Source organism: Chamaea fasciata, unplaced genomic scaffold (genome assembly GCF_029207755.1).
Source record: "Chamaea fasciata isolate MVZ Bird 193981 ecotype frontalis unplaced genomic scaffold, bChaFas1.0.hap1 SCAF_37, whole genome shotgun sequence".
Classification (NCBI taxonomy): domain Eukaryota; kingdom Metazoa; phylum Chordata; class Aves; order Passeriformes; family Sylviidae; genus Chamaea; species Chamaea fasciata.
In genome coordinates this window covers 367,972-509,234 of record NW_027094122.1, presented here as the reverse complement: position 1 = coordinate 509,234, position 141,263 = coordinate 367,972, and the positions used below count along the sequence as shown (strand labels likewise).

The 141,263-nt window shown below is 51.5% G+C and overlaps 3 protein-coding genes and 2 pseudogenes across 3 annotated transcripts; 3 read left to right on the top strand and 2 right to left on the bottom strand.

Moving 5' to 3' along the window:
• The first annotated feature begins 22,586 nt into the window (after positions 1 to 22,586).
• Positions 22,587 to 63,270, top strand: LOC136303558 (class I histocompatibility antigen, F10 alpha chain-like; annotated as a pseudogene).
• An 8,432-nt stretch (positions 63,271 to 71,702) lies between these two features.
• On the bottom strand, positions 71,703 to 73,848 carry LOC136303566 (serine/threonine-protein kinase pim-1-like; the record flags this gene model as incomplete). Its single annotated transcript, XM_066207199.1, has 6 exons — positions 71,703 to 71,860; positions 72,107 to 72,283; positions 72,502 to 72,868; positions 73,048 to 73,098; positions 73,219 to 73,586; positions 73,719 to 73,848. Coding segments are annotated over 6 exons (1,251 nt in total), but the record flags the coding sequence as incomplete, so codon positions are not given.
• Positions 73,849 to 81,769: 7,921 nt separating this feature from the next.
• Positions 81,770 to 93,487, bottom strand: LOC136303557 (zinc finger protein 850-like). The gene is made up of 5 exons (XM_066207193.1): positions 92,994 to 93,487; positions 86,773 to 87,948; positions 83,505 to 84,272; positions 83,027 to 83,421; positions 81,770 to 81,807 (listed from the first exon to the last, which is right to left on the bottom strand). Exons 1-5 carry the CDS (start codon positions 93,485 to 93,487, stop codon positions 81,770 to 81,772), a joined length of 2,871 nt encoding a protein of 956 aa, XP_066063290.1.
• Positions 93,488 to 97,883: 4,396 nt separating this feature from the next.
• LOC136303556 (maestro heat-like repeat-containing protein family member 7) lies at positions 97,884 to 102,959 on the top strand (annotated as a pseudogene).
• A 969-nt stretch (positions 102,960 to 103,928) lies between these two features.
• Positions 103,929 to 110,332, top strand: LOC136303555 (serine/threonine-protein kinase pim-1-like). Its single transcript, XM_066207191.1, has 7 exons — positions 103,929 to 103,937; positions 107,815 to 107,916; positions 108,037 to 108,087; positions 108,267 to 108,633; positions 108,851 to 109,027; positions 109,274 to 109,427; positions 110,329 to 110,332. The coding sequence occupies exons 1-7, from the start codon at positions 103,929 to 103,931 to the stop codon at positions 110,330 to 110,332; spliced, it is 864 nt and encodes a 287-aa protein (XP_066063288.1).
• The last annotated feature ends 30,931 nt before the right edge of the window (positions 110,333 to 141,263 follow it).

Here is a 141,263-nt window from a genome sequence, read left to right as displayed (position 1 = left end):
TCTCCTAGTCCAACTACTGCTTCAGGGAGTTTGGGTTCATTGGTTTTCCCATCTCTTTAGGATTATGTTGTTTTGTGTTCATTGTTTTCTCCTATGTGCAGATCATCAGGGCTGTGCTGAGGATCCCCTCTGAGCAGGGACGGCACAAAGCCTTCTCCACCTGCCTCCCTCACCTGGCTGTGCTCTCCCTATTCCTCAGCACTGCCATGTTTGCCTATCTGAAGCCCCCCCCCAATCTCCTCCCCATCCCCGGATCTGGCCCTGTCAGTTCTGTTCTCGCTGGTGCCTCCAGCCATGAACTCCCTCATCTACAGCCTGAGGAAGCAGGAGCTCGAGGCTGCAGTGTGGAAGACTGATGGCTGGATGGTTTCACAAACATTAAACTGCTGGCCAGTGTCTCAAAATCACTTGTCATAAAAGTCATTTTTGATACCTCTTGTTGCTTTACTTTGGAGGTTCTTTTCCTTTGTTTTACTTTTGTAATATTGTCCACAAAGCAGTGTCACTGTTTGTGCCATTTCTCATTTTGTTTCTCTCCACCTTCCCTGTGGCCACAGACTGTGTCAATGAGGGGCTGCACTCCTGGTGGCTTTAAAGGAACCCAAGGATCTTGCAGGCAAGTTTTCTGCAGAGATCCCCCTTTGGTTCTCTTCTCTGGATGAGAGCTGGGGGCAGATCAGTGCTGGCACAGCAGCTGTGCCCAGGAGCAGCAGCCCTTGGTGTTGGCAGCGCTGCTCCCGTGGCCCTGCCCCGCTGCCCTCCTGGCCCTGGTGTTGCTGTAGGGCCGGAGTGCTCTCGGCGCCGGGCACAGGGCTGGGGCTGGCAGTGCCGGGGCTGCAGCAGGGACAGGCCATGGGCTCCGCTGGGGCAGCGCTGACGCCTCAGGGCAGGGCCTCGCTGCTCCAGGCTCCTTGCCCAGGCTCTCTCCAGAACACGCCCAGGCCCAATGCTGTGCACGGAAAAGCCCCGTGAGCAGCCCCAGGGTGGCCGTGGGCAGGCTGGGGGCAAACAGCACGGCTGGGGCTCTGCAGGGTCCCTGGGGGAGACGGGAAGGAGCAGCAGAGCAGGGGCTGATCCATCCCCACTGTGCTGGACACCCCCGGGCAGCGTCCCAGAGCGTCCTCATGCACCTGCCAACAACATCCCCCCTCTGCAGCCCTGGCCTCTCTCCCAGCTCACACGGGGGCCGCATCCTTGCAGGCACAGACACGGCAGCTCTGGCTCAGGAGCCCCTGTTTGCAGCGCCCAGAGCAGGCCTGAGCACCCCCATGGTGTTGGTGTGGGGAGATGAACCTGAGGGAGCACAAATGCCATCAGCCCTGGGGCCAGGAAGGGCTGGGGGACAGGAGGGAAACCACTCAGTTCTGTCGTGGCCTCTGAAGTCAGCCAGAAAGTTTGTTCCCATGGGAGTTTCCATGTGGGAATTGAAATACAAACCAAAACTGAAGGAGGAAGTTCACTGCAGTTTAGGTTGTTCTTCACGAGATTGTTCAAGTCGAGCACAGCCATTCTCTTCAGCAGACCCATGGGCAGGGGCTTCCTGGAGCGCTGCTCTGGCACCCATTCTTTGGAGTAGGCGATTGCAGGAAAAAAGAAGGGAAGCCCATCAGCTACTGAAGAGAAAGAGTCACTGACAGGAAGCAGTGGGTTAAGAAATGTGAGGGGGAAAAAAAGGCAGAAAACATGAAGTGACAGATGTGAGAAATGGGAGTGGAAAAAGGAGGGAAGTGTGAGGGAAGAAAAGGGTAGGAAACCTGTGTGGGAAAGGGTGAGAAAACTGAGGGGAAAATGGTGAAGATGTGAGTGAAAATAGGAGAGGAAGGTGAGAGGAGGAAAAGGCAGCAAATATGATGGGAAAATTCTAAGAAACGTGAGTGGAGAAGGGTGAGACACATAGGGGAAAAAATGGGGGAAAAGTGCAGGGAAGAGAGTGAGAAAGTTTGCGGGCAAAGAGAGAGAAACAGGCTGCAAATGTGAGGGGAACATTGTGAGAATCCTGAGGGGAACATTGTGAGAAACCAGAGGGCAGAAAAAGGCAGAAAACATGAGGGGGGGAAAAGGGTGGGAAGTTTGATGGGAAAAGTGGCAGGAAACAAGAGTGAAAAAAGGGCACAAAATGTGCCAGAAAAGTATAAGGAACATGAGGGGGAAAGAACGATAAATGTGAGGGGAAAAGTGGGAGGAATGGGAGAGGGAAACGCTGGGAAACACGAGGGCAAAAGTGAGAAACATGAGGAGACAACCTGGAGAAAAATGACTGATGAAAGGAGAAAAGCATGAAGGGAGAAAATGGTAGGATTAATGAGGGAAAAACTGTGAGAATCATGAGAGAACAAAAAAGCAGGAAAAAGTGGGAAGGTGGGGAAATGTGAGAGGTAAAGTGTGAGGAAAGGGAGCTGAAAAGGGTGGGGAAAAGAAGTAAAACTTGGGAGGCAAACATGACAGGAAAACTGTGAGACTCGAGAGGGGGAAGGGGTGGAAATGTGAGAGGGAAAAGAACAGGAAACGTGAAGGGAGAAAAGGAGAGAAGGCAGGATTGGCATGACAGCTGAAATGATTCCTAACACATTCCCCCATGCATTTGCCCATTTATTGCACTAGTCCAGGGCTTCTCTGTATGTCCGTCTCCCCCTGTGCCTTGATTCCTGTTCGGAAGCAGTAGAAGTGCAGGATGTGCCCACCAGCAGGAGCTGCTCCAGGCTGGGAAGGGGCCAGGTGGTGCTGATTTCCAGAGGCTTCTGTGTCCCAGGTGAGGCCAGGGCAGGAGTGGGTTGAAAGGTGCTGCTGCTGCTCCTCTGTGCCAGAGAGCCCTGGCTGGGCAGGGCACGGCGCCCACTGCACTGCGGGCTCTTTCTCCTGCCACAGCTGGGCACACCTGGCAACAAATCATGACGACTTGTGGGGAAACCAAGGGCTTTGTGGAGGCTGCATTGCTCTGCACACACGCGGGCCACCTGCAGCACAGAGCTTTGGCCCCCAGAAATGTAAACCCGAGGGGAACAGCTGGAAAAGGTTTCATTTTCACCTTTCAATAGAAGTGACTAAAATCAAAGTTACCAAGAAGGGCTCGATCCCTGGTGCCAGCTCGGTGTGAGAAAGGAGGCATGACTTTATTTCAGTGCTGGGTGCGTGGGGAATCACTTTCCTAACACGTGCTCAGCCAGAAATCCCACCTACTCATTTGTAACCATGGAAACAAGACCTACTCATTACTTTGCTGAAACTCACAGGCTAAACATTCCCTCAAATTAGTTGACATATTTAAATCACTTCTCAGAAGTAACTGACAGGAGAGTAGGGCTCTCTTGAGAGTCTCGGGTGGTCATTTGGGGAACATCCCATTCCTGCAATTCTCCTCCGATGCTCAAGAGCCTCCTACAACCACTCTTTTCCCCTTGAATGCATTCCAGCTACATTCTTAGGAAGACTACTCTATTCTCAAGGCTAAGGAAGCCACTTGCACACATCAATCACTGCACTGGGGGAATAGAGGGTTCAACACTGTTAATGGGAAGGGAATCCATGATTTGTTGCAGTTCAACATTTTCTCAACACTTTCTTTCTCTGGGAATTGCTCACAAGCATTTCCTCAATGCACCTTGAAAAAGTTTTTGCTGACTGAAGCCACATTGTGTCTTTCCTTCAGCAATTCAGAAAGAAAAACACAAATTGCCTACTGAAACCTTTCTACTCTCTTCCAAATCAGTTCACTGCTCAAGCACAAGCCCGATTCCCTCAGTGAGATAGGAGGTAATATTTTGCTTCAGCTGAAGGGTTATTAGAAGAAAGAAGGAAAGTTGTTGGTTCTAGGTGTTGTTATTTAGGGTTTGGATTTGTTCTAGTTGATTTGTTGGGTGTTGCCGTGAGCTGGAAGAGGGGCCAGCGTGAAGACCAAACCAAAAGGGAAGTAGGAGAAGAGGGGAGGGGACAGAAAAGGAGGCGGTGGGGACAGAATACAAGTTTCCTTTTACCCAGCCAAAGGGAAAGGGGACACGGTTCGCCCTGGGCTGGGAAAGGCAATAAAAAGCAGCATTTTCTGTGTGTGTGTTGTGTGTGTGTTTGGCTCTTGGGAGAGGGAGATACACACCCAGCTCAGGTGAATCCTTCCTCAGAAACAGTTCTCTTTGGCTTTGATGACTTTGTCCCCATTTAATTTCATCTAAGAGTTGGCTCCTTTCTAACACCCCTCTCCCAGCAGCTCAGGGCTGCATTGCACAGTGCTTGCTGTGTGCCAGAGAGCTCAAAGCAGGCTGGCCTGGCGCCCCGGAATATTTCTGCAGAACACTCTGCATTTCACCCCTTTGCTCTGGCTCAGTGCACAACTCCAGCACTGCAGGCGCTTCCTCCCAGAGCCGCGTGAGGCCCCGGCTCCTGCAGATGTGACCTGACAAGCTGTCCCTGCCTGCCGCTGGCCTCGCTTCCCCCGGCAGAAGCGCCGTGCCTGAAGGAGGCTGCCCTGTGCCGGAGCCTGCGGAGCAGCCCGGCTCCCTCCCCTGTGCCCAGAGCGCTGCACACACTGCTCGCCTTGGCCAGGAGTTAGAGGGCAGCCGGCACAAGGGTGGCAATCCTCAGCCAGGCCTGCAGCCCTCGGCTGTGGTTTGCCTTTCTCTGCTCCTGTGCACGCTCCGGACGGCCGATGCCACCGGGCTGTGCTGTGCCCAGCACGGCCACGCTTCCCCTCGGGAGCAGCCGGCTGCCAGCTGGGCTCTGAGAGCGCAGGATTCGCCCGGGGCCCCCAAGAGGCACCCAGGGCCGGGCTGCTGCCTCTTGCAGCTCCAAGGGCCTCCTTGCAGCTGCCTCTGCCCCGGCTCAGGCTGCTCCGGGCTCTGCCAGGGCTCTGCTGGGGCTCCAGCCTGGGCAAGGCGGGGCCTGGGCTCACCCTGCAGCCGCTGACAGCTCTGCACCAGCTCTGCGCCTTTCCCAGCAGCCTCCCTGATCTTTCTGCTGTCTCACTTGGGCCAAACTCTCCCCCAGACAAAGAGATTGCACTTAGGGATACAAATGCAAGTGGCAGCAACCCAAATGCTCTCGAGTCAGAGCTCAAGGCCTGCATCTGCACAGGGTATTTGGGCTGCCCCACTCGTCCTTTGGTTCTGCCTGCAAATGCCACTGCCCTTTCTGCCTCAAACACAAGTGCCACAGCTGGGTAAAACCCAGCCCCTGGGCCATATTCCAAAGGCACTGCGGTCCGGAGAGCATGACGAAAGAAGAGCCTACTCCCCCTTCAAACCGTACCAAAGAAGGCATCAATGTCACTTTCCACCTCTAAGCAAAAATGGACAGTTCAGAAGGAAATGTTGAGCATTCTCACAGGCTCAGAAGGAGGACAATCTTCAAAATGACTTGAGGTTTCAGAAACTTTATTTACAATCCTAGGCCAAAATACTACCCTACAATCCTAGGCTAAAATCCTACTCTACAATCCACTACAATGCTGGTGATGGAAGAAAAAGTTTTTAAGTGACTGGTCCATTCCTGTCAACTCCTTCCACTTCTTAAAGGTAAGGATGAGTGGCACCAGGCTGGATGTAGGCTTGGCCGATGTTACAAATGGATGCTGCACAAAGAAAAACAAAAAAGCCAAGAATGAACCATTACTTTCCAAGCTAAGAGCCCCAAAGGCAGGGTAATCTTTTTTTCAATGAAAAGGGGATTGAGTCAGAGTAGGTCTAAGGAGGAACAGTGGGACAACAGTGGCACAGCTTACTGCAAGAGCTGCTAAATGCCCCAGGCCTGGAAATATTTCAGGTCTGAGCATCCTGATCTCTTGAAAGACGCCCCTGCTCATTGCAGGGCACTTGGACCAGATGACCCTTACAGGTCCCTGCCAGCCCAGCCCAGTCTAGGATTCCTGGCTGTTCTCATTTGAACAGCACCAAGAGTGGAGGTGAGGAGGACGAGGCTCATCTGATGCCTGGCAGTTCAGTGCAGGAGGAGCCCGTCCCTGGGACACTGTTTCCCCTGCAGCCCCTTGGCATTTTACCTGCAGCAGCTCCTTGGCAGACCAGCGCCGCTCCTCGTCTCTCTGCAGGCAGCAGCTCAGGAAGTCACGCAGCAAAGGGGAGAGGAGCTTGGGCTGCCGCAGCTCTGGGATCCCTTTGGTGGCTATCAGGAATCGAGCCTGGAGAAAAAGGAAAGACGAGTCTCTCAGCTGCTTCTTTCACATCTGGAACTGCTCTCCCAGATCCCATTGTTTCAGCTGCACTCTGCAGTGGCTGTTTCTGCCGTGGCACAGAGGAAGAGATGACTTTCCTGGACCAACAAAACACCCAAAGCCCAATGTAGCCACAGCTTTTCCAGCATCCAGCAGATCTTGCCCTGGCAGCTGATTTCATTGACTGACCTCCTTAGTGGAAACTATATCAGCAAAAGCACCTTTGCTTCTCTGAGGATTCACCTGAGCAGCTTGACAGGCTAGTTGGAAGAGGGACTTTGCTCTACTAACTCACTCTAGTATTTCCAAGGAGTATGACATGAAAAGCATCTCTGCAGCACTTGTTGGTCCCTTAAGCACAGCTGCTATAAAAGTCATCAAGCTTTTTCCTTGGTTCTTGAAAACAATGGTAATTAAAAGTAAAGAAAGGAAATCCCTCAGTTAAGGCAAGTTTCCCTGTGAGAAGAATGGGGGTACACTTCTCTCCAAACCACTGCTTTAGAAACTTTGTTGGGTTTGGGTTTCTTTCCTTCATTTCAGGAAAGATAACAGCAGCTCTAAGATGCTTGTTTCCTGTTAGTAGGGCCGTCTACACGGCCAAAAGAGCTGGAACGACTTCTAAGCCAAAGCCCAATGTTGCCTGAGAAGGGAGATTGTTTGCCTGGGCTAAGGCTTGAGTTCCCCCACGGATGCAACCAAAACCCCAGCAGATGCTGATGTGCTGCAGGGACATTTTCAGAAAGGGACCGTGGTGGAAGTAGTTCCAGCAGATGGCAATGGCATTTTGTCCAATGGCACACGGAACGTGGGATGGGGGAGAAAGACAGAGGGATCAGAGAGTATTTACACCTTACCATGAGAGGACCTTTATTCCCATAAGGAGGTTCTCCTTCCACCATTTCAATGCCCACAATTCCAAAAGACCAGATGTCTGCTTTGGGGCCATAGGACTCAGCTTTTGCAATTTCAGGCGCCATCCACCAAGCAGTCCCGGTCACCAAGCTCCGTCTACTCTGCTCAGGGGTGAGTTGAGCAGAGAGGCCAAAATCAGCTGGGGAGAAAGCAAAAGACCGTTTTTATTTGAATCCTGTGCAATTAGGAAAGCAAGGAAAAGAATTGCCCAGTTGAAGTTGGAGAATGTGCTGCTGAATCTCCTGGACAACTCTCCCTGCTCTGTTTCCTCAGGACTTTAGCCAAGGAAATATGGCATTGGCTGCTTCAAAAATCCCCACATTTTTTACACGGCCTCCAGCAGTGTCTTTTGTTCCCCTGAAGCTTTAGACTTGTAGCCCCCTCCCTCTGGAAGGGACACACACAGAGCAATGCCACTGTGGACGGCTCGATCCTTGCCATAGGTCTGTGCACGTTGCCACCGCGTGGTAAGCTCACAACAGGCTCCCTGCACTGCCACCAGCACCGTTTTGGGGGGGCTGGCACTCACTCAAAAGCAGCCCCACAGCCCACATATCCCTGGAATGCTGCACCTGCCCAAGAATATACTGACCCAGCTTGACAGAGCCATCCGTTTTGAGGAGAATGTTGAGGCTCTTCACATCTCGGTGTATCACGTGGTTGGAATGGAGAAAATGCAGTCCTTGCAGGCACTGAGAGAGAAACCAGAAACGGGAGGGCAAAAATCAGTGATGTGATTTCATCACACAAGAAAGGAAAGAGCTCTCCAAGATTCCCTCTGCAGGGGAATGGGGAGTAATGGCAGAAGACAGTGCCATTGAGGGCAAGAGCACGCTGCTACAACACAGGCAGGGCAGCACCTTTCTAAAGAAAGGCATGTCAGCTTGTCAAAGAGCAACAGCAACTGCTGGTGTAGACTCTGCCCTGCAAACCAGCCAGGATGACTGCTGCTGCACTGGATGTGCTCAGAAGTACAGAGCACTCTGGCTGCACTGCTAACCTTTCCAGCTGAGGACTCAGAGAAATGAGTCTCTCTTCTTTGCTGCTCCTTTCAAACAGTGCCACCCCCACCTTTGCTTTTACAGGCAAGGAATGCAGTGCAGACAGGCCAAAGTTTAGAGAGGCAAGATGGAGAAGAGCAAATACAAGAACCAGAGTGAGAATGCAACAGCGGGAGAGAAGAGGACAAGAACAGAGTCCAGTGAGTGCAGGGGCACTGGCAGGCAGTTCGCTTGAGATGCTCTTGCTTGCCCAGAGCATATCAGCCACACAGAAACAAAGCCTGGCTCACGGAATCGCTCGTGTCCTGAGCCCCTGTCCCAGACAATCCTGCCCAAGCCCTGGGACGCACAGATGGGATCCCTCACCTCTCGACTGATGGTTGCAACGTGGTGTTCACATATGCGAACCTCAGCGATGACATCATCCAGAGAGCCTCCATCCATGTACTCCATCACCAGCCAGAGTTCGTTGAGCACAAGGTAGCTGAAAGAAGGGAACAAGGCCATGCAGATGAACATGCATACATTGGTTTCTTTGCTCGATTCTTGTTTCCGGGTCCCTTTGTGACAAGGACAGAATTCAAGGAATAGACATGCCCTCCAGGCTGTGCATTGTTTGCAGTCTGTGCAGTCTCACGGAGAACAGCACATCTGTGAGAAAGGAGATATTTTAGATGGCCAGCAAGCAAAAAGTACAGTTTAGTATCAGCCAAGATGAAAAACCTGTCCCGCATGGTATTTCTGGAAAGGAGCACCTAGTGTTCCTGGCATGACCAGTCATGGAAAAGAGGGGCAACAATCCAAGGGAAATCCTCTCTAGCATGCTTCATCAGCATTGAAGAAACTTGAAAAAATCAATCCTGAGACAACATGGAGGCAGTGAGCTTACAAGGTATTGACTTAGTATGGGAGGGTTGATTCAGGTTTTTGGCCAATGTTCCAACTCAGTGTTTGAAAGCCAGGGAAGACACATGCAGGCAAAATACACTCTCTTCCCATCCATTGGAGATGAGTAGAGAAATAATAATTAACTGATTATTAACAGCTCTATTTTCTGCCAGTGTCCAAAGTGGGGTTTTAACCTCGCATGCTTTTACTATGGAAACAAACCTTCATGGGAAGAGACCATGACCACTCACCTGTCTAAATAATCCACAACGTGGGGACTCTTATTCTTCTTCATGACCATGATTTCATTAAGCGCTTGTTGATTCCTATTCAGTCCTTGAAGATTGATTTTCTTGATGGCCACCTAGAATGACACAGAAAATCAGTAACTTTAGAAGCTGGTGGAATGAGACCACAACACACATGGAGCGAGTGATTTTGCAATGACACAGGTGAGCTCTGCCAAAATGCCTTGCGATTAGACAAAGGAGTAATTAGGAACTGACATTCCTACAGCTCATTTCTCTGCTCCTTTGGGGGCCAGTTCCAGGACACCTGGCCACTGACCACAATTTGCCTTGTCCACTTGTTAAAAATGGTGTCTCAACTCTCACCCCCCAAAGCTCTGAGGACACTCTCTGTTTCTCTGTCCGTACTTCAGAGGAAGAAATGCGTGCCTTGGTACTCTGTGGATACATCTCGGGCTATAGGCAGGGCTTGGGGCTTTTAGGGACGCCTTGCAGATCTCTCCCCACGTGCAGTTCCCAAGTGCAGCACTGCAGGTGCCTAAGGAACTGCCAGGAACATTCAGATGTATTTGCTGGCAGCCAAAAATAGGAATTCAGGACTCTGAAGCCGTAGCCCCAGAGAGCAGTGAGATGCCCCTTTGTTGGAGCAATTGAGAGCCAGGGAGAGCGTCCTTCTCTGAAAGGAACTGCTGCCCTCCTTGCCTTCCTTCTGGCAGCTGAGCAGGACAAAGACTGTCCCAAATGCAGCTGGCAGCCTGGCACCAGTCTGTGCTTCTTGTGCCTTTGCAGCACAGCTCTAGCCACAGCTGCAGCCACAGCTGACACGAGAGAGGAAAGCCCTGGAGAGCAGCAGAATCTGCAGGGGCTCTTGACATTTACCTGTCCTCCTGTGGCAGTGTCGATCGCTCTGCAAACCTCTCCAAAAGCCCTAGAAACAAAACAGCAGCAAAGAAAGGAGAAGCCATTTAGACCTTGGAGTGAAAGCCAGCCCAGACAGGAGATGTCTGCTGGAAATGCCTCCAACCTGCAGCATGCAGGAGGGCTCTGCCAGAAGGCAGATGATGCATTTTCCTCTCCAGTGCATGGGCGCTGGGCCTGTTTCTGAAGCATTGGGCTTTAGTGCCTCAGCTCAAAAGGCCAGGTGATTCTTTCGTCTTGGATTTCAGTTTCTAAACTGGGCAGTTTTTATCCTGATCACACTATTTCCTTCAGCAAACTCTTGGGAAGAAATGTTCCTTCAAACAGTTATCTGCCTGCTACAAAAAGGGGTGGTTGCTGTTTCTGGCAATGAAATCCAAGTGTCTTTGACAATTCCTTCTGACCACACTTCCAAATTCTGGCTGGTACTGAGAGATGGGGCAGACTAACCCCAGTGTCTGAATATGTTTGCAACTTGCCTGACTTCACCCTTGACAGATATTCCAGCAGCAAGTCGTTGCCCCATGATTGTGTAGAAGCAACTGTGGTTGGACTCACCCTCTGCCAACAATTTCCTCTTCAATGTATTTCCTTCGGGGATTTTCCATGCTCGCCATTTGCCCTGAGGGAAACAAAATGCAAGATGCTCACTTGAAAGCAGAGATCCCACTATCCAGGAGATACAAAAGGCAGCCCTGCTGGGGCTGTACAGTCTGGCCTTCTGAGTCCTTTGTGGCCAGCTGCGTAACAACAATAACTGCAAGAATTGCAACAAGACAGGCAGCTCTGCAGTACAAGCAGGCCAGCACTGATTTCTACAGTCCTTTGAAGAGATCTCTTGACAGCAAACAAAGCACAGGGAGATGCATTCCCAGGAGAGGAGGGCATCTTCCCCACCTTGCAGCACTTTACCAAAAGAATGCCTTTCCCTTTGTAAACCCAAGCAGCTCATGCTCTAACCAATCCCAAGGGGCCTTCAGCAGCAGGACCCTCACCCTTGAGGAGCAGGCTGAGCTGGAAGACGCCCTTGCCCGTGGCCCACGTGAAGAACCACACTGCTTCTCCTCCCCCTGACAGCAGGGATCAGTCCCTGCCATTGCACTCGCCCTCTCAGCCCCACACACGTGCCCACCTTCCCGCAGCGGGCAAGGGCAGCAGGGACAGCAGTGCTCCTCAGGTGCCGGCGGGACACGGACAGCTGCCCAGAGGAGATGCTGACCCTCTGTGAGCCCAGCCCAGGCCGTGCAGGAGCCGGCCCAGAGCAGGGGCTGCTGCCTCGGGGCAGCTCCGCGCTGCAGCAGCCGGCCGGCAGCGGGACTCTCCCAGCTAAGGAAGGCTCCAGCCTCGGCGCTCACAGCAGCCCTCAGGGCCAGGGCAGCCACCGCCACAAAGCTGCCAAAGCCCAGGCACCAGCACTGACAAGCAATGGCAAGAAGGCACGGCCACACCCAGCCCCTTCCAAGCTGCTGCCCCCACTGAGGACACGGCAGGATTGGCTTGGAGAGCAGACACAGCCAGGTGCACGTCAGTGCCCTTTTGTGCCAACAGGTGACGGGAGACAGAGCGTCAGCTGGGCTCTCTTCTCAGCCCCACCAGCTCTTATCTGAGGGCACAGGACCGGCAGCTGCTCTGGGCAAGAAGCAGCTTCAATGACTTGTGCTGTAGAATCACAAAGGGCTTGATTTGTTTTCCTAGAGACTGATCTGAGCAGGGCTTGGGCCAGTGGGTAGCATTCTAACAGTCATGGGAATGACTGGGAATCAGGTAGGAAAAAGTGCCATGGATCTGAGGAATATACAGCAGAGGGGCTGGAGGCTCACTCCTGAGAAATGCCTACAGTGCACTTTTATCTGATCATGCCCCAGGCCTGTGTCTCTTGGAGGTATCTTTCCTAGGAACAAAACTAGGATATTAAATACAGATTGTAATAAAAGGATCTGTTTTTTTCATTGGGGGCACAAAAAAAACAGCTCTTGCTCTCTGTTTCTGCTGTCACTTGATGTTCTTTCCAAAGAGTCCTCACTAACAAATATATAATATTCTCATTAGAAAACCTGCAGATGTAGTAGTGGTAAATAGGAACAGTCATCAAAATGACGCCACTAAGACACATGGGGCAGAAGAGCTCCTTTAAGATGGAGAAAACGTCTCTACCCAAAAAAAAATCTGAAAAAAACCCCAAACTAAAACCACAACCAAAAGACAAAATGCCAAAACCAATCACTTTCCGTGAAGGTTTTTTTTTGCTCGAATGGCAGATGAGAAGTCAGGAGTCTAAGGAGAATTTAGGAAGCTAACTATTCTATCCAGTTTGGCCACTAGCACACAGGACTTGCCCAGATCATTTGCTAGCTCACAGCCTTCTGCTGATGCAAGGACAACCCCTGCTTCTGCCTTTAGCAGCTGGGGAAGCTCAGGCAAACCCCAGGCACGTCCAAGCTGCCCTCAGAGGCAGCGGGAACACCCAGAGCACTCTCTTGCTGCCTTGGAGCACAGCCTTTCCTGTGGGGAGCCCTAAATGCTCCTGGGACACCAAAGTGAGGAGGATCATTGGGTCCAGCTGTGCTGGCATGTTGACACCATACACTGTCCCTCAGAGAAGAAAGACACAAGACATACTCAGGAGCTCCAGGGACTCATCCTCATCATCCTCCATCTCCTGTTGCTGAGCAGAAGCCCTGTCAGTGCTGGAGATGAACGAACTGCCCGGGTTCCACTGCACAGCTTGGCCAGCACTAGTGCCTTCAGGTGACACTGCTGCTCCTGCAGGTTCAACAGAAGAGCCTGTGGAGATCTGAGACAACAAAGGAGTTGGTGTCAGAAAGAAAAGTGGCTGGCAGAGATTAGCCCCAGATCCCATTTCAAATGCAAGCCCTTAGCAAGATGCTGTCAGCCACATGCAGGGCTCTGCCATGGGTTTGTTCTGATGTCCACTCCTCAAACTGGATGGCTCAAAGCCAAAGGCTGGTTTGACTGGAGTGCAAGGCCAGATTCATTGTCCATTTTCTCCAAAATGCATTTGCATGGATTTTCTGAAGGGTGACTGCCAAAATGACCATTCCGCTTTCTCCCAAGGACGCTTTTCCCCTTCCAAGGGCTGCAGACACACTTGCAGCTCTTTGTTCAAATGTTCTACCTTCTCCCATGGAGTCCTCTTTTCCTCCGGCATCTTCTGAACGTGCCCAACCGGCAGCGCTGCTGCTTGGGACACTTTCTGTGCCTCACAGGAATCTTGGGCCTCCTTGCTGCCAGTCACTTGATGGAAATCTTTGCAGGCTGCCAGGCGAGATGTCAACACTTCCACCTCAAGTCAAAGAGAACAAAGCAGTCAGAGAGTCCAGCTTGTCCCTGCAGCCAAGAGTCATCGACTCTGAGGAAAGGGAGAGGACCAGATTCACAAGGGATACAGACAGCTTCTTTCCAGATCCATCTGGGTCACCGTGTTCCCCTGCAAGAACACCTCAAGAAACAAGGAGAGCAGGAAGAGGCCAGCAGGAATGCATTCAGATGACTGCTGGCCAAAAGGCCAAAGCACTAGTGCCACTGTGCAAGGCAGCAGCTGAGATTCAGCAGAGCAGGGAGTGTCCTTCAGAGTGCCTGTGGCACACACTGGAGCAGGATGGCATTCAGAGGCATCACCCCACCCCCCTGCTGCTCTGCAGGGGAAAGGCACGAAGGGCAGAAAGCACCAGGTTGGTGACTGCAGTGGCTATTGCTCATTCACTCACTTGTTTCTGTAGAGCCTCTCGCTTCTCAAGGAGGAGACCAATTTTCGCTCGGTCTTCTGCTAGAATCTCCATTTCTTCCTCCAGCCTCTTCTCCCGTGCCTTGATCCTAGCCCGAGTTTTCTGCAGCTCTGCCTGCAGCTTGTCTCCAAAGTTCGGTGAAGAACAAGAGACAGAACCTTCCATCAGGGGAGTGGCTACTACTCCTCCGCTTACATGGTTTTGTTGATTGCCCCTCTCCTGATGGAGTTTCCATTGATCCTCAGTTCTTCTGATGTCTTCCCTGCTCTTCCTCCTTGCTGCCATCGTGTCACTCGGAGGTTTGGGCGGCTCTGCTTGTGCCTCTGCCTCCACGTTCTGTACAAACAAATGCAGAGCAAGTGATTGGGAGATGCCATCAGGCTCAGCTTTTTCCTTTTTCAGCGTACAAATCATACTCATTCAGCCACTTCTTTCTGCTTCCCTGCCCACCTCTGCTTCCATTGTAACCCTCCTGTCCCAGTGCTGATCTCTGCAGATGACAAGGCTCTGTGCTTTCAGTGCCTGGGGGACTCCTGGCCTCCTCAGTCCCAAGAGCTCCATTGAATTCCCCTCTTCCTGCCCTTCACTCTGTCCCACTGTGACACTAGCAGTACAATCAGCCTCCCTCTGGGGCTGAAGCTCCAACAGCCTCTTTGGAAGCTGACAGGGAACGGGTCTTTTGCAAAACAAGAGAAGAGTGGCCCCCCAAAGATTCATGGACAACACATCATCTCTTAGCAGCTCTTTAAAAGCCAAAAGACAGGTGGACTCCGAGTGCCTGTCAGCTCTGCTACTGACTGCTCTGCCTGAAGAGGCAAAAGAACAACCTGGCAACAAAGGCACCAAAATCCCTGTCTTCAAACAGCAACTCCACGTCCCCAGCGTGTCTCTGAAGTGCTCCCGGGTAAGCACAGCCAAGAAGCTCACGGGGACAAACCACCCCAAAGAGCTTGTGTTCTCAGATCAAGACTTTTGGTGCCTGTGGGTACTTGGCACGTCTGTGGAGAGGGACAGGTGTCCCCAGGCCACAGCGTCCCCTACGTATCCACCAAGGCTGAGCACAGTGCCTTTGACATGCTCCCTCCTCTGCAGACAGGGAGCCTTCCTGCTCCAGGCTGGCCCCTATCAGAATCCCAGCAAGCTGGGGCCTAAACACGGCAGCTCAAAGCCCATTTTCCAGCTGTCACTGGCTGAGGGGAATGGCTAGGTCTGGCAGGACTGCAGCACTCAGCATCCTCAGCCACCAAAAGCAAGAGCTGGCTGCTCAGAAACTTGCAGCTCTGCCTCGCACTAAAGACAGCACCCTCCAGAAGTGGCACTTACTGTCTGGGAAAGTTCCGGCTGTGGTGTGACCACAGCTGGAGCCTTGTGGTCATTTGGCTCCTCTTCGGCTTCTTGTCCAGGAGCAGAGGAAGCCGGAGGAGAGTCTGCTCTTGGTTCTGGGATCTGTGGACAGACAGGAGCGTGAGACACAGGCCATGACCTATCATTTAGAACCTTCTTTCTCTTCAGCTCTAGAACCAGCTCTACTAAGCACAAATCATCAACTTGGAGAGCAAGGGGATTCCAAGTCACTCTGACTAAATTCTAATGGGCTGATTCAACTGGACACTGCAAATTGCTCCAAATTAGATATTCCCCCCTGACTACTATCAGGAAGCACCATTCTCTCTGCAAAACTGATCTTTTAGTTCTTTTAAAGCTCTGAAATGGAAAATTAGGAAATAGTCAGTGATGCCTCTGCTCTTGCTGCTGCAGACATGGAAATGGATTTTCTTGCAGCCTACTCAGCTGCCCCTCTACACTCTACTGCCACAGGCCAAGCTCACAGCTTGCTGCACAAATCTTAAACACCAGGAACATCAAATGTTCTTTCCTTACTCACCTCGGGATCAGCACCTCTGAATACCCGGCTCAGGTGACCTGCAGTGGGCAAGGGAAAATGAAGCAGATGCTTTGAGAAAACTGGAGACAACCAGAGCATTTTTAGAAGACCTTCCAAGAAGGTCTCCCAGTCTACATTTTCAAAGTTTTCCTGCTCGACCCAGCAATGGAGGAATTGGCAAACTCTGCTGCCACAGACTCTCCCACGGAGGGAACGCAACCCCTGCAGGTTCCCTTGCAAATGCTGCTCGCACGGCCGTGGCTACAGACACCCCCTTTTGAGCTGAACGTGTTGACAGGAGCTTTACCCAAGCGGCATCCCAATGGCCTTTCTGTTTCCAAATCAACTCAGTCACTAAGAAAGAGCAGGAAGACACAAAAACCAGGTTAGGTGACACCCAGGGAAAACCTCTACTTACCTGCCAGGTGAGTCAGGAAATAGCAGGAATAAGTAACTCCATAAACAGTGAAAACTGCAGCGGCGAGTTGCCCAATCATTGTGGCAACTGCTGTGCAAGTTTGCAGACTGCGCTCTAACGCTAGCTAAAAGAAGTCTCCTGTCAGTCAGCAGCTGCCCACTGACAAAAGCCTCAAGCACAGGACCAAGTTCCTGCACCGAGCAAGGCCAAGAGCTGCTCTGACACCCCTGAGGCCTTCCGGGCACCAAGGCAACCTTGCGATGTCACCACGACCACGTGGCAACCGTGCCCTGACATCACAAAGCAAAGCCCCGTGACGGTCTGTGAATCGATAGAGACGGATAGAGTGATGTTTGTGTAGGCCTAGGCTGCATTTTTACCTCTTTCCCCGCTCAGCTGCCTGTTTCAGCTCGTGTTTCTCCCCCTGTGCCCCCTGTGTCCCCTGTTGCTGTGCTGGGTCTGAGCTGGCGGCCGGGCCGGGCGGAGCAGCAGTTCCAGCCTCGGCTGTCCCTGGAGCGCTGGGAGCTGCCGGTGGCCCCAGGCACTGTCCCCTGAGGAGCTGCTGAAGGACGGGGAGACACAGGGGGCTGAGGGGGCCGAGGAGGCGCTGACGCTGCAGGGATGGTGACCTTGACTGCGGGGGGACTGAGGGCTGTGGGGGAGCAGAGGGCCATGGTGGCACTGAGGTGACAGGGAAGGGGCGCAGGCTGAGGGGGGTCTAAGGGGCCGGGATGGGTCAGAAGGGATTGAGTGGGGTGAGAGGACTGGCAGGGGCTGAAGAAACCAAAGGGGGCCGGGGGTTTGCCGAGGGGACGATGGGGCTGAGGGGATGGAGGGGGCCAGCAGGGAGCACAGAGGGCTGCGGGCCTGCAGCTCTGCCAGGCCTTGGAACCAATTCCAGAGGCTCCACTTTTGCCACGGCTGCCCTGCAGACCTTGAGGACAGGCAGAGACTGACAGGAGGCAGCAGGGAGAAGCTGAAGGCCACCAGCTCCAGCAGGGACCAGGGAGCTGCTGCTGCCAGCCCCGAGCCCGGCTGAGGCCGCAGGGCCGGTGAGGCAGCTGGGGGTGAGGGTGGCCTGGCCTTTGGCCGTGGGCTTTGGCCAAATTTTTTCTTTCTCACCCTCCTGGGGAAGCGCTGAGATTTTCCCTTCCCTGACTGAAGGGCAGGTGCTGCCAAGGGAATCATCTGGATTCTTACTCAGTGTTCCCTTTGCTTTCGCACATGTGCCATCTGCTGTCCTTGTCCAGGGGCGCTGCTCTGCAGGGGAGGAAGCAAGAACAGAGTGAAAGGCTTTGAAGATGGGGCGGCGGGAATCCCTCTGCTTAGATTTCTGTTTAAAGATATATGGACTGTAGCATAGAGAGGAATAATTACATGGATATTTCGATATGCGGGTTGCTTATTGTATAGGCATATTTCTGTATGTATCTTGGTATATTTATAAATGTATGCTACCTATATATGTGTCTGTATATATGCATACATCTTTGTAATAACACATGTATATATGGATGTAAGTATATGTATATGTAAGTATGCTGTTCTATGTGTGTTTTAATTCTATTTCTTATGAATACAGTTGTGTAGGTATTTCTATTCATGCAGTTGGAGTTATATGGCTCTTTAAATAGGTATATTGGTATTCCTAGAAGTAAATAGATCTAGTTTTCTATTTACATCTGTGTATTGACTTCTGTATTTTGAGGTGGGTGTATCTGGGTGTATCTTTCTATTTAAACATGTTTGGAGATGTATAGTTGTGTCATTGTATCGATTGAGATCTTTGTAGACGACTGTTTAGATAGAACTACTGATATTTTTGTATTCCTAGATGGGCTTTAGGCTTGCAGTAATATGTAATAAATTAAGTTGCTAAACACCTAATTGATCTTTGTGTCTAGTGAGTTGTTGTAGATGTTGGCAATAAATTAAGGTTTTCTTAACTGAAGTAGATATTTGTATATTTTTACATAGCATTGTTGTAAAAATTTAAAAAATTCCTTTTTTTAAACTTAAATTGACATCGGCATAGTTCTGTATTGTCAGCGCGGGTGTAGCGATTTGTAATAAATGACATTTTCCATGTGAAATCAATTCTGGTGTATTTGTCGATCAGCAGCGCAGCTGTAGGAATCTGCAAGAAATTACAATTGTCAACTGCGATGGGTGTTTTGTGATTTGTGCTGTCCAGAGCAATGAGCAGTTGTAAATATTGGAGGATTTTGGCCATGGAAATCTCCATCCATGCCCAGCACATGCCTCACTTGCACTCAGGCTGGGCAAGGCAGGTGCAGATTTGGGATGGCAGCAGAGCCACACCTTGGCTGAGTACTCACTGCAAGGGCGACTGAGAAAACTCCGGGACTCCACGGAGCCTTCAACTCCAACCAGAGGCACCCAGGGAGGACAAATCCACCCGCCATGCCACGGGCAGCTCTTCAGGAAGCGCTCCAAGTGTCCCTCTGAAGGTCATCCTGGAGCCCAGGAGCCAACAGGGATCCTGAGCCAGCTCCGCTGCCTTTGGCAGCACTTTGCAAATGAGCTGCAGCAAGGGGGAGGCCGCAGGGCTGTGAGTGCTGCAGGCTGGGGATGAAGGAAGGGCCATGGACACCTGTGCTGACATGCTCCAGAATCCACAAGGATTCTGGGGGAGAACTGGCAAGCAACAAGTTCCCACAGCCACAACAGTGATGGAAGCCCTTGGTGTGAAGTTCCCTGGAGGAACTAACTCCCAGGGGAGTTGCTGCTATAAGAACTAGTACCAGAAAACACAAATGTAGGAACACTAGGAGATGGCCTCTAGGACCCACAGGCAATAGCTTAGGGAAAGATCAACTCTATATTTGATAGATTCTATTGATTATGGCATATCAAAATATAGAATATGCAGCATTATATTTGATAAATTGCATCTATGATACATATAAATATGTACCATTGAGTGCAGTTTCATAAATATTTTCATTTCATATAGATTTGATATATTCTTCCCACTTGGGGGAGTGAAGATGTACTGCTGTTGAGAACCTTCTGCCCACACAGCAGTCAGCCCACAGGGCTGTGCGTGCACACCCACCCACCGTCCTTGTTCTTCTCGGCATCTTGGGGCTGCTGTTGGCACAGAACTGGGATGAATTGAACTCGACACACCTGTCCATGTCCAGCCTGTCATCAACGCTGATGTGGCAGCGCACAACACAGAGCTCTCAAATCACTCACATTATCATACATGCTTTCATTCCTGCTGGGGAATGGGGAACTTAGAAACACCAAAGACACAGAAAAGAGGTGGAAAAAGTTGGGATCTTTGGGACACTGCTGGTACCCTCATGTAGGAACATTTGTTGGCTTTTTTAAGGTCATAACTTTCCAAAAACTAGCAAAGCTGCTCAGCATCGGTCACCCAGTTGTGAACGGTTTTCTTGACTCGGCAAAACTGCAGTGTTAACTGCGGACTCCGTCCTTGGTTCAAACCACCTGCCCTGACCTGCAGACTAAAGCACCAGCACCAGCAGAAACTACATCAGCCACTTTTCTCAAAAAGCTCTCTTCAATATGCCAGAGGAAAGGAAAACATGTCAGACAGTGCGGACTAATGACAAGACTCTGAGCAACAGTTAAAAAGCCAAGGGTCGCAGCATTCTGGGACACCCCTCGTGCTCCAAGGCAGCCGGGCCGCCCTGGCTGCCCGGGACCCTGCGCTCCACGGGCTCTGCAGAGCTGCACAGCGGGGAGGCAGCCTCGGGCACCTCAGGCCCTGGGCACCAGTGGCCTTCTTGGTCTGGACGGCTGCCTCTGGGCAAATGCAGCCTGCTGGCCCTCTGCTCTTGGCCCTAGCCCGGCCTTGCAGGGCTAATCCTGCTCCCGCTCTGAAACGTGCTCAAGAGGGACTCATTTGTTTCCAGCTTTCCAGGGCATTGATTTGCACCACAAAATACTGAAAAACTAAGGCCTGAACAACAGGTCCTGAGCTAAATCTGCCCTCTGGATGACCCTTCCAACCAAACTTTCAATGGATCTGCTCCTTAACCAAGTGTTACTATCATTAGGATCTATGCATTCATTCATTGGTGAAACACGTCTCTATCTTTCAGCATGAAGAAACCAGACAAGGCCACATCTGGCCTTGCTTCCTCCTTGAGCCCTGGACAGGCTCAGGGAGAAAACCAAGAGGAGAAGGAAATCAGATCTCCTGCCCCAGAAGGTCTGTCAGATTACTCGTTCACCACTGTCAAAGCTGGGCTACTCTCACAGTGCAGCCAGAAGCCTGGTGGCCAAGAAAGGGGGAGGCAGTGTAGGATTTCCTAGTTCCTCGCAGTGACTTTCCCGAGCTTTGCTGGGACAGCTTTCCCCACCTGATGAGTGGATCTGGATGAAGGATAAAGTAAAAAGGGTGTCTGCTGATGTATCTTTCTTAATCACTAGAGGCAACCTTTTGTACCAGTGATGAGGTGCATTGCTTGCCTTCTTCTTTTCTGATTTGTCTTTGCACTCCTGCATGATAGTAAATGACACTGTTGCTTCAGCTGGTGTCTGTGTCTGTGTCTGTGACTCTCCCTGTTGCAGACAGGTAAAAAATGTTATTAAAGAAAGGTCTTATGGAATATGGATGAGGCCATGCTACTTTAGCTAAGCAGCTAGCAATAGCTTGCAAGTTCCCAGTTGAAAACTGTTTAGAGAAGGTGAAGTTTGTTCACAAAACAGCCCGTTCCTAGGGAGAAAAACAAGTGCATCTGCATAAATATTAGCTCTGTTCCATCAGAACCCACCAAGGAAAAATGTAAACAACCTGAAACTTAGCACATACACACAAATGACCTTCTGACCAATAAATGAGGCAGTAAGAAAACTACCCGCCAATGGGTGTGGTGCATGAGGTCCCTGAAAACTGGACAAAAGAAGCGATGTGAATAAAGAATTGGCTTTATCTGCATGAAGGCTATGGAGTCTCGGCTGATTCATTACAACATCTCCCCACCACCAAAACAAACACACAGCCAGTTGAGCACAAGACCTGCCTCTCTGCCAGCCCATTTCTCGGAAAACACCCCTGATTGCCATCTCTGCAAGTGCAATCCCCACTTTCCCACTACCTTTTCTGCAGCCAGGCGAGAAAAGTAGTCGCTCCCAGCTCCGGACACCTCCAGAAACCAACTGCTTTCAGCAGTCACAAGCCTGAAATATCAACTTCCTTACTGAACCAGCCCACTGGGAGCTCACACAGGGAGGCCTTTTGTCCAAGGATACCCACACAAGAGCTCGAGGCTGGAGCAGTTTGAAATGCAACAGCTCCAGAGTTTAAACCTCCCTTTATCAAATGAGCACATACCAACCTGCCCCAAAGGGAAAGCCGGCAGGAAAGAGAAGCTCTTCTCCCGCAACAGCAAGCTCTGTGCTTCTTTCTGTTCCAGCTGGAGAGTGGAGGCCATGGGCTACTCCTCAGTTTGGGAAGGAACCCTGGGAAACAGCTGGATCTGGGAGACCAGCAGACGGAAGTTCCCCAAAATGTACGAAAAGGTTCTCTGCAGGGGAGGGGGAAAAAAAAAAAAAAAGGCATTTCAAAAAGTTCTCAGACATAAATTTCTGCCCCAACATGACAACCCCAAAGTCTCTGTGGTCTTTAAGGACACATCATTTTTGTCAGTCCCCCAAAGCACAATCAGCTCCCCAACAAGACTTCAAGACTAAAGGACAAACCTTGGCCCCTCACCTCTCCACACCAGCTCTAGGGAGTCTCTGTCCATTGCAAGATCTCCTTTGTCAGTCTGCATTGGCAAGAGCTGGCTGCAGGAGGCATTTGCATTGGAAATCTCCCCAGATGGGGGGAAAAACAGAAGAAGCGATTCCTGAGGAAAGAAAATGGCAACGTCCTTTGGGAAGACACCGGCGTGAGCGCCCTACAAGTGAAGGCCTTTCATCCCTTGCATCAAGCAACATCCATCCATGGGGCAGCACTAGCGTTTTGATGACAATGCTGACAAAATCACTGCCCCTTCCTGCTTCTGCTGCTGACTCCAAATCATGAAAGATGTTCCAACTCTGCAAAAAACAGGCAGAGATGGTGAGAAAAAAACAGTTAGTCTGCTGAAAAGGTGACCAAAAGGATGCTTTCTCATGTCCCCTTTTCATCCTTTCCCCAGCCAAGACAAAGCAATGTCCTTTTCCCCCGTCACCGACGGTGACCCAGGCACAGGATGCAGCGTGGGGACAGAGTCCACCACTGCTCCCAGAGCCCACCCTGGCCACGGGCTTCCCGTGCCCTACCGTGCCGAGCCGAGTTGTGCTGATCTGTGCCGAGCCGTGCTGTGCTCGGCTGTGCCGTGCTGAGCCGAGCCTAACCGCAAAGTGCCGAGCCGTGCTGTGCTGCGGCCGTTGCCCTCCAGCCGTTGTGGCCACTGTTGGCGATCGACGCCATGCCGGAGCTGCCGCTGCCCGCCGGGCTCAGTGCCGGCACCTTCCCCGCCAAGCTGTGGTGCCTGGCAAACAGCCCCCGCGTCCGCTCCGTGCGCTGGGACAGCCAGGCCCGGGGGCTGCTCATCGACCGCTTCCTCTTGGAGCGGGAGCTGCTCGGCCCGGGCGGCTCCCAGGGGCCGGCCCCGCACACCTTCCGGGCCACGCAGTTATGCAACTTCCTGCGCCAGCTCAACCGCTACGGCTTCCGCAAGGTGCCGGGCTGGCTTGGCGATGCCGGCGCCTGGCTCCACTACACCAACCCCTGGTTTCGCCACGACCGCCCCGACCTCCTGCTCCGCATCAGGCGCTGGAGCACGGCCAACAGGCAGCAGCCGGTGGCGGGGCGGGAGGGGCACAGGCGCCCGCCCTGCGGCTCCCAGCAGCTCCCCAGGGAGCAGCTGCTGCCGGACGGGCGGGACGGGCGCGCTGGCTTCAAGCCGCTGCCCAGGGAGCGGCTGTCGCTGCCGCCCGGGCGCCCGCCCTGCGGCTTCCTTGTGCTGCACAGGGACCGGCAGCTGTCCTGTTGTCCGCGGCAGGACTTTGTCCCTGGGGAGACCTGCTGTCTGCGGTCGGACTTGGTCACTGGCTGCCGAATGCCCCGGGGTAGACCTGCTGTCCGCAGCAGGACTCGTTTCCTGGGTAGACCTGCTTTCCGCCGCCGGACTTGTTTCCTGGGTAGACCTGTTGTCCGCGGCAGGGCTCGTTTCTTGGGGTAGACCTCCTGTCCACGGCAGGCCTTTGTCCCTGGGTAGACTTTTTATCCGCCGCCAGACAGTCCCTGGGGAGACCAGCTGTCTGCGGTAGGACTTGGTCCCTGGCTGTCGAATGCCCCGGGGTAGACCTGTTTTCCGCGGCAGGACTTGGTCCCTGGGTAGACCTGTTATCCGTCGCCGGACTTGGTCCCTGGCTGCCGAATGCCCCGGGGTAGACCTGCTGTCCGCGGCAGGACTTTGGCCCTGGCTGCCCAGCCTCGGGGTAGACCTCTTGTCTACCGCTTCACTTGTTTCTTGGCTGCCCAAGTCCCGGGTAGACCTGTTTTCCGCGGCCGGACTTGGTCCATGGCTCTCCAACCCCTAGGTAGACCTGGTATCCGCCGCCGGACTTAGTCCCTTGCTGCACAACCCCTGCTTAGACCTGTTGCCTGCGGCAGGACTTGGTGTCGGGCTGCCCAACCCTTGGGTAGACCTGTTGTCCGCGGCCGGACTTTGTTCCTGGCTGGTGAATGCCGGGGTAGACCTGTTTCTGCTGCCAGACTAACTGGCTGCCCAAGGCCTGGGTAGACCTGTTCTCTTCGGCCAGACAGTCCCTTGCCGGCGAATGCATGGGTAGACCTGTTGTCCGCCGCCGGACTTGGTCCCTGGCTGCTGAATGCCGGGGTAGACCTGTTCCCCCGCGCCGCCCGCCAAACCTGGCTCCAAAATCCTGGCTAGACCGCTCGTCCCGTCCCTGGACCTCCAGGACCCTGGGTAGACCTGTTGTCCGCTGCCGTTCTGACCCAGGGCTTGGCTGGTGAATCCTGGGTACACCTGCTCTCCCGGGTCGGCCTTCGGACCTGGTTGGTGAAGCCCGGGAAGACCCATTCCCTTGCGCCAGCCCCGGCCCCAAAACCCCGCCTGCACGAGTCGTCCTCGTCCCGCCCCTGGACCGGACCGCCGCAACCCTGGCTACACCTGATCCCCCGCGCCGGGAGAGATGACAGTGAGATACAGCCATGGAAATTCCACGGCAATTCCGCCATTCCCAAGTGCCTCATTTCTCAAGCCCACATTCCCAGAGGAATTGCCCTTCCTCTCCCAAACCCACCTCTCTGCTCCACGGCTTCCTGACCATATCTGATGCCTTTTAGGGGCTCTTCCACACACGTGTGTTGCAACTAATGCTTCATCTGCTCCACCATCATCCCTTTGCATTCCCAGGACCTTGGGGTCATCCAGTTGGAACCATGGGACACTGCAAGGCTCCTGGATCCCAGCTGGAAGGAGATCAAATCCTACCCCTTGCAGCTGTACTGGGGGGATCCATGGATTCTTCATTGGAAAGGAGGTCACAGCTGGAAACCACCTGCACCGTGTGGAGACCTGGGAACAAGAAGAGAAGGGACCCATGGAGCTGTGTCCCAGCCCTGTTGGAAACCAGATAGAAATCTCCCAGGACCCCGTGCACACAGGCTAAGAGGCAGAAAAGAATGCAGGGCTTGCTTTGAAACTCTCAGAAAAACTGAGATCCATAAAGTCACACGGGCAAGAAGTGGGAATGGAAGTTTTAGTTTTAGGTGAGTAAAAAGCTGCCTTAAGTGCCTTAAGCACATCGGACACTGTATTAGTTGATAGAAAAGCCCTGAAATCCAGTTTAAACTTCAGTAGCATTACCTCGCGCAAAGTTCACTAAGTCCTAGACATATCATAAACATAACAGAGCATTGCTGACATTGCTAGACTGAATCGAAAGGCTGTAGGCGTAGGCCTTTGTGTAAGAAACGACCACCATTGTCCCACAACTGTGTTAGACCAGGACAGGTGCAAAAAGACAGGAAGAGCATCGTGTTTGTAGCAGATTGGATGATTCAGGAATAGAATGCATTGGATTGGGGGTGCTGCTGCTGCCGCTTCTGCTTGGCACATGGGGACTCTGTGCTAGAAGCCATTTTGCAGAATGGCACAGACTGTAACGCTCTGACCTTGGTGAGACTGGTGTAACCATGTCAAAAACTACTTCTACAACAAGCAGCAGCCTCTCTTGATCCTCGCTTGGCCCGCTCCAACTTGCCAGCTGTCCCCACCAGCAATGTGCCCGCTGCTCCTGCGCGCTGCCAGCCCTTCCCTGGTGGTGACAGCAGCAGCTGCTCCTGCCACCGGCCAGCTCCTGTGCCTGGAGTCCCTTCCCGTGCTGGCAGCACAAGCTCCTTCTTGCCTTGAGCCCAATGCCAGCCTGCAGCTTGGGCTGGCTTTGCCAGCTCTCTTTTCCCAAGCCTTTGACTCCCAGACTTCTGCCCCAGCCCAGGGACATTTGTTATTTCCATCACCTGCTAGTTTGACACCATGAACCATTCTGGTTTTACCTAAGAGGTGAATCGTGAGGATTTGGGGGCTTTTTTTTGTCCACAATGTCCTGTTAAGAGCAAGAACACACTGTTCTTACACCTGGAATTGTGGCTGTTCCTACACCAATGATTCCGCACTGCATGACTAAAGAAAATCTCTCCTTTTCCTTACTAAGCTGAAGCTAGAGCTTAGTGCAAATAGGTGTTAAAAGAGAATGAATGCCATAATCCCCCTTTTCTATTTTGGTCGGTTGTGGATACCTCCTCGAAGGATCCAGAACAACTCCAAAACGTTTTGCATACAGTGAAGAAAAAGCAAGCCAAAATTCCCTCTGGATGACAAGGTTAGAAAACCTGTTTGAATCACTGTCACTGTTTCTCACCACATCTGCTTAAACTGACAAGAAATTCAGCTGATTTTCTCTGAGAAAAACACAGTTCAGTTTTTGTTAAAATTTTAAAAGTTTAATAATAAACAATAAGAAGAGACATAAGAAAAGCAAAACTACAGATGTCTGGGTGCCTGGTGTTTCCACCCAAAGCACAGCTTGCTAACAAAGGATCTTTCCTTTAAATACCATAGGTTATTGCGTATTCATAAATTTCGTATGTGATTTACACATTCCTTTTGACTTTAGGTGTTCCTGCTTAATTGCAACTTTTCTCTCCCACCATTCTTTCTTGCACATAAATTTTTCATGCCTCCACAAAGTCGTAAATCTCTTGATAACGAAGGCAATAAATTCTTCCCATTGGAGTCGTCGGTGTCCTTGCTATTGTGTCTATCCACATGAGATTATGTGAGGAATTTCTTCATTGCTTCTCCAATTTTTTTGTAATTTTTTTAACTAGTTACAAAAAGCATCTGCTATAGCCTAAAAACTGTATTTATCCCACTACTACAAGAGGGTATATAACTGTAGCATAACTTTCTACCATAACACATCTAAGATTCATTTTCATATTTGTAAAAAGACAAACACTTAATATGTATTTATAACAATGCTGAGGCAGTTTTGCAATGAAGCAGCAGTGTGTCATGGTGCTAAATAGGAATTTGGCATTACCTCTAATGTTCACTGCTGCAAAGTATAGTAGTACACAGCAAGGCAGACTGGGTTAACACAATTATTCCTCCCCTCCCCTTCCTCCTGTCCATCCCATTGTCTCCTCTGCAGAAGATGCAGGCTATGAAAACAAGGCAAGGTTGTGACCCATTTTTCTTCTGCTCCTGGGCTCCAGGATGACCTTCAGAGGGACACTTGGAGCGCTTCCTGAAGAGCTGCCCGTGGCATGGCGGGTGGATTTGTCCTCCCTGGGTGGCTCTGGTTGGACTTGAAGGCTCCGTGGAGTCCCGGAGTTTTCTCAGCCGCCCTTGCAGTGAGTTCTCAGCCAAGGTGTGGCTCTGCTGCCATCCCAAACCTGTGCTTTCCTTGCGCAGCCTGAGTGCAAGTGAGGCATGTGCTGGGCATGGATGGAGATTTCCATGGCCAAAATCCTCCAGTATTTACAACTGCTCATTGCTCTGGACAGCACAAATCACAAAACACCTATTGCAGTTGACAATTGTATTTTCTTGCAGATTCCTACAGCTGCACTGCTGATCGACAAATACACCAGAATTGATTTCACATGAAAAATGTCATTTATTACAAATTGCTTCACCGGCGCTGACACTATACAACTATGTATTTAATTTAACTATATATCTCAATTTAAATTAAAAAAAGGATTTTTTAAATTTTTACAACAATGCTATGTAAAAATATACAAATATCTACTTCAGTTAAGAAAACCTTAATTTATTGCCAACATCTACAACAACTCACTAGACACACAGATTAATTAGGTGTTTAGCAACTTAATTTATTACATATTACTGCAAGCCTAAAGCCCATCTAGGAATACAAAAATATCAGTATTTCTATCTAAACAGTCGTCTACAAAGATCTCAATCGATACAATGACACAACTATACATCTCCAAACATGTTTAAATAGAAAGATACACCCAGATACACCCACCTCAAAATACAGAAGTCAATACACAGATGTAAATAGAAAACTAGATCTATTTACTTCTAGGAATACCAATATACCTAATTAAAGAGCCATATAACTCCAACGGCATAAATAGAAATACCTACACAACTGTATTCATGGGAAATAGAATGAAAACACAGATAGAACAGCATACTTACATATACATATACTTACATCCATATATACATATGTTATTACAAAGATGTATGCATATATACAGACACATATATATGTAGCATACATTTATAAATATACCAAGATACATACAGAAATATTCCTATACAAATAGTAACTTGCATATATAAATATCCATGAAATTATTCCTCTCTATGCTACAGTCCATATATCTTTAAACAGAAATCTAAGCAGAGGGATTCCCGCCGCCCCATCTTCAAAGCCTTTCACTCTGTTCTTGCTTCCTCCCCTGCAGAGCAGCGCCCCTGGACAAGGACAGCAGATGGCACTGGCTCAGGGGACAGTGCCTGGGGCCACCGGCAGCTCCCAGCGCTCCAGGGACAGCCGGGGCTGGAACTGCTGCTCCGCCCGGCCTGGCCGCCAGCTCAGACCCAGCACAGCAACAGGGGACACAGGGGGCACAGGGGGAGAAACAAGAGCTGAAACAGGCAGCTGAGGGGGGAAAGGTAAAAATGCAGCCTAGGCCAACACAAACATCACTCTATCCGTCTCTATCAATTCACAGACCGTCACAGGGCTTTGCTTTGTGATGTCAGGGCACGGTTGCCACGTGGTCATGGTGACATCGCAAGGTTGCCTTGGTGCCCGGAAGGCCTCAGGGGTGTCAGAGCAGCTCTTGAGCTTGCTCAGTGCAGGAGCGTCCTGCAGCTTGAGGCGTCTGTCAGTGGGCACGTGCACACTAACAGGAGACTTGCTTTTTGATAGTGTTGGAGAACAGTTGGCAAACTTGCACAGCAGTTGCCACAATGATTGGGCAACTCGCCGCTGCAGTTTTCACTGTTTATAGAGTTACTTATTCCTGCTATTTCTTGACTCACCTGGCACGTAAGTAGAGGTTTTCCCTGGGTGTCACCTAACCTGGTTTTTGTGTCTTCCTGCTCTTTCTTAGTGACTGAGTTGATTTGGAAACAGAAAGGCCATTGGGATGCCGCTTGGGTAAAGCTCCTGTCAACATGTTCAGCTCAAAATGGGGTGTCTGTAGCCACGGCCGTGCGGGCAGCATTTGCAAGGGAACCTGCAGGGGTTGCGTTCCCTCCGTGGGAGAGTCTGTGGCAGCAGAGTTTGCCAATTCCTCCATTGCTGGGTCGAGCAGGACAACTTTGAAAATGTAGACTGGGAGGCCTTCTTGGAAGGTCTTCTAAAAATGGTTGTCTCCAGTTTTCTCAAAGCATCTGCTTCATTTTCCCTTGCCTACTGCAGGTCACCTGAGCCGGGTATTCAGAGGTGATGATCCTGAGGTGAGTAAGGAAAGAACATTTGATGTTCTTGGTGTTTAAAATTGTGCAGCAAGCTGTGAGCTTGGCCTGTGGCAGTAGAGTGTAGAGGGCCAGCTGAGTAGGCTGCAAGAAAATCCATTTCCATGTCTGCTGCAGCAAGAGCAAAGGCATCACTGCCTATTTCCTAATTTTCCATTCCAGAGCTTTAAAAGAACTAAAAGATCAGTTTTGCAGAGAGAATGTGCTTCCTGATAGTAGTCAGGGGGGAATATCTAATTTGGAGCAGTGTCCAGTTGAATCAGCCCATTAGAATTAAGTCTGAGGGACTTAGAATCCCATTGCTCTCCAGGTTGATGATTTGTGCTTAGTAGAGCTGGTTCTAGAGCTGAAGAGAAAGAAGGTTCTAAATGATAGGTCATGGCCTGTGTCTCACGCTCCTGTCTGTCCACAGATCCCAGAACCAAGAGCAGACTCTCCTCTGGCTTCCTCTGCTCCTGGACAAGAAGCCGAAGAGGAGCCAAATGACCACAAGGCTCCAGCTGTGGTCACACCACAGCCGGAACTTTCCCAGACAGTAAGTGCCACTTCTGGAGGGTGCTGTCTTTAGTGCGAGGCAGAGCTGCAAGTTTCTGAGCAGCCAGCTCTTGCTGTTGGTGGCTGAGGATGCTGAGTGCTGCAGTCCTGCCAGACCTAGCCATTCCCCTCAGCCAGTGACAGCTGGAAAATGGGCTTTGAGCTGCCGGGTTTAGGCCCCAGCTTGCTGGGATTCTGATAGGGGCCAGCCTGGAGCAGGAAGGCTCCCTGTCTGCAGAGGAGGGAGCATGTCAAAGGCACTGTGCTCAGCCTTGGTGGATACGTAGGGGACGCTGTGGTCTGGGGACACCTGTCCCTCTCCACAGACGTGCCAAGTACCCACAGGCACCAAAAGTCTTGATCTGAGAACACAAGCTCTTTGGGGTGGTTTGTCCCCGGGAGCTTCTTGGCTGTGCTTACCCGGGAGCATTTCAGAGACACACTGGGGATGTGGAGTTGCTGTTTGAAGACAGGGATTTTGGTGCCTTTGTTGCCAGGTTGTTCTTTTGCCTCTTCAGGCAGAGCAGTCAGTAGCAGAGCTGGCAGGCACTCGGAGTCCACCTGTCTTTTGGCTTTTAAAGAGCTGCTAAGAGATGATGTGTTGTCCATGAATCTTTGGGGGGCCACTCTTCTCTTGTGTGGCAAAAGACACGTTCCCTGTCAGCTTCCAAAGAGGCTGTTGGAGCTTCAGCCCCAGATGGAGGCTGATTGTACTGCTAGTGTCACAGTGGGACAGAGTGAAGGGCAGGGAGAGGGGAATTCAATGGAGCTCTTGGGACTGAGGAGGCCAGGAGTCCTCCAGGCACTGAAAGCACAGAGCCTTGTCATCTGCAGAGATCAGCACTGGGACAGGAGGGTTACAATGGAAGCAGAGGTGGGCAGGGAAGCAGAAAGAAGTGGCTGAATGAATATGATTTGTACGCTGAAAAAGGAAAAAGCTGAGCCTGATGGCATCTCCCAGTCACTTGCTCTGCATTTGTTTGTACAGAACGTGGAGGCAGAGGCGCAAGCAGAGCCGCCCAAACCTCCGAGTGACACGATGGCAGCAAGGAGGAAGAGCAGGGAAGACATCAGAAGAACTGAGGATCAATGGAAACTCCATCAGGAGAGGGGCAATCAACAAAACCATGTAAGCGGAGGAGTAGTAGCCACTCCCCTGATGGAAGGTTCTGTCTCCTGTTCTTTACGGAACTTTGGAGACAAGTTGGAGGCAGAGCTGCAGAAAACTCGGGCTAGGATCAAGGCATGGGAGAAGAGGCTGGAGGAAGAAATGGAGATTCTAGCAGAAGACCGAGCGAAAATTGGTCTCCTCCTTGAGAAGCGAGAGGCTCTACAGAAACAAGTGAGTGAATGAGCAATAGCCACTGCAGTCACCAACCTGGTGCTTTCTGCCCTTCGTGCCTTTCCCCTGCAGAGCAGCAGGGGGGTGGGGTGATGCCTCTGAGTGCCGTCCTGCTCCAGTGCGTGCCACAGGCACTCTGAAGGACACTCCCTGCTCTGCTGAATCTCAGCTGCTGCCCTGCACAGTGGCACTAGTGCTTTGGCCTTTTGGCCAGCAGTCATCTGAATGCATTCCTGCTGGCCTCTTCCTGCTCTCCTTGTTTCTTGAGGTGTTCTTGCAGGTGAACACGGTGACCCAGATGGATCTGGAAAGAAGCCGTCTGTATCCCTTGTGAATCTGGTCCTTTCCCTTTCCTCACAGTCGATGACTCTTGGCTGACAGGGACAAGCTGGACTCTCTGACTGCTTTGTTCTCTTTGACTTGAGGTGGAAGTGTTGACATCTCGCCTGGCAGCCTGCAAAGATTTCCATCAAGTGACTGGCAGCAAGGAGCCCCAAGATTCCTGTGAGGCACAGAAACTGTCCCAAGCAGCAGCGCTGCCGGTTGGGCACGTTCAGAAGATGCCGGAAGAAAAGAGGACTCCATGGGAGAAGGTAGAACATTTGAACAAAGAGCTGCAAGTGTGTCTGCAGCCCTTAGAAGGGGAAAAGCGTCCTTGGGAGAAAGCGGAATGGTCATTTTGGCAGTCACCCTTCAGAAAATCCATGCAAATGCATTTTGGAGAAAATGGACAATGAATCTGGCCTTGCACTCCAGTCAAACCAGCCTTTGGCTTTGAGCCATCCAGTTTGAGGAGTGGACATCAGAACAAACCCATGGCAGAGCCCTGCATGTGGCTGACAGCATCTTGCTAAGGGCTTGCACTTGAAATGGGATCTGGGGCTAATCTCTGCCAGCCAGTTTTCTTTCTGACACCAATTCCTTTGTTGTCTCAGATCTCCACAGGCTCTTCTGTTGAACCTGCAGCAGCAGCAGTGTCACCTGAAGGCACTAGTGCTGGCCAAGCTGTGCAGTGGAAGCCGGGCAGTTCGTTCATCTCCAGCACTGACAGGGCTTCTGCTCAGCAACAGGAGATGGAGGATGATGAGGATGAGTCCCTGGAGCTCCTGAGTATGTCTTGTGTCTTTCTTCTCTGAGGGACAGTGTATTGTGTGCACGTGCCAGCACAGCTGGACCCAATGATCCTCCTCACTTTGGGGTCCCAGGAGCATTTAGGGCTCCCCACAGGAGAGGCTGTGCTCCAAGGCAGCAAGAGAGTGCTCTGGGTGTTCCCGCTGCCTCTGAGGGCAGCTTGGACGTGCCTGGGGTTTGCCTGAGCTTCCCCAGCTGCTAAAGGCAGAAGCAGGGGTTGTCCTTGCATCAGCAGAAGGCTGTGAGCTAGCAAATGATCTGGGCAAGTCCTGTGTGCTAGTGGCCAAACTGGATAGAATAGTCAGCTTCCTAAATTCTCCTTAGACTCCTGACTTCTCATCTGCCATCAGAGCAAAAAAAACCTTCACGGAAATTGATTGGTTTTGGCATTTTGTCTTTTGGTTGTGGTTTTAGTTTGGGGTTTTTTTATGGATTTTTTTGGGTAGAGGTTTTTTCTCCATCTTGAAGGAGCTCTTCTGCCCCATGAGTCTCAGTGGCGTCATTTTGATGACTGTTCTTATTTACCACTACTACATCTGCAGGGTTTTTAATGAGAATATTATATATTTGTCAGTGAGGACTCTTTGGAAAGAACATCAGGTGACAGCAGAAACAGAGAGCAAGAGCTGGTTTTTTTGTGCCCCCAATGAAAAAAACAGATCCTTTTATTACAATCTGTATTTAATATCCTAGTTTTGTTCCTAGAAAGATAAGTCCAAGAGACACAGGCCTGGGGCATGATCAGATAAAAGTGCACTGTAGGCATTTCTCAGGAGTGAGCCTCCAGCCCCTTTGCTGTATATTCCTCAGATCCATGACACTTTTTCCTACCTGATTCCCAGTCATTCCCATGACTGTTAGAATGCTACCCACTGGCCCAAGCCCTGCTCAGATCAGTCTCTAGGAAAACAAATCAAGCCCTTTGTGATTCTACAGCACAAGTCATTGAAGCTGCTTCTTGCCCAGAGCAGCTGCCGGTCCTGTGCCCTCAGATAAGAGCTGGTGGGGCTGAGAAGAGAGCCCAGCTGACTCTCTGTCTCCCGTCACCTGTTGGCACAAAAGGGCACTGACGTGCACCTGGGTGTGTCTGCTCTCCAAGCCAATCCTGCCGTGTCCTCAGTGGGGGCAGCAGCTTGGAAGGGGCTGGGTGTGGCCGTGCCTTCTTGCCATTGCTTGTCAGTGCTGGTGCCTGGGCTTTGGCAGCTTTGTGGCGGTGGCTGCCCTGGCCCTGAGGGCTGGTGTGAGCGCCGAGGCTGGAGCCTTCCTTAGCTGGGAGAGTGCCGCTGCCGGCCGGCCGCTGCAGCGCGGAGCTGCCCCGAGGCAGCAGCCCCTGCTCTGGGCCGGCTCCTGCACGGCCTGGGCTGGGCTCACAGAGGGTCAGCATCTCCTCTGGGCAGCTGTCCGTGTCCCGCCGGCACCTGAGGAGCACTGCTGTCCTTGCTGCCCTTGCCCGCTGCGGGAAGGTGGGCACGTGTGCGGGGCTGAGAGGGCGAGTGCAATGGCAGGGACTGATCCCTGCTGTCAGGGGGAGGAGAAGCAGTGTGGTTCTTCACGTGGGCCACGGGCAAGGGCGTCTTCCAGCTCAGCCTGCTCATCAAGGGTGAGGGTCCTGCTGCTGAAGGCCCCTTGGGATTGGTTAGAGCATGAGCTGCTTGGGTTTACAAAGGGAAAGGCATTCTTTTGGTAAAGTGCTGCAAGGTGGGGAAGATGCCCTCCTCTCCTGGGAATGCATCTCCCTGTGCTTTGTTTGCTGTCAAGAGATCTCTTCAAAGGACTGTAGAAATCAGTGCTGGCCTGCTTGTACTGCAGAGCTGCCTGTCTTGTTGCAATTCTTGCAGTTATTGTTGTTACGCAGCTGGCCACAAAGGACTCAGAAGGCCAGACTGTACAGCCCCAGCAGGGCTGCCTTTTGTATCTCTTGGATAGTGGGATCTCTGCTTTCAAGTGAGCATCTTGCATTTTGTTTCCCTCAGGGCAAATGGCGAGCATGGAAAATCCCCGAAGGAAATACATTGAAGAGGAAATTGTTGGCAGAGGGTGAGTCCAACCACAGTTACTTGTACACAATCATGGGGCAACGATCTGCTGCTGGAATATCTGTCAAGGGTGAAGTCAGGCAAGCTGCAAACATATTCACACACTGGGGTTAGTCTGCCCCATCTCTCAGTACCAGCCAGAATTTGGAAGTGTGGTCAGAAGGAATTGTCAGACACTTGGATTTCATTGCCAGAAACAGCAACCACCCCTTTTTTGTAGCAGGCAGATAACTGTTTGAAGGAACATTTCTTCCCAAGAGTTTGCTGAAGGAAATAGTGTGATCAGGATAAAAACTGCCCAGTTTAGAAACTGAAATCCAAGACGAAAGAATCACCTGGCCTTTTGAGCTGAGGCACTAAAGCCCAGTGCTTCAGAAACAGGCCCAGTGCCCATGCACTGGAGAGGAAAATGCATCATCTGCCTTCTGGCAGAGCCCTCCTGCATGCTGCAGGTTGGAGGCATTTCCAGCAGACATCTCCTGTCTGGGCTGGCTTTCACTCCAAGGTCTAAATGGCTTCTCCTTTCTTTGCTGCTGTTTTGTTTCTAGGGCTTTTGGAGAGGTTTGCAGAGCCATCGACACTGCCACAGGAGGACAGGTAAATGTCAAGAGCCCCTGCAGATTCTGCTGCTCTCCAGGGCTTTCCTCTCTCGTGTCAGCTGTGGCTGCAGCTGTGGCTAGAGCTGTGCTGCAAAGGCACAAGAAGCACAGACTGGTGCCAGCCTGCCAGCTGCATTTGGGACAGTCTTTGTCCTGCTCAGCTGCCAGAAGGAAGGCAAGGGGGGCAGCGGTTCCTTTCAGAGAAGGACGCTCTCCCTGGCTCTCAATTGCTCCAACAAAGGGGCATCTCACTGCTCTCTGGGGCTACGGCTTCAGAGTCCTGAATTCCTATTTTTGGCTGCCAGCAAATACATCTGAATGTTCCTGGCAGTTCCTTAGCCACCTGCAGTGCTGCACTTGGGAACTGCATGTAGGGGAGAGATCTGCAAGGCATCCCTAAAAGCCCCAAGCCCTGCCTAGGTCCCAAGATGTATCCACAGAGTACCAAGGCACGCATTTCTTCCTCTGAAGTACGGACAGAGAAACAGAGTGTGTGCTCAGAGCTTTGGGGGGTGAGAGTTGAGACACCATTTTTAACAAGTGGACAAGGCAAATTGTGGTCAGTGGCCACGTGTCCTGGAACTGGCCCCCAAAGGAGCAGAGAAATGAGCTGTAGGAATGTCAGTTCCTAATTACTCCTTTGTCTAATCACAAGGCACTTTGGCAGAGCTCACCTGTGTCATTGCAAAATCACTCGCTCCATGTGTGTTGTGGTCTCATTCCACCAGCTTCTAAAGTTACTGATTTTCTGTGTCATTCTAGGTGGCCATCAAGAAAATCAATCTTCAAGGACTGAACAGGAATCAACAAGCGCTTAATGAAATCATGGTCATGAAGAAGAATAAGAGTCCCCACGTTGTGGATTATTTAGACAGGTGAGTGGTCATGGTCTCTTCCCATGAAGGTTTGTTTCCATAGTAAAAGCATGCGAGGTTAAAACCCCACTTTGGACACTGGCAGAAAATAGAGCTGTTAATAATCAGTTAATTATTATTTCTCTACTCATCTCCAATGGATGGGAAGAGAGTGTATTTTGCCTGCATGTGTCTTCCCTGGCTTTCAAACACTGAGTTGGAACACTGGCCAAAAACCTGAATCAACCCTCCCATACTAAGTCAATACCTTGTAAGCTCACTGCCTCCATGTTGTCTCAGGATTGATTTTTTCAAGTTTCTTCAATGCTGATGAAGCATGCTAGAGAGGATTTCCCTTGGATTGTTGCCCCTCTTTTCCAGGGCTGGCCATGCCAGGAACACTAGGTGCTCCTTTCCAGAAATACCATGCGGGACAGGTTTTTCATCTTGGCTGATACTAAACTGTACTTTTGGCTTGCTGGCCATCTAAAATATCTCCTTTCTCACAGATGTGCTGTTCTCCTTGAGACTGCACAGACTGCAAACAATGCACAGCCTGGAGGGCATGTCTATTCCTTGAATTCTGTCCTTGTCACAAAGGGACCCGGAAACAAGAATCAAGCAAAGAAACCAATGTATGCATGTTCATCTGCATGGCCTTGTTCCCTTCTTTCAGCTACCTTGTGCTCAACGAACTCTGGCTGGTGATGGAGTACATGGATGGAGGCTCTCTGGATGATGTCATCGCTGAGGTTCGCATATGTGAACACCACGTTGCAACCATCAGTCGAGAGGTGAGGGATCCCATCTGTGCGTCCCAGGGCTTGGGCAGGATTGTCTGGGAAAGGGGCTCAGGACAGGAGCGATTCCGGGAGCCAGGCTTTGTTTCTGTGTAGCTGATATGCTCTGGGCAAGCAAGAGCATCTCAAGCGAACTGCCTGCCAGTGCCCCTGCACTCACTGGACTCTGTTCTTGTCCTCTTCTCTCCTGCTGTTGCACTTTCACGCTGGGTCTTGTATTTGCTCTTCTCCATCTTGCCTCTCTACACTTTGGCCTGTCTGCACTGCATTCCTTGCCTGTAAAAGCAAAGGTGGGGGTGGCACTGTTTGAAAGGAGCAGCAAAGAAGAAAGACTCATTTCTCTGAGTCCTCAGCTGGAAAGGTTAGCAGTGCAGCCAGAATGCTCTGTACTTCTGAGCACATCCAGTGCAGCAGCAGTCATCCTGGCTGGTTTGCAGGGCAGAGTCTACACCAGCAGTTGCTGTTGCTCTTTGGCAAGCTGACATGCCTTTCTTTAGAAAGGTGCTGCCCTGCCTGTGTTGGAGCAGCGAGCTCTTGCCCTCAATGGCACTGTCTTCTGCCATTACTCCTCATTCCCCTGCAGAGGGAATCTTGGAGAGCTCTTTCCTTTCTTGTGTGATAAAATCACATCACTGATTTTTGCCCTCCCGTTTCTGGTTTCTCTCTCAGTGCCTGCAAGGACTGCATTTTCTCCATTCCAACCACGTGATACACCGAGATGTGAAGAGCCTCAACATCCTCCTCAAAACGGATGGCTCTGTCAAGCTGGGTCAGTATATTCTTGGGCAGGTGCAGCATTCCAGGGATATGTGGGCTGTGGGGCTGCTTTTGAGTGAGTGCCAGCCCCCCCAAAACGGTGCTGGTGGCAGTGCAGGGAGCCTGTTGTGAGCTGACCACGCGGTGGCAACGTGCACAGACCTATGGCAAGGATCGAGCCGTGCACAGTGGCATTGCTCTGTGTGTGTCCCTTCCAGAGGGAGGGGGCTAGAAGTCTAAAGCTTCAGGGGAACAAAAGACACTGCTGGAGGCCGTGTAAAAAATGTGGGGATTTTTGAAGCAGCCAATGCCATATTTCCTTGGCTAAAGTCCTGAGGAAACAGAGCAGGGAGAGTTGTCCAGGAGATTCAGCAGCACATTCTCCAACTTCAACTGGGCAATTCCTTTCCTTGCTTTCCTAATTGCACAGGATTCAAATAAAAACCTTCTTTTGCTCTCTCCCCAGCTGATTTTGGCCTCTCTGCTCAACTCACCCCTGAGCAGAGTAGACGGAGCTCGGCGACCGGGACTGCTTGGTGGATGGCGCCTGAAATTGCAAAAGCTGAGTCCTATGGCCCCAAAGCAGACATCTGGTCTTTTGGAATTGTGGGCATTGAAATGGTGGAAGGAGAACCTCCTTACGGGAATAAAGGTCCTCTCATGGTAAGGTGTAAATACTCTCTGATCCCGCTGTCTTTCTCCCCCATCCCACGTTCCGTGTGCCATTGGACAAAATCCCATTGCCATCTGCTGGAACTACTTCCACCACGGTCCCTTTCTGAAAATGTCCCTGCAGCACATCAGCATCTGCTGGGGTTTTGGTTGCATCCGTGGGGGAACTCAAGCCTTAGCCCAGGCAAAAAATCTCCCTTCTCAGGCAACATTTGGCTTTGGCTTAGAAGTCCTTCCAGCTCTTTTGGCCGTGTAGATGGCCCTACTAACAGGAAACAAGCATCTCAGAGCTGCTGTTATCTTTCCTGAAATGAAGGAAAGAAACCCAAACCCAACCAAGTTTCTAAAACAGTGCTTTGGAGAGAAGTGTACCCCCATTCTTCTCACAGGGAAACTTGCCTGAAACGTGGACATGTGGGGGTAAAGGCCACAGAGTCTCTTGTGCTTCTTGTGCAGCGGTGCTGAAACACTTAGTGACCGTCTTTCTTTCCTCACCCAAACCACCCTCGCTATGTCACCAAGCTGGAGCCTGGCCATGTGGAGAGCCTGCCAAAACCACCTCTTTGTTTCCTGGCACTTTCTAGGATGGCCGTGCCATTAATGCATTGACTTGAGGATCCACATGAGCAGAGGGCTACCACAGGGATGGCATTTCTCCTTCTTCTGATTTGACCACGACAGTTTTCCTTTCTCTGCCTAAGGGAAGCTGAAATTTGCAGTCTGCTGCGAGACAGAGCTGCAGGTGATTCCTGCGTGCCCAAAGAGGCATTTTCATCGCAAGACATTTGTGCCTGCATCTTCATGTGTCTGTGTTGAAGATGAGATTCCAAATGTTTGTTTCCTTACCTGAGGAATAACTGAGGGATTTCCTTTCTTTCCTTTTAAGTACCATGGTTTTCAAGAACCAAGTAAAAAGCTTGATGACTTTTATAGCAGCTGTGCTTAAGGGACCAACAAGTGCTGCAGAGATGCTTTTCATGTAATACTCCTTGGAAATACTAGAGTGGGTTAGTAGAGCAAAGTCCCTCTTCCAACTAGCCTGTCAAGCTGCTCAGGTGAATCCTCCGAGAAGCAAAGGTGCTTTTGCTGATGTAGTTTCCACTAAGGAGGTCAGTCAATGAAATCAGCTGCCAGGGCAAGATCTGCTGGATGCTGGAAAAGCTGTGACTGCATCAGGCTTTGGGTTTTTTGTTGGTCCAGGAAAGTCATCTCTGCCTCTGTGCCACGGCAGAAACAGCCACTGCAGAGTGCAGCTGAAACAATGGGATCTGGGAGAGCAGTTCCAGATGTGAAAGAAGCAGCTGAGAGACTCGTCTTTCCTTTTTCTCCAGGCTCGATTCCTGATAGCCACCAAAGGGATCCCAGAGCTGCAGCAGCCCAAGCTCCTCTCCCCTTTGCTGCGTGACTTCCTGAGCTGCTGCCTGCAGAGAGACGAGGAGCGGCGCTGGTCTGCCAAGGAGCTGCTGCAGGTAAAATGCCAAGGGGCTGCAGGGGAAACAGTGTCCCAGGGACGGGCTCCTCCTGCACTGAACTGCCAGGCATCAGATGAGCCTCGTCCTCCTCACCTCCACTCTTGGTGCTGTTCAAATGAGAACAGCCAGGAATCCTAGACTGGGCTGGGCTGGCAGGGACCTGTAAGGGTCATCTGGTCCAAGTGCCCTGCAATGAGCAGGGGCGTCTTTCAAGAGATCAGGATGCTCAGACCTGAAATATTTCCAGGCCTGGGGCATTTAGCAGCTCTTGCAGTAAGCTGTGCCACTGTTGTCCCACTGTTGCTCCCTAGACCTACTCTGACTCAATCCCCTTTTCATTGAAAAAAAGATTACCCTGCCTTTGGGGCTCTTAGCTTGGAAAGTAATGGTTCACTCTTGGCTTTTTTGTTTTCCTTTGTGCAGCATCCATTTGTAACATCGGCCAAGCCTACATCCAGCCTGGTGCCACTCATCCTTACCTTTAAGAGGTGGAAGGAGTTGACAGGAATGGACCAGTCACTTAAAAACTTATTCTTCCATCACCAGCATCGTAGTGGATTGTAGAGTAGGATTGTAGCTAGGATCGTAGAGTAGGATTTTAGCCTAGGATTGTAGGGTAGTATTTTGGCCTTGGATTGTAAATAAAATTTCTGAAACCTCAAGTCATTTTGAAGATTGTCCTCCTTCTGAGCCTGTGAGAATGCTCAACATTTCCTTCTGAACTGTCCATTTTTGCTTAGAGGTGGAAAGTGACATTGATGCCTTATTTGGTACGGTTTGAAGGGGGAGTAGGCTCTTCTTTCGTCATGCTCTCCGGACCGCAGTGCCTTTGGAATATGGCCCAGGGGCTGGGTTTTACCCAGCTGTGGCACTTGTGTTTGAGGCAGAAAGGGCAGTGGCATTTGCAGGCAGAACCAAAGGACGAGTGGGGCAGCCCAAATACCCTGTGCAGATGCAGGCCTTGAGCTCTGACTCGAGAGCATTTGGGTTGCTGCCACTTGCATTTGTATCCCTAAGTGCAATCTCTTTGTCTGGGGGAGAGTTTGGCCCAAGTGAGACAGCAGAAAGATCAGGGAGGCTGCTGGGAAAGGCGCAGAGCTGGTGCAGAGCTGTCAGCGGCTGCAGGGTGAGCCCAGGCCCCGCCTTGCCCAGGCTGGAGCCCCAGCAGAGCCCTGGCAGAGCCCGGAGCAGCCTGAGCCGGGGCAGCGGCAGCTGCAAGGGGGCCCTTGGAGCTGCAAGAGGCAGCAGCCCGGCCCTGGGTGCCTCTTGGGGGCCCCAGGCGAATCCTGCGCTCTCAGAGCCCAGCTGGCAGCCGGCTGCTCCCGAGGGGAAGCGTGGCCGTGCTGGGCACAGCACAGACCGGTGGCATCGGCCGTCCGGAGCGTGCACAGGAGCAGAGAAAGGCAAACCACAGCCGAGGGCTGCAGGCCTGGCTGAGGATTGCCACCCTTGTGCCGGCTGCCCTCTAACTCCTGGCCAAGGCGAGCAGTGTGTGCAGCGCTCTGGGCACAGGGGAGGGAGCCGGGCTGCTCCGCAGGCTCCGGCACAGGGCAGCCTCCTTCAGGCACGGCGCTTCTGCCGGGGGAAGCGAGGCCAGCGGCAGGCAGGGACAGCTTGTCAGGTCACATCTGCAGGAGCCGGGGCCTCACACGGCTCTGGGAGGAAGCGCCTGCAGTGCTGGAGTTGTGCACTGAGCCAGAGCAAAGGGGTGAAATGCAGAGTGTTCTGCAGAAATATTCCGGGGCGCCAGGCCAGCCTGCTTTGAGCTCTCTGGCACACAGCAAGCACTGTGCAATGCAGCCCTGAGCTGCTGGGAGAGGGGTGTTAGAAAGGAGCCAACTCTTAGATGAAATTAAATGGGGAAAAAGTCCTCAAAGTCAAAGAGAACTGTTTCTGAGGAAGGATTCACCTGAGCTGGTTGTGTATCTCCCTCTCCCAAGAGCCAAACACACACACAACACACACACAGAAAATGCTGCTTTTTATTGCCTTTCCCAGCCCAGGGCGAACCGTGTCCCCTTTTCCTTTGGCCGGGAAATAGGAAACTTGTATTCTGTCCCCACCGCCTCCTTTTCTGTCCCCTCCCCTCTTCTCCTACTTCCCTTTTGGTTTGGTCTTCACGCTGGCCCCTCTTCCAGCTCACGGCAACACCCAACAAATCAACTAGAACAAATCCAAACCCTAAATAACAACACCTAGAACCAACAACTTTCCTTCTTTCTTCTAATAACCCTTCAGCTGAAGCAAAATATTACCTCCTATCTCACTGAGGGAATCGGGCTTGTGCTTGAGCAGTGAACTGATTTGGAAGAGAGTAGAAAGGTTTCAGTAGGCAATTTGTGTTTTTCTTTCTGAATTGCTGAAGGAAAGACACAATGTGGCTTCAGTCAGCAAAAACTTTTTCAAGGTGCATTGAGGAAATGCTTGTGAGCAATTCCCAGAGAAAGAAAGTGTTGAGAAAATGCTGAACTGCAACAAATCGTGGATTCCCTTCCCATTAACAGTGTTGAACCCTCTATTCCCCCAGTGCAGTGATTGATGTGTGCAAGTGGCTTCCTTAGCCTTGAGAATAGAGTAGTCTTCCTAAGAATGTAGCTGGAATGCATTCAAGGGGAAAAGAGTGGTTGTAGGAGGCTCTTGAGCATCGGAGGAGAATTGCAGGAATGGGATGTTCCCCAAATGACCACCCGAGACTCTCAAGAGAGCCCTACTCTCCTGTCAGTTACTTCTGAGAAGTGATTTAAATATGTCAACTAATTTGAGGGAATGTTTAGCCTGTGAGTTTCAGCAAAGTAATGAGTAGGTCTTGTTTCCATGGTTACAAATGAGTAGGTGGGATTTCTGGCTGAGCACATGTTAGGAAAGTGATTCCCCACGCACCCAGCACTGAAATAAAGTCATGCCTCCTTTCTCACACCGAGCTGGCACCAGGGATCGAGCCCTTCTTGGTAACTTTGATTTTAGTCACTTCTATTGAAAGGTGAAAATGAAACCGTTTCCAGCCGTTCCCCTCGGGTTTACATTTCTGGGGGCCAAAGCTCTGTGCTGCAGGTGGCCCGCGTGTGTGCAGAGCAATGCAGCCTCCACAAAGCCCTTGGTTTCCCCACAAGTCGTCATGATTTGTTGCCAGGTGTGCCCAGCTGTGGCAGGAGAAGGAGCCCGCAGTGCAGTGGGCGCCGTGCCCTGCCCAGCCAGGGCTCTCTGGCACAGAGGAGCAGCAGCAGCACCTTTCAACCCACTCCTGCCCTGGCCTCACCTGGGACACAGAAGCCTCTGGAAATCAGCACCACCTGGCCCCTTCCCAGCCTGGAGCAGCTCCTGCTGGTGGGCACATCCTGCACTTCTACTGCTTCCGAACAGGAATCAAGGCACAGGGGGAGACGGACATACAGAGAAGCCCTGGGCTAGTGCAATAAATGGGCAAATGCATGGGGGAATGTGTTAGGAATCATTTCAGCTGTCATGCCAATCCTGCCTTCTCTCCTTTTCTCCCTTCACGTTTCCTGTTCTTTTCCCTCTCACATTTCCACCCCTTCCCCCTCTCGAGTCTCACAGTTTTCCTGTCATGTTTGCCTCCCAAGTTTTACTTCTTTTCCCCACCCTTTACAGCTCCCTTTCCTCACACTTTACCTCTCACATTTCCCCACCTTCCCACTTTTTCCTGCTTTTTTGTTCTCTCATGATTCTCACAGTTTTTCCCTCATTAATCCTACCATTTTCTCCCTTCATGCTTTTCTCCTTTCATCAGTCATTTTTCTCCAGGTTGTCTCCTCATGTTTCTCACTTTTGCCCTCGTGTTTCCCAGCGTTTCCCTCTCCCATTTCTCCCACTTTTCCCCTCACATTTATCGTTCTTTCCCCCTCATGTTCCTAATACTTTTCTTGTGCATTTTGTGCCCTTTTTTCACTCTTGTTTCCTGCCACTTTTCCCATCAAACGTCCCACCCATGAAAAAATGACTGTTGGAAGTATTTTTCCACAGTGCTCAGTTGTTCTGAGACAGAAATTGTCGAGCCTACTAGGAAGGGACACCTAGAAAGTGAAAAGATTCTCTGCCTAGTTTTCTTGGGCGCTTCCTGTGATGCTTTAATCCAAGGCAGCAATAGAGCTCTGCCTTGTCCCAAAGCCACATTCTGGAGCCTGACTCACGTGTTTGGATTCTTGCAGCCACACCGGGCCCTTCAGCCCCTCATGCTCCAGCTGGCAGGGCTGGCAGTGCAGCATCAAGGGCCTCCAGCTCAGCGCAGAATGCACCTGCGGAAGAGGAATCACCGCCGCTGGATCTTGGCCTTGAAGTTGCAAAAATGATCCGGGACATCAGGAGCTCCCTGCCTGAAAGGTCTCCCTCTACTCAGGTAACCCTATTGGATGGCAATGAAAGAGGTTGCACTGAGAGCTTTTGAATGTTGTTCCATGGCTGAGAAGCAAAGGGTTCTTCAATTTCATTCTTTTCCTTCTTAGTTAATTAGCTAACTGTTCTTGGTCAAGCAAGATTTCCAAAAGAAGAAGGGATGAAAAAGTCTTCCCTGACAGTGAGGATGAGAGGTGTGAGCCTGTGTTGGCCACATTTGCTTGTTCCTTTTCCTTGAGAAGAATGCCTCATGCAGGGGTGTTTGTGGTGATGCTCTGTAGGTTCTAACAGGCTTTGTTTGGTGGGAAAGAAGAGAAGAGTATTGGGAGAATTGCCACTGAAGGCCAAGAGTCCCGTGCAGGGAGGGGCACGTGAGAGGTGTCTCTGTTCCAGCAGCAGATGTGGGTTCTGCCTCTTTGAGGACTTTGTCCCCATTTAATTTCATCTAAGAGTTGGCTCCTTTCTAACACCCCTCTCCCAGCAGCTCAGGGCTGCATTGCACAGTGCTTGCTGTGTGCCAGAGAGCTCAAAGCAGGCTGGTCTGGCGCCCCGGAATATTTCTGCAGAACACTCCGCATTTCACCCCTTTGCTCTGGCTCAGTGCACAACTCCAGCACTGCAGGCGCTTCCTCCCAGAGCCGTGTGAGGCCCTGGCTCCTGCAGATGTGACCTGACAAGCTGTCCCTGCCTGCCGCTGGCCTCGCTTCCCCCGGCAGAAGCGCCGTGCCTGAAGGAGGCTGCCCTGTGCCGGAGCCTGCGGAGCAGCCCGGCTCCCTCCCCTGTGCCCAGAGCGCTGCACACACTGCTCACCTTGGCCAGGAGTTAGAGGGCAGCCGGCACAAGGGTGGCAATCCTCAGCCAGGAAATATGCAAGAGTCTGGTTTAATAGGCCAGAGCATTAACTAGAAGCGTGACTTGTAAGATTTGATCTCTTCCCCTTTCCCTCCTCCTACATTTGACAGTCTGGAACTGGGAGAGTGGCAGGGTTGCCCTCTTTAAAGTTTCACTGAAATGAAGTCTACAAAACAAGCTCCCATTTTTATGAAATCACATTTCCCCACTCCAGATCAATCCTGTTTCACCAGAAAACCTCTGCTCAGCTCCTTTTGTACATCTACTCTATAGGATATCTGCTTTCTGGTCCAGAAGCACTCTGGACTGATGAGGTAAAACAGGTGAGAGAAGAGATCACAAAGACTTAGTAAAGGAAGACCTTGCCAACCCATTTGAAGAGTTAGACAGAACTAACAGCATCTCCCACGTGAGCATCAATTAAAAAGTGACAAAGGGACAACACCTGAAAAAAAGCCTTCAGCGGACTTTGCCTGTCAGCCCCATCAGCCTCACTAACATCATTTCCATAAGGAGGACAATTTGTGTTCAAGGTTGCTTCCTGAACTCACTTCTCCAAACTGTCTGACCTGCAAAGGTGATGGCTTTGTTGTCACTGACCGCACCAACTGTCCTGATGGATCACTAAGCTCTTCAGCAGCTTCTCAGTATTTTTTAATAGGCACAGAAACGGCAAAGCAAATAAACTACAATAAAAAATTTAAAACAAACAAACAAAAAAACCACAAACAAACCATGCAGAGTCTTTGAACTTCAAAAAAAAGAAGGCAAATTGTTGTTAAAAAACCATAGCAAGCACCCAGGGTCAACCAAACTAATGCTTAGGAAAGCTTACAGAGTCTAAAACACAGTATTATTCTGGCTTCCTAATTCAGTGATACAGAGTCAAAGTTTCTATTTGACATATCCCACATAACTGCACTCAATTGTAGCACTGCCATTCAACAGAAGCCAAGGATCCAGAAATGGAAAGAATTGCCCAATGTGGTATATTCAAGAATCTCTCCTTAATATCGAACCAGCTCCATGGCCTATGTTCTCATCACTTATGCCATGTGTTATATAATGCACTTAGGCTTAGAAAGTATTATCAGGACAGCTCTAAAAGTAGTATTTCTGAAAAGAAAGGGAAGAAGATGAAGACAAAAAGAACGTCTCTTCCAGGTGTTCCCAAACAGGGCCCAACTCTTCCGACAGACACTTCAGTTGGCTGCCTTTACCTTGGTTTGGTTTTTAAGCAGAGATACTCATTCCAAGCTCTTCACTTCCCTCTAGCTGCAAATAATTTTTTCATTAGTGAACGGGACATCATTTTTATGCAAATCAAAGGCCCAAAGGAGTTTAGTTTATCACCAATACTTCTATCTGTACAACAGGTATAAAGAGAGCAATACATCCACCCTAAACCTATCGTCAAGGTGTCCTGCTGTGCTGCTGATCAATGATGCTCTCTCCAGTTCTGCCTCTCAAACAACACAGGGAAGAGTATTCCCAACCAGTTGAACTTCTTCAGGAGTAAAGTTGTCCTATTCCTTCCAATAATGAACTCTGGATCCCTGGTGAGTAACTCACATTTAACCGGCAGCATTCTGGGCTGCTCCTATTAACTGCAGCAGCCTGGACAGTTTGAACCTCAACAAAACGTGCAGTAAACGACTGAGCTAATTTAACCTCATTAATCCTCAAACCAATAGAATAATTTGATGTCCACACTGCAGCCTGTGCACCGCCTCCAACATAAACATGGCCCTGCAGGAAATCCACACCAACAATGTGCTGCAGCCCTGCTGCCAGAGCTACTGGGGCTGGGAGAATCACTGCACAGTCTCCGAGCCCCCTCACCAGCTGCACGGCATGGGTCGCACACTTTGTTTGTTCTTGTTAACAGTCAAGGGCTTGTTTCCAACCTGGATGTATCCTGACATCTCCCCAGTGCTGCAGTTTTATGGAGGATGCTCCATTTTATCTGTAAACTGTTTACCTCCACTTTCGACGTGAACACAAAAAGCATTGCTAGGAGAGGCAAACACAGAAAACCAGGAAGCACTGGCACGTCTCAGGCAGGTACTTAGCTGAATTTAAGCTCCCTATTAATCATTAATTACAGCAGCATTTCAAAAATTTAGTTTTTGAAATAATTTCAGCACCACTTAATCACAAAGGGTGTAAGGTCTCCCTGAATATTTATGAGCATCTACTTTCAGGGAGGCATTTTAAGAAATGTTCTTTATATATACTACTTGTTATTTAAATTACTGCTGAAAGCCAGGTGCTTCATTTTGTTCAATACAACACATTTAAAACAATAACATGAGATTTTGATAGCAAAATCACCTGGCCCACAAAACACTGTTCTATGTTGACTAGGGTGGCAAAACAAGGGTAGTTTCTAAACACAAAAAAACAAATTTTAAAAAAGGATTTTTTCTAAGCATGTAAATGCAGGTCTTGGTACCACATACAAGAATTTCACTTGCAAAGGAGCTTGGTCTTGCTAGAGTTTTAAGTACGGTGGTTTTTTAGCAGACCTGGCCTCGCTCATGCTTTGTGCCACTTGTAAAATGGAACAGGGCATTTTAGGAAAGAAGTAACTCCCTTCAACTCCTAAATGCTGTGACTGAAGCCTGTTAAGTTTCAGTGGCATTTCAGATATACCAGGGCATCCTCAGCTTTACCTTGTTCACAGGACAAGGTCCAGAAACCCACTGGCAGTTAGAGGAGCCACATAATCAGTCTTCAGGATTTCTACCAACCAAATTATCCCTGGTAAACAGATATGACCTAGCATGAGAATTCACTTTTCCTTCAGCATATTAAAAGTTATTTATTTGAAGGATAAATATATCTTTCTTTCACAACTACATTGCAACACGGACACGAGTACAACAACAAAACAGCAGAACAAAAATACATCCCCCTAATATAGCATAGCCACTGTTTTTTCTTCATCAGCCATACAAGATTGATGGAAACAGGAGAGATTTCTCTTTCCTTCTAACACAGCAGGTTAAGCGTCTTGAGAGAAGTCAGATGTCACTATTATCTGCAAGCACACAAGAAAACAAACTCATGCCAAAAAAAGGGATAATACAATTGAAGTCTAAATGGAAGTTGAGAGAAAAAAAAGTCCTGCTCCAACAGGTTAATCTCTAGCTAGTTCCTCTTGTGACAAGTAGCTTGAAATAATCATTTCACTCAAATTCTCCTACAACAAGTTTTCCTTGGAAATGAAACAATTTCTAGAACAAGCAGAACTATCTTGGACCACACAAAACAGCATTACATTTTGAACTACTCTAGCAAAAAGTCAACTTTTTAAAAAAGATTTACTAAGAAGACAATTTGAAAAGTAACTTTACTCAGAAGTGATAGAATCAGCTGTAAATACTGGATGGGAAATTCCTGAAGAGACAAGTTTTCCCTTGGAGAGAAATGAAATAATACAGCAATTTACATGTCCCAACAACAATACTGCCTTTCTTTCCAGTTCATCCAGAAAACTCGGAGTATAAACCAATGGCACAGATTTGGCTCTTACACACACCCAACTCCCAGGACATTTTGTCACGCTCATCGTGCTGCATTCACTAGCTCTCCCAAATATTAATTGCCTTCTATCTTCGATATCTACTCGTGACTTGGGCGATTTTGCTTCAGGTTTTAATGCTTGGGATTTTTTTACACAGGACTATACACCTCAATAATTGTATCCAGGAAAGACTGGGTTTGATGCCATTTTTACAGTAGAACCCAAATTTTCAGTACTTTCTATCTACTTGTCCATTAACTGTTGATATAACAGAAGGACAATAAAAGCCATAAACCTCTTACTTTAGTAGCCTTCTGGAGGAGTAATTCAATAACTTCTTGCAAAATAAAACAGCAGCTTATAAAAATTAAAAAAAATGTCTTCACCACAGTAATCATTACAGCAGGGCAGATGCAACAACTATGCATTTGTTTAGTCCATCTAGACGTGGAAAAGGATTAAAACATGTAGACAGTAGCACAAGTCACCAGCACTTATTATCTAAGCCATAAACCTAAGCATACTTCTGTGGGAAAATTAATTACAGACATGGGGGAAATCAGATCAGTCACTATCAGGCAAAGTGAGCAGAAAATACAGCTATGTTGTCCACTCCTGATTGAGTCGCAGGATCAAACAGCACCAAGTGCAAGTGAACTGAGGGGGAATTATTATTATGCCTTTTCATCACTGGAATCATGCTGCCCCAGACAACCCCGACTCCTGTGTCTGGGCTAATTACAGACTGTTAAACGTCACAAGGAGACTGCAGCACAGCAACACCTCAGAGGGGGGAGAAAGACAGTTTAAGGAGGGAACAAGCCAATGAGAAAATCCTGTCCTACAGCTGAAGAAGAAGGAAACAGCCAAGCTAACAGGACACCTGCAAAACAAACAAGGGTCCACACCAGGCTGTGTGCACACACCCGCATGCACAGCCACACCAGCACTGCCTACTGGAAACACCTTCCCCTGTGAGAAAATATCAATGCCAAAGGTCAAAGGCTTTGAGAAAAAAAATATAAATTCAGTGATAAGGCAACTTTTCTAAATCCATTTCTCAAATACTTGTTATTTCAAGCCTAAAGTTACAAGTGGAGCGATAATACAGCAGACTCGGAGATGTAGATTTATGCAATTTGCAGTTACTTATGAAAAGGGCTTATCTATACCTGTGTGTTTTTACCAAACCCAAGAACTGCGGGTGTCATTAAGCTACACTAAAAACTGCTCCCCCTTCAGTGAAATCACAGCCATAATATTTTCACCCCTTTGATGGGAGGCTTCTATTCATAGGTTTTTGGGGGGTTTTTTTTGTAAACGTACATGGAGTTTGCTTGTTTGGATAGGTTTTGTTATCTTTGTGTACTTAAGAGCAATTTTAAAACATTCCCATCCAAAGAAGTGTCATACAACAAAATAGGATTTGAAAGGTTACAAGATCCTCTGTTCTGACTATTACTTTCTGAAACTATTCCAGCAGCGCTTTCACTGGAATATTTCCTTAGTACTGATCGTGTTCTTGTGGCTATTGAAACAAAGCACACAGGGTACAATGCCTTCCCATCATTCATGATGTTCAGTCATGCTCTAAACATTCCTGCCCATTCACAAGGCGCTCTCACGAGCCACAGGGACATTTCCCACTGCTCCTTACTTACGCCTGATGCCTTCATGTCTTCTAAATGCTCCCAACATTTAATGCTTTTTACAGCACTTCTGTCAACATCCAAGTTCCATATTTGTATTTAAAGTCATTTTCACCTTCCTTAATATGGAGTTTTCCAACTGACACATCTGTAAGTGCGCACTCTCCTGTTTAACTACTGGTCACCACAAATGTTTAAAGGAATTCAGGCACGCTTTCTTCAGCAATCCCTTGAAAAGAAGAAACCTGGATTATCAGACAAAGGCTACAAAATGGCACTGATGATCTGGCTCAGCACTGTGCCCTGAAGGCTGTTGCAGGCAGAGTAGTTCAGCAGCAAGATCATCGCCCCTTTCTACATTAGCTGGAAATATTTCTTTGGCTCAACAGGGAGACAAGCTACACCAAAAATCCACACCTTATTGCCGATTTTCATTGTTTGTCTAACAGTTCTTTTGGTGGCTCTTCCCCAACACCTAAATTCCACAAATACGGGAATTCTATTTCAAACTGCACCCACTTCTCCTCATACCACATTGCTCCATATTCAGTAAAGCAAATGAAGTTCTGATGTATTTGAAACAAGACCACTGCCTGCAGGAGCTGTACTAGGGTACTACTGGTGCCTAAGAGAATCCAAAACTCCCTCAGAATGATGTCACTGCCCAAAAATACCTGGATTCCACTCAAATCTTCCCTAACACGTTACCAAGCCCTACAAGATCAGATGCTACTTAGATGTGAACGTTCCAGGGTGTTGCTCATTGCTCAAATTGTGACTGAACTTCAATCACAATTGAATCGGCTTGCCTCAATTTCCTCACTCGTATTTCCATAGAGAAATTTCATTTCTGCTGGAATCTACTACATTTTTTCCAAAGGCAGATAGAATACTGGTTCCAACCAACTTGGAGCTGCAGTAAAGAAAAACACTGGAAATACTTTAAGCAACTGCAGATGGCCTTCAGGACTTGTGGACAAATACTCCTGGATCATTCAAGGAAGTACATTAATTCAAGACCTCTGGAAAAAGGTACCAGTCAAAATGTCTGCCATCTCTCCTTGCACTCACCAGGTGTATGTTTGGTGGCTGCTTGCTTGACTTCAGCACAAGGAAGAGTTGGCATTTTTAATTTACAAGCTGCAGGTAAACTTTGAAGATGTTACTTGCTGTTGGCAATATTGGCTGTTCAATTTGCTCTCTTCATACCTGCTTCTTTCTTCTCCACCTTGACCCACACAGGGGAAAAAAACCAAAAAAACCTACCTAGGTGCTCTTCAGAGAGGAGAGACTAAATCACAAACACTTCAGGGCAGGAAGCTTGAACAGCTGAAGCTCTTATTTGCAAGTTCTGTAAATGCCATTTCATACAACTCGATATATTCGCCACCCCACCTTTTCCACAGGCAAACACTGCATCCATCCCTCCACCCATGAAGCCCACCAGGGGCACTCTGGTATCTCTGCCACCATCTTGAGGAGACACAGACTCTGAAACATTATTTTTAAGGAAACTGACAATTATACACACAGCATACGCTGTTTGCCTCTGCAAGTCACAGCCAACACTTCTATTCTCTCCTCCAACAATAAATTTAAAGTGTGTACTACTTTTATATAAGAAGAATATATAACCCAAGAGTGCTGGCTGCAGCCCCACAAAGCCACCAAAAGTTTATTTGGTCTCTCAAAAGAAGGCAAGCACCTTTCAGAGGCATCACCATTTCCTTCTCTCCTGGATACAGAGCCCTTCAGGCAGATTTGGCACACTCGCTTGCATTAAGAGGACAAGATGGAGCAATTCTGTCAGTGCAGCAGATTAAAAAACCTGCCACCAAGAGGCTTTATTCCAAAGGCAATTCTCCTCTGATTCACAAAAGGTCTGCCTACCATACAGCCAAGCAGAGGTTCCCAGATGGTGCTGGCAAAGCAATCTCCACTTTCTCCCAACAGCACAGCAGCATGTTGATGTCTAGTAAAAAATATTTCCAGCCCTGATCCCTTTGCTGTCAGTTGTGTAACATGCACTGCCCTGATTAAATAAATAAAAGCCTATCAACCACCAGCAGTTTCAAGACTTACATGAAGCCCTCCTACTCTTAGGGGAAAAACCCCATGAAGTCAGCATTTAAAACCAAGAGAAAGTGCTTGGAATTATATCTCTTTCTTAATGACAGTCCCACTGTTCCCTAAAGTTTGGGGAAGTTCTTTAAAGCAGCAACATTTTTGGCCAAGTGATCAATAGCTTGCTCCAGTACGAGACAGGACTAACACTGGACAGGTACCTCTAAAGTCACCAGAAACCAGCAGATTGCAGTTGGCTTCTCTCACAGACACACCTCTAAGCGATCTTGGCTCCCAATTCCAGCCTCCTCCACCCTGGCATCCACACATGAACAAATGGACGAAGCAGAATTGCTCAAATCCTGCTGCACTTGCTTAACCTCCATAAGATTTCCCAAGAGAACTTTACTTTTGTCACTTCTGCTCTCCTTCAATCCTGCAGCTCTTCTGCAAGCTTCTGCTCAACACTTAGCACAGACTACTCAAGTAATCAGAACACAGGAACTTAGAAATATTTCAACAATTAAGCTTTCTTCTGGAGAAGAACCAACCATATAAATCATACAATTAGAATATTTCCCTGATTTTTATTTTAAAGTTTTAAAAAAATCCACACTAATAAAAGGACCTTAATACATTGATAAAGTATTCACCAGGTCAATGAATAAAAAGGTTGAAGTTTCTCTCAAAGGAAAAAAAACAAAAAACAAAAAAACAAACAACCAAACAAGTCTAGGTGGGAGATAACAGGCACAGCACCCTGTGTCACATTTTTCTGTCTTGAAGAAAAAATAATGGGGATGTTTGGACAAGTATTTATCAGAACAAAGCCTACAGTGGCCCCTGAGGGTAAAGTCAAAATTTTTCAATGCCAGCTAGTCAGTAACTCATTGTGACTGTTAAAAAACTGAACTCAAGGACACTGGCAAAAGCAAGATTGGAGAACTGTAGATATACTATCAAATTTCTACCATGTGAAACCTATTTTGATGGCCACAACAAGCAAGACACATTCCCTCATGAACACATTTGTCACACTCAGATTTGTTACACCAGGTGATTTAAAGTGACCCTGCAGAAAAACTGGTTTGCAGAGACAGCAGACAAGAAAAACTTAGAGGCCACAAAGAGTAGAAGAGGAAAAACTGAACCACCACTTGCTGATGATAGTTCAGTTCATGCACTTGTGTATGCAGACCCAGCCAAGCCACCAGAAGGTGAATGAAAAATCTGAAAGCACAATTGAGCGAACCTTCAAAAAATATCTATCACTTAAGAGGCAAATTTGTTATGCACATCATGCTGAAAATTTAGAAGAATCAAAATAATTGAATACTGAAGCAGGAGGATAAGAGTCCATACCATTGACACAAGATCATTTTTTCCTCTTAAAACAATGGGAGAAATGTCTTGGATTAAAACACGTGCTTTCTTTAGGACTTCTAAATTGCACTAAATATTAACCTTCCTAAAACTGCACAATGGCAAACCCAAATTAAAAAAAAAAAAAAAAACAAACTTGGGACAAGAAGAAACAGTGATATATATGAACACAGTTCAACAGATCTCCATAGACACTCCTACGTTTCAGAATTGAGTTCATCTTGACTATCCACACACATTAATCTGAAATCCCAGCTTTAGTCTTTCATACAAGTTCTACTTCTCAGTATTTTTAATGAGGAACTAAGATCTTAATAAAGCCATTCATTTCATTGTATCCGAAAGTCCTTTGCCTGCTGTACATTTTCTCTGCAGCTGTAGGCATGCATGAGGATGCCTAGCATGTGCATCTGCATATTTCTATTTACACTAGGAGTGCTTAAATATTCATCTGCAGTTATGTATTTATGTACACAGCTAAAACCACACAGCTATGTTAGATCTGATGTATTTTAATGGGGGTCAAACCTTCAATCCATGCTGGGATTTTCTGCTATTTAAGAGAAACAGGCTGTGGAGCATTTGACCTTTTTCTCCAAGAGCAAGAGAAAATGTCCCAGATGTCCCAAATTCTGGAATGCATTGTTTGTATCTCTTGTAAGAACAAGTCTCCAGGCACCTGAGCAAAGATAACCCACCTTACATGGATACCTCACAGACTGGCAGCAAAGTGCTGTCATCTTACCAACCAATATTAAAAGCAGGCTACTGCATGAGGCTGCCAGAGAGGCTTAGGCAGCGCTGTTACAGCTCACATTTCCCACTCGGTTTGCTACAAGAAGCAGCAAAAACCAGTTTCTTTGGCTCACCAATATCAATAGGAAAAGACCAAGTGCTTTCCGTAAAGAAGGATTCTCACCTGACACCAGGAGCCCCCTGGAATCTTGGATACAATCAAGCTCTATGAAATACACTGCTGATATACCTTGCAGATAAGACAGAATTTTACACCAATCTCAGTTTCCCATCTTAATATATTCTCTTTGCTGTGACAGGTAATGATGCAGAGCAGGACAGCCCTCTGAATCGCTGTCTTGGAAAACAAACATCGCTTTAATTAACATAACCAGCACAACAAAACATTTTATAAACTTGCACTCAAGAGAAAAGATGCCCTTCACTAAGACAGCAGCTTGAGGGCATTGAGAGGATTTTTTGGACTTGGGGGACAGGGACAGAGCAACATTACTTGTTTGTTTTCAGTTTTGTGCAGCTCCTCATCTGGTTCACCGGCTATTGAGAACTGACAGAAATGCCACCTATCTTATCTAAACAGTTCTTATCTGACCTTTTCTGCCTTCTCTTGAGACAGACAGCAGGACTCTGGTACTGCTAAAGGAAAAAGTACTGCCCGGTATCTCTAAAAACACAGATTCTCAGAAAGAAAAGAACAGTCGAATGCATCAAACAAGAACACTTTAGTCCTTCAATAATGCTTACGTATTTTCACTATTTCAAAGTCTCCAAATAAAGCTTAGAAATTAAACACGTCAATGCTACATTCAAATATTTCTCTCTTCTAACCTAAGCCAGAAAAAAAAGAAAACCAAATCAGGAAAAGAAATCCTTATTTTTACTACAAGAAGTCTCGGTTTTCCACATGAGAAGCCACATTCTCAACAAACCGATGCCAGAAGAGTCAACATTATTGAAGAGGGTTAAAGTGAGCTGTCAAATTACCTTCCGTCCTCTGAGGATGTGCACTACACTGCCAGCATGTTTCCAGCTCTCACATTCAGAGTAGGAGAGCCAGGACTAAAACATCTGCTGGGCCTAACAAGGTCCCTGTCACATCTCTGTGATAACACGTTGCTCATGTCTATCATGTAACACAGGCAGAACATATTCTCCTGGTTTTAGCCCCTTAGATTCCTCGGTCTAAGCAAGAAATTGGCAGCCTGCCAGGCTTCCTATGGACCATTCTGGGGTGGGACCACCAGGTAAATCTCCCCGAGTCAGGGCATGATATCCTAAAGAGAGACACTGCCCTCCTTCCCCATGGATAAATGGGATGATGAGCAGTGCAGCAGGAGCAGGAAGCTCTGCTAAGTTTCCACCACTGCCATGCATTTTCTCTTCACTAAACATCGATTTACTTACAGGAAGAAAGGCTCCCCTAATAGAACCTGTTCTTTTGATGGCAACCAAGAGGGAAATGGGCAAAAAATAGCTTGAAACTATACCAGTTTCAAGCTATTATTAACTGGCAGGCATACACTGACAGTAGGAGAGATGAGCTGGCAAGAGGACTTTCAATAGCCCAAGAGCCCTTTCATCATCTGACCAGCTTCATCTATTGTATTCAAATAACTGTTAAAATACAGAGAAATCACACATATCTAGTGCCTTTACAACGAGTATCCAGGTGCAGATTTCTTTCTGCACGTGACTAAATTTAATGCATCCTTGCCGTGTACAAAAAAAAAAGCCTTGTGAAATGAGAGGTGCTAACATTTTCTAACAAATGGGATGACATTACAGAACAGGATCCTTTTTGTTACTCATGAAAACAACATGCTCTTGGTGCAACTGATTTCACACATAAACGGCAACAGTTTCAAAGCCCAACATTGCTATTTTGGGCCAGTTAGTAGAAACCCATTTCTAAAGCTGAGAGCAGCTCTGACAATTAATTACAAGCTCAAGATCAAGCATGTCCAGTCCTTGGGAAATCCCTAGACATCAATCAGAATGACTCCTGAGGGCCGCCACAGAGTTCAGAGCAAGTATTCTCTCTTTTGGCAGATCATCTTTCAGTGCCTCTGAGCTGCGCAGATTATCAGCATGAAGATTTTATGGAATAAGATCAAGGTAAATAGGGCCAGGAGGTGTACAATTTCCTGAGGTTAGGTACAACAGACTTGCCACAGGTAAATAACTGCTCACTTAGGCACTTATACATCTTACAGCCAGGTGAGGGGTGGGGAAACACTCACAAAAGAGACTAAAACACACTGCAGGGCAAACTGCAATTCCACCAGTCCACACCTGCAAAACTCATTTACCACAACCCTGCTCAGCACTCCACAAAGACTCCTAATGAATTTATGCAGCAGCAGTACAAGTTGACAAATACATGAAAAACATTTTTAAAAAAATAACTATAATGTCATGATGTTCCTCATGCTGATCTGAGTCAGGGTAAGAGCTGAAGGGCATTTCCGTGTGAGCTGACAGGCCCACAGAAATAACCCAGCCATGACTGTCCCCAAGGACAACAAATGGGGCAGACCCCACTCTTCCAACAGGCTGAGCTAATCAACAGATCTGCACATCTACTGCAGAATCTGCATAAGAAATCGATTGAAACCATTTGTTGGTATGGATTCATTCTGCCAAAAAATTAACTGTGACGGGTTGGCACGGTAATGACTTGAACTTTCCCACAATACCATGAAGTACTGATGCTTCTGGAAAAACAAAGTAGATTCTGAGGTACCATTCAGACTTCCTAGAAAGAAACCACGCCAACAAGATGAGGTAATCTTGAAATTGCCATCTCCAAGCTTCCTAAAACTGGAGAGAAGGTTTGAAATCTATTCGGACTCTGATTAAACTCAGCAATCAACACGGTAAAAAATGTATTAAATAGAGCTTTTAAATAGACAAACTGCAACAGTATTTACTTATTTTCTTCTATTTCTCCTCCCTGGAATCCAGTACTCAGGCAAACTTCTCACTTCTACAACAGCATATTGACTTTTTGACACTATGATCATTAAACTCAACGTGGAACATATATGCCCAAATAGAAAATCTAGATGCTGAAAGGAATATCAACAAAGTCAAATCCAACTTCTAAAAATAAAATCCTCAAGAAGTGAGTCACCCACCCCCAAAACTGTACCACTTGTAGCTACTTTATAACAGAAATACAGGAAATATCAAAGGCCTTTTTCCACTTTGGAGGTTTATGCACAAAGCAGAAGTCCAGCACATGTTTGTTTGTTAATGGTTGAGACCTCAAGCAGAAAAAAAACCCACAAATAATCCCCAGCCAACAGTATAAATCAACATAAAGAAAGCTCATCATTTCCTGAGTATCATGGCCATAAAGCTGCCCAACAAAGAAAGGGCAAGACAAACTTCATACTTGTACAGCAATCTAAACTGAAAAGCATCAAAATATATCACGTGGAATCACTAGTGCGACAACCAAGCCAAAAAAAATCTCTGCTATCAATCTTCAGCAGCCAGCTCCCACTTTTTTACCCTGTTTTAGAAACCATTTCTTCTTACAGAGTCACTGCCAGGCCCTCACTTGGAGTCTACTGTGTTTGACAGATCAGCTACAATATTTTTCTTCTGTAAAACAACAGAACTTAGACCAGATTTTACTCGCCCACAGACTCTGCAAGCCCAGGTGTCGTTGCTTTACACTCACTGTGTCAGGTTCTCCTGCCACCAAGCCCGAAGGTGCCACAGTGAAGGAGCTCTGGAACTTGCTGCTCTGATGAAGGCACTTGGTCCAACTGCAGAGTTTCCACTCTGTCTAACTGAAACCTTGACTGATGCCAGCTGCGCCTCATTTGTTCCATCACCAGGTTTTCCTGAAGAGCAGCACTCACCCTCCAAATTTTAGCCCTGTAGGGGACAAAATTAAATTACATAAAAATCCTACAAGTTCACCCTCAGGAAAGGTGGCAAACACCCCAAGGGATTATACAACACCCAATATATACTCCTTGGAAGTGGAGGGAGTGAGATTTGTCCTTCCTCCTCCTACTTTTTTTGCCAAGAGTGAGGGAGTCCCAAGGAACCATTTCAACACTTCAAGGAATGTCTCACATGCCAGGAAAGGCTCTGACACACTGACTGAAAACACTGGGAGGAGGGAGGACACACAACACATCAGCCAATGCAGATTTTCGGCTGCCTTGGACGTTATTCCTTCACAACAGCCACAATCTTTTTCCATAGACATTCTCCCCAGGTAAAAATCCAGGCGTGATGGTGAAGGGGCTAATTCTTTACCCTGTTTAGAATCAGTCAGAGAACTTCACTGTGTTTGTGACTCGTGCTCTCTTCACTTGAAACAGCTCCCACAAGACCTGGAGGGACAACTTGCTTCAACTGCCAGGAGGTCAAACTTGATAAAATCTTCAATATTGTCCTTTCCGGTGTATTTCCTTATCCTCCTACCCGTATGAGATCTGCCTGTACTGCAGGACCAGCTATCTGCTCTAACAACATGGTTCTTGTATGAAAAATACAAGCCAAAATAGAAAATCTAGATGCTGAAAGGAATATCAACCAAGTCAAATCCAACTTTTAACAACAGAATCCTCAAGAAATGATTCACCCACCCCAAAACAAATGCAGCAGTTGAGGCAACTTATTCATCTCACAGAGATCATTCTCCTATCTCTCCATGCTCTGCTCCAAACTGTGTTCAAATCAAAGGTTCTCATTTTTTTTCCTCTTCCCCTCAATTGTATTTAATTAGGTTGGTTTGTTTTTTCCTTTGAAGTCAAGGGAAAGAGACCTATTTATTTCAAGGAATATTTAGCCTGGCCTTTTCCTTCCAGTGTTCTACCTCACTGCATCTTCAACCCCATTGTTCCATAGGGACAGGGAGGCATCCAAATAAAGATTAATAAAAAGGCAATTCCTGTGGTGTTATCAATTGAAGAAACAGGATCACTTTTCCCAGTGTCAATGAACTTCAATACACTAATAAAATTAACAAATATCAAAGTGGTTTGGGTCTGAAATAGAAACATTTCCACTAAATCTGAGTAGCTTTTCCAAATACTGGGCAAATAGTTTGATACACTTTGAAATACTAAAATATCTCCAGTGCTCCAAGATGAAGCTGAGCAAATGTCACTGAGTGAAATGAGACTAGACATTGTTTGCACCTTCTAAGCATGCATTATATTTTCATCTTGGTGTTTAAAACAAGGCCACTGCAAGGAGAATTTCCACTGTCCCAGCTGTCAGTAACTGGGGCACAAATGAGGAGCCAGTCTGCAAAGCCTTGGGCTTTCATCTCACACTGCTACACTGAAGCAAATGGACAGGAAAATAGAAGAAGCCTGAATACACCTCTGCTGATAAAGATCTGTATGTTAATACCATTAACATTGACTACATCGAATTTAAAGCTGATATCTGCCTGCATATCACATCCAAGTCTCTTTTCAGGTGTACAAAAAATGTGTCTATTTCACAGCGTTTCTTCCTTTACTTCTCCGCCTGGATCATACAGAAAATACATTTCTTGGCCACCAGCAAATCATTACCCCTTATGGGGACTGTTCCCTAAAGAGTTTCAGTACCAGAACAATGGACTACTGCACAGCACCAAATTTCAATTGTGACTTAACTAGTCCACAAAGGGGATTTACTGTAGTAAATCACCTCTCAGGAATACACAATTATTTGAAATTTCACTGACATTTTCCACTAACAAAACAGCACTTCTACTTTAGCAGTGATTCGAAGATGGAAACTTTCCATTAAGCCTTTTCTTTCCTCTGGGTGTCAGAGTTGTCCTCAAAGTCCTTCTGTGTTAAAAATTAATTGTCTGGTTTGGTCTAACACACCCAATGTATTCGTTAGGGAGTACACGCACAGTAATACCTCAGAAAGGTTACAACCCTCCTCCCCAAGATCTTGGATGGCAATTTTGGGTTACTCTGAACCTCTCTCCAGCTTTGGCTTCTGAACTTTTCCTTTAATCTACTTTTTCATTCACTTCATGTACACCGATACAGTAGTTTTCCTCTTTTTGTGACCTGGTGTCCAAATACCAGAACGACCGCTTGACCATTTCCATAAGCAAACCATGCTCTGCAAAACTCTTCAGTCAGAATCTTATTATTAAAGCAAGTTTTTCCAAACAGTTTCTGCCGCAGAGCCAAAGGGCCCTCTGCTCAGAATCCTTTTCCTTAAAAGCATGGGGATATGGATGATTTCTGTGCCCCGTAAAGGTCCAGTGCCATTCACCTCTGGATACCAACCTGTTCTTCCATCTGACTGGGGATGGAGTCGCGGAAGATGAGAGGATTTCTCTCCAGCAATGATATCCTGCCCCTTGGCAGATATCAGGCAGTTCAAATCAAATTTCAGGTTTAGCTCACAACACTCAGGATGCTGACAGATGATGGAAGCACTGTCACAGCAGCTCTAGCTTGACTTTCTGCCTACACTACTGTACATTTTAAACCACTTCTGAACAGGATCACTAGAAATGGGCAGCCATCCCTAAATCATCCCTGAAAACACAATGGCATCCAACAGGTGTTTGCTTCAGTTATCCCCCTAAGGGAAGGCAGTACTTAAACAGGCATAGAGAGGATAAAAGGAATAATTCTGTTCCTAAGAGCTGCCTCCTTCCCCTGTCTCCTCATTTCACATCTACATCTAAGAGGTCAACATTCAAGAGCTTTTCCTACAGTCTCTTCTTGAACCCCTCGGACTTGTTCTCATCTCAGGATATCCAGGTAACTCCATTTAGAGTTACTGGAGATTTGTTCACCACCTTTATTATCTTCCAAGCTACTAGGCAAACCAAGTGGGCTATCCTGTCTTATAAATTCCAGGTCTGCCTGACCAATACATGACAGACATTCACTCCAGGAAATACTGCCAAAAAGAAGACATTTCCCTGATCTTCTGGCTATAGTGGACACCACATAAAGGTACTAGAGTAGAGCCATGAAAACCAGAGCAAGGCAAACAATGCCTGGCCCAGAACTGTCTCTCTCACACAGAAAAAAAAGTCAGAACAATTAGGAGGAAGTCCAAGATTATTTAGATGATAACCATGCGTCCACCAAAACACTGCACGGGGGAAATGGATGGAGTCTACAGAATTAGAGCAGCTGCCAACATGAGACTGAAGTTTGTAAACACACTTTTCATTGCAACTCTCCACAAAAAACCTTGGGGCCTTTCACTACTCTCCCCAGAGGTTTTGGCCGTGTTATTAGTTTGCTTGGTGCCAGTTTGAGTGCCACTGAACCCACCTTCTAATTTATCCTCAGAATATTTAATTAGATCGATTTTGTGCTATATTATCATGCTTGGGTTTAACTTTTTGCCTTATTTAACATTATTAAGTAGAGAAAGGATAGGGCCTATAATTGTTGACTTCACATTAGGCACAATTTCTGCATTCTCTGAATGCTTCCTCATGAGTTTTTCTCTGCTTGCTTAATTTATCCACTCCAAAAGACTGACTTCATAAACTACAATTACCATGGTGATTGTCATTGGAATATTTTCATATAATTAATGTATTTTAAACACACAGTCAAAGGTTATACATTTGAAATCATGTGTAACCTTCTGTATTGATATCAAGATTGAGTTCAAGAATATGATTGATAATTTAAATATTTTCCTTTCTCAAGTCATGGAGCATAATTAAATAATTATCAAAAAAAGATACACTGCCATATCATCCTATCGTCATGCCTATTCTATTATTCCTGTGGATTATTTGAGTAATCCATAATAATAAAGATCTAAAGAACAACAGTTAAGAGAAAAGATACAGGATAGTTCCTCCCAGTTTTGATACCATGAGACCTGTAAGGTTAACTCCGAAGGCCTCCAACGGGCGTTCAGAATAATTCATTCTGTGTGTGATATTCCTTATTTATAGCCAAAGCAGGGAATACGCTTCAGCTTCTAAACATTTACAATCTCTAATCCATTTTTTTCCAACATGAGTAATTTACGTATCCAAGTCCAAACTGAATGAAAACTACGTTTTGATTTACTAAAATCTCATTATTCTTCTAATTGCAATAGGCACGAGATTGTACAGTAGTAAATCCCTCCAATTTCCACTAACTTCACTGAATACCACACCTTAACTTTATAGGGGATAAAGATATTTAAGGAATTCTATACTGTTTGACAGTTCTAAGATCACAGTTTTGCCTTTGCAAACTCTATTCCAACTGCTGTTTTCAACATCACCTCATGCTACACAAAAATCACAATGCAACCTGCACAATGCCGATCGGCTCTGCTCCGACGGGCGGGAATTCCTCTCCTTCCAGCCGGGATCCGGGGGATTCGTGGTGGCCGACGGCGCTGCCCAGGTCACCAACAGGCGCTGGGAACATGATGAGATCCAGGCTGAGGAATTAACAAATCCCCTGGGACACACCTGCCTGGAATGTCTCCAGAAATGTGCCAGATATGGGCGGGAGGCACTGGAGTAAAGGTGGAGAGGGCACATTTCCCGTGGGAATATGAGATTTGGAAATGCGGGATTTGCGAGGGCTAAATCTGGGAACATGGGAACTCCCATGGAAATTCCATCCATGGATCTCAGTCATCCCATTCCCATGGGACTTCCACGGATGGATCCTGCTGCTCTACCATGCTGATGGGAATTCTGTAGGTGGACCTCACTGCCATCCCATTGCCGTGGAATTCCATGGATGCATCTCACTGTTATCCCATTCCAGAACCCCCTGATGTCCATGTGTCCGGAAAAGGGGAACACAGAATCCCGATGTTGTCCTGCCACACGTACAGATGTTACCCCAGCACCACGGGGATCAGCTGGATGAAGGGGGATGAAATCCGGGATCATTCCCAACAGTGACGGCGCCTTCCCCCCCCGGGCCAGGATCGAGGCGCTGCCGGAGGAGCGGGAGCAGCACCGGTGCCAGGTGGAGCATCCCGGAATGCCGGAGCCCGGCATCTTCTCCTGGGCTGAGGCGGGGAATGTGGAATGTGGTAACTGGGAGTTTGGGAATGTGGCGCAGTGGGATGGAGGTTCCCCTGCCCCTCCTCACCATCCCATGCTTCCCAGAGCCGGAATCCAGCAGGAATCTCACCCTGGTGGTCGCTGTGTCCGTCATCGCTGCCATCGTGGTCATTCTCCTCATCGGATTCAGCGTCTGGAAGCTCCAATCCGGTTCTGCCCAAACCCATCCTGGGGGCTCACCCTGTTCTTCCCCCCCTCCCAAGACTCCTGGAAATGCCCCCATGACCCCACCAGTCCGCCCCCAAATCCTCCTGGGTCCCCCCTAAGCCCCTCACGGGGATTCCTGGGATTGTCCCCATGTCCCCTCCTCCAGGACTCTGGGGTTCCACCCTGACCTGTCTGTGCCCCCCTGGTTTCTTCCACAGCCCCCCCATGATAGTGGGGGCAGGGGCCGAGTGCTGGTGTCCCCCTGCCTGCAGCAGATCCAGGGGTGAGGGAGTTCAGGGGAGCCCTTAGAATTTTGGGTCCCCTGGGAATTGGGGTGACCCTCGGGGTCCCCCAGGATCTCCCTGAACACGCTGACGCTGCCCAGTGAGAAGGTTCAGACCCGGCACGGGGTCCCAGCTCTGTCACCTGCCCTGCCCAGGTACCCCCCAGCCCCTCCCTGGGAACCTCCAATCTCCCCGTGACACCCCAACCTGCCCTGGAACCCCAAAAACATCCCTGGGGCCCTCCAAAAACTCCCCAAGATTACAAATGCCCCGTACGAACCCCCTAAACCCTCTCAGGACATCAAAATTCCCATGGGACTTCCCAACACGCCCCCAAGCCCCCTTGAGAAGGTTTATACTTGGCACGGGGTCCTCATCACCACCATCGGCATCACCCAGGTAGCCCCAGACCCCCCCGGGACCCCCAAACCCTCCCGGGACCCCCAAGCCCCCCATGGGGGCTCCACTACCGGAATCAACGGGAGTGGTGTCGCCCTGCCAAGGGGAGTTAAAGCGGCGCCTGACTGTCGGGGGTTCTTAAAGCCGTGATGGTGGGGAGACCCCCAAAAATCCACCCTGGGGGGCACTCTCCCATTTGCTGCACTCGAGGGAGCCCCAGACAATGACGGGTCCTGGGCTGAGCCCCCCACTCAGCCGGGGCTGTGGAGGGAACTGTGGGCGCTGGGACAGGGCTTGGGAGTCCTGGGGTTTACTGGGGGACCCCGACTGGGAACTCCCTTCCCGCTGTCCCACCTCCCCCTATCCCCCCCTCTCAGCCCTTTCCCATTGTTCCCCCAAACCTCCGCTGCCCCCAGCTCGGTTTGGGGGTGACCCACCCCTTTCCCATCGTGTCCCGGCCCGGCCCCGCTCACCTGAGAGCTCCCGGCCCGCGGCCGCACGGACAGAGGAGGAGGAGGAGGAGGAGGAGGGACAGAGGAGGAGGAAGAGGAGGGATAGAGGAGCTGGAGCCGGCAGAGGAGGCACTGCGTGACTTCACTGCTCTCTGGATCTGCAGCTCCTTCGCCCCAGGACCATCGCCCCCGTATCCTGCGGGTGACCGGGGAGGGGGAGCGCGCCCCAAATATCCTGGGCGGTTTTTTTGAAGCGGGGAGGGATGTTTGGAGCTCACAGAAAATATATTTATGGCTCCCGGGGCTTTTTTCTGTCGGGGCCGGGCAGCTTGATGTTTGGATCTGGCAGGGCTCCAGAGCTGAGGCGCAGATGCCCCTCAAGGGGACATGGGGGGTCCCCGGGAGGTGTTTTTGGGGGGTCCCGGTGGCGGTGCCGGCAGAGCCCCGGCGGGAGGCGGGTCCCCCCGCGGTGGGCTTGGGCTTCCTTAAGTTGGTGCGTGTCTCTTTGGTGCTGACCCTGCCCGCCAGCTAAACCCTGCGGGCCCCATAGAACCAAAGGTGCCCTGGGAGCCTGCAGGGCCTTGTGGAGCCAGGGGACCACAGTGACACTGTGGATCTCCTCTCTTCACAACTGTTTTTCAAACTGCAACATCAGTAATTGCTGCCACGCCATAGGCTTAAATAATCCACTCTGTTCACTATTGTTTCAAAGGATGACTTTGATTTCTCCTTGACAATCTGCATCAATTCCTTCTCCCATGACATCAACGCTTTTCAAGGCCAAGCTCCAGTGAGCAGTTCTCAAACCTCCAGTGTCCTGGAGAAATCTGAGTTCCTATTCCTGTATTGATAACTCTCATTTGCTTCTGATTTGTCCTAATTAATTCTAACGCATGAAGGTCCAGCCCTGCAGCCTCTGGGGTGGCCCTGTCAGGGGCCATCACACCCAGAACAATTTCCCCAGCAGTCAAAGTCTCACTGTGCACGGTTGTATTCGCAAACTGGGCGCAGCTGTGCACATCCAGGGGTTTCCATTTCCCCACTGGGTCCATCGTTAAGGGTATGGAGAACATCTGTGGGATGGGTTCTCCATCAGGACAGGTTCCCATCTCCTCATTTTTTCACCTGCTCTTTCAACTGCCCCTTTGTCTGTTTGATGATCCTGCAGCTTGTGAATAGTCTGGTACATGAAAACACCAGCAGTCCAAATCACTGTATTTTCACAGTAACAGACAAAGCATTCCACACCACAGTATCAGCAAACCCCATAAAAATTGCCAATTTCATCCCTTCCTCCTTTATTCCTTGCAAGCAGTCTCACAAAGTTTAGCACTGACATTTGAGTCGTGGCCAATGCTTTTCTGTAGGGTATTTAGTGTCACATCCCTGAGCAGCCAAAGGTGGCAAATCAGTATTGTCAGCATTACTGCACATTATTATTATTGTTTCACATATAAAGACAGAGATATAGATAGAAACACAGATTTAGACATAGTGTAACACGAGGCTGGTGGGTTGGAGACAGACACACCACACAGTATCTTCTTGAGTTCTGACCAACAGCCACAATTTATTGTTCCAAGCTCCCTTTTATGGTGAGTTTGCATTTCCCGGGCTTGGAAAGCCAACTGGTTGGGAATCTCTGCACTGCCCACATCTCTGGCCAGGGGTGTGTCTGCAGCCAGGGCTTGGATGGGCTTGGCTGAGCTCTTTGTTCCCCCGGGGACTTCTAGAACAAGCCAGGTCAGCCCAGTTGGGTCTGTTATGATCAGACTCATTATGCCCAGCTGTGAACCAGCTGGACCCTGCTACATCTCCTGCCTTTGCTTTTATTAAAATGCAGATTGTTTTCCGTTATCCCATTTGCAAGGGCCCTTTTGCAGACAGGGTAACACAAGACAGCATGGGTTTAATTGGAAGGAGGTTTTGACAAACTTAATTCTGCTCAGCCAGTGATGTGTCCCATGTACCACTGGAGCTGCAGCACTCACTCCCAGGAGCTGTCAGGCGAGATCACAATCTTCCGGGCTGGCATGTTACAGGTTAACTGCTTATGGTTCCAAACTACAACTTAACACTAAAACAAGAAAACGTTCAACTTTTAAAACCCTGAGAAAAAACAATTAACAGAATTAACAAGATTAACAATTAACAGAAAAACAATTTGTAAACAGAAAAAACCACTCTGTAAACAGAAAACCAGTTTGTAAACAAACAGAATCCTTAAATGCACCGTCACTCTAAGAGTCCCAGCTCTCCACGAGGTCGGTGAAGAAGCTGTTTCCAGCACTGTTCCACACACGGCTCCACACCGTCTGTGGAGGGACCACCAGGAGAATGCTGCTGGTGGTCTTGGACAGGACGTAAGGTAGGACAGACACGTCGGGCAGGTGCCCAAAGCGTTCCAGTGTCCTTGCAAAGCACTTTGCAAGGCTGTACTGTTAGCAAAACACCATTAGAATTGCTCTTGTGTCACGGAGACAAGACAACTTTTGAAGCATCCGTAGCATTCAACTGTAAACACCTGCGACAACATTTGATAATTAACTGTGCAGTTAGTTCAAAGACGGTGGGTGCCGTCTTTTTTGCTTGATGAGGTGGAAGCATTCATTCTGGAATGTGCAAAGGATCAGGCCAGCGTGGATTCCACTGCCCAATAACACCAGTAGGATGAAAACTAACAATGAGAATAAACACAGTGATCCACACCTCTGGGCATATCCGGTGGACTTGTCTGTTGGTGATAGCTTGCTCTGCTGTTTCAACAGCAGCTTTTGCCTCTAGGATTAATTTTCTGGGGGAAGTTAATTCAGAGTCACCCTTTAGGAGGTCAAATAAAGGTGCTAGTTGAGAGTCAGTCAGTCCTAGGTAAGGTCTGACCCAGTTGATGGTACCCAAGAGTTTTTGTGCATCGTTTAGAGTTAGAATTTTGGTTGGAAACGGAATTGTTTGTGGCTGTATGGTCTGGTTCATTATTTTGAGTCCCCAATATTTCCAGGGTGGTTGCTGCTGCACTTTCTCTGGTGCTACTTGCAGCCCAAGTGGTTTGAACGCTTGCAACAGGCTTGGCTGAATCAGTGAGAGTTCTTTCCTGGTTTGGGTTGCAATCAAAATGTCATCCAGGCCATGGTAACAGTATGCCCCTGGAAACTGTTCTCTCACTGATCAGATTACCTGAGCAACACCCCACTGACACATCGTGGGGCTGTTTCCCACGCCTTGGGAAAGTTCTTTCCATCGGTAACGTTGCACTGGTGCAGCGTTATTAATAGAAGGCACGATCAAGGCAAACTTTGGGGTATCATCTGGGGGTAATGGAAGAGTGAAAAAACAGCCCTTTAAGTCCACAATCAGGATGTCCCAGGAGGCAGGCAGCATTGTGGGACATCGATGGCACACCAGGCTGCAATGTGCCCATTCTCTCCATCGTGGAATTGGTTTTTCTCAGGTCATGGAGTAACCTCCACTGAGCAGATTTCTTTTTTATAACAAATACTGGGGTGTTCCAAGGGCTCATAGATGGCTCTATGTGTCCTTGAGCCAGTTGTTCCTGTACCAGGGTTTTTAGGGCATCTAAGTCTCTCCTTTTCAAGAGACCACTGTGGTACCCACTCAGGCTGAGTAGTGAGCCATTTCAGAGCCAGTGTGGGGTACTTTACACCCTCTAATACAGTGGCCCCTGTCAAAAATCTGTTCCCACCTCAGCCCACTCCAGAGCCAGAGAACTCTAGGGAAGGGCTTCCCATCCGGGAATTTCGGATAGGACTGATTCCTCACCTTTAGATTTAAAAAGTGTCATTTTGTGCTGATCCGGCCAAGCTATGCCAATTTTGTTTTCGCAGTGGGCAGGCTCAGCACCAAGGACACAGACAGCACCTGAAGGAATCAGTGAAATTTACTACAGTTCAAAGCAGCACAGGAGCACAGAAGGAGCAGCTCAGCAATGCAGCCAGCCGTCACTACCACGGATTGCCCGCAGTGATTGAGAAAGATCCATCACCAGTTACCCTCAGCCTTTCCCATCACCCACACCCACACAGCAGCTGGGGAAGCTGTCACAGCCAAGGACTGCAGAGCCTCTCCCGGACACTGGGAATTCCTGCAGCTGCCTCCAGCCACAGCTGAGGCTCCAGCCTGGCTGGGAGAGGGCCCAGCTTTGATAGTGCTGAATAAACACACTGCCAGCAGCACTCCTAGTGCAGGAACATCTGGTTGCATCCTCCTCTTGGGTTTCTCCCAAAGCCTGGCCAGGGCCCAAGGAGGAACCAGGGGAGTTGCCTTTGACCCTACAGCCCCGAACAAGGCCAGATGTCAGACTTCATGGCCTTGTCTGGCTTCTAAATACAGAAAGGTCAATACATGTTTCACTGAGGAGAGGATGCATCTATTACAACGCTAATGACGGTGCCTATTTTGTTAACGAGCAGATACAAAGATAACCTTTGGCTGGAAGGTTCATCGAGAGGTCACCTTTGGCTCAGGGCCGCTTGTTCAGGCCTCAGTCAGGCCTCTTGTCCAGGCCTTGGCACTTCAGGCTTTAGTTCTGGGCTTGACACTGCTGGCTTAACACTGGGACTTGATGAGCTCCCAGGTCTTTCCCAACAGAAAGGATTCTATATTTCCATGATTTTATCTGCTGGATTCAGTCAGGTCCATGTTAGCAGCATTACTTTGGTCAAAAAGTTCCCTCTTGGTCAGCTCTTGTGGCCTAAGGCTTCAGCTCCTTCAGCTCCTGGTGCTAAGCTGCTCACGCTGAACGAGACGACTCAGAGAGAAGAATACAGTTCATCCAATTCCATCTGGGACACTGAGAGGGGAGGGTGTGCAAACAGGAGCATTGTTTGGTGTCCCCTCCTCTCTGCCCTTCATGCCTTTCAGCGCTTGGAAACAGCCGAGAGCTTTCTCCAAGAGTGCGATGAAGCAGCTGCTCCTGCTCCCAGGTCCGGCTCTCTCCAGTCTCTGACCTTGCCTGCTTTTGTCCCTCTTGCTGTGCCCTCTGTTCCCCCGGGGCTCGGTGGCTGCTGCCCAGGACTGTGGAAGTGGCACAGATCCAGGGGTCGAGACCCTCCTTCCTCTGCCCTTGCAGCTGCCTGCTCACAGCAGCCTTTTCCATCGGGAAGCTCCACGTGGAGAGGGAGTCCTCACCTCTGTTCCTTGCACAACCCCCAGGAGCCCAGGGCTGCCATCTCAAGTCCCTGCGGGCCCTGAGGGCTCCCGGGTGCCTCAGGCTGCTGTGACACCACTGCCCACGGGAGGGAACAGTGGCGGGGGCTGTGCTCAAAGTCAGCTCCATGTGCTGCTGCTGCTGCTGCTGCTGCTGTGGGGGTCGTTTGTCCAGCCCTGCCCCAGACTGAGGGATCGGATCCAGGCCCTGCTGCTGCTCCCTGGGGATCAGGCACAGTTTGGTTGTCGCCGTCAGGGCCAGCAGAAGCCGTGGCCGGAGCAGCGGGTGCTGACAGTGCCCCGAGGCCCGGGGCCGGAGGTGTTCCTGTGCTGGGGGCTGGCCGGAGCTGCCCCTTGTTCTCCCTCTGCCTCCCGCAGAGCTGGGCCGGGCACAAGTGGGGCAGCACAGCAAACAGGGAGCCTGCCAGTCTCTTCCAGCCCTGTCTGCTCAGAGTTTGGGCCTTGGAGCTGCAGGTGGACACAGGCAGCTGCTCCTGCTCCCTCTGCGTGTCCCCGTGTTCAGCAGTGCTGCTCCATCAGTCTGTGCCCAGCAACGGGGAAAAGCCTCCGCCCTGCAGGGCCAGGAGCTGCCGGGCTCTGCCTGGGGAGCTGCTCCACACGGGAACCAGCAGCAAAGGACATTCCTTCCCTAGGACAAGTTTTCTATTAAGGAAAGAAAAAAAAAGAAAATTAAAAACAACACAGAAAAAAAGTGGAAGATAAAAACAAAACCCAAGTGCAGCGTAGTAAAAATACTTTATAGCTTTGGATAAAGAGATAACTGAACTTTTTCAAATGAGATCTCCGTTATTTACTCCATAAATGTGCTGATGGCATGGATCCATCCTGCTGACCTCAGCAGCCTTTTAAAAAAGATTTTGTGGTTTGTTTCCAGTATTATTTTAAATTGCGATTGAAGCAATGGGAAATTGCTTTGTGCCCCGCCAGCTCCAAGCAGGACTGGGAATCTAAACTTTGCCAAACCCCAAATCCTTTACAAGACGACCTTCCTTCTCACCCTGTGAATGAGCTGCACATTCCCTTTGAAATTGTCAGGGGTTTCTTAAAGACGCAAAGTCCCACTTACAGCTTTTTGCTCTGCTTGGGAAGTGCAGAAGGGCAATTCTTCATCCATCCGCTCCAGACTGCACTGCCTTAGGAACGCCGTCCACTCGCCAGGTTTTGCTCACTTGTGGCACTTCTGGAGGAGGAAGAAAGGGCAGTTGCACGATTCCAGCCAAAAAAGGAATGAAGAGCGGGACAGACAAAACATCCTGTGGAGATCCAGGCGTTCAGCTGGAACTGTGGAGTGCTTGGGTTCTTGCCAATTGGATGTGGATCCCTCACTGCAATCTCTTGGCCTGCAGGAGAGTCTCACTCACCTGCAAAAGCAGAAAGCTCACTCGGTGGGCTCAGAATGGGCTCATCTGATGTAAAGCTGTCGGAGCAATGTGAGGGCAGGGCCAGCCCAGCCGTGCCTGGGGCTGAGCCCAGCAGAGCCCTGGCAGAGCCCAGAGCAGCCTCAGCACCCGCAGAGCCCGGCTGGAAGGAGAGAAACCAGAAAGTGCCCGTCAGCCGAAGGCTCCTGTCCCCTCGTCCCGACCGCCCGCAGTGCCCAGGCCACGCTGGCCGTGCTCAGAGCTGGGCCCAAAGCTGCCCATCACTGCTGCCTTTGGGGGCAGAGCAGGAGGGCAGGACACGTGCCCAGCCTGCAGCCGGCCACGGCACATCCAGCCCTCAGCAGCTGCGCAGAGCCAAAAGGCAGCTTGACGGCCGAGTGAAGAATCTGTGGCGTCTGCCCCAGCAAAGGGAGGAACCTTTGGTGCCCGGCCAGGCCGTGCCATGCCCACATCTGGGAGCATCCCCCCAGCTGTGGACTCACCTGCAAATTGGGCCCCAGGGAGCGTGTCTGAAGAAGGTGCCAGAATCCAAGTCGATCATCTTCAGCTGCCGGTGGCCAGGTCGAGGAAGAGCTTGGCATCCTTGGGGTTGTCCTTGGTGTCTCCAGCAGCAGCCCCACCTGATACAGCTTCTCCAGGGGCTCCTCCTTCCCTGGGGGCCAGACCAGGCTGTCAGTGCTCTGCCCAGGGCCCCAGGCACCAACGAACCAGGACAAGCATAACTAGGGTGGATGGTGGCCACCAGTGCTTGCTACACCAGGTCTCCAGCTCCGCCCCAGCACAGATGTTCCCATCTGGTCATCCCTGCTCAGAGCTACAGGCAGGACAAAAACACTCTGGTTTTCTTTAGCACTGATTGCCATGAGATGTGTGGAGCTCTTACCTGTCAGGTCTTTGGATCAAACTGTGCACATGGACCTCTCCCATCTTCTGGGGCAGATGAACACCCTGCAGCCAAGGATCACTGAAGAGGTCTTCTAAGGATGGCCTGTCCAAGGGTTGCATGGACAAACACCTCCTGATAACATTTTGGCACTCTGAAGAGAGAAACCAGAAACCAGCAGTCAGTTGGAGAAGGATCCCGTCTGCTTTGCCCCTCCATTCCCGTGCCCAGGCCATGCTGGGTGTGCCCAGAGCTGTGCCTAAACTTCCCCATGGATTCTCTGTTTGGAGGAGAGCAGGACATGTGCCACCTCCTCAGCAGCTGCCAGAGCAGGGTGCTCATCATCCTGCTGCTGTCTTCCAGCACTGGGATTCCCCTGTGCCCAGAGATGAGGACCCACCTTGAGAGAGCCATCGTGGGAACAAGATGCGCCCCCAGATGAACTGCTGGCCCCTCCTGAACGGGTGCTTCCCCATGACCAGGTGGTACAGCAGGAGGCCCAGGGACCAGATCGTCGCTGCCTCGCCGTGGTAGCGTTGGTGGTGGATCCACTCTGGTGGGCTGTAGGGCAGGGTTCCTATGGAACACAGACGGAGTTCATCAGGGGATGCTGCAACTCCTAAAGCCTTGCCCCCGGCATCCCTGGGCGTGTGGGGGCTGGCCCCCTCCCGCCCCCACCCAAAAGCAACTTGGCTCAAGAAATAACGCTGCTCCTAGCAGCGAGAGGGGGAAGCCGCGGTGCTACAGCCAGGCTGGGCCGTGAGATGCCCAGGAACATCCCCTGAGAGGGCTCACCTGCAAATTGCCTGTAGGCTGTGTCTTGGAGGAAGGCGCCACAGCCAAAGTTGATCAGTTTGAGCTGCCCGGTGGCCAGGTCGAGCAGGATGTTCTCGGGCTTGATGTCGCGGTGCAGGACCCCGCAGCTGGTGCAGTGCCGCACGGCCTCCAGCACCTGGCGGAACAGCCCCCGCGCCTCCTCCTCCGGCAGGAACCTCCGCTCCGCCAGGAAACCCGAGAGGTCCTGGCACCGCTCCGGACGCTCCAGCACCAACAGGAAGCTGTCGGGGAGCTCAAGCCACTCCAGCAGCTGAATGATGCCACCACATCCAGAGGACAGCCTGTCCAGCAGCACGATTTCCAGGGGCGCACGGGCGCCGTTGGGCTGCCGAAGGACCACGATGCCGTCAGTGGGGCTGAGGCTGTGCCAGGGCTCGGGAACCCCTCACCCAGCCCCGGATGCTCTGGGCCCCCCGCTCAGCCCACGCCCGCTCTCCCTGCAGGGCTCCCGCCGGCTCTTCCCCTGCCGGGCCCCAGCTTCTCCCGCCGGCCCCGCTCACTCACCAGCTCGCCCCAGTGCTGGACGCGGGCCCGGGGCACGCATTTGATGGCCACCTGCGAGCAAAGGCCAGCAGCGGGCTCAGCTCGCCGCCTGCCCCGCCGCGCCCCGATCTTCTCCTCCTCCTCCTCCGCCCTCCTCCTCCTCCTCCGCCCGCCGCCAGCCCCGCCGCTCACCGGGGCGCCGTCCGAGAGCCGCGTCCCCGAGTAGACGCTGCCGAAGCCTCCGCGCCCCAGCAGCGAACGCAGCCGGTACCGGTCCTGCAGGGCCTCCCGCGCCTCCCCCGCGGGCGACACGCGGCCCTCAGCGCTCGGCCCGGGGCCAGACACGGCCCCCGAGCGCCCCCCGAGCGCCCCGGGCCGGCCATCCCCACCCGCCCCGGGCCCCGGCGGCTCGAGGCCGGCGGCTGCGCTGCCGAGCGGCGGAGCTCGGGCCGGGGAAGCCGCGGCGGAGGCGGCGGGAGCGGCCGCGCCGCGTGTGTCCTTAGCGGGGCCCGGGAGGAGCCGGGGCCGAGGCCGGGGCCGGGGCCGGGGCCGGGGCCGGGGTCGGGGCCGGGGTCGGGGTCGGGGTCGGGGTCGGGATCGGGGCCGGGGCCGGGGCCGGGGTCGGGGCCGGGGCCGGGGCCGGGGTCGGGATCGGGGTCGGGGCCGGGGCCGGGGCCGGGGCCGGGGCCGGGCTCGGGACAGGCGCAGCCAAAGCGCAGCGATGCCGCCCCGGCCCCAGGCACTGATGCCCGCCCAGCACCGCCACAGCCAGCACCGCCAGAGCCGGGCGGAGCCCAGACCGCGGCGGGACGCCCGGGGCCGGGTGCGGGCCCGGGGCATGGCCCAGCCCTGCGGGGGGAGAGGGAGAGGCCGGGACGGGGACGCCGAGAGGGGCTGGGGAGGTCGGGAAAGGGACACCGGGAGAGGCTGCGGGACAGCGAGACAGAGTGCGGGACAGCGGGAGAGGGAGAGGAGGAACAAGAGAGGGACGGGGAGGGGTCGTAGACGCCGTAGACGCCGTAGACTCGCTGCTGCCGCTGCTGCTGCCGCTGCCGCCGCTGCAACTGGAGCCCTGGGGCCGTTTGTCCGCGTGTCCGTTCCACGCTCCAGCCCCGCGCTCCCCGGGGGCAGCCCCCGAGCCGCTCCAAACACGGCAACTTGGCCGTGCTGAGCCCACATCCAGAGGCCTGACTCCTGCGCCGTGGCGGAGGAATTCCCTCGGTCGCTGCTGTGCATTGTCCCTGCTGAGGGTCAGACACTGTCAGGACACATTCCCTGGTTGTAGGATTCGTGCCCGACCCAAGCACGACACTTATGTCTCCAGCGTTACTTTGCAGCAAAAACAGGGGAAGGCAAACTCTGTCTACGGCCCATGGTATTTTTGAGTGTCTAAAACTCACTAAGTCATCGATCTGAGAGGTGAGATCCATTTGGAATTAATGGCACGGAGAAGTAGTGCAACACGGAAAAGGGAAGCATAGAAATAAATAGAGGAAAACCTCTTGGTTTATTTCTTACGTTGTCATTTCACTTCTGGAAAGCTGTTGCAGTTTTCCAGCAACCTTCACCACAGTCCCAGCTGCTCTTTTCAAGAACCTTTGCTGGAGAACGAGGTCGAGCTTCTGGCACAAGATGTGCCACCAACTGCAGCTTCTCCTGGATTTCCATACTGAGTGCAGCACGACTTTTGCAGCAAAGCAGGACAAATGTTTGGTAAACTTTACGATTTGTCCTTTCTTTTTTCCTTGTGGGCTGGGGAGTTGTGCCATTGGTAAGGTTTTCCTTGTTACTGTTTTAATCCAAGAAAACAGGAGGTGGCACCAGCACTTGTTGGGGAATGCAACCCTGACTGAATCCAGAGACAGAATCTCCCTGACACTGTGTGAGCTCCCCGGGCTGGGCTCAGGTTCCTGCTGGGACTCTGCAGAGAGCTCCAGCTGGGATCAGCAGCAGCTGGAAATACCTCTGGGCATCTCCCTTTTCTGCTGCTCGGAGGAAGCAATGAAGTGAGTCAAGAAGTTCTGGTTTTTCTTTCTACGGGTGCATTTTTGCATTTTTTTTGACACCCCAGCGGCAATTTTTGTGATGGCCTCTCTAAGTTGATTCTATTTCAGCAGCACCAGCAGCAGGGCTGTGTTGGAGCGCTGCAAATGTGGCCTGTGTGGCTTTAATTCCCCTCGACTTAGTGCCCGGGGACTTGGGAGCATTTCAATCTCTTCTTTGCACGGTGCCGGCAACAGAAAGACTGAGTTCACTGTCACAAAAGCACAGCGGGCAGCAAGGATGGAAAAAGGCAATTGCAGTTGTCCTGATAAAATCCAGTCGGCAGCCAGAGGGGTGCAGCAGCAGCCGCGATCTCCAATCACCAAGGCAAAGGCAGCAGCAGCCTCCTGCCGTCACCTCGGGCTGAGTGAAACAGTGCTGAAAACAGCGCTGGAAGCCGACCCTTCCTTTCTCTGGAGGCTGGGTCGGGGCAGCACAGGCGGGCCCTGAGCAGTCTGGGCTGTTGGCGGGTGAGCGTTGCTCCAGGCCGCAGTGGAGCCGGTCAAAGGCCTTGGAAGGCGAGGCAGGAGCAGGTGGGAAGGGGCCGGCGCTGCTGCTGCTCCTGCCCGGGAGCCCCGGCCGGGCCGGGCCGGCGCCCGCTGCGCTGCGGCTCCTGCTGCTGCCAGAGCCGGGCGGGCCTCGGGGACAGGGAATGGACACGGGGGGACAGCAAAGGCCGGCGGGGCTGCGGGGATGCTGGTGCTGGGGCCAGCGCCGGCACGGAGCTTCGGCCGCAGTTGACCCGCAGGGAACCGCTGGGCAAAGGCTCCATTTCAGCCTTTCTTTCCTCACGGCTGCGAAACGACCGAAATAAAAGGAGAACCAGCAGGGCCCGGCCCCTTCTCCTTCGGGAGGAGCTCCACGCCTGGGGCCGGGAGGGGCCCTGAGGGGCCGGGAGGGGCAATGAAGGGCCATGAAGGGCTGTCGGGGGCCAGGAGAGGTTCTGTGTAGCCAGGAGGGGTTTGAGGGGCCGTGAGGAGCCTCAGCCCCGGCAGCAGCGGGGTCCCACCGTGTCCCCAGGGCAGGGCAGCCGTGAGGGGCCGCGAGTGCAGACGTGGCAGCAGAGCGGGCTTGGGGCACCTCCGGGAGGGGATGAGAGCCTTCCCCAGCTCCAAACCACACCAAACCCACCACTAACAGGATTTCCCATCTTTAGAATCCACTGGCAACTTGGAGTCCACTGAACCGTTTAATCCCAGTGGAAAATGCAAGGGAATTTTCCTAATGACTTACATCCAGCCTTGGTTAATCATGTCTAAGATTTAAAAATCTGACCAGTGAAAAGTAACACTAATAAATAATAAGAACAATAGCAAGAAATAAACTCCCAAATCCCAACACTCAGCACCACACCAAAATGACCAACCTCATTTTTCTTTACTAGCACAAGGTTCACGAAAACAAATGCTGTTAACTTCTCCACCTCACATCTTCCCCGCCAGACAAATGAGGCCGTTTGCAGTGTTTAATACAAGTCACAATGGAGGGCTGGAGGGAAGAACGGGGAGACACCACCAATTTACATGTCAAACCCAGCGGTCCAGCTTCAAAGTGGAGAGAATAAAATGGAATGGGGGCAGGGGCTGGTCAGATGTTCCTCTAAAGGATGGCAAAATCACCTCCAAGTGAACAGGAGGGGAAAATCAATCCCTATAAACCACCCAGGGTGTTCAGGGACTCAGCTGTGAGGAGCTGGACATGGACAGAGGCATCTGGAACAGTTCTTTCCTCAGGCTGAGCTCTCCAGCCTGGCCCTGAAGTCAATCAAGTGCTTTCCCAGAGCATTCCATGGTTGCCAACCACCCTTCAAGATGTGGCTCACAGGAGCAGAGAACCTTTCTCAAGGTTCTGAGCAGAAAAAGTGGCAAGAGATGCCCAATTCAGAGCTCTGTTTAAAAACCTGGAAAATAAAAATCAGTTGAACTCTGAAGCCCAGCGGTGGCTCCCAGAATCTCAGAGCCAAGGGGAAACGGGAAAGGCTTTTTACAAGAACCAACGCTGAAGAGCTCCCAGATGAATGTGTGTGACATTTTGAGAGGCTTCCAATTTTCCACAGTTTCCCTTGAATTGTTGAAATTGATTTTGCCTTTGCCTCCTCTTGCACTAAAGGAGCCTCATTTCAGCAGCCAGGAAGGCAAAGCTCATTCCTGGCCCTGGCTGCTGCTGTCCGTGCAGCATTTCCATCCCTCCCGTGGCCTCTTCCCTCAGGGTCCCCAGCAGCAGCAGCTGCCGGAGCAGCACATGGAAACTGCAGATGGAAGTGCTGCCCACCCCAGCCTGAAGCTGCACAAGGATCCTGCTGCCAGGAACCCCAATATTCCCTCCCAGGGGCCCTGCAAACAGTCACCAATTTTCAGAAGAGCAGTGTGGACAGCAGCTGCACCTGGCCGTTATCCTCTATGAAAGGAAGAAAAAAAGACCTCAGCATCGGCTGCTCGGGGCTCAGCTGGGCGTGAGCCTGCAAACCCACAGGGCACCAAGTGTTTGGTGGGCACACAGTGGCCGTGGCTGGGGGCACAGAGCCTTGCATGGTCAGAGAGCGGCAGGAGCACCGCAACCAGCTGCAGGGCGACAGGGCTGGGTCTCAGCATGTCCTTGTCCAAAACTGCAAAGCTGAGCATCACGGCCGTCATCCTGACTGACTGTTCATCTGTGTCCCGCAGGAGCTCCACAAAATGTTCAGTCAGGGGCCACACGTTTTTGGCCTGTGAGGAACACAAGTCGTGAAACGCCACCCTGGTGCCAACAGGGCCCAGAGGCCAAAGGCCTGTCCCGAGGTACTCGGGCAGCCGTGCCAGGAGGCAGGAGAGCTGGGAGCAGCTGCCTGAGCTCTCGAAGCCCAGCCAAGCCCAAGCGACTGCATTCCCCAGCTCAGCTCCAGCCACTGCCCCCTTGTCACCATTGAGGGAGGGATCCTCAGTGAGCTCGAGAAGGGCCCTGAGCGCAAGGTTACACCTTTCCCTGCACTCACTCCGCAGGTACTTTGGGGGAGCGCCAGAGCAGCCGGCTGGCAGGAACATGGCAGCTCCCCGGGGGCTGCTTGTGGCCTCTGACACCCAATTCCTCAGGGCTTCCCACCAGCCCAGCCCCTCAGAGTCTCCCCCAGCCCGGCCAGCCTGCCCGGCAGCAGAGGCGCAGCCCCACAGCAGCTCCAGAGGAGCCCGATCAAGAGGCACCGCGGAGCCCTCAGCAATCCGGCCAGCAGCACACGGGCAGGAGGACACAGACGGCGGTTCCTGGCTGGCACAGGGCTTGTGGCCATCTCCAGGCTCCGGCCTCGCAGGGATGCCCACAGCTCCGGCCCCCGCCCACGCGCTCTCTCGGCAGTGCAAAGGCTTCCGCAGGACCACCGAGGGCCGAGGGGCTTCTGGCCATTTTCCCTGCAAGGCTGCACGCCTGGGCAGCTTGCTGAGCACAAAGCACCCTTTTCCCCCTCTTCCCCTGTGCACCCAGGGCAGCAAAAGAAAAATCCTGGGAGTCTGTGTATTGTAACACATATCCTATATTTATATACTGAAGAAAAAAAGAAGAAAAGAAGAATCCTGTAGAAGAAGAAAATCCCCGCTGGCTCAGTTGGCCCCAGCAGGCAGAGTGTCCCAGATCAGCTCTCCGCAGAGCTCCAGCAGCGCAGCCAGCCCAGGCCCGACAGTCGAGGCCGTGTCTTCCGTGCCCTGCGGAGCTGATCTCGCAGCTTCCGCAGGATGGAGTACGGAGCTCTCTGGACTGCCCGGAGGACCAAGGCTGTTTCAATGGCCAGGTTTCTGATGGCAGGGCTGCTGTCATCTGCCGTGTCTTCAAGGGCTGCAAGACAGAGGAATACGGGGCCATAGCCCTGATCAGCAGGGACCCAAGGAGAGCCCCCTGCCAGGGCCAGCCCAGCCCGCTCTTGCCATGGCCACGAGGGAGCAGGGACCAAGGGGATTGAAACATTAATTTTGAAGAATTACAGACTTTAACTGGATATTGCTGAAGTAAGACAGATAGACTTCCCCTTTGATAAGCAGAAGCCGGATTTAAGGAACTGATAAATCATGGGGCCTGTCAACTTATGTTTGTGTGTTCTGACTAATCAATAGGCTTCAAGAAGCACAGTTAATTCATAAATGAAATACTCCTGGGAAAACAGGATTCAGTCGTCACGCAATGCTAAAAGGTTAAAAAGTCAAAGCGAAGAAGACTCACTTACTTCATCATTTTGAGACCCCGCCCCATAAAAAAGACCACCGACCCATTTCAAAGAACAAACCACGCATGCTTAATAGCTTTTGGCTAATTACCATAGGAAGCGGGGAATGGGAGGTACTAAAGTCATGAATATACATTTGTGTTTTGGGTATTCAATCCTTCTGTACATAAAAAGACCCTGTGATCTTCTGTGAGCGCGCGTGTGTTCGGGAGCTATCCCGCACGCTGCCCGGCGTCGTAATTAAACATACACTTTCTAACTCTAAACTGCTGGAGAGTCTTTTGTCCGTCATTGTTGGATATCGGCATTAGGGCGATATTCCTATTTTTTTTAGTAATTCAATAGAACACCCCAAATTGCCCAATTTGGACCCCAAATTTCCAAGAATTAGCTGTATAGAGCCAAAATTCACAAAAATTTCCTTTATGGGCCCCAAAACTCCACTATAGAGGTGCCAAGACTCCCCCAGACCCCCTTACATCCCATGTAGAGAACCCCAGATCCCCTATAGGGTCCCCCAGGCGCCCCCGGACCCTCTATCGAGCCCCTATATATCCCCTCAGACCCCCCTGGGGACCTCCAGACCCCCCCAGACCCCCCAAATCCCCCACAGACACCCAGACCCCATTTAGGGACGCCCCGACCCCCTTTACGGACCCCGCTGGACCCTCTACAGAGCCCCCAGACCCCGATAGAGCCCCTAGACCCGCCCAGCCCCCTTTAGGGATCCCCAGACCGCCCTAAAGCCCCTACAGACCGCCCCAAATCTCCTGCAGATCCCCCATCAAATCCTCTAAGGAGACTTCCAGGGCCCCCCAGACCCCTATAGATCCCCTATAGATCCCCTATAGATCTCCCATTGCCCCACCGTAGGTCTCGGACACGCCGGAGCCGGCTCGGGGGACCCGGAATAAAGATGGCGGCGCCCGGGAGAGCCACCTCTGGATAATGTACGCATGCGCTCGAGGGAACCCGCCAGCAGATGGGCGGGGCCCAAGGGAAAAGAGGCGTGGCAAATGAAAGGGCGGGGAACGAATGGAACGAGGCGGGGTCAGAGAAGGGCGGGAACTGGGAGGGTAAAGGGGCGGGGTCCGGGAAACGGCGGGAATTCTGAGGGGAAATGGGCGGGGTCAGGGGAACGCGCGGTCCTAAAAGGGCCCGGTTTGGCTTAAAATCACCCAAAAGACCCTAAAATCTCCGGCACCGAGACCGAGACCGACACCAGAAACGGCACCGAGACCGAGACCGACACCGACACCAGAACCGAGACCGGCACCGCTCCGGGACCCGCACTGTGGGACCGACATCGAAACCGGCACCAGAACTGGGACCGGAACCAAGACTGAGACCGACACCGACACTGGGACCGGCGCCGGGAGCGCTGCGGAACCGGCACCGGCACCAGGACTGCTCCAGGACTGCGGCCAGAACCCAGACCGGGAGCGCTCCGGGATGGAGACCGAGACCGGCACCGGAACCAGCACCGAGACTGGCACCGCTCCGGGACCAAGACTGGGATTGGCACTGGGAGCACTCCGGGACCAAAAACGGCACCGGCACCGCTCCGACACCGAGATTGAGACCAGGACCGAAACTGGAACCGGCACTGGCACCGAGACTGGCACCGCTCCGGGATCGAGATCGGCACCGCGACCGGAATCAGCACCGGGAGCGCTCCGGGACCGAGACTGAGACCGAGGCCGAAACAGGGACCGGGATCGGACCCGGAATCGCTCCGGGATCGGCTCCAGGATCGCTCCGGGACCGCCGCGTTCGCTCCGGGGAGTTTTGGCCGCGCCCCCGGGCGGGACTGGGAGGGACGGGGAGGTTGCCCTGGGCCGGGCGGGACCGCCTCGGTTCGCATCGTTCCGAGGCGGCCACCCCGGTCCAGACGATCCCAGTCTCTATGGTTCTGATCCAGATGGTCCAGCCTGTGAAATCCCAGTCCATGTGATCCCAGTCTGTAAAATCCCAGTCCATGTGACCAAGAACTCTCCAAGTTTGATTTACTCTCAAACCACATCCCACCCACCCAGCCCCACACAATCCCGATCCCAACATCCGCCCACAAAAATATCCCCAAACTCAGGAACCGCCCCCGGGATATTTGGGGCGAGCTCCCCCTCCCCGGGCACCTGCGGGATGGGGGCCGATGATCCCGGCGGTGCCGCCAGTTCAGGGAGCGCTGGAGCCGCCGCTCCCTCCGCTCGTCTTCTCCTCCCGCTCCTGCTGCCGCTGCGCCTCTTCCTCCCTCCCTCCTCCTCCTCCCCCGGGCCCGGGCCCGGCCTGGGAGGGCGGGGCCAAGGAAAGGGCGGGAACTGGGAGGGGAAAGGGGCGGGGCCAAGGGGACGCGCGGTCCTAAAACCGCCCGGGTTCGCTTAAAATCGCCAATTGTGCCGAAAATCCACCGTAAATCCACCAGGTTTAGCTTCAAATCATCCAAATGGGCCAAAAATCTCCGGGAACGGGACAAGATCAGCACCGGAACCCGCAGCAACACCAACACTGAGACCGTCACCGCAACTGAGACCGGCCCCGCACAGGCACCGGCACTGGGACCGACACCGAGACCAAAACCGGCACCAGAACTGGTACCGGGACCAAGACTGAGACCACGACCGACACTGCGACCGGCGCCGGGAGCGCTCCGGAACCGGCCCCGGGAAGGCTCCAGGACCGCGGCCAGAACCGAGACCGGCAGCGCTCCGGGACAGACCGAGACCGGCACCGGAACCAGCTCCGAGACTGGCGCTGATCCGAAACCGAGACTGAGACCGAGCCCGAAACCGGGACGGGGATCGGACCCGGAATCGCTCCGGGACCGCCGCGCTCGCTCCGGGGAGTTTTGGCCGCGCCTCCGGGCGGGACTGGGAGGGACTGGGCGGTTCCCCGGGGCCGGGCGGGACCGCCTCGCTTCGCATCGTTCCGATGCAGCCATCCCAGTCCATGTGATCCCAGTTCGTATGATCCCAGCCTCCATGGTTCTGATCCAGATGGTCCAGCCTGTGAAATCCCAGTCCATGTGATCCCAGTCTGCACAATCCCAGTCTGCACAGTGCCAGTCTCTAAAATCGATGCTGTTTTACACCACAACGACACAGATTCTGATCTTCAGAAGGCTGAAAATGACTCCTTTAGTTTTTCGGAATGTGTCTCCCTTAGTATTTTACACAGACCAATCTGATCGGTGACAAAAAGACAAACCTCGTCAATCACATTGGTCAGAGCAGAAGGACATCAAGAAGTCCCTCCTAGGAAAAGGAATGAAAAACAATGCTACAGTTTTTAGAAAAACACTCCTCTTGTTTACAGAAAATTCCCTGAGAAAAGAATTTCACAAAACCAAAAGATCTCAGGCACGAAAGCAGGGCTACAGTCTCTCTTGGCTTTTGCAGTGCAGAAAGAGGGAGAAGAAAAAAAAATTAAGGCCTAATCAAAAGGAAAACTGGCAAGGTGACTTCCCAACACGGAACACAGGGAATGTGGGTCACCAGGGCTCTGCCCAATGTGGCTCCACCAGCGGGGGCTGGAGCTGGAGCCGAGCTCGAAGCTCTTTCTGCACTGGGGGCACTGGCAGGGCTTTCCTGATAGTGCCTTTGTTGGTGTTGGGTCAAGGCTGAGCTCTGTGAGAAGCTCTTCCCACACTGGGGACACTCTTGGGGCCCTCCCTGGTGTGGATGCGCCGGTGGATGATGAGGTTGGGGTTGTGCCTGAAGCCCTTCCCGCAGTGGGGGCAGCGGAAGGGCCTCTCCTCTGTGTGTGTCTGCTGGTGTTCAAGGAGCAGGGTGCTGGTCACAAACCCCTTCCCACACTGGGAACACTTGTAGGGCCTCTCCCCAGTGTGGATCCTCTGGTGGATAATCAGGTTGGGTGTGTGCCTAAAGCTCTTCCCACATTCCCCACATTCGTAGGGCCGTTCTCCTGTGTGGATCCTCTGGTGGCTGATCAGGCGGCACCGCCAGCTAAAGCTCTTCCCACATTCCCCACACTCAAAGGTTCGTTCCCCGGCGTGGGTCATCCAGTGATGGATCCGGTTGGACCCCATGCTGAAGCTCTTCCCACATTTCTCACTCTCATTGAGTCGTTCCCTGGTGTGGATCTTCTGGTGCTGGATGAGGTGTGAGCTCCGCTTGAAGCCCTTCCTGCAGTCGGGGCAGTGGAAGGGCCTCTCCTCTGCATGTGTCTGCTGATGTTCAAGCAGCAGGGTGCTGGTCACAAACCCCTTCCCACACTGGCAACATTGTAGGGCCTCTCCCCAGTGTGGATCCTCTGGTGGAACCTCAGGCTGCCGCTCTGCCTGAAGCCCTTCCCACACTCCCCACACTTGTACGGCCTTTCCCCAGTGTGGATGTTCTGGTGGTGGATCAGGTGGATTCTCTGGCTGAAGCTCTTCCCACATTCCCCACATTCGTAGGGCTGTTCTCCTGCGTGGATCCTCTTGTGGCTGATCAGGCGGCACCGCCAGCTAAAGGTCTTCCCGCACTCCCCACACTCATAGGGTCGTTCCCCGGGGTGGGTCCTCTGGTGATGGATCCGGTTGGACCTCACGCTGAAGCTCTTCGCACATTCCTCGCTCTCATCGAGTCGTTCCCTGGTGTGGATCTTCTGGTGCTGGATGAGGTGTGAGCTCCGCTTGAAGCCCTTCCTGCAGTCAGGGCAATGGAAGGGCCTCTCCTCCGTGTGCGTGCTCTGGTGCACGAGGAGATAAGTGCTGGTCTGAAACCTCTTCCTGCATTGATCACACTCGTAGGGCCTCTCCCCACTGTGGGTCATCTGGTGACGGATCAGGTGGGATTTATGGCTGAAGCTCTTCCCACATTCCCCACACTCATACGGCTTTTCTCCGGTGTGGATCCTCTGGTGGCAGATCAGGTGGCACCGTCGGCTGAAGCTCTTCCCACACTCCCCACACTCGTAGGGTCTCTCCCCAGTGTGGGTCCTCTGGTGGCGGAGCAGGTCGCTCTGCCAGCGGAAGCTCTTCCCACACTCGGAGCACTTGTGGGGCTTCTCCCCATCACGAAGCTGCTCATGGACCACCAGCTCTGAGCTCTGGCTCCATCTCCGGCCGCCTTCCCGGCCCGGCCTGGCTCTTTCCTCCTCACATCCTCGCCAGCTGCGTTTGCAGCCCCTCCTCCTCAGGGATCTCCGGCCCTTTTCCTCCCCGTTGCATTCCTGCGCCGTGGAGCCGCTCAAAACGGCCTCTGCCACGAGCTTCTGCCGCGGGGATTTGTCCTCCCTGCTCTCCATGCTCGGCTCCCTGTCTGGGGGAGGAAGGACAAGGACAGGATGGGATTTGCCTCCGTGTCACAGGGAAGGGGAAGGAGATCCCCCGTCTGCTCGGTGCCCGCCCTCCCCGGGCTGCGGCGAGTCCCAGGAACCCGAAAAGCTCCCCCCTCTTCTGTCTCCCCACCTACGGATACTGGGAGTGACTGGGCTTACACTGGGACTGACTGGGCTCATACTGGGACTGACCAGTGTTATAAATGCATATTATAAACTTGGCTTTTTGCAAGATGTGTTCTATATGGTTAAGAATATTGTGTAATTATATAAGGTTTTTTAGTTCTGCTATTAGTAAAGAAAATTAGGCATAGAGGTACTAGATGATATAGTATGCTTAAACTGTCTGTTTGATCGGGATAACATCTAGTGAACATGTAAAGGAGACTCTGCTATTGAGATACCAACTATCAGCATCTACCATCTGAAGAAAGTACGGACCAAGGCTCAACCTGGAGGTGATAAGGAAGACACAGCCAAGAAACACGCATGCCCTAAAACAGCGGACCCAAGGAGGGACCATGCAAAACAGTTCCCGGAATATGGAAACTAGTTTATGGAAAAATATGAACATTCAACAGGTTGATACAATGGCAATGGCATTTAAAGAATGACTCTGATACAGCAGAGTGTGGACTTGGCTAAATGCCAAGTCAACCGGCCAAACGTACTTAGCTTTTTTTTTTATCTCCTAACTGACTCATTTTCTATTAAACCTATTTCTGAAAATTTACATAGAAAGTGAACCTTGTTTTTCACAGACTGGGCTCATACTGGGACTGACCAGGCTCATACTGGGAGCAGCCACTGCCGGCACCGGGACACCCCAAAAACACCTCCCGGGGAGCCCCCGATGTCCCCCCGAGGGGCATCTGCTGCTCGGCTTTGGATCCCCGCGAGCTTCAAACATCCCCCCAACAAACCCCAAACCCAGGGACCCCCCCCAGGATATTTGGGGCGAGCTCCCCCTCCCCGGGCACCTGCGGGATGGGGGGCGATGATCCCGGCGGTGCCGCCCGTTCAGGGAGCGCTGGAGCCGCCGCTCCCTCCGCTCGTCTTCTCCTCCCGCTCCTGCTGCCGCTGCGCCTCTTCCTCCCTCCCTCCTCCTCCTCCCCCGGGCCCGGGCCCGGCCTGGGAGGGCGGGGCCAAGGAAAGGGCGGGAACTGGGATGGGAAAGGGGCGGGGCCAAGGGGACGCACGGTCCTAAAACCGCCCGGGTTCGCTTAAAATCGCCAGTTGTGCCGAAAATCCACCGTAAATCCACCAGGTTTAGCTTCAAATCATCCAAATGGGCCAAAAACCTCCGGGACCGGGACCGGGACCGAGACAAGATCAGCACCGGAACCTGCAGCAACACCAAGGCTGAGACGGTCACCGCAACTGAGACCGGCCCCGCACAGGCACCGGCACTGGGATCGACACCGAGACCAAAACCGGCACCAGAACTGGTACCGGGACCAAGACTGAGACCACGACCGACAATGCGACCGGCGCCGGGAGCGCTCCGGAACCGGCCCCGGGAAGGCTCCAGGACCGCGGCCAGAACCGAGACCGGCAGCGCTCCGGGACAGACCGAGACCGGCACCGGAACCAGCTCCGAGACTGGCGCTGATCCGAAACCGAGACTGAGACCGAGCCCGAAACCGGGACGGGGATCGGACCCGGAATCGCTCCGGGATCGCTCCGGGACCGCCGCGCTCGCTCCGGGGAGTTTTGGCCGCGCCGCCGGGCGGGACCGAGCTAGGAGACTCGGAGCTTCAGAAGGCTGAAAATGACTCCTTTAGTTTTTCGGAATGTGTCTCCCTTAGTATTTTACACAGACCAATCTGATCGGTGACAAAAAGACAAACCTCGTCAATCACATTGGTCAGAGCAGAGGGACATCAAGAAGTCCCTCCTAGGAAAAGGAATGAAAAACAATGCTACAGTTTTTAGAGAAACACTCCTCTTGTTTACAGAAAATTCCCTGAGAAAAGAATTTCACAAAACCAAAAGATCTCAGGCACGAAAGCAGGGCTACAATCTCTCTTGGCTTTTGCAGTACAAAGAGAGGGAGAAGAGAAAATAATTAAGGTCTAATCAAAAGGATAATCGGCAAGGTGACTTCCCAACACGGAACACAGGGAATGTGGGTCACCGGGGCTCTGCCCAGTGTGGCTCCTCCAGTGGGGGCTGGAGCTGGAGCCGAGCTCGAAGCTCTTTCTGCACTGGGGGCACTGGCAGGGATTTCCTGATGGTGCCTTTGTTGGTGTTGGGTCAAGGCTGAGCTCTGTGAGAAGCTCTTCCCACACTGGGGACACTCTTGGGGCCTCTCCCCAGTGTGGATGCGCCGGTGGATGATGAGGTTGGAGTTGTGCCTGAAGCCCTTCCCGCAGTGGGGGCAGCGGAAGGGCCTCTCCTCTGTGTGTGTCTGCTGGTGTTCAAGGAGCTTGCTGCTGACCCGAAACCCCTTCCCACACTGGCAACACTTGTAGGGCCTCTCCCCAGTGTGGATTTTTAGGTGCAAGCTCAGGCTGGCTCTGTGGCTGAAGCCCTTCCCACATTCCCCACACTTGTACGGCCTTTCCCCAGTGTGGATGTTCTGGTGCTGGATCAGGTTGATTTTCTGGCTGAAGCTCTTCCCACATTCCCCACACTCGTAGGGCCGTTCCCCGGTGTGGGTCCTTTGGTGGAGGATCAGGTGGGAGCTCCGGCTGAAGCTCATCCCACATTCCCCACACTTGTAGGGCCTTTCCCCAGTGTGGATTCTATGGTGAAAGATCAGCCTGGACCTCAGACTGAAGCTCTTCCCACATTCCCCACACTCATAGGGTCTCTCTCCGGTGTGGATGCTTTGGTGGCTGATCAGACTTGAACTCTGGATGAAACTCTTCCCACATTCCCTACACTCATAGGGCCTCTCCCCAGTGTGGATCTTTTGGTGTAGCCTCAGGTTGGCTCTCTGCCTGAAGCCCTTCCCACATTCCCCGCACGTGTACGGCCTTTCCCCAGTGTGGATGTTCTGATGCTCAATCAGGGTGGCTCTCTCTGTGAAGCTCTTCCCACATTCCCCACACTCGTAGGGTCGTTCCCCTGTGTGGAACATCTGGTGGCGGAGTAGGCTGGACCTCTGGCTGAAGCTCATCCCACATTCCCCACACTCGTAGGGCTTCTCCCCAGTGTGGATCCTTTGGTGGAAGTTCAGGTTGGCTCTGTACCTGAAGCCCTTCCCACACTCCCCACACTTGTACGGCCTTTCCCCAGTGTGGATGTTCTGGTGCTGGATCAGGTTGATTCTCTGGCTGAAGCTCTTCCCACATTCCCCACACTCGTAGGGTCGTTCACCTGTGTGAATCCTTTGGTGGCAGATCAGGCTGTTGGCCTGGCTGAAGCTCTTCCCACACTCGGAGCACTTGTGGGGCTTCTCCCCATCACGAAGCTGCTCATGGACCACCAGCTCTGAGCTTTGGCTCCATCTCCGGCCGCCTTCCCGGCCCGGCCTGGCTCTTTCCTCCTCACATCCTCGCCAGCTGCGTTTGCAGCCCCTCCTCCTCAGGGATCTCCGGCCCTTTTCCTCCCCGTTGCATTCCTGCGCCGTGGAGCCGCTCAAAACGGCCTCTGCCACGAGCTTCTGCCGCGGGGATTTGTCCTCCCTGCTCTCCATGCTCGGCTCCCTGTCTGGGGGAGGAAGGACAAGGACAGGATGGGATTTGCCTCCGTGTCACAGGGAAGGGGAAGGAGATCCCCCGTCTGCTCGGTGCCCGCCCTCCCCGGGCTGCGGCGAGTCCCAGGAACCCGAAAAGCTCCCCCCTCTTCTGTCTCCCCACCTACGGATACTGGGACTGACCGGGCTTATACTAGGAGCAGCCACTTCCAGCACCGCGACTCCCGAACCCTCTTCCCGGCCATCCCGCCCCTCCAGCCCCTAACGGGGTCCCGGCAATCCCAGGCGTTCCCCCGCCTCTCGGGCTCCCCGCTTTGCGGTTCTGGGCTCTCCTCTCTCTGGGCTCCCGCTCAGGGAAGCGGCGGCTCTCCCGGGCTCCCCAAACCCGGTGTTCCCCCGCCCCGGCTCTGCCGACACCGGGACCCCCCAAAAACACCTCCCGGGGAGCCCCCGATGTCCCCCCGAGGGGCATCTGCTGCTCGGCTTTGGATCCCCGCGAGCTCCAAACATCCCCCCAACAAACCCCAAACCCAGGGACCCCCCGGGATATTTGGGGCGAGCTCCCCCTCCCCGGGCACCTGCGGGATGGGGGGCGATGATCCCGGCGGTGCCGCCCGTTCAGGGAGCGCTGGAGCCGCCGCTCCCTCCGCTCGTCTTCTCCTCCCACTCCTGCTGCCGCTGCGCCTCTTCCTCCCTCCCTCCTCCTCCTCCCCCGGGCCCGGGCCCGGCCTGGGAGGGCGGGGCCAAGGAAAGGGCGGGAACTGGGAGGGGAAAGGGGCGGGGTCAGGGACAGGGCGGGAATCGTGAGGGCAATGGGCGTGGCCGAGGGGACGCGCGGTCCTAAAAGGGCCCGGTTCGAACGAAAAGCATTCAAACGGGACTGAAATTGTCTAAAGAAGCCTAAAATCCACCCTTACACCGATCAGGTTTGGCCTCAAATCACCCTAAGAGGCCTGCAATCCCCACAAAGTGGCCTAAAATCACCCAAAGGGCACTAAAAGCCACCCTATAGCCACAGGGTTTGGCCTGAAATCAGCCACTTGGGGATAAAATCATCCAAAGGGGTCTAAAACCAGCCAATGCGGCCTAAAATTGCCAAACGTGGTTTCAAACCCACACAAAATGGCCAAGAATCCCCTCAAATCTCCTAAAAGGCTGTGAAATCCTCCCTGAAAATACCGGGTGTGGCCTAAAATCAACAAAATGTACCTGAAGTCCACCCTAAAACCTAACAGATTTCAACTAAATTCACCCAAATGGGACTAAGCCCCACCGAAATGGGCCTAAAAAACATTCAAAGGGATCAGAAATCCACCCTAAAACTGCCCAGTTTATCTTAAAATCACTCAAATGGGACTAAACCCCACCAGATTTTGCCTAAAATCAGACAAAGGGGCCAAAAATCCACACTAAAAGGCTCAAAACCCCACCCTAAACCTGCCCAGTTTGGCCTAAAATTACCCAAACCCGCCTAAAATCTCCGGGACCTGGACCCAGACCAAAATCAGCACCAGAAGCGGCACCAGCACCAGGAGTGAGACCGAGACCGGATCCGAGACTGGCTCCGAGAGCGGCACCGCTGCAGGACCGGGACCGGAACCGACAGCAGCACCCGCAGCGGCGCTGCACAGGCACCGGGACTGCGGCCGAGACCGGGACGGAAACCGGCACCAGAGCTGCCACCGGGACAAGACTGAGACCGGGACCGCAACCGGCAAAAAACGGCCCAAAAGTCACCAAACACGCCCCTAAAGAGACCGACAGTGCCTGAAAGGTGCCAGAAAATGGCCACAAAATGGCCCCCAAATGACCAAAACCTGACTAGAAATGCCCCTGAAATTACAAAACATGTCTCAAAATGATTCAAAGCGTGACCAAAAATGACCCAAGAGTGACAGAAAATTGCCCAAAATGCCGCAGGATGGGGGAGAGCCCGGAGAGACACAGAATTCCCAAAAATTTTTTTAAAAAATCACCCCAAAACTGCATAAAAAAGGAAAATTATTTTTAAAAAATCCTGAAAAAAGCCTCAAAATAGCTCAGAAAAAGAAAAAAACCCAGAAAATGCCTGCAAAACTTCCAGTAATATTCCCAAATTTTCCCAGACTCCCCAGAATTTCCCAAATTCCCCAAAATTCCCCAGAAATTCAACCAAACTCCATCAAAAATCACCCAGAAAATGAAAAAAACCAAGCCAAACAAACCCTTCAAATGCTCAGAAATATTTTTTAAAATCCCTCAAAACTCCACAAAAATTCCCTGAAAACTCCCCAACTCCTCAGATTTCTCAAAATTCCCAACATATACCCCAAAGAAGCCCCCAAATAACAACAGAAAACCGTCTGAAAATGCAAAAACACCACCCCAAAGTTCCTAAAAATATTTTAAAAATCCCCGAAAGCACCCAGAAAGTCCCCCAAAATCCAAAGAAAATTTCCCGAAACTTCCACAAACTCACAGAATTCCTGAAATCCTTGACAACTGCCAAAATTTCCTACATGTGCTCTCGATGAAGTGGTGCAGCAGGCAGGACTTGCTCGTGCCGGTGCTGCTGATCACCAAGAACTGCCGGAACTTCCCACATTTGGTATCAAAATTCCCCAAAATCTCCTCTTGAGAGCCCAAAATTCCAAAGTTTGGACTCAGAATCTCCTCTGAGGACCCCAAAACTCCTGAAAATCCCCTCTAGAGATCCCAAAATTCCCACACTTGGACCCAAAGTCCCTGCTTTTGGATCCAAAATTCCCCCGAAATTCCCCTCAAAATTCCCAATAGAGGCCCCAAAATTCAAAAAAGTTCCCAATAGAAAACCCCAAATTGCCCCATTTGGACCTCTACATTTCCAAGAATTCCCTGTACAGAGCCCAAAATTCCCTCCAAGGATCCCAAAATTTCCCTACAGAGATCCCAAGACCCTCCCCAAACCCTCTATATGCTCCCCCAGGCTCCTATAGAAGCCCTATAGACCCACCCCAAACCCCTTTTAGGGACCCCCGCAGATCCCCTATAGACCCCCCAGACCCCCCCTAAATCCCCTATAGAGACCCCCAGACCCCTTCCCAATCCCCTGTGGGACCCTCCCCCCCAGCCCCTTTTAGGAAGCCCCAAGCCCTCCCCAAATCCCCTGCAGAGACCCTGAGATCCCCTAAATGGACCCTCAGACCCCTTCCAGGGACCCCCAGGCCCTCCCAAAATCCCCTAGGGAGACCCCCAGATCCCCTAGGGAGACCCCCAGGCCACGCTGAACCCTCTCGAGATCCCCTATATATCCCCTGGAGCCCCCTCAGAGCCCCTTTGGGGACCCTCAGACCGCCCCAAAACCCCACACAGGGACCCACGGACACCCCCACACCTCCCCGGAGCCGCTACAGGCTCCCCCAGATCCCCGACAGACCCCCCAAGCCCCGGAAAGGCCACCCAGACCCCAACAATCCCCAAAAGAGACCCCCAGAGCCCCGGACTTAGGGACGCCCCGAGCCCCTTTACGGACCCCTACGGACCCTCTATAGACCCCTCAGACCCCTATGGAGCCCCTATAGCCCCCCAAACCCCCTTTAGGGACGCCCAGACCGCCCTAAATCCCCTATGGAACTCCTTACAGACCACCCACTAAACCCCCTAAAGACACCCCCAGGTCCCCCCAGACCCCTAGAGATCCCCTAGAGATCCCCTATAGATCCCCTATAGATCCCCTATAGATCCCCCATTGCCCCACCGTAGGTCTCGGACACGCCGGAGCCGGCTCGGGGGACCAGGAACAAAGATGGCGGCGCCTGGGGGAGCCACTCCTGGGTCATCTGCGCATGCGCTGGACGGAACGCGCCAGCAGATGGGCGGAGCCCAAGGGAAAAGAGGCGTGGCCAATGAAAGGGCGGGGAACGAACGGAACGAGGCGGGGTCAGAGAAAGGGCGGGAACTGGGAGGGGAAAGGGGCGGGGCCAAGGGGACGCGCGGCCCTAAAACCGCCGGGTTTGCCCTGAAATCACCCAAAATGCGCCTAAAACTCTCCAAAGGGGCCTCAAATCCACCCTAAACCCGATCAGGTTTGGCCTCAAATTATCCAAATGGGATTAAAATCCCCACAAAGTGGCCTAAAATTACCCAAAGGGCACTAAAATGCACCCTAAATCTCCATGGTTTGGCCTCAAATCAGCCCAATGGGGTTAAAAGAATCCAAAGGGCTCTAAAATCCGACCAAGGGGCCTAAAATTGAACAAACTGGTTTAAAAAAAACTCACACAAAATAGCCTGAAATCACTCCTAAATCTCCCAAATGGGTGTAAAATCCAAACTGAACGTACCCGGTTTGGCCTAAAATCAACCAAAAAGATCTAAAATCACCCAACATGGCCTGAAAGCCACACAAAAGGACCTAAAATCACCAGAGAAGGACTTTGTTTGACATGAAATTATCCAAAGAGGCTGAAAATCCACTCATAAGGGCCAAAAATAACCAAAAAGAAGGGGCCTAAAACCTCCCACGCACACCTAAGATCCACCCATGTGGGGCGAAAATCATTCAAAGGGACTTAAAATCCACCAAAAATATCCCAGTTTATCATAAAATCACCCAAATGAGGCGAAACCAGACCCAAATGGGCGTAAAATCATCCAAAGGGATAAAAAATCCACCCTAAAGCCCACCAGATTTGGCCCCAAACCACCCAAAGTTATCTAAAATCCACCCAACACGGAACACAGGGAATGTGGGTCACCGGGGCTCTGCCCAATGTGGCTCCTCCAGTGGGGGCTGGAGCTGGAGCCGAGCTCGAAGCTCTTTCTGCACTGGGGGCACTGGCAGGGCTTTCCTGATGGTGCCTTTGTTGGTGTTGGGTCAAGGCTGAGCTCTGTGAGAAGCTCTTCCCACACTGGGGACACTCTTGGGGCCTCTCCCCGGTGTGGATGCGCCGGTGGATGATGAGGTTGGAGTTGTGCCTGAAGCCCTTCCCGCAGTCGGGGCAGCGGAAGGGCCTCTCCTCTGTGTGTGTCTGCTGGTGTTCAAGGAGCTTGCTGCTGACCCGAAACCCCTTCCCACACTGGGAACCCTCGTAGGGCCTCTCCCCAGTGTGGATCTTTTGGTGCAAGCTCAGGCTGGCTCTGTGGCTGAAGCCCTTCCCACATTCCCCACACTTGTACGGCCTTTCCCCAGTGTGGATGTTCTGGTGCTGGATCAGGTTGATTCTGTGGCCGAAGCTCTGCCCACATTCACCACTCCTGCTCTGGCCATCTGTGAGGTGATGATGTAACTGGAGAAGTTCCAGTCCAGAGGAGGAGCTATGAAACCTGGTTCTGGGGTGGAGTGGCGACATGGACTAAATTCACGCTCTTTTGATGCAGGGCATGCCCTGAAGTTGGATGGGCTGCCTGCATCTCCCAGCTGAGCATCACCTTCCGTCTCCTGCTGCCGCTCAGCAGCTTTTCACCAATCCAGGGGTTGGGATGTATTTGTTGCATTAGCAACTCATCAAAGAAAACTTGTTTTGCAGTCACAAGTACGTTTCAGATTGTTTTATTCCCGAGCATCCCTGACAACTAAACACTGAGCTTTTGTTGTGCCTGAGGGCAAGTGAAGCAGCAGCATGGTGACCGAGGCTGGGACGTGCGACCACCGTGCCAATTGCCCGGAGCGCCGTCAGGCAGTGCCGGGATCCCGGCTGCGGTTCTGGTCCCCACAACGGAGGAATCGCAGCCCCTGCCTCAGAGCCTGTCAGAAAGGCACCCAAGTGAGAGCAGAGGGAGGGCACCCTTCCAGTCTCTCTTGGGCATGGCCACAAAGCAGCCCCTGCTTCTCCTTCCTCCGCCTGTGTTTGGGGTGTGCTGATGGCAGCGCCAGCCAGGTTGTGCTCTGTGTTCCAAAGGCTGTGGAGAGCGGGCATGAAAAGTGCTGCGTGCACAGCGGAGAGTCCTGGAAGGTGCTGGCAAGAGCATCCTGCGGGAACAGGGCTCTGGTCTCTGGCCGGGAACAGCCTGGTTTTGCTGCTGTGAGCGCAGGCAGGAGTGGAGGCAGGTGAAGAGGCAGCGGGCGGCTTGTGTTTGTAGAGGGCCTGGGGCTGCATGTGCGAACCTCCACCTGGAATCACACTGGGGGGAATACGAGCTAGAGCTGGAGCGCCTGGCCAGAAAGGACCAGAAGGAATTCAGCCTTGCCAGGGTTTCTTAGGAGTGTGTTGGTGTTCCCCAGGAAAGTTCCCAATGTGGGGAAACGCCTCTGGGGAAAAGAGGCTTGCTTCTCAAGGAAAGCGCTTTCCATGGAGCTCCCAGTGAGGAAGGTGCAAGTGTCCCCCTTTAGCTGTCTGTGGTCCTTTCAGTCCTTGAGGCCCGTGGCACTTGGCAGATGGAGAAGGGAAGGGAGAAGGCTGTGAAGAGCAGGTTTGGAATCCACCTGAACCTGCAGAGACCAAGGCAAGCACCTGCAGCAGGGTGTGTTACCCCCACTGTGGACAGAGGTGTGAGCAGGAGCATCTCTGAACAGCTGCGAGCCCCAAAGCTGTCTTGGAGAGCTGTGAATTCAAAGGCCTTCATGCACACACATCTCACATCTTACCTGTCTGCTGTGTTTCAACTCTTGGCAATATGCATTTCTGTCTTGCTCGCTGGAAGCGGCTCCGGCCCAGAGGGCCAGCACCGAGCTGGGCTGTGTGGGCCAGGCGGCACGGAGAGTCTTGGCTGATCTTGCTGTGTCCCTGGCCTCAGAAAAGGCTTGGAAGGTTTGCCTCCCAAGGCGCCCTCTCATCGGCTCTTCCTGTGCATCTTGGAGAGAACAAGGCAGGCGTTTCTGGCAGCTGGGCATTAGCAGGCCTTCAAATGGGGGCGTGTTGTGGAGCAGGCCCAGCTGAGACACCCTGAGAGGAGCTCAGCGCTCCTTGCCCCTCTCCGCAGACACATGAGCCTTGTCTGCTTTCGGGATGACCCCGGCTGTGTCAGGGGGTGCTGCTACGTGGACACGAGACAGCCGGTCCTGTCCTGCCGGGTCCCAGCAGTGCATCGCAGCAGTCCTGCATCCCCGTCAGGATGCCGGCCAAGAGAGGTCCTGCAAGCTGAGGCAGCTGATTTGAAGCTTGTGCGGGTGCCTACGGGTCAAGGCCAAGGGTGTTCCCTCAGGATAGAGCAGTGCTGAGGGGTCTCTAGAATTCAAAGAAATGAGCAGACAAATGCATCGTCCGCCAGAAGCTCTTTTATTGGCAGGAGGCAAGGGGTCTGCACTCCACCACAAGGCTTCTTTGCCTGGTCTAAATTTCAGTGGTTTTATGCAGGAATTCTATTAAAAATACCATCCATCTTTACACTGCTGAGGTGATTGGATAGGCAGGGGGTTTACAAAGAAATCCATTGTGTCAGATTCCTAGACTTGAAGCTAATGTCCACCTGCTGGCCAGGATCGGTCTCAGCGCACCAAAGCAGCTCGTCTTCCTCATCCCTTGCCTGCACAGGGCTGATTCTGTGGCCGCCCTTAGGTCTTCTGGAAGGTTATGTCTAAAGCTTTTTGTCAAGTCACTCTCCTGTCATGCTAGGCTTCCAGGTTTTTCTTATGTTAACTGGTGCTAAGTACTTAAGGATATCTGTTGCTAAGTACTCTTTGCTTCTCTAAATTGCCTGTGCTTCCTTCCATCAAACAAAGGCCTTGTTTCATTCCTAAATGTGCCTGATGCCGCCCAGGTCTTTTGGCACCGCTTGCTTTCCTGTGGCAGGTTCTACCTCCCCCGAGAGTAAAGAGGGAGCTGGAGAAGGAGCTTGCCAGGCTGCTCTCCATCCTTTAGCAGCAGTCCTGGTGAAGTGGACAAGTCCCAGCTGAGTGCAAACGTGCAAATGGAAGAGCCGTGCGCAGGAAGGGTCGGCAGAAAGAATGATCCAGGAACCGATGGCCTGGCAGCCTGAGCTCGCTACCGGGGAAGGCCTTGGAGCACATCGTCCTGAGTGCCATCCCACGGCACGTGCAGGGAACCAGGGGGTCTGCTGGAAGACGGGAAAGCTCTGCTGAGGGATGGGGACACCTGGGGGCTTGGCAGGGTGCTGGCGAAGGAGTTGTCTGGAAGGTGAGAGGTTGAGGCTGGAATTGGAGTCAGTTTGAAGGCAGCATCTGTGGTTTAGCACAGCTTTGGTTATGGAGGACAGAAGGAATAGCTGGGACTTTTTCTGTTCGTGGTCCTGCTTCTCGTGCAGAGAAGAGGGGAGAGCTGTACTTTCTCGGCCACTTAGGTATCTGTAGCAGGATAGGGAGGATTAGCCCTCCTGCAGTCTACTCATTTGTTTGGGCTACTTTTGTAACACTGAGTGGACTTTCACTTGCTGGAGAGCCCTTATTCCTTAAGAGAATTAGGTTCTTATCATCATCCCTTCAGAGAAAAATGTTCGAAACCAAAGCAAGGCCTTTCTTTTGCCCCTGTGTAGTCTTATGTTTTGTACAGTGACATTCAATGGATGACCTTAAGGCAAATGTGTTGCTGCTTTGAGATGGCAAGGAAACTTCCAAACCTATCACCTTCTCGGGCCATTCCCATGAATTTAGGAAGTTTGCAACTTTTTGGAACTACTTGAGTTGAGCAATGGGACGTAAAGCTTTCCTGAACTGAGCATTCTTAAATGCCGGATCCTTCTATGCCTTCGCTGCCAGGGTGATTTAGTGCTGCAGGAAATTACTCCAATGAGAAAACAATTTCAGCATGGAGTAACAGCTTCTGACAAGAGACCAAGTGTTGCCAGCAGCTGCTCCAGGTGCTCCTGCTAACATCCCCTGGAGGAAGGAGCACAGCCCCCAATGCACCTGGGCTTTGGCTGCCCTGTGGCAGAGAAGCCCCCCGGGGCACAGGTCTCTGGGGCAGGAGATGACACCAGCACTGCCAGGGCTCAGGGGGTGGCAGCTCTGCTTGTGCGGGGACTCTGCCACACCTGCCGGTTTCAGCGCTCCCCTGGCCCCAGGGGTCAGAGCAGCGCTGGTGCCCTGGCCCACACGTTCCTCGTCTGTGTCACACCTGCGGGTTTAGGACGGCCACCGGCCGAGACATGTCCCAAGGAGGCCGTGCCACCTTCTGTGCAAGGCCCCGTGCCCTTCCCGCTGCGGCTGCGTCGGCAGCCCTGGGGGCTCCTTCTGCTGCCCTGAGCCCGCAGAGCAGGGCAGCGTTTGCCCGTGGTTTGAGGCGCTCCGAAAGATCCTGTCTTAGGGCTGTCTTAGACGCTTGGGGCAAGGGATTCCTTCCAACCCGGGCCACTTTGGCTGGGCTGGGGGCGGCCCCAGGGCAGGTGGCAGTGTGTGCATTGGCCCTTTGTGACACGGTGCAGCAGCGTGGTCACTCACCGTGGCATGGAACGGCACAGGGTGTCCAAGGAGCCTTTGTGACACGTGGTGACACAGGTGCTGGTGGTGATGCAGCTGTGCCACTGTGCTCGGAGCACGTGACGGGACAGGACAGGATAGAGCGGTGTCGTGAGGAGCCCCCTCACAGCACACTCGTTCGTGTCTGACCCGGAGCTTTTCCGAGGCGTTATTCCTGCCGCCGGTTGACCTCAAGGCCAAAGCACAATCCTTGACCAAGAGTCACCCGTCCTTGTGGCAGGAGCCCTCGAGAGCAGAGTGCAGGACTTGCTGTCCTGAACTCTTCCCGGCACTTCAGTTGTGCCGGTGCCTTCCAGGTGCCGCTGCAGGACTTGCTGACTCGGAGCTTTCCCGAGGCATCTCTCCTGCAAGTCCCCATCAGTCCAGTCGCTGACATGGAGCAGAGATCCCCAAGAGTGCCCAAATTGGCCAGCGTGGAAGAGGAAGGTCCTGGAGCTGCCCCAGTAGAGGAGACTGGGCTCAGAGGATACTCTGAGGACCTCTTCAAAACCAAGTCCAGTGCTGCCCTGCTGGATATGCTTGTAGAGGAGGGATTTTCCAAGCCAAAGCAAGTAAGAAGCCTGTGACCAGGGTCTGATCCTCCCAGGAACTGCTTGGCCTCCCAAGCCACCCCTGCTGGTCCCTGTAACCCTCCCAGGCCACCCAGTGTGCGGGAAGGGAAGCACTTCTCTGGGGAAGCTGGGGACATTTCTCCCTCTGGCAGCTTTCCAAGTCTTCCCGTGCCTTCTCCAGGCGCCTGCCATGGTCAGGTACATCCACCAGTGGCTCCTGGCCAATGAGTACTCTGGGCACAAGCTGTTCAGGACCCTGCTGGATCTCACCGAGGCACAGCCTGCTGACGTGGTGATGACTCTCCTGCGTGTGGCCCCATCGTGTGACAGGTATGGGGCCCACCTGCCCAGAGGGCTCAGGGCTCCCCAGCCCATCATCCTGTACAGCCTGTCCCAGGTGTCTGAGCAAAGGAGAAATCCAGGGCCCTCCGGCTGCTCCCTTCTCCAGCTCTGGCATGGCAGGCCCCGAGCCTGCTGCCGTGCTCCCTCCCTGCCCCTCGGGGGTCTGTCCCCACAGGGCTGGGCTGCCTGCATGCTGCTGGCAAGGGCCAGTGGGCAGAGGCAGAGCTGGCAGCCAGCTCAGCTCCCCCCTGCAGCCCAGGCCACGGTGCTGTGTCCGAGGCCCCCCTGAGACAGAGTTCTGACCCTGCAGAGCTGCTTTGTCCATGTGGAAGGCCATCCTGTGCTCCCCCAGCACTGCGAAGCCGGCGCAGATGATGCTCCTCCGTGTGCTGGAGGACTGGCCAGAGCACAGCACGTGCACCTCGGATGGGGACAAAACTGGTGTCTTTGCCCTGGCTGTGAGTTTCTGGAACTGGCCCCAGCTCACCCCACGGCTGCCTTTCCAGCAGCTCTCCACCCTCCTTCCCCCACCGCATCTCCCTGCCTCAGGCGCTGGGATGAAGCCTGGCCTAGGGGCAGCTTCAGGGGCACCGGGCCCGGTGCTCCCCCTGCGTCTCCCCTGGCCTCTCCGTGCCACGCTGGGGCCCTGCCACACCAACACCTCGGCACTGTGTCGGGGGGATTCGTCCTTTGCAGGCAACTGCGGTGATGTGGAAGATCCTCCAGGAGCACTATGTCCCACTCGAAGTGAGGCTGTGTTTCCCCCGCCTACTTGTGCATCTGCTCTTCCAAGTGTTCTCCAGCACTTTGAATCCACCAGAGGAGATCGATACCTTCTGGAAGGCATGCCAGGAGCGAGACGGCCTTGCCACCAGCCCCAACAGGTGCTCCATCCCAGTCCTCCTGTCCCTGCCAAATCTCCAGGGCAGGAGCCAGTGCTCCCAGCGTGACCTGGACTTTGCTCTGCACACAGGTTTGCAGCATGGACCCTCAAGTCCCTGCTCTGCCAAATGCGCTGTGAGAATGTGGTGGTGGCAATGGAACGCCAGCGTGGCTGGGACAAGCTGCTCCATGCTGACACCCACCACTATGCTTTGGGTCTGCTGGCCAGGTGAGACCCCCTTGACGCCGCCGCCCCCAGAATCTGTGCTCTGTGCTCGGGGTCCCCCACAGAGTCTCTGTGGCGATGAGCCAGAGGGCCTTGTCACCCCGGAACACCAAGCAGACTGGCAAAGGCTGGCAGAGGCGGGTGCCCACAAGGAGCCACCTCCCAAATGCCTGAGGTCCCCGTGCAGAATGGTGCTGAAAGAGCCGACCTCTGGGAGTCACTCCTGGGAAAGGTCTGTCCCCCTGGTTCACAGTGTTGGTTACTTTTTCTCCTGCCAGGCAGATGTCTTCTGTCTCCAAACCCTTGTGTTCCTGGATCATTCACCACCTGCTCCAGCTGCTCAGCACACGGCAGCCACGCTGGGATCTGCCCGCCCTGGTGTTCCTTGTGGAGGTGAGCCTGAAGGCCAGCGCTGCCTGGCTGAGCTGCCTCCCAGCTCTGTGCCCTCTCGTAGCCGCAGCTGCCTGGGACGGTGCCCGTGCCCTGTGCTGGTGCTGCTGCTGCTGCCTGGGCCCGGCCCTGTGCGGGTCTGGGCTGCTGTCGGCCGGGACCCCTGTCACTGCCCTGTGCCTTTCAGGTCCTCCAGTGCCTCAACTTGAGTAAGTGCAGCGGCATCGCTCTGGAGATCCTGTCCAAGAACCTGCGGAGCGAGTGCAGGGAGAGGCGTCTCTTGGCACTCAGAGGCCTCGTGGTGCTGGGCAAGAATCGCCTGATGGTGAGAAGGGGGCAGTGGCTGAGGCTGTGCGGGCAGCGTGGGGCTGGGGAAGGCAGTTGCTTGAGCTTGCCTTAGTTTTGGGTGCTGAGACAGCTGCTCCCAGCTCTCCCGCCTCCCACTTCAGCTGCCCGAGTGCTTCCACACAGGCCTTTGGCCTCTGAGCCCTGTGGCAGCAGGCTGGGCTTACACAGACTTGTGTTCCACACAGGCTAAAGAAATGTGGAACCTGACTGAAAGCCTCATCGAGCTCCTGCAGGAAAGTGATGGCGACATCATCAGGATGACCATTGTTCTACTGAAATATTTGTTTCTGTACAATGGCGTCCTGATACCCAGCCCCATCGCCCTGAGACTGGCTGAGGCGCTCCTGCCGCTCTTTGACAACGTAAGGCTCTGTGCCCCCAGCCACGGCCACCGAGTGCCGCATGGACACTTTGTGCCATGTGGATTTGCAGGCTGGTGCCCAGGTCAGCCAGAAGCAGCCCGTGATGAGGTCTTTTTTCCTTCCTTTCATACAGGATGATAGCCAGGTGCAGCTGTGCGCTATGTTTGCCTTTCAAGACATGATGGTTTCGTTAACGGAAGAGGGAAGAAAGGTGCTGAAGTCACACGTGCGCCAGAGCCTGCTCCCACTCTCCTTCCACTGCCATGACCAGAACAAGTGTGTGCTTGAGGTGAGCACTTGTGAGCTGCTGCGTCCCCCTGGGCAGGGGCTCGGCTGCCTCCTGCCCTGGAGCCTTGCAGGCTGGAGCCTCTTGCAGGCCTTGGCACAGGGACACTCCTGTGCCCTGAACTGTGGGGCCATCTGCGGCTCTCTGCTGCTCTCCAGGCCGCCCAGGAAACGCTGCATTCTTCAGCCAGATTCCTGAGGAGGAGGGATCTTGAACAGATGCTGCAGGTGGATCAGACGTGGAGGTTCGGCGAAGGACTGGTAAGGGACTGAAAGCCGCGGCCTCAGCCCGGAGAAGGCCCCCGAGTGCGGTGCCCACGGAGCCCCGGCCCAGCGGGGCCGCGGGGGGGGCGGCACCGCGCCTCCCCGGGCAGCAGCCGGCCCTCTGTCCCCTGCAGAGCCCGGCGCCGGCGCCCGCTGGCCGGGCCTCGGGGCTGTGCGGGCAGGGGAGGCCGGGGCTGGGCGCGGCCAGAGCCCGGCCAGGGGCTGAGCCCGCGCCAACCCTTCCCTCCCTGCTGCCGCTCTCTCCAGCTGGCAGACGACAGGAGCCGAGCGGCCGAGCACCTGCGCCGGGCCCTGCCCTACCTGGAGCACCCACAGGAGCCCCTGCGAGAGGCGGCCATCAGGTTCATGGGTGAGCCACGAGCCCGAACCCCCATCCCCGGCCCTCTGCAGCTCGGCCCCGGCCCCGGCTGCTGGCCCGGCTGCGGCGGCATCCGCGCCCGGCGCCGTGGAGCCGCGCCTGCCCTCGGGGCCGCTGCCGCCCTCTGGCAGCCGTGCCCTGGGGCGGCAGCGTGCGGCAAGGGCCCGGGCCGAGCCCCGCCGGGGCAGGAGGCCGTGTGGCCACAGGGCTGGCAGCGCCGCCGGCAGGGCGCCGTGCCGCTGGGGCCCTGACAGGCTCTGTGTTCCCAGGGATGGCCGGGCGGCACCTGAGGGGAAGGAAGGAAGAGCTCGAGCTCATCTGTGCGGGTGAGTGGGGGCAGCGGGCTGTCAGCGGGGGCTGCCGGGGGAAGCCGCACGCTCTGGCCCGGCTGCGGAGGGCTGTGCTCCCTGTGCGGACGAGGGGTGGTGAGGGCGGAGCACACGGAGAATTCGGGGACACGTCGGGGATTCATGGCCAGCAGCTTTGGGCTGATCCTGAATTATTAAAAAAAATAGGAATATCGCCCTAATGCCGATATCCAACAATGACGGACAAAAGACTCTCCAGCAGTTTAGAGTTAGAAAGTGTATGTTTAATTACGACGCCGGGCAGCGTGCGGGATAGCTCCCGAACACACGCGCGCTCACAGAAGATCACAGGGTCTTTTTATGTACAGAAGGATTGAATACCCAAAACACAAATGTATATTCATGACTTTAGTACCTCCCATTCCCCGCTTCCTATGGTAATTAGCCAAAAGCTATTAAGCATGCGTGGTTTGTTCTTTGAAATGGGTCGGTGGTCTTTTTTATGGGGCGGGGTCTCAAAATGATGAAGTAAGTGAATCTTCTTCGCTTTGACTTTTTAACCTTTTAGTGTTGCGTGACAACTGAATCCCGTTTTCCCAGGAGTATTTGATTTCTGAATTCATTGTCCTTCTTGAAGCCTATTGATTAGTCAGAACACACAAACATAAGTTGACAGGCCCCATGATTTATCAGTTCCTTAAATCCGGCTTCTGCTTATCAAAGGGGAAGTCTATCTGTCTTACTTCAGCAATATCCAGTTAAAGTCTGTAATTCTTCAAAATTAATGTTTCAGTCCCCTTGGTCCCTGCTCCCTCGTGGCCATGGCAAGAGCGGGCTGGGCTGGCCCTGGCAGGGGGCTCTCCTCGGGTCCCTGCTGATCAGGGCTAAGGCCCTGTGTTCCTCTGTCTTGCAGCCCTTGAAGACACGGCAGATGACAGCAGCCCTGCCATCAGAAACCTGGCCATTGAAACAGCCTTGGTCCTCCGGGCAGTCCAGAGAGCTCCGTACTCCATCCTGCAGAAGCTGCGAGATCAGCTCCGCAGGGCACGGAAGACACGGCCTCGACTGTCGGGCCTGGGCTGGCTGCGCTGCTGGAGCTCTGCGGAGAGCTGATCTGGGACACTCTGCCTGCTGGGGCCAACTGAGCCAGCGGGGATTTTCTTCTTCTACAGGATTCTTCTTTTCTTCTTTTTTTTCTTCAGTATATAAATATAGGATATGTGTTACAATACACGGACTCCCAGGATTTTTCTTTTGCTGCCCTGGGTGCACAGGGGAAGAGGGGGAAAAGGGTGCTTTGTGCTCAGCAAGCTGCCCAGGCGTGCAGCCTTGCAGGGAAAATGGCCAGAAGCCCCTCGGCCCTCGGTGGTCCTGCGGAAGCCTTTGCACTGCCGAGAGAGCGCGTGGGCGGGGGCCGGAGCTGTGGGCATCCCTGCGAGGCCGGAGCCTGGAGATGGCCACAAGCCCTGTGCCAGCCAGGAACCGCCGTCTGTGTCCTCCTGCCCGTGTGCTGCTGGCCGGATTGCTGAGGGCTCCGCGGTGCCTCTTGATCGGGCTCCTCTGGAGCTGCTGTGGGGCTGCGCCTCTGCTGCCGGGCAGGCTGGCCGGGCTGGGGGAGACTCTGAGGGGCTGGGCTGGTGGGAAGCCCTGAGGAATTGGGTGTCAGAGGCCACAAGCAGCCCCTGGGGAGCTGCCATGTTCCTGCCAGCCGGCTGCTCTGGCGCTCCCCCAAAGTACCTGCGGAGTGAGTGCAGGGAAAGGTGTAACCTTGCGCTCAGGGCCCTTCTCGAGCTCACTGAGGATCCCTCCCTCAATGGTGACAAGGGGGCAGTGGCTGGAGCTGAGCTGGGGAATGCAGTCGCTTGGGCTTGGCTGGGCTTCGAGAGCTCAGGCAGCTGCTCCCAGCTCTCCTGCCTCCTGGCTCGGCTGCCCGAGGACCTCGGGACAGGCCTTTGGCCTCTGGGCCCTGTTGGCACCAGGGTGGCGTTTCACGACTTGTGCTCCTCACAGACCAAAAAAGTGTGGCCCCTGACTGAACATTTTGTGGAGCTCCTGCGGGACACAGATGAACAGTCAGTCAGGATGACGGCCGTGATGCTCAGCTTTGCAGTTTTGGACAAGGACATGCTGAGACCCAGCCCTGTCGCCCTGCAGCTGGTTGCGGTGCTCCTGCCACTCTCTGACCATGCAAGGCTCTGTGCCCCCAGCCACAGCCACTGTGTGCCCACCAAACACTTGGTGCCCTGTGGGTTTGCAGGCTCACGCCCAGCTGAGCCCCGAGCAGCCGATGCTGAGGTCTTTTTTTCTTCCTTTCATAGAGGATAACGGCCAGGTGCAGCTGCTGTCCACACTGCTCTTCTGAAAATTGGTGACTGTTTGCAGGGCCCCTGGGAGGGAATATTGGGGTTCCTGGCAGCAGGATCCTTGTGCAGCTTCAGGCTGGGGTGGGCAGCACTTCCATCTGCAGCTTCCATGTGCTGCTCCGGCAGCTGCTGCTGCTGCTGGGGACCCTGAGGGAAGAGGCCACGGGAGGGATAGAAATGCTGCACGGACAGCAGCAGCCAGGGCCAGGAATGAGCTTTGCCTTCCTGGCTGCTGAAATGAGGCTCCTTTAGTGCAAGAGGAGGCAAAGGCAAAATCAATTTCAACAATTCAAGGAAAACTGGAAAATTGGAAGCCTCTCAAAATGTCACACATTCATCTGGGAGCTCTTCAGCGTTGGTTCTTGTAAAAAGCCTTTCCTGTTTTCCCTTGGCTCTGAGATTCTGGGAGCCACCGCTGGGCTTCAGAGTTCAACTGATTTTTATTTTCCAGGTTTTTAAACAGAGCTCTGAATTGGGCATCTCTTGCCACTTTTTCTGCTCAGAACCTTGAGAAAGGTTCTCTGCTCCTGTGAGCCACATCTTGAAGGGTGGTTGGCAACCATGGAATGCTCTGGGAAAGCACTTGATTGACTTCAGGGCCAGGCTGGAGAGCTCAGCCTGAGGAAAGAACTGTTCCAGATGCCTCTGTCCATGTCCAGCTCCTCACAGCTGAGTCCCTGAACACACTGGGTGGTTTATAGGGATTGATTTTCCCCTCCTGTTCACTTGGAGGTGATTTTGCCATCCTTTAGAGGAACATCTGACCAGCCCCTGCCCCCATTCCATTTTATTCTCTCCACGTTGAAGCTGGACCGCTGGGTTTGACATGTAAATTGGTAGTGTCTCCCCGTTCTTCCCTCCAGCCCTCCATTGTGACTTGTATTAAACACTGCAAACGGCCTCATTTGTCTGGTGGGGAAGATGTGAGGTGGAGAAAGTTAACAGCATTTGTTTTCATGAACCTTGTGCTAGTAAAGAAAAATGAGGTTGGTCATTTTGGTGTGGTGCTGAGTGTTGGGATTTGGGAGTTTATTTCTTGCTATTGTTCTTATTATTTATTAGTGTTACTTTTCACTGGTCAGATTTTTAAATCTTAGACACGATTAACCAAGGCTGGATGTAAGTCATTAGGAAAATTCCCTTGCATTTTCCACTGGGATTAAACGGTTCAGTCGACTCCAAGTTGCCAGTGGATTCTAAAGATGGGAAACCCTGTTAGTGGTGGGTTTGGTGTGGTTTGGAGCTGGGGAAGGCTCTCATCCCCTCCCGGAGGTGCCCCAAGCCCGCTCTGCTGCCACGTCTGCACTCGCGGCCCCTCACGGCTGCCCTGCCCTGGGGACACGGTGGGACCCCGCTGCTGCCGGGGCTGAGGCTCCTCACGGCCCCTCAAACCCCTCCTGGCTACACAGAACCTCTCCTGGCCCCCGACAGCCCTTCATGGCCCTTCATTGCCCCTCCCGGCCCCTCAGGGCCCCTCCCGGCCCCAGGCGTGGAGCTCCTCCCGAAGGAGAAGGGGCCGGGCCCTGCTGGTTCTCCTTTTATTTCGGTCGTTTCGCAGCCGTGAGGAAAGAAAGGCTGAAATGGAGCCTTTGCCCAGCGGTTCCCTCCGGGTCAATTGCGGCCGAAGCTCCGTGCCGGCGCTGGCCCCAGCACCAGCATCCCCGCAGCCCCGCCGGCCTTTTATCAGGACAACTGCAATTGCCTTTTTCCATCCTTGCTGCCCGCTGTGCTTTTGTGACAGTGAACTCAGTCTTTCTGTTGCAGGCACCGTGCAAAGAAGAGATTGAAATGCTCCCAAGTCCCCGGGCACTAAGTCGAGGGGAATTAAAGCCACACAGGCCACATTTGCAGCGCTCCAACACAGCCCTGCTGCTGGTGCTGCTGAAATAGAATCAACTTAGAGAGGCCATCACAAAAATTGCCACTGGGGTGTCAAACACAATGCAAAAATGCACCCGGAGAAAGAAAAACCAGAACTTCTTGGCTCACTTCACTGCTTCCTCCGAGCAGCAGAAAAGGGAGATGCCCAGAGGTATTTCCAGCTGCTGCTGATCCCAGCTGGAGCTCTCTGCAGAGTCCCAGCAGGAACCTGAGCCCAGCCCGGGGAGCTCACACAGTGTCAGGGAGATTCTGTCTCTGGATTCAGTCAGGGTTGCATTCCCCAACAAGTGCTGGTGCCACCTCCTGTTTTCTTGGATTAAAACAGTAACAAGGAAAACCTTACCAATGGCACAACTCCCCAGTCCACAAGGAAAAAAGAAAGGACAAATCGTAAAGTTTTCCAAATATTTGTCCTGCTTTGCTGCAAAAGTCGTGCTGCACTCAGTATGGAAATCCAGGAGAAGCTGCAGTTGGTGGCACATCTTGTGCCAGAAGCTCGACCTTGTTCTCCACCAAAGGTTCTTGAAAAGAGCAGCTGGGACTGTGGTGAAGGTTGCTGGAAAACTGCAACAGCTTTCCAGAAGTGAAATGAAAACGCAAGAAATAAACCAAGAGGTTTTCCTCTATTTATTTCTATGCTTCCCTTTTCCGTGTTGCACTACTTCTCCGTGCCATTAATTCCAAATGGATCTCACCTCTCAGATCGATGACTTAGTGAGTTTTAGATCCTCGAAAATACCATGGGCCGTACACAGAGTTTGCCTTCCCCTGTTTTTGCTGCAAAGTAACGCTGGAGACATAAGCGTAGTGCTTGGGTCGGGCACGAATCCTACAAGCAGGGAATGTGTCCTGACAGTGTCTGAGCCTCAGCAGGGACAATGCACAGCAGCGACCGAGGGAATTCCTCTGCCACGGCGCAGGAGTCAGGCCTCTGGATGTGGGCTCAGCACGGCCAAGTTGCCGTGTTTGGAGCGGCTCGGGGGCTGCCCCCGGGGAGCGCGGGGCTGGAGCGTGGAACGGACACGCGGACAAACGGCCCCAGGGCTCCAGTTGCAGCGGCGGCAGCGGCAGCAGCAGCGGCAGCAGCGAGTCTACGGCGTCTACGGCGTCTACGACCCCTCCCCGTCCCTCTCTTGTTCCTCCTCTCCCTCTCCCGCTGTCCCGCACTCTGTCTCGCTGTCCCGCAGCCTCTCCCGGTGTCCCTTTCCCGACCTCCCCGGCCCCTCTCGGCGTCCCCGTCCCGGCCTCTCCCTCTCCCCCCGCAGGGCTGGGCCATGCCCCGGGCCCGCCCCCGGCCCCGGGCGTCCCGCCGCGGTCTGGGCTCCGCCCGGCTCTGGCGGTGCTGGCTGTGGCGGTGCTGGGCGGGCATCAGTGCCTGGGGCCAGGGCGGCATCGCTGCGCTTTGGCTGCGCCTGTCCCGAGCCCGGCCCCGGCCCCGGCCCCGGCCCCGGCCCCGGCCCCGGCCCCGACCCCGGCCCCGGCCCCGGCTCCGGCCCCGGCTCCTCCCGGGCCCCGCTAAGGACACACGCGGCGCGGCCGCTCCCGCCGCCTCCGCCGCGGCTTCCCCGGCCCGAGCTCCGCCGCTCGGCAGCGCAGCCGCCGGCCTCGAGCCGCCGGGGCCCGGGGCGGGTGGGGATGCCCGGCCCGGGGCGCTCGGGGGGCGCTCGGGGGCCGTGTCTGGCCCCGGGCCGAGCGCTGAGGGCCGCGTGTCGCCCGCAGGGGAGGCGCGGGAGGCCCTGCAGGACCGGTACCGGCTGGGTTCGCTGCTGGGGCGCGGAGGCTTCGGCAGCGTCTACTCGGGGACGCGGCTCTCGGACGGCGCCCCGGTGAGCGGCGGGGCTGGCGGCGGGCGGAGGAGGAGGAGGAGGGCGGAGGAGGAGGAGGAGAAGATCGGGGCGCGGCGGGGCAGGCGGCGAGCTGAGCCCGCTGCTGGCCTTTGCTCGCAGGTGGCCATCAAATGCGTGCCCCGGGCCCGCGTCCAGCACTGGGGCGAGCTGGTGAGTGAGCGGGGCCGGCGGGAGAAGCTGGGGCCCGGCAGGGGAAGAGCCGGCGGGAGCCCTGCAGGGAGAGCGGGCGTGGGCTGAGCGGGGGGCCCAGAGCATCCGGGGCTGGGTGAGGGGTTCCCGAGCCCTGGCACAGCCTCAGCCCCACTGACGGCATCGTGGTCCTTCGGCAGCCCAACGGCGCCCGTGCGCCCCTGGAAATCGTGCTGCTGGACAGGCTGTCCTCTGGATGTGGTGGCATCATTCAGCTGCTGGAGTGGGTTGAGCTCCCCAACGGCTTCCTGTTGGTGCTGGAGCGTCCGGAGCGGTGCCAGGACCTCTCGGGTTTCCTGGCGGAGCGGAGGTTCCTGCCGGAGGAGGAGGCGCGGGGGCTGTTCCGCCAGGTGCTGGAGGCCGTGCGGCACTGCACCAGCTGCGGGGTCCTGCACCGCGACATCAAGCCCGAGAACATCCTGCTCGACCTGGCCACCGGGCAGCTCAAACTGATCGACTTTGGCTGTGGCGCCTTCCTCCAAGACACAGCCTACAGGCAATTTGCAGGTGAGCCCTCTCAGGGGATGTTCCTGGGCATCTCACGGCCCAGCCTGGCTGTAGCACCGCGGCTTCCCCCTCTCGCTGCTAGGAGCGGCGTTATTTCTTGTGCCAAGTTGCTTTTGGGTGGGGGCGGGAGGGGGCCAGCCCCCACACGCCCAGGGATGCCGGGGCGAGGCTTTAGGAGTTGCAGCATCCCCTGATGAACTCCGTCTGTGTTCCATAGGAACCCTGCCCTACAGCCCACCAGAGTGGATCCACCACCAACGCTACCACGGCGAGGCAGCGACCATCTGGTCCCTGGGCCTCCTGCTGTACCACCTGGTCATGGGGAAGCACCCGTTCAGGAGGGGCCAGCAGTTCATCTGGGGGCGCATCTTGTTCCCACGATGGCTCTCTCAAGGTGGGTCCTCATCTCTGGGCACAGGGGAATCCCGGTGCTGGGAGACAGCAGCAGGCTGATGAGCAGCCTGCTCTGGCAGCTGCTGAGGAGGTGGCACATGTCCTGCTCTCCTCCAAACAGAGAATCCATGGGGAAGTTTAGGCACAGCTCTGGGCACACCCAGCATGGCCTGGGCACGGGAATGGAGGGGCAAAGCAGACGGGATCCTTCTCCAACTGACTGCTGGTTTCTGGTTTCTCTCTTCAGAGTGCCAAAATGTTATCAGGAGGTGTTTGTCCATGCAACCCTTGGACAGGCCATCCTTAGAAGACCTCTTCAGTGATCCTTGGCTGCAGGGTGTTCATCTGCCCCAGAAGATGGGAGAGGTCCATGTGCACAGTTTGATCCAAAGACCTGACAGGTAAGAGCTCCACACATCTCATGGCAATCAGTGCTAAAGAAAACCAGAGTGTTTTTGTCCTGCCTGTAGCTCTGAGCAGGGATGACCAGATGGGAACATCTGTGCTGGGGCGGAGCTGGAGACCTGGTGTAGCAAGCACTGGTGGCCACCATCCACCCTAGTTATGCTTGTCCTGGTTCGTTGGTGCCTGGGGCCCTGGGCAGAGCACTGACAGCCTGGTCTGGCCCCCAGGGAAGGAGGAGCCCCTGGAGAAGCTGTATCAGGTGGGGCTGCTGCTGGAGACACCAAGGACAACCCCAAGGATGCCAAGCTCTTCCTCGACCTGGCCACCGGCAGCTGAAGATGATCGACTTGGATTCTGGCACCTTCTTCAGACACGCTCCCTGGGGCCCAATTTGCAGGTGAGTCCACAGCTGGGGGGATGCTCCCAGATGTGGGCATGGCACGGCCTGGCCGGGCACCAAAGGTTCCTCCCTTTGCTGGGGCAGACGCCACAGATTCTTCACTCGGCCGTCAAGCTGCCTTTTGGCTCTGCGCAGCTGCTGAGGGCTGGATGTGCCGTGGCCGGCTGCAGGCTGGGCACGTGTCCTGCCCTCCTGCTCTGCCCCCAAAGGCAGCAGTGATGGGCAGCTTTGGGCCCAGCTCTGAGCACGGCCAGCGTGGCCTGGGCACTGCGGGCGGTCGGGACGAGGGGACAGGAGCCTTCGGCTGACGGGCACTTTCTGGTTTCTCTCCTTCCAGCCGGGCTCTGCGGGTGCTGAGGCTGCTCTGGGCTCTGCCAGGGCTCTGCTGGGCTCAGCCCCAGGCACGGCTGGGCTGGCCCTGCCCTCACATTGCTCCGACAGCTTTACATCAGATGAGCCCATTCTGAGCCCACCGAGTGAGCTTTCTGCTTTTGCAGGTGAGTGAGACTCTCCTGCAGGCCAAGAGATTGCAGTGAGGGATCCACATCCAATTGGCAAGAACCCAAGCACTCCACAGTTCCAGCTGAACGCCTGGATCTCCACAGGATGTTTTGTCTGTCCCGCTCTTCATTCCTTTTTTGGCTGGAATCGTGCAACTGCCCTTTCTTCCTCCTCCAGAAGTGCCACAAGTGAGCAAAACCTGGCGAGTGGACGGCGTTCCTAAGGCAGTGCAGTCTGGAGCGGATGGATGAAGAATTGCCCTTCTGCACTTCCCAAGCAGAGCAAAAAGCTGTAAGTGGGACTTTGCGTCTTTAAGAAACCCCTGACAATTTCAAAGGGAATGTGCAGCTCATTCACAGGGTGAGAAGGAAGGTCGTCTTGTAAAGGATTTGGGGTTTGGCAAAGTTTAGATTCCCAGTCCTGCTTGGAGCTGGCGGGGCACAAAGCAATTTCCCATTGCTTCAATCGCAATTTAAAATAATACTGGAAACAAACCACAAAATCTTTTTTAAAAGGCTGCTGAGGTCAGCAGGATGGATCCATGCCATCAGCACATTTATGGAGTAAATAACGGAGATCTCATTTGAAAAAGTTCAGTTATCTCTTTATCCAAAGCTGTAAAGTATTTTTACTACGCTGCACTTGGGTTTTGTTTTTATCTTCCACTTTTTTTCTGTGTTGTTTTTAATTTTCTTTTTTTTTCTTTCCTTAATAGAAAACTTGTCCTAGGGAAGGAATGTCCTTTGCTGCTGGTTCCCGTGTGGAGCAGCTCCCCAGGCAGAGCCCGGCAGCTCCTGGCCCTGCAGGGCTGAGGCTTTTCCCCGTTGCTGGGCACAGACTGATGGAGCAGCACTGCTGAACACGGGGACACGCAGAGGGAGCAGGAGCAGCTGCCTGTGTCCACCTGCAGCTCCAAGGCCCAAACTCTGAGCAGACAGGGCTGGAAGAGACTGGCAGGCTCCCTGTTTGCTGTGCTGCCCCACTTGTGCCCGGCCCAGCTCTGCGGGAGGCAGAGGGAGAACCAGGGGCAGCTCCGACCAGCCCCCAGCACAGGAACACCTCCGGCCCCGGGCCTCGGGGCACTGTCAGCACCCGCTGCTCCGGCCACGGCTTCTGCTGGCCCTGACGGCGACAACCAAACTGTGCCTGATCCCCAGGGAGCAGCAGCAGGGCCTGGATCCGATCCCTCAGTCTGGGGCAGGGCTGGACAAACGACCCCCACAGCAGCAGCAGCAGCAGCAGCAGCACATGGAGCTGACTTTGAGCACAGCCCCCGCCACTGTTCCCTCCCGTGGGCAGCGGTGTCACAGCAGCCTGAGGCACCCGGGAGCCCTCAGGGCCCGCAGGGACTTGAGATGGCAGCCCTGGGCTCCTGGGGGTTGTGCAAGGAACAGAGGTGAGGACTCCCTCTCCACGTGGAGCTTCCCGATGGAAAAGGCTGCTGTGAGCAGGCAGCTGCAAGGGCAGAGAAAGGAGGGTCTCGACCCCTGGATCTGTGCCACTTCCACAGTCCTGGGCAGCAGCCACCGAGCCCCGGGGGAACAGAGGGCACAGCAAGAGGGACAAAAGCAGGCAAGGTCAGAGACTGGAGAGAGCCAGACCTGGGAGCAGGAGCAGCTGCTTCATCGCACTCTTGGAGAAAGCTCTCGGCTGTTTCTAAGCGCTGAAAGGCGTGAAGGGCAGAGAGGAGGGGACACCAGACAATGCTCCTGTTTGCACACCCTCCCCTCTCAGTGTCCCAGATGGAATTGGATGAACTGTATTCTTCTCTCTGAGTCGTCTCGTTCAGCGTGAGCAGCTTAGCACCAGGAGCTGAAGGAGCTGAAGCCTTAGGCCACAAGAGCTGACCAAGAGGGAACTTTTTGACCAAAGTAATGCTGCTAACATGGACCTGACTGAATCCAGCAGATAAAATCATGGAAATATAGAATCCTTTCTGTTGGGAAAGACCTGGGAGCTCATCAAGTCCCAGTGTTAAGCCAGCAGTGTCAAGCCCAGCACTAAAGCCTGAAGTGCCAAGGCCTGGACAAGAGGCCTGACTGAGGCCTGAACAAGCGGCCCTGAGCCAAAGGTGACCTCTCGATGAACCTTCCAGCCAAAGGTTATCTTTGTATCTGCTCGTTAACAAAATAGGCACCGTCATTAGCGTTGTAATAGATGCATCCTCTCCTTAGTGAAACATGTATTGACCTTTCTGTATTTAGAAGCCAGACAAGGCCATGAAGTCTGACATCTGGCCTTGTTCGGGGCTGTAGGGTCAAAGGCAACTCCCCTGGTTCCTCCTTGGGCCCTGGCCAGGCTTTGGGAGAAACCCAAGAGGAGGATGCAACCAGATGTTCCTGCACTAGGAGTGCTGCTGGCAGTGTGTTTATTCAGCACTATCAAAGCTGGGCCCTCTCCCAGCCAGGCTGGAGCCTCAGCTGTGGCTGGAGGCAGCTGCAGGAATTCCCAGTGTCCGGGAGAGGCTCTGCAGTCCTTGGCTGTGACAGCTTCCCCAGCTGCTGTGTGGGTGTGGGTGATGGGAAAGGCTGAGGGTAACTGGTGATGGATCTTTCTCAATCACTGCGGGCAATCCGTGGTAGTGACGGCTGGCTGCATTGCTGAGCTGCTCCTTCTGTGCTCCTTTGCTGCTTTGAACTGTAGTAAATTTCACTGATTCCTTCAGGTGGTGTCTGTGTCCTTGGTGCTGAGCCTGCCCACTGCGAAAACAAAATTGGCATAGCTTGGCCGGATCAGCACAAAATGACACTTTTTAAATCTAAAGGTGAGGAATCAGTCCTATCCGAAATTCCCGGATGGGAAGCCCTTCCCTAGAGTTCTCTGGCTCTGGAGCGGGCTGAGGTGGGAACAGATTTTTGACAGGGGCCACTGTATTAGAGGGTGTAAAGTACCCCACACTGGCTCTGAAATGGCTCACTACTCAGCCTGAGTGGGTACCACAGTGGTCTCTTGAAAAGGAGAGACTTAGATGCCCTAAAAACCCTGGTACAGGAACAACTGGCTCAAGGACACATAGAGCCATCTATGAGCCCTTGGAACACCCCAGTATTTGTTATAAAAAAGAAATCTGCTCAGTGGAGGTTACTCCATGTCCTGAGAAAAACCAATTCCACGACGGAGAGAATGGGCACATTGCAGCCTGGTGTGCCATCGATGTCCCACAATGCTGCCTGCCTCCTGGGACATCCTGATTGTGGACTTAGAGGGCTGTTTTTTCACTATTCCATTACCCCCAGATGATACCCCAAAGTTTGCCCTGACTGTGCCTTCTATTAATAACACTGCACCAGTGCAACGTTACCAATGGAAAGAACTTTCCCAAGGCGCGGGAAACAGCCCCACAATGTGTCAGTGGGGTGTTGCTCAGGTACTCTGATCAGTGAGAGAACAGTTTCCAGGGGCATACTGTTACCATGGCCTGGATGACATTTTGATTGCAACCCAAACCAGAAAAGAACTCTCACTGATTCAGCCAAGCCTGTTGCAAGCGTTCAAACCACTTGGGCTGCAAGTAGCACCAGAGAAAGTGCAGCAGCAACCACCCTGGAAATATTGGGGACTCAAAATAATGAACCAGACCATACAGCCACAAACAATTCCGTTTCCAACCAAAATTCTGACTCTAAACGATGCACAAAAACTCTTGGGTACCATCAACTGGGTCAGACCTTACCTAGGACTGACTGACTCTCAACTAGCACCTTTATTTGACCTCCTAAAGGGTGACTCTGAATTAACTTCCCCCAGAAAATTAATCCTAGAGGCAAAAGCTGCTGTTGAAACAGCAGAGCAAGCTATCACCAACAGACAAGTCCACCGGATATGCCCAGAGGTGTGGATCACTGTGTTTATTCTCATTGTTAGTTTTCATCCTACTGGTGTTCTTGGGCAGTGGAATCCACGCTGGCCTGATCCTTTGCACATTCCAGAATGAATGCTTCCACCTCATCAAGCAAAAAAGACGGCACCCACCGTCTTTGAACTAACTGCACAGTTAATTATCAAATGTTGTCGCAGGTGTTTTCAGTTGAATGCTACGGATGCTTCAAAAGTTGTCTTGTCTCCGTGACACAAGAGCAATTCTAATGGTGTTTTGCTAACAGTACAGCCTTGCAAAGTGCTTTGCAAGGACACTGGAACGCTTTGGGCACCTGCCCGACGTGTCTGTCCTACCTTACGTCCTGTCCAAGACCACCAGCAGCATTCTCCTGGTGGTCCCTCCACAGACGGTGTGGAGCCGTGTGTGGAACAGTGCTGGAAACAGCTTGTTCACCGACCTCGTGGAGAGCTGGGACTCTTAGAGTGACGGTGCATTTAAGGATTCTGTTTGTTTACAAACTGGTTTTCTGTTTACAGAGTGGTTTTTTCTGTTTACAAATTGTTTTTCTGTTAATTGTTAATCTTGTTAATTCTGTTAATTGGTTTTTCTCAGGGTTTTAAAAGTTGAACGTTTTCTTGTTTTAGTGTTAAGTTGTAGTTTGGAACCATAAGCAGTTAACCTGTAACATGCCAGCCCGGAAGATTGTGATCTCACCTGACAGCTCCTGGGAGTGAGTGCTGCAGCTCCAGTGGTACATGGGACACATCACTGGCTGAGCAGAATTAAGTTTGTCAAAACCTCCTTCAAATTAAACCCATGCTGTCTTATGTTACCCTGTCTGCAAAAGGGCCCTTGCAAATGGGATAACGGAAAACAATCTGCATTTTAATAAAAGCAAAGGCAGGAGATGTAGCAGGGTCCAGCTGGTTCACAGCTGGGCATAATGAGTCTGATCATAACAGACCCGACTGGGCTGACCTGGCTTGTTCTAGAAGTCCCCGGGGGAACAAAGAGCTCAGCCAAGCCCATCCAAGCCCTGGCTGCAGACACACCCCTGGCCAGAGATGTGGGCAGTGCAGAGATTCCCAACCAGCTGGCTTTCCAAGCCCGGGAAATTCAAACTCACCATAAAAGGGAGCTTGGAACAATAAATTGTGGCTGTTGGTCAGAACTCAAGAAGATACTGTGTGGTGTGTCTGTCTCCAACCCACCAGCCTCGTGTTACACTATGTCTAAATCTATGTTTCTATCTATATCTCTATCTCTATATGTGAAACAATAATAATAATGTGCAGTAATGCTGACAATACTGATTTGCCACCTTTGGCTGCTCAGGGATGTGACACTAAATACCCTACAGAAAAGCATTGGCCACGACTCAAATGTCAGTGCTAAACTTTGTGAGACTGCTTGCAAGGAATAAAGGAGGAAGGGATGAAATTGGCGATTTTTATGGGGTTTGCTGATACTGTGGTGTGGAATGCTTTGTCTGTTACTGTGAAAATACAGTGATTTGGACTGCTGGTGTTTTCATGTACCAGACTATTCACAAGCTGCAGGATCATCAAACAGACAAAGGGGCAGTTGAAGGAGCAGGTGAAAAAATGAGGAGATGGGAACCTGTCCTGATGGAGAACCCATCCCACAGATGTTCTCCATACCCTTAACAATGGACCCAGTGGGGAAATGGAAACCCCTGGATGTGCACAGCTGCGCCCAGTTTGCGAATACAACCGTGCACAGTGAGACTTTGACTGCTGGGGAAATTGTTCTGGGTGTGATGGCCCCTGACAGGGCCACCCCAGAGGCTGCAGGGCTGGACCTTCATGCGTTAGAATTAATTAGGACAAATCAGAAGCAAATGAGAGTTATCAATACAGGAATAGGAACTCAGATTTCTCCAGGACACTGGAGGTTTGAGAACTGCTCACTGGAGCTTGGCCTTGAAAAGCGTTGATGTCATGGGAGAAGGAATTGATGCAGATTGTCAAGGAGAAATCAAAGTCATCCTTTGAAACAATAGTGAACAGAGTGGATTATTTAAGCCTATGGCGTGGCAGCAATTACTGATATTGCAGTTTGAAAAACAGTTGTGCAGAGAGGAGATCCACAGTGTCACTGCGGTCCCCTGGCTCCACAAGGCCCTGCAGGCTCCCAGGGCACCTTTGGTTCTATGGGGCCCGCAGGGTTTAGCTGGCGGGCAGGGTCAGCACCAAAGAGACACGCACCAACTTAAGGAAGCCCAAGCCCACCGCGGGGGGACCCGCCTCCCGCCGGGGCTCTGCCGGCACCGCCACCGGGACCCCCAAAAACACCTCCCGGGGACCCCCCATGTCCCCTTGAGGGGCATCTGCGCCTCAGCTCTGGAGCCCTGCCAGATCCAAACATCAAGCTGCCCGGCCCCGACAGAAAAAAGCCCCGGGAGCCATAAATATATTTTCTGTGAGCTCCAAACATCCCTCCCCACTTCAAAAAAACCGCCCAGGATATTTGGGGCGCGCTCCCCCTCCCCGGTCACCCGCAGGATACGGGGGCGATGGTCCCGGGGCAAAGGAGCTGCAGATCCAGAGAGCAGTGAAGTCACGCAGTGCCTCCTCTGCCGGCTCCAGCTCCTCCATCCCTCCTCTTCCTCCTCCTCTGTCCCTCCTCCTCCTCCTCCTCCTCCTCCGTCCGTGCGGCCGCGGGCCGGGAGCTCTCGGGTGAGCGGGGCCGGGCCGGGACACGGTGGGAAAGGGGTGGGTCACCCCCAAACCGAGCTGGGGGCAGCGGAGGTTTGGGGGAACAATGGGAAAGGGGTGAGAGGGGGGGATAGGGGGAGGTGGGACAGCGGGAAGGGAGTTCCCAGTAGGGGTCCCCCAGTAAACCCCAGGACTCCCAAGCCCTGTCCCAGCGCCCACAGTTCCCTCCACAGCCCCGGCTGAGTGGGGGGCTCAGCCCAGGACCCGTCATTGTCTGGGGCTCCCTCGAGTGCAGCAAATGGGAGAGTGCCCCCCAGGGTGGATTTTTGGGGGTCTCCCCACCATCACGGCTTTAAGAACCCCCGACAGTCAGGCGCCGCTTTAACTCCCCTTGGCAGGGCGACACCACTCCCGTTGATTCCGGTAGTGGAGCCCCCATGGGGGGCTTGGGGGTCCCGGGAGGGTTTTTGGGTCCCGGGGGGTCTGGGGCTACCTGGGTGATGCCGATGGTGGTGATGAGGACCCCGTGCCAAGTATAAACCTTCTCAAGGGGGCTTGGGGGCGTGTTGGGAGGTCCCATGGGAATTTTGATGTCCTGAGAGGGTTTAGGGGGTTCGTACGGGGCGTTTGCAATCTTGGGGAGTTTTTGGAGGGCCCCAGGGATGTTTTTGGGGTTCCAGGGGAGGTTGGGGTGTCACGGGGAGGTTGGAGGTTCCCAGGGAGGGGCTGGGGGGTACCTGGGCAGGGCAGGTGACAGAGCTGGGACCCCGTGCCGGGTCTGAACCTTCTCACTGGGCAGCGTCAGCGTGTTCAGGGAGATCCTGGGGGACCCCGAGGGTCACCCCAATTCCCAGGGGAACCAAAATACTAAGGGCTCCCCTGAACTCCCTCACCCCTGGATCTGCTGCAGGCAGGGGGACACCAGCACTCGGCCCCTGCCCCCACTATCATGGGGGGGCTGTGGAAGAAACCAGGGGGGCACAGACAGGTCAGGGTGGAACCCCAGAGTCCTGGAGGAGGGGACATGGGGACAATCCCAGGAATCCCCGTGAGGGGCTTAGGGGGGACCCAGGAGGATTTGGGGGCGGACTGGTGGGGTCATGGGGGGATTTCCAGGAGTCTTGGGAGGGGGGGAAGAACAGGGTGAGCCCCCAGGATGGGTTTGGGCAGAACCGGATTGGAGCTTCCAGACGCTGAATCCGATGAGGAGAATGACCACGATGGCAGCGATGACGGACACAACGACCACCAGGGTGAGATTCCTGCTGGATTCCGGCTCTGGGAAGCACGGGATGGTGAGGAGGGGCAGGGGAACCTCCATCCCACTGCGCCACATTCCCAAACTCCCAGTTACCACATTCCACATTCCCCGCCTCAGCCCAGGAGAAGATGCCGGGCTCCGGCATTTCGGGATGCTCCACCCGGCACCGGTGCTGCTCCCGCTCCTCCGGCAGCGCCTCGATCCTGGCCCGGGGTGGGGGAGGCGCCGTCACTGTTGGGAATGATCCCGGATTTCATCCCCCTTCATCCAGCTGATCCCCGTGGTGCTGGGGTAACATCTGTACGTGTGGCAGGACAACATCGGGAAACAAAGGTTTACTTAACCGAAACAAAGAAGTGGACAAAGGTGGAAGGGGGAGATAACGCAGGTAAAAGACAAAGCTTGAGGCAGCTGCGGGCTTTTCTTTCTCCGGCGTTCGGGGAGACGCGTGTCTGCCGCTCCTCGAGGATCTCAGCCGCCGCCGAGCACGCCGAGCAGAGAACGGCTGTTGCTGGCTGGAGGAGTTTCACTGTGGCCAAAGGGATCCAGTCCTGGGAAATCTACTATCACCAGTTCGGCCTGAATCCTGAGTTTTCCCGGCCACCTGCGGGAGCTGGTCCAGGCCCTGCCTCGCCTTCGGCTCCTTCGGCGCTGCTCCTCTTGCTGCAGCGTGACCCTGCACCCCCTGCGCTGCCGGGACATCCTGCCCCTGCCTGCCGGGACACCCTGCCATCCCAGCGACCAGCCCGGGACTTTTCCACTGTTTCAGCTTGGTGCTCTGAGGATCCTGCAGGGACAGCGAAACCAAACTGCCCTGGGTTTTGTGAAACAAAGCCCTCAAGGTTCTTGGTACTGTTGTCGTTTGTCATTAATGCTGTAGTTGTTTGGTGGGGGGGGGAGTTTTTTGTGTTTGTTTGCTTTGTATTACATACTAGTAGAGAACTGCTATTCCTATTTCCCAAATCTTTGCCAAAGAGCCTCTGATTGTAATTTTACCTGGCAGATACCTGTCTTCCCAAACCAAGACAAGGAGGAAGGACAAATCTCACTCCCTCCCCTTCCAAGGAGTGTATATTGTGCGTTGTATACTCCCTTGGGGTGTTTGCCACCTTTCCTGAGGGTGAACTTGTAGGATTTGTTGCAAACTTATTCACAAGAAATGTTGTGTGTACCCATTAGAGTTTTAGAGTGAGTTAGGGATTTGGCAAAGGTGAATTGTTTAAGTTGAAAATAATTTTTGGGTGTAACAGATCAACCCCTGCATACTACAGATAAAAATACTTGCAAGAACCTTTCCCTTTTTCATTTATCATTATGCACACTGCTTCACTGGAAAAGGCCTCACAGGATGTGTTTGGAGAGGAGCCAGCTGTTCCATTAAACAACAAGGAATATTTGACTTTTGAAAGAAAGAGACAAAAACATGCCATTTTTTTTAATGGCACGTTCTTAGTTATCAGATTAACAACATTTTTGGAGGGGTATTCAAGCAAGTATTAAGCGTAAAACATACAAATAAACGTACTCTTACTTTCAGCAATCCTTTAAGAACTAGAGACTTCTCTTAAAGCAGGATCCCTTTCCTTCTGGGTGGATCACCTTTAGGTATTCCTCCAAACAAGCTGCAGCTGTCCCATGTGACACTGGCAGGGGCAGCTCTGGGCCGTGGTGCTTCCCCAGGAGGTTTTGGCGGCTGACTCTTGCTTAGGTAATTTAGTAATTGTGCTGCCACCTTCGGGATCCCCAAAAGGTCTGTCTCCCACATGCCTGCATGTTGCAAGACTCTATTTCATTTCCATATGTTCCTCTTTTCTGTGCACGATTGGTCTTTGGACAGATAAAGGAGGGGTTTTAGCACCTGTTAATGAATTAATTAAATGGTGGATGTACTGATGTAATCTCTACAAAATGATTCTGTTAGATACTTTGGAGACTTCTGTTTTGCTTGTGTGATCTTTACTATTTGAGGGAAACTTTGAAACTCCTGATGGGCCTTGAGTGATTTTTACTTCTTGGACAGACCGTGCTTCTCTTGTCTTTCTACTTGTTGTCCCCTTAATTTTAGCCCCTAGAGGGCTAAACTTTACAGTTTCATTAAATAAATCATAAATGCTTCAGTTTATAAATAATATAGATGTTCATTGTATATTTTTATATAATTTAATTTTGTCCCCTACAGGGCTAAAATTTGGAGGGTGAGTGCTGCTCTTCAGGAAAACCTGGTGATGGAACAAATGAGGCGCAGCTGGCATCAGTCAAGGTTTCAGTTAGACAGAGTGGAAACTCTGCAGTTGGACCAAGTGCCTTCATCAGAGCAGCAAGTTCCAGAGCTCCTTCACTGTGGCACCTTCGGGCTTGGTGGTAGGAGAACCTGACACAGTGAGTGTAAAGCAATGACACCTGGGCTTGCAGAGTCTGTGGGTGAGTAAAATCTGGTCTAAGTTCTGTTGTTTTACAGAAGAAAAATGTTGTAGCTGATCTGTCAAACACAGTAGACTCAAAGTAAGGGCCTGGCAGTGACTCTGTAAGAAGAAATGGTTTCTAAAACAGGGTAAAAAAGTGGGAGCTGGCTGCTGAAGATTGATAGCAGAGATTTTTTTTGGCTTGGTTGTTGCACTAGTGATTCCACGTGGTATATTTTGATGCTTTTCAGTTTAGATTGCTGTACAAGTATGAAGTTTGTCTTGCCCTCTCTTTGTTGGGCAGCTGTATGGCCATGATACTCAGTAAATGATGAGCTTTCTTTATGTTGATTTATACTGTTGGCTGGGGTTTATTTGTGGGGTTTTTTCTGCTTGTGGTCTCAACCATTAACAAACAAACATGTGCTGGACTTCTGCTTTGTGCATAAACCTCCAAAGTGGAAAAAGGCCTTTGATATTTCCTGTATTTGTGTTCTAAAGTAGCTATAAGTGGTACAGTTTTGGGGGTGGGTGACTCACTTCTTGAGGATTTTATTTTTAGAAGTTGGATTTGACGTGATTGATATTCCTTTCAGCATCTAGATTTTGTATTTGGGCATGTATTTTCCACGTTGACTTTAATGATCATAGTGTCAAAAAGTCAATATGCTGTTGTAGAAGTGAGAAGTCTGCCTGAGTACTGGATTCCCGGGAGGAGAAATAGAAGAAAATAAGTAAATACTGTTGCAGTTTGTCTATTTGAAAGCTCTATTTAATATATTTTTTACCGTGTTGATTGCTGAGTTTAATCAGAGTCCGAATAGATTACGAACCTTCTCTCCAGTTTTAGGAAGCTTGGAGATGGCAATTTCAAGATTACCTCATCTTGTTGGCGTGGTTTCTTTCTAGGAAGGCTAAATGGTACATCAGAACCTACTTTGTTTTTCCAGAAGCATCAGTACTTCATGGTATTGTGGAAAAGTTCAAGTCATTACCGTGCCAACCCGTCACAGTTAATTTTTTGGCAGAATGAATCCATACCAACAAATGGTTTCAATCGATTTCTTATGCAGATTCTGCAGTAGATGTGCAGATCTGTTGATTAGCTCAGCCTGTTGGAAGAGTGGGGTCTGCCCCATTTGTTGTCCTTGGGGACAGTCGTGGCTGGGTTATTGCTGTGGGCCTGTAAGCTCACAAGGAAATGCCCTTCAGCTCTTACCCTGACTCAGATCAGCATGAGGAACATCATGACATTATAGTTATTTTTTAAAATGTTTTTCATGTATTTGTCAACTTGTACTGCTGCTGCATAAATTCATTAGGAGTCTTTGTGGAGTGCTGAGCAGGGTTGTGGTAAATGAGTTTTGCAGGTGTGGACTGGTGGAATTGCAGTTTGCCCTGCAGTGTGTTTTAGTCTCCTTTGTGAGTGTTTCCCCACCCCTCACCTGGCTGTAAGATGTATAAGTGCCTAAGTGAGCAGTTATTTACCTGTGGCAAGTCTGTTGTACCTAAACTCAGGAAATTGTACACCTCCTGGCCCTATTTACCTTGATCTTATTCCATAAAATCTTCATGCTGATAATCTGCGCAGCTCAGAGGCACTGAAAGATGATCTGCCAAAAGAGAGAATACTTGCTCTGAACTCTGTGGAGGCCCTCAGGAGTCATTCTGATTGATGTCTAGGGATTTCCCAAGGATTTGACATGCTTGATCTTGAGCTTGTAATTAATTGTCAGAGCTGCTCTCAGCTTTAGAAATGGGTTTCTACTAACTGGCCCAAAATAGCGATGTTGGGCTTTGAAACTGTTGCCGTTTATGTGTGAAATCAATTGCACCAAGAGCATGTTGTTTTCATGAGTAACAAAAAGGATCCTGTTCTGTAATGTCATCCCATTTGTTAGAAAATGTTAGCACCTCTCATTTCACAAGGCTTTTTTTTTGTACACGGCAAGGATGCATTAAATTTAGTCACGTGCAGAAAGAAATCTGCACCTGGATACTCGTTGTAAAGGCACTAGATATGTGTGATTTCTCTGTATTTTAACACTTATTTGAATACAATAGATGAAGCTGGTCAGATGATGAAAGGGCTCTTTGGCTATTGAAAGTCCTCTTGCCACCTCATCTCTCCTACTGTCAGTGTATGCCTGCCAGTTAATAATAGCTTGAAACTGGTATAGTTTCAAGCTATTTTTTGCCCATTTCCCTCTTGGTTGCCATCAAAAGAGCAGGTTCTATTAGGGGAGCCTTTCTTCCTGCAAGTAAATGGATGTTTAGTGAAGAGAAAATGCATGGCAGTGGTGGAAACTTGGCAGAGCTTCCTGCTCCTGCTGCACTGCTCATCATCCCATTTATCCGTGGGGAAGGAGGGCAGTGTCTCTCTTTAGGATATCATGCCCTGTCTCGGGGAGATTTACCTGGTGGTCCCACCCCAGAATGGTCCATAGGAAGCCTGGCAGGCTGCCAATTTCTTGCTTAGACCGAGGAATCTAAGGGACTAAAACCAGGAGAATATGTTCTGCCTGTGTTACATGATAGACATGAGCAACGTGTTATCACAGAGATGTGACAGGGACCTTGTTAGGCCCAGCAGGTGTTTTAGTCCTGGCTCTCCTACTCTGAATGTGAGAGCTGGAAACATGCTGGCAGTGTAGTGCACATCCTCAGAGGACGGAACGTAATTTGACAGCTCACTTCAACCCTCTTCAATAATGTTGACTCTTCTGGCATCTGTTTGTTGAGAATGTGGCTTCTCATGTGGAAAACCGAGACTTTTTGTAGTGAAAATAAGGATTTCTTTTCCTGATTTGATTTTCCTTTTTTTTTTTCTGGCTTAGGTTAGAAGAGAAATATTTGAATGTAGCATTGAAGTGTTTAATTTCTAAGCTTTATTTGGAGACTTTGAAAAAGTGAAAATACGTAAGCATTATTGAAGGAATAAAGTGTTCTTGTTTGATGCATTCGACTGTTCTTTTCTTTCTGAGAATCTGTGTTTTTAGAGATACCAGGCAGTACTTTTTCCTTTAGCAGTAACGGAGTCCTGCTGTCTGCCTCAAGAGAAGGCAAAAAAGGTCAGATAAGGACTGTTTAGATAAGATAGGTGGCATTTCTGTCAGTTCTCACTAGCTGGTGAAGCAGGTGAGGAGCTGCACAAAACTGAAAACAAACAAGTAATGTTGCTCTGTCCCCCAAGTCCAAAAAATCCTCTCAATGCCCTCAAGCTGCTGTCTTAGTGAAGGGCATCTTTTCTCTTGAGTGCAAGTTTAGAAAATGTTTTGTTGTGCTGGTTATGTTAATTAAAGTGATGTTTGTTTTCCAAGACAGCGATTCAGAGGGCTGTCCTGCTCTGCATCATTACCTGTCACAGCAAAGAGAATATATTAAGATGGGAAACTGAGATTGGTGTAAAATTCTGTCTTATCTGCAAGGTATATCAGCAGTGTATTTCATAGAGCTTGATTGTATCCAAGATTCCAGGGGGCTCCTGGTGTCAGGTGAGAATCCTTCTTTATGGAAAGCACTTGCTCTTTTCCTATTGATATTGGTGAGCCAAAGAAACTGTTTTTTGCTGCTTCTTGTAGCAAACCAAGTGCGAAATGTGAGATGTAGCAGCACTGCCTAAGCCTCTCTGGCAGCCTCATGCAGTAGCCTGCTTTTAAAATTGGTTGGTAAGATGACAGCACTTTGCTGCCGGTCTGTGAGGTATCCATGTAAGGTGGGTTATCTTTGCTCAGGTGCCTGGAGACTTGTTCTTACAAGAGATACAAACAATGCATTCCAGAATTTGGCACATCTGGGACATTTTCTCTTGCTCTTGGAGAAAAAGGTCAAATGCTCCACAGCCTGTTTCTCTTAAATAGCAGAAAATCCCAGCCTGGATTGAAGATTTGACCCCCATTAAAATACATCAGATCTAACATAGCTGTGTGGTTTTAGCTGTGTACATAAATACATAACTGCAGATGAATATTTAAGCACTCCTAGTGTAAATAGAAATACGCAGATGCACATGCTAGGCATCCTCATGCATGCCTACAGCTGCAGAGAAAATGTACAGCAGGCAAAGGACTTTCGGATACAATGAAATGAATGGCTTTATCAAGATCTTAGTTCCTCATTAAAAATACTGAGAAGTAGAACTTGTATGAAAGACTAAAGCTGGGATTTCAGATTAATGTGTGTGGATAGTCAAGATGAACTCAATTCTGAAACGTAGGAGTGTCTATGGAGATCTGTTGAACTGTGTTCATGTATATCACTGTTTCTTCTTGTCCCAAGTTTGTTTTTTTTTTTTTAATTTGGGTTTGCCATTGTGCAGTTTTAGGAAGGTTAATATTTAGTGCAATTTAGAAGTCCTAAAGAAAGCAAGTGTTTTAATACAAGACATTTCTCCCATTGTTTAAAGAGGAAAAAATGATCTTGTGTCAATGGTATGGACTCTTATCCTCCTGCTTCAGTATTCAATTATTTTGATTCTTCTAAATTTTCAGCATCATGTGCACATGAAATTGGCCTCTTAAGTGATAGATATTTTTTGAAGGTTTGCTCAATTGTGCTTTCAGATTTTTCATTCACCTTCTGGTGGCTTGGCTGGGTCTGCATACACAAGTGCATGAACTGAACTATCATTAGCAAGTGGTGGTTCAGTTTTTCCTCTTCTACTCTTTGTGGCCTCTAAGTTTTTCTTGTCTGCTGTCTTTGCAAACCAGTTTTTCTGCAGGGTCACTTTAAATCACCTGGTGTAACAAACCTGAGTGTGACAAATGTATGCATGAGGGAATGTGTCTTGCTTGTTGTGGCCATCAAAATAGGTTTCACATGGTAGAAATTTGATAGTATATCTACAGTTCTCCAATCTTGCTTTTGCCAGTGTCCTTGAGTTCAGTTTTTTAACAGTCACAATGAGTTACTGACTAGCTGGCATTGAAAAAATTTGACTTTACCCTCAGGGGCCACTGTAGGCTTTGTTCTGATAAATACTTGTCCAAACATCCCCATTATTTTTTCTTCAAGACAGAAAAATGTGACACAGGGTGCTGTGCCTGTTATCTCCCACCTAGACTTGTTTGGTTGTTTGGTTGTTTTGGTTTGTTTTTTTTTTTCCTTTGAGAGAAACTTCAACCTTTCTATTCATTGACCTGGTGAATACTTTATCAATGTATTAAGGTCCTTTTATTAGTGTGGATTTTTTTTTAAAGCTTAAAATAAAAATCAGGGAAATATTCTAATTGTATGATTTATATGGTTGGTTCTACTCCAGAAGAAAGCTTAATTGTTGAAATATTTCTGAGTTCCTGTGTTCTGATTTCTTGAGTAGTCTGTGCTAAGTCTTGAGCAGAAACTTGCAGAAGAGCTGCAGGATTGAAGGAGAGCAGAAGTGACACAAAGTCAAGTTCTCCTGGGAAATCTTATGGAGGTTAAGCAAGTGCAGCAGGATTTGAGCAATGCTGCTTCGTCCACTTGTTCATGTGTGGATGCCAGGGTGGAGGAGGCTGGAATTGGGAGCCAAGATCGCTTAGAGGTGTGTCTGTGAGAGAAGCCAACTGCAATCTGCTGGTTTCTGGTGACTTTAGAGGTACCTGTCCAGTGTTAGTCCTGTCTCCTACTGGAGCTAGCTATTGATCACTTGGCCAAAAATGTTGCTGCTTTAAAGAACTTCCCCAAACTTTAGGGAATAGTGGGACTGTCATTAAGAAAGAGATATAATTCCAAGCACTTTCTCTTGGTTTTAAATGCTGACTTCATGGGGTTTTTCCCCTAAGAGTAGGAGAGCTTCATGTAAGTCTTGAAACTGCTGGTGGTTGATAGGCTTTTATTTATTTAATCAGGGCAGTGCATGTTACAGAACTGACAGCAAAGGGATCAGGGCTGGAAATATTTTTTACTAGACATCGACATGCTGCTGTGCTGTTGGGAGAAAGTGGAGATTGCTTTGCCAGCAACATCTGGGAGCCTCTGCTTGGCTGTATGGTAGGCAGACCTTTTGTGAATCAGAGGAGAATTGCCTTTGGAATAAAGCCTCTTGGTGGCAGGTTTTTTAATCTGCTGCACTGACAGAATTGCTCCATCTTGTCCTCTTAATGCAAGCGTGTGTGCCAAATCTGCCTGAAGGGCTCTGTATCCAGGAGAGAAGGAAATGGTGATGCCTCTGAAAGGTGCTTGCCTTCTTTTGCGAGACCAAATAAACTTTTGGTGGCTTTGTGGGGCTGCAGCCGGCACTCTTGGGTTATATATTCTTCTTATATAAATGTAGTACACACTTTAAATTTATTGTTGGAGGAAAGAATAGAAATGTTGGCTGTGACTTGCAGAGGCAAACAGCGTATGCTGTGTGTATAATTGTCAGTTTCCTTAAAACTAATGTTTCAGAGTCTGTGTCTCCTCAAGATGGTGGCAGAGATACCGGAGTGCCCCTGGTGGGCTTCAGGGGTGGAGGGATGGATGCAGTGTTTGCCTGTGGAAAAGGTGGGGTGGCGAATATATTGAGTTGTATGAAATGGCATTTACAGAACTTGCAAATAAGAGCTTCAGCTGTTCAAGCTTCCTGCCCTGAAGTGTTTGTGATTTAGTCTCTCCTCTCTGAAGAGCACCTAGGTAGGTTTTTTTGGGTTTTTTCCCCTGTGTGGGGCAAGGTGGAGAAGAAAGAAGCAGGTATGTAGAGAGCAAATTGAACAGCCAATATTGCCAACAGCAAGTGACATCTTCAAAGTTTACCTGCAGCTTGTAAATTAAAAATGCCAACTCTTCCTTGTGCTGAAGTCAAGCAAGCAGCCACCAAACATACACCTGGTGACTGCAAGGAGAGATGGCAGACATTTTGACTGGTACCTTTTTCCAGAGGTCTTGAATTAATGTACTTCCTTGAATGATCCAGGAGTATTTGTCCACAAGTCCTGAAGGCCATCTGCAGTTGCTTAAAGTATTTCCAGTGTTTTTCTTTACTGCAGCTCCAAGTTGGTTGGAACCAGTATTCTATCTGCCTTTGGAAAACATGTAGTAGATTCCAGCAGAAATGAAATTTCTCTATGGAAATACGAGTGAGGAAATTGAGGCAAGCCGATTCAATTGTGATTGAAGTTCAGTCACAATTTGAGCAATGAGCAACACCCTGGAACGTTCACATCTAAGTAGCATCTGATCTTGTAGGGCTTGGTAATGTGTTAGGGAAGATTTGAGTGGAATCCAGGTATTTTTGGGCAGTGACATCATTCTGAGGGAGTTTTGGATTCTCTTAGGCACCAGTAGTACCCTAGTACAGCTCCTGCAGGCAGTGGTCTTGTTTCAAATACATCAGAACTTCATTTGCTTTACTGAATATGGAGCAATGTGGTATGAGGAGAAGTGGGTGCAGTTTGAAATAGAATTCCCGTATTTGTGGAATTTAGGTGTTGGGGAAGAGCCACCAAAAGAACTGTTAGACAAACAATGAAAATAGGCAATAAGGTGTGGATTTTTGGTGTAGCTTGTCTCCCTGTTGAGCCAAAGAAATATTTCCAGCTAATGTAGAAAGGGGCGATGATCTTGCTGCTGAACTACTCTGCCTGCAACAGCCTTCAGGGCACAGTGCTGAGCCAGATCATCAGTGCCATTTTGTAGCCTTTGTCTGATAATCCAGGTTTCTTCTTTTCAAGGGATTGCTGAAGAAAGCGTGCCTGAATTCCTTTAAGTATTTGTGGTGACCAGTAGTTAAACAGGAGAGTGCGCACTTACAGATGTGTCAGTTGGAAAACTCCATATTAAGGAAGGTGAAAATGACTTTAAATACAAATATGGAACTTGGATGTTGACAGAAGTGCTGTAAAAAGCATTAAATGTTGGGAGCGTTTAGAAGACATGAAGTCATCAGGGGTAAGTAAGGAGCAGTGGGAAATGTCCCTGTGGCTCGTGAGAGCCTTGTGAATGGGCAGGAATGTTTAGAGCATGACTGAACATCATGAATGATGGGAAGGCATTGTATCCTGTGTGCTTTGTTTCAATAGCCACAAGAACACTATCAGTACTAAGGAAATATTCCAGTGAAAGCACTGCTGGAATAGTTTCAGAAAGTAATAGTCAGAACAGAGGATCTTGTAACCTTTCAAATCCTATTTTGTTGTATGACACTTCTTTGGATGGGAATGTTTTAAAATTGCTCTTAAGTACACAAAGATAACAAAACCTATCCAAACAAGCAAACTCCATGTACGTTTACAAAAAAAAACCCCAAAAACCTATGAATAGAAGCCTCCCATCAAAGGGGTGAAAATATTATGGCTGTGATTTCACTGAAGGGGGAGCAGTTTTTAGTGTAGCTTAATGACACCCGCAGTTCTTGGGTTTGGTAAAAACACACAGGTACAGATAAGCCCTTTTCGTAAGTAACTGCAAATTGCATAAATCTACATCTCTGAGTCTGCTGTATTATCGCTCCACTTGTAACTTTAGGCTTGAAATAACAAGTATTTGAGAAATGGATTTAGAAAAGTTGCCTTATCACTGAATTTATATTTTTTTTCTCAAAGCCTTTGACCTTTGGCATTGATATTTTATCACAGGGGAAGGTGTTTCCAGTAGGCAGTGCTGGTGTGGCTGTGCATGCGGGTGTGTGCACACAGCCTGGTGTGGACCCTTGTTTGTTCTGCAGGTGTCCTGTTAGCTTGGCTGTTTCCTTCTCCTTCAGCTGTAGGACAGGATTTTCTCGTCGGCTTGTTCCCTCCTTAAACTGTCTTTCTCCCCCCTCTGAGGTGTTGCTGTGCTGCAGTCTCCTTGTGACGTTTAACAGGCTGTAATTAGCCCAGACACAGGAGTCGGGGTTGTCTGGGGCAGCATGATTCCAGTGATGAAAAGGCATAATAATAATTCCCCCTCAGTTCACTTGCACTTGGTGCTGTTTGATCCTGCGACTCAATCAGGAGTGGACAACATAGCTGTATTTTCTGCTCACTTTGCCTGATAGTGACTGATCTGATTTCCCCCATGTCTGTAATTAATTTTCCCACAGAAGTACGCTTAGGTTTATGGCTTAGATAATAAGTGCTGGTGACTTGTGCTACTGTCTACATGTTTTAATCCTTTTCCACGTCTAGATGGACTAAACAAATGCATAGTTGTTGCATCTGCCCTGCTGTAATGATTACTGTGGTGAAGACTTTTTTTTTTAATTTTTATAAGCTGCTGTTTTATTTTGCAAGAAGTTATTGAATTACTCCTCCAGAAGGCTACTAAAGTAAGAGGTTTATGGCTTTTATTGTCCTTCTGTTCTATCAACAGTTAATGGACAAGTAGGTAGAAAGTACTGAAAATTTGAGTTCTACTGTAAAAATGGCATCAAACCCAATCTTTCCTGGATACAATTATTGAGGTGTATAGTCCTGTGTAAAAAAATCCCAAGCATTAAAACCTGAAGCAAAATCCCCCAAGTCACGAGTCGATATCGAAGATAGAAGGCAATTAATATTTGGGAGAGCCAGTGAATGCAGCACGATGAGCGTGACAAAATATCCTGGGAGTTGGGTGTGTGTAAGAGCCAAATCTGTGCCATTGGTTTATACTCCGAGTTTTCTGGATGAACTGGAAAGAAAGGCAGTATTGTTGTTGGGACATGTAAATTGCTGTATTATTTCATTTCTCTCCAAGGGAAAACTTGTCTCTTCTGGAATTTCCCATCCAGTATTTACAGCTGATTCTATCACTTCTGACTGAAGTTACTTTTCAATTGTCTTCTTAGTAAATCTTTTTTAAAAAGTTGACTTTTTGCTAGAGTAGTTCAAAATGTAATGCTGTTTTGTGTGGTCCAAGATAGTTCTGCTTGTTCTAGAAATTGTTTCATTTCCAAGGAAAACTTGTTGTAGGAGAATTTGAGTGAAATGATTATTTCAAGCTACTTGTCACAAGAGGAACTAGCTAGAGATTAACCTGTTGGAGCAGGACTTTTTTTTCTCTCAACTTCCATTTAGACTTCAATTTTATTATCCCTTTTTTTGGCATGAGTTTGTTTTCTTGTGTGCTTGCAGATAATAGTGACATCTGACTTCTCTCGACGCTTAACCTGCTGTGTTAGAAGGAAAGAGAAATCTCTCCTGTTTCCATCAATCTTGTATGGCTGATGAAGAAAAAACAGTGGATATGCTATATTAGGGGGATGTATTTTTGTTCTGCTGTTTTGTTGTTGGACTCGTGTCCGTGTTGCAATGTAGTTGTGAAAGAAAGATATATTTATCCTTCAAATAAATAACTTTTAATATGCTGAAGGAAAAGTGAATTCTCATGCTAGGTCATATCTGTTTACCAGGGATAATTTGGTTGGTAGAAATCCTGAAGACTGATTATGTGGCTCCTCTAACTGCCAGTGGGTTTCTGGACCTTGTCCTGTGAACAAGGTAAAGCTGAGGATGCCCTGGTATATCTGAAATGCCACTGAAACTTAACAGGCTTCAGTCACAGCATTTAGGAGTTGAAGGGAGTTACTTCTTTCCTAAAATGCCCTGTTCCATTTTACAAGTGGCACAAAGCATGAGCGAGGCCAGGTCTGCTAAAAAACCACCATACTTAAAACTCTAGCAAGACCAAGCTCCTTTGCAAGTGAAGTTCTTGTATGTGGTACCAAGACCTGCATTTACATGCTTAGAAAAAATCCTTTTTTAAAATTTGTTTTTTTGTGTTTAGAAACTACCCTTGTTTTGCCACCCTAGTCAACATAGAACAGTGTTTTGTGGGCTAGGTGATTTTGCTATTAAAATCTCATGTTATTGTTTTAAATGTGTTGTATTGAACAAAATGAAGCACCTGGCTTTCAGCAGTAATTTAAATAACAAGTAGTATATATAAAGAACATTTCTTAAAATGCCTCCCTGAAAGTAGATGCTCATAAATATTCAGGGAGACCTTACACCCTTTGTGATTAAGTGGTGCTGAAATTATTTCAAAAACTAAATTTTTGAAATGCTGCTGTAATTAATGATTAATAGGGAGCTTAAATTCAGCTAAGTACCTGCCTGAGAAGTGCCAGTGCTGCCTGGTTTTCTGTGTTTGCCTCTCCTAGCAATGCTTTTTGTGTTCACGTCGAAAGTGGAGGCAAACAGTTTACAGATAAAATGGAGCATCCTCCATAAAACTGCAGCACTGGGGAGATGTCAGGATACATCCAGGTTGGAAACAAGCCCTTGACTGTTAACAGGAACAAACAAAGTGTGTGACCCATGCCGTGCAGCTGGCGAGGGGGCTCGGAGACTGTGCAGTGATTCTCCCAGCCCCGGTAGCTCTGGCAGCAGGGCTGCAGCACATTGTTGGTGTGGATTTCCTGCAGGGCCATGTTTCTGTTGGAGGCGGTGCACAGGCTGCAGTGTGGACATCAAATTATTCTATTGGTTTGAGGATTAATGAGGTTAAATTAGCTCAGTCGCTGACTGCACATTTTGTTGAGGTTCAAACTGTCCAGGCTGTTGCAGTTAATAGGAGCAGCCCAGAATGCTGCCGGTTAAATGTGAGTTACTCACCAGGGATCCAGAGTTCATTATTGGAAGGAATAGGACAACTTTACTCCTGAAGAAGTTCAACTGGTTGGGAATACTCTTCCCTGTGTTGTTTGAGAGGCAGAACTGGAGAGAGCATCATTGATCAGCAGCACAGCAGGACACCTTGACGATAGGTTTAGGGTGGATGTATTGCTCTCTTTATACCTGTTGTACAGATAGAAGTATTGGTGATAAACTAAACTCCTTTGGGCCTTTGATTTGCATAAAAATGATGTCCCGTTCACTAATGAAAAAATTATTTGGAGCTAGAGGGAAGTGAAGAGCTTGGAATGAGTATCTCTGCTTAAAAACCAAACCAAGGTAAAGGCAGCCAACTGAAGTGTCTGTCGGAAGAGTTGGGCCCTGTTTGGGAACACCTGGAAGAGACGTTCTTTTTGTCTTCATCTTCTTCCCTTTCTTTTCAGAAATACTACTTTTAGAGCTGTCCTGATAATACTTTCTAAGCCTAAGTGCATTATATAACACATGGCATAAGTGATGAGAACATAGGCCATGGAGCTGGTTCAATATTAAGGAGAGATTCTTGAATATACCACATTGGGCAATTCTTTCCATTTCTGGATCCTTGGCTTCTGTTGAATGGCAGTGCTACAATTGAGTGCAGTTATGTGGGATATGTCAAATAGAAACTTTGACTCTGTATCACTGAATTAGGGAGCCAGAATAATACTGTGTTTTAGACTCTGTAAGCTTTCCTAAGCATTAGTTTGGTTGGCACTGGGTGCTTGCTATGGTTTTTTAACAACAATTTGCCTTCTTTTTTTTGAAGTTCAAAGACTCTCCATGGTTTGTTTGTGGTTTTTTTGTTTGTTTGTTTTAAATTTTTTATTGTAGTTTATTTGCTTTCCCATTTCTGTGCCTATTAAAACATACTGAGAAGCTGCTGGAGAGCTTAGTGATCCATCAGGACAGTTGGTGCGGTCAGTGACAACAAAACCATCACCTTTGCAGGTCAGACAGTTTGGAGAAGTGAGTTCAGGAAGCAACCTTGAACACAAATTGTCCTCCTTATGAAAATGATGTTAGTGAGGCTGATGGGGCTGACAGGCAAAGTCTGCTGGAGGCTTTTTTTCAGGTGTTGTCCCTTTGTCACTTTTTAATTGATGCTCACGTGGGAGATGCTGTTAGTTATGTCTAACTCTTCAAATGGGTTGGCAAGGTCTTCCTTTACTAAGTCTTCGTTATCTCTTCTCTCACCTGTTTTACCTCTTCACTCCAGAGTGCTTCTGGACCAGAAAGCAGATATCCCATAGAATAGATGTACAAAAGGAGCTAAGCAGAGGTTTTCTGGCGAAACAGGATTTATCTGGAGTGGGGAAATGTGATTTCATAAAAATGGAAGCTTGTTTTGTAGACTTCATTTCAGTGAAACTTTAAAGAGGGCAACCCTGCCACTCTCCCAGTTCCAGACTGTCAAATGTAGGAGGAGGGAAAGGGGAAGAGATCAAATCTTACAAGTCACGCTTCTAGTTAATGCTCTGGCCTATTAAACCAGACTCTTGCATATTTCCTGGCTGAGGATTGCCACCCTTGTGCCGGCTGCCCTCTAACTCCTGGCCAAGGCGAGCAGTGTGTGCAGCGCTCTGGGCACAGGGGAGGGAGCCGGGCTGCTCCGCAGGCTCCGGCACAGGGCAGCCTCCTTCAGGCACGGCGCTTCTGCCGGGGGAACCGAGGCCAGCGGCAGGCAGGGACAGCTTGTCAGGTCACATCTGCAGGAGCCGGGGCCTCACACGGCTCTGGGAGGAAGCGCCTGCAGTGCTGGAGTTGTGCACTGAGCCAGAGCAAAGGGGTGAAATGCAGAGTGTTCTGCAGAAATATTCCGGGGCGCCAGGCCAGCCTGCTTTGAGCTCTCTGGCACACAGCAAGCACTGTGCAATGCAGCCCTGAGCTGCTGGGAGAGGGGTGTTAGAAAGGAGCCAAGTCTTAGATGAAATTTAATGGGGACAAAGTCCTCAAAGAGGCAGAACCCACATCTGCTGCTGGAACAGAGACACCTCTCACGTGCCCCTCCCTGCACGGGACTCTTGGCCTTCAGTGGCAATTCTCTCTTCTCTTCTTTCCCACCAAACAAAGCCTGTTAGAACCTACAGAGCATCACCACAAACAGCCCTGCATGAGGCATTCTTCCCAAGGAAAAGGAACAAGCAAATGTGGCCAACACAGCCTCACACCTCTCATCCTCACTGTCAGGGAAGACTTTTTCATCCCTTCTTCTTTTGGAACTCTTGCTTGACCAAGAACAGTTAGCTAATTAACTAAGAAGGAAAAGAATGAAATTGAAGAACCCTTTGCTTCTCAGCCATGGAACAACATTCAAAAGCTCTCAGTGCAGCCTCTTTCATTGCCATTCAATGGGGTTACCTGAGCAGAGGGAGACCTTTCAGGCAGGGAGTTCCTGATGTCCCGGATCATTTTTGCAACTTCAAGGCCAAGATCCAGCGGTGGTGATTCCTCTTCCGCAGGTGCATTCTGCGCTGAGCTGGAGGCCCTTGATGCTGCACTGCCAGCCCTGCCAGCTGGAGCATGAGGGGCTGAAGGGCCCGGTGCGGCTGCAAGAATCCAAACACATGAGTCAGGCTCCAGAATGTGGCCTTGGGACAAGGCAGAGCTCTATTGCTGCCTTGGATTAAAGCATCACAGGAAGCGCCCAAGAAAACTAGGCAGAGAATCTTTTCACTTTCTAGGTGTCCCTTCCTAGTAGGCTCGACAATTTCTGTCTCAGAACAACTGAGCACTGTGGAAAAATACTTCCAACAGTCATTTTTTCATGGGTGGGACGTTTGATGGGAAAAGTGGCAGGAAACAAGAGTGAAAAAAGGGCACAAAATGCGCAAGAAAAGTATTAGGAACATGAGGGCGAAAGAACGATAAATGTGAGGGGAAAAGTGGGAGAAATGGGAGAGGGAAACGCTGGGAAACACGAGGGCAAAAGTGAGAAACATGAGGAGACAACTTGGAGAAAAATGACTGAGGAAAGGAGAAAAGCATGAAGGGAGAAAAGGGCAGGGTAAGGGAGGGAAAAATTGTGAGAATCATGAGAGAACAAAAAAGGAGGTAAGAGTGGGAAGGTGGGGAAATGTGAGAGGTAAAGTGTGAGGAAAGGGAGCTGAAAAGGGTGGGGAAAATGAGTAAAACTTGGGAGGCAAACATGACAGGAAAACTGTGAGACTCGAGAGGGCAAGGGGTGGAAATGTGAGAGGGAAAAGAACAGGAAACGTGAAGGGAGAAAAGGAGAGAAGGCAGGATTGGCATGACAGCTGAAATGATTCCTAACACATTCCCCCATGCATTTGCCCATTTATTGCACTAGCCCAGGGCTTCTCTGTATGTCCATCTCCCCCTGTGCCTTGATTCCTGTTCGGAAGCAGTAGAAGTGCAGGATGTGCCCACCAGCAGGAGCTGCTCCAGGCTGGGAAGGCGCCAGGTGGTGCTGATTTCCAGAGGCTTCTGTGTCCCAGGTGAGGCCAGGGCAGGAGTGGGTTGAAAGGTGCTGCTGCTGCTCCTCTGTGCCAGAGAGCCCTGGCTGGGCAGGGCACGGCGCCCACTGCACTGCGGGCTCCTTCTCCTGCCACAGCTGGGCACACCTGGCAACAAATCATGACGACTTGTGGGGAAACCAAGGGCTTTGTGGAGGCTGCCTTGCTCTGCACACACCCGGGCCACCTGCAGCACAGAGCTTTGGCCCCCAGAAATGTAAACCCGAGGGGAACGGCTGGAAACGGTTTCATTTTCACCTTTCAATAGAAGCGACTAAAATCAAAGTTACCAAGAAGGGCTCGATCCCTGGTGCCAGCTCGGTGTGAGAAAGGAGGCATGACTTTATTTCAGTGCTGGGTGCGTGGGGAATCACTTTCCTAACACGTGCTCAGCCAGAAATCCCACCTACTCATTTGTAACCATGGAAACAAGACCTACTCATTACTGTGCTGAAACTCACAGGTTAAGCATTCCCTCAAATTAGTTGACAAATTTAAATCACTTCTCAGAAGTTACTGACAGGAGAGTAGGGCTCTCTTGAGAGTCTCTGGTGGTCATTTGGGGAACATCCCATTCCTGCAATTCTCCTCCGATGCTCAAGAGCCTCCTGCAACCACTCTTTTTGCCTTGAATGCGTTCCAGCTACATTCTTAGGAGGACTATTCTATTCTCAAGGCTAAAGAAGCCACTTGCACACATCAATCACTGCACTGGGGGAATAGAGGGTTCAACACTGTTAATGGGAAGGGAATCCATGATTTGTTGCAGTTCAGCATTTTCTCAACCCTTTCTTTCTCTGGGAATTGCTCACAAGCATTTCCTCAATGCACCTTGAAAATGTTTTTGCTGACTGAAGCCACATTGTGTCTTTCCTTCAGCAATTCAGAAAGAAAACACAAATTGCCTACTGAAACCTTTCTACTCCCTTCCAAATCAGTTCACTGCTCAAGCACAAGCCCGATTCCCTCAGTGAGATAGGAGGTAATATTTTGCTTCAGCTGAAGGGTTATTAGAAGAAAGAAGGAAAGCTGTTGGTTCTAGGTGTTGTTGTTTAGGGTTTGGATTTGTTCTAGTTAATTCGTTGGGTGTTGCTGTGAGCTGGAAGAGGGGCCAACTTGAAGACCAGACCAAAAGGGAAGCAGGGTAAGAGGGGAGGGGACAGAAAAGGAGGCGGTGGGGACAGAATACAAGTTTCCTTTTACCCAGCCAAAGGGAAAGGGGACACGGTTCACCCTGGGCTGGGAAAGGCAGTAAAAAGCAGCATTTTCTGTGTGTGTGTTGTGTGTGTTTGGCTCTTGGGAGAGGGAGATACACACCCAGCTCAGGTGAATCCTTCCTCAGAAACAGTTCTCTTTGACTTTGAGGACTTTGTCCCCACTTAATTTCATCTAAGAGTTGGCTCCTTTCTAACACCCCTCTCCCAGCAGCTCAGGGCTGCATTGCACAGTGCTTGCTGTGTGCCAGAGAGCTCAAAGCAGGCTGGCCTGGCACCCCGGAATATTTCTGCAGAACACTCTGCATTTCACCCCTTTGCTCTGGCTCAGTGCACAACTCCAGCACTGCAGGCGCTTCCTCCCAGAGCCGCGTGAGGCCCCGGCTCCTGCAGATGTGACCTGACAAGCTGTCCCTGCCTGCCGCTGGCCTCGCTTCCCCCGGCAGAAGCGCCGTGCCTGAAGGAGGCTGCCCTGTGCCGGAGCCTGCGGAGCAGCCCGGCTCCCTCCCCTGTGCCCAGAGCGCTGCACACACTGCTCACCTTGGCCAGGAGTTAGAGGGCAGCCGGCACAAGGGTGGCAATCCTCAGCCAGGCCTGCAGCCCTCGGCTGTGGTTTGCCTTTCTCTGCTCCTGTGCACGCTCCGGACGGCCGATGCCACCGGTCTGTGCTGTGCCCAGCACGGCCACGCTTCCCCTCGGGAGCAGCCGGCTGCCAGCTGGGCTCTGAGAGCGCAGGATTCGCCCGGGGCCCCCAAGAGGCACCCAGGGCCGGGCTGCTGCCTCTTGCAGCTCCAAGGGCCTCCTTGCAGCTGCCTCTGCCCCGGCTCAGGCTGCTCCGGGCTCTGCCAGGGCTCTGCTGGGGCTCCAGCCTGGTCAAGGTGGGGCCTGGGCTCACCCTGCAGCCGCTGACAGCTCTGCACCAGCTCTGCGCCTTTCCCAGCAGCCTCCCTGATCTTTCTGCTGTCTCACTTGGGCAAAACTCTCCCCCAGACAAAGAGATTGCACTTAGGGATACAAATGCAAGTGGCAGGAACCCAAATGCTCTCGAGTCAGAGCTCAAGGCCTGCATCTGCACAGGGTATTTGGGCTGCCCCACTCGTCCTTTGGTTCTGCCTGCAAATGCCACTGCCCTTTCTGCCTCAAACACAAGTGCCACAGCTGGGTAAAACCCAGCCCCTGGGCCATATTCCAAAGGCACTGCGGTCCGGAGAGCATGACGAAAGAAGAGCCTACTCCCCCTTCAAACCGTACCAAAGAAGGCATCAATGTCACTTTCCACCTCTAAGCAAAAATGGACGGTTCAGAAGGAAATGTTGAGCATTCTCACAGGCTCAGAAGGAGGACAATCTTCAAAATGACTTGAGGTTTCAGAAACTTTATTTACAATCCTAGGCCAAAATACTACCCTACAATCCTAGGCTAAAATCCTACTCTACAAATCACTACGATGCTGGTGATGGAAGAAAAAGTTTTTAAGTGACTGGTCCATTCCTGTCAACTCCTTCCACCTCTTAAAGGTAAGGATGAGTGGCACCAGGCTGGATGTAGGCTTGGCCGATGTTACAAATGGATGCTGCACAAAGGAAAACAAAAAAGCCAAGAATGAACCATTACTTTCCAAGCTAAGAGCCCCAAAGGCAGGGTAATCTTTTTTTCAATGAAAAGGGGATTGAGTCAGAGTAGGTCTAAGGAGCAACAGTGGGACAACAGTGGCACAGCTTACTGCAAGAGCTGCTAAATGCCCCAGGCCTGGAAATATTTCAGGTCTGAGCATCCTGATCTCTTTAAAGACGCCCCTGCTCATTGCAGGGCACTTGGACCAGATGACCCTTACAGGTCCCTGCCAGCCCAGCCCAGTCTAGGATTCCTGGCTGTTCTCATTTGAACAGCACCAAGAGTGGAGGTGAGGAGGACGAGGCTCATCTGATGCCTGGCAGTTCAGTGCAGGAGGAGCCCGTCCCTGGGACACTGTTTCCCCTGCAGCCCCTTGGCATTTTACCTGCAGCAGCTCCTTGGCAGACCAGCGCCGCTCCTCGTCTCTCTGCAGGCAGCAGCTCAGGAAGTCACGCAGCAAAGGGGAGAGGAGCTTGGGCTGCCGCAGCTCTGGGATCCCTTTGGTGGCTATCAGGAATCGAGCCTGGAGAAAAGGAAAGACGAGTCTCTCAGCTGCTTCTTTCACATCTGGAACTGCTCTCCCAGATCCCATTGTTTCAGCTGCACTCTGCAGTGGCAGTTTCTGCCGTGGCACAGAGGCAGAGATGACTTTCCTGGACCAACAAAAAACCCAAAGCCTGATGCAGTCACAGCTTTTCCAGCATCCAGCAGATCTTGCCCTGGCAGCTGATTTCATTGACTGACCTCCTTAGTGGAAACTACATCAGCAAAAGCACCTTTGCTTCTCTGAGGATTCACCTGAGCAGCTTGACAGGCTAGTTGGAAGAGGGACTTTGCTCTACTAACTCACTCTAGTATTTCCAAGGAGTATGACATGAAAAGCATCTCTGCAGCACTTGTTGGTCCCTTAAGCACAGCTGCTATAAATGTCATCAAGCTTTTTCCTTGGTTCTTGAAAACAATGGTAATTAAAAGTAAAGACAGGAAATCCCTCAGTTAAGGCAAGTTTCCCTGTGAGAAGAATGGGGGTACACTTCTCTCCAAAGCACTGTTTTAGAAACTTGGTTGGGTTTGGGTTTCTTTCCTTCATTTCAGGAAAGATAACAGCAGCTCTAAGATGCTTGTTTCCTGTTAGTAGGGCCATCTACACAGCCAAAAGAGCTGGAACGACTTCTAAGCCAAAGCCCAATGTTGCCTGAGAAGGGAGATTGTTTGCCTGGGCTAAGGCTTGAGTTCCCCCACGGATGCAACCAAAACCCCAGCAGATGCTGATGTGCTGCAGGGACATTTTCAGAAAGGGACCGTGGTGGAAGTAGTTCCAGCAGATGGCAATGGCATTTTGTCCAATGGCACACGGAACGTGGGATGGGGGAGAAAGACAGCGGGATCAGAGAGTATTTACACCTTACCATGAGAGGACCTTTATTCCCGTAAGGAGGTTCTCCTTCCACCATTTCAATGCCCACAATTCCAAAAGACCAGATGTCTGCTTTGGGGCCATAGGACTCAGCTTTTGCAATTTCAGGCGCCATCCACCAAGCAGTCCCGGTCGCCGAGCTCCGTCTACTCTGCTCATAGGTGAGTTGAGCAGAGAGGCCAAAATCAGCTGGGGAGAAAGCAAAAGACCGTTTTTATTTGAATCCTGTGCAATTAGGAAAGCAAGGAAAAGAATTGCCCAGTTGAATTTGGAGAATGTGCTGCTGAATCTCCTGGACAACTCTCCCTGCTCTGTTTCCTCAGGACTTTAGCCAAGGAAATATGGCATTGGCTGCTTCAAAAATCCCCACATTTTTTACACGGCCTCCAGCAGTGTCTTTTGTTCCCCTGAAGCTTTAGACTTGTAGCCCCCTCCCTCTGGAAGGGACACACACAGAGCAATGCCACTGTGGACGGCTCGATCCTTGCCATAGGTCTGTGCACGTTGCCACCGCGTGGTCAGCTCACAACAGGCTCCCTGCACTGCCACCAGCACCGTTTTGGGGGGGCTGGCACTCACTCAAAAGCAGCCCCACAGCCCACATATCCCTGGAACGCTGCACCTGCCCAAGAATATACTGACCCAGCTTGACAGAGCCATCCGTTTTGAGGAGGATGTTGAGGCTCTTCACATCTCGGTGTATCACGTGGTTGGAATGGAGAAAATCCAGTCCTTGCAGGCACTGAGAGAGAAACCAGAAACGGGAGGGCAAAAATCAGTGATGTGATTTCATCACACAAGAAAGGAAAGAGCTCTCCAAGATTCCCTCTGCAGGGGAATGGGGAGTAATGGCAGAAGACAGTGCCATTGAGGGCAAGAGCTCGCTGCTCCAACACAGGCAGGGCAGCACCTTTCTAAAGAAAGGCATGTCAGCTTGTCAAAGAGCAACAGCAACTGCTGGTGTAGACTCTGCCCTGCAAACCAGCCAGGATGACTGCTGCTGCAGTGCATGTGCTCAGAAGTACAGAGCACTCTGGCTGCACTGCTAACCTTTCCAACTGAGGACTCAGAGAAATGAGTCTCTCTTCTTTGCTGCTCCTTTCAAACAGTGCCACCCCCACCTTTGCTTTTACAGGCAAGGAACGCAGTGCAGACAGGCCAAAGTTTAGAGAGGCAAGATGGAGAAGAGCAAATACAAGAACCAGAGTGAGAATGCAACAGCGGGAGAGAAGAGGACAAGAACAGAGTCCAGTGAGTGCAGGGGCACTGGCAGGCAGTTCGCTTGAGATGCTCTTGCTTGCCCAGAGCATATCAGCCACACAGAAACAAAGCCTGGCTCACGGAATCGCTCCTGTCCTGAGCCCCTGTCCCAGACAATCCTGCCCAAGCCCTGGGACGCACAGATGGGATCCCTCACCTCTCGACTGATGGTTGCCACGTGGTGTTCACATATGCGAACCTCAGCGATGACATCATCCAGAGAGCCTCCATCCATGTACTCCATCACCAGCCAGAGTTCGTTGAGCACAAGGTAGC

Bases quoted from the DNA above. Each gene is read 5' to 3' on its own strand.
- LOC136303557 (XM_066207193.1), bottom strand. From the start codon at position 93,487: ATGTCGCCACTCCACCCCAGAACCAGGTTTCATAGCTCCTCCTCTGGA. The intron at 87,949-92,993 runs CCATCAGGAAAG...TGAGCAGCTTCG, and splicing joins ACCCAACACCAACAAAGGCA to TGATGGGGAGAAGCCCCACA. The intron at 84,273-86,772 runs CCATCAGGAAAT...TGAGCAGCTTCG, and splicing joins ACCCAACACCAACAAAGGCA to TGATGGGGAGAAGCCCCACA.
- LOC136303555 (XM_066207191.1), top strand. The intron at 108,634-108,850 runs GTGAGCCCTCTC...TGTGTTCCATAG, and splicing joins AGCCTACAGGCAATTTGCAG to GAACCCTGCCCTACAGCCCA. The intron at 109,028-109,273 runs GTGGGTCCTCAT...TTCTCTCTTCAG, and splicing joins CCCACGATGGCTCTCTCAAG to AGTGCCAAAATGTTATCAGG.